This window comes from Somniosus microcephalus, chromosome 21 (genome assembly GCF_052327205.1).
Source record: "Somniosus microcephalus isolate GS21.2 chromosome 21, FLI_Smic_1.0, whole genome shotgun sequence".
NCBI lineage: Eukaryota > Metazoa > Chordata > Chondrichthyes > Squaliformes > Somniosidae > Somniosus > Somniosus microcephalus.
Genome location: NC_141007.1, coordinates 3,103,981 through 3,248,159, shown reverse-complemented (window position 1 = coordinate 3,248,159; position 144,179 = coordinate 3,103,981). Strand labels below are relative to the sequence as shown.

The following is a 144,179-nucleotide window of genomic DNA, read 5'->3' as shown; positions in this document are numbered from 1 at the left end:
TAATAAGGCGCCATGCTGACCAGATCATAGAGTCATCCGAAAAGGGACAACCTACGCCACAACTCTATACGCCTAATGATGAAGCAGAGATACCCATAGTATCTACCTCCGATCCGGTGATACTGGAACCAGATGAACCCGACACTGGCATTCAAGCCGAATCGACCTTGCCAAAAGAACCTACTACACCACCGAAAACTACTACACCACCGAGGCGTTATCCGAACCGAGTCAGGAAGCCTCCAGAGAGACTGACATATAATTGATTAACTGCAGCAAATGTGTAGATTATTGTTCTTGTAAACATGTTAATTAATGATTACTTAAAATGTTATGTACTAATTATCTAAAAGGGGAGGAATTGCAGTGTATGTACCTTCAAGAGCCCCTGTGTACTGTAATACTGGTAGTGACGTCTTGGGTATATAAGCCTGTATAGCGTCTTGTATCTTTTAGTTCACCTCCAGACTTTGTTCAGTAAACACCTGTTAAACCAACTCCTGCATTCCGTGTCTCCATTAACACACGGATACAACAAGCGGGGCAGTGGAATTAGTTTGGGATTGATACAGGGCTATGGGGAGAGAGCTGACAGTGGGATTAGTTTGGGATTGATACAGGGCATTGGGGAGAGTGCAGGGCAGTGGGATTAGTTTGGGATTGACACAGGGCTATGTGGAGAGAGCGGGGCCGTGGGATTAGTTTGAGATTGATACAGGGCTATGTGGAGAGAGCTGGCAGTGGGATTAGTTTGGGATTGATGTTGGGCTATGGGGAGAAAGCGGGGCAGTGGGATTAGTTTTGGATTGATACAGGGATATGGGGAGAGTACAGGACAGTGGGATAAGTTTGGAATTGATACAGGACTATGGGGACAGAGCGGGGCAATGGGATTAATTTGGGATTGATACAGGGCTATGGGGAGAGAGCGGGATAGTGGGATTAGTTTTGGATTGATACAGGGCAATGGGGAGAGAGCGGGATACTGGGATTAGTTTTGGATTGATACAGGGCTATGGGGAGAGAGCGGGATAGTGGGATTAGTTTGGGATTGTTACAGGGCTATGGGGAGAGGGCGGGATAGTGGGATTAGTTTCGGATTGATACAGGGCTATGGGGATAGAGCGAGGCAGTGGGATTAGTTTGGGATTGATACGGGGCTATGGGGAGAGAGCGGGGCAGTGGGATTAGTTTTGGACTGATACAGGGCGATTGGGAGAGAGCGGGGCAGTGGGATTAGTTTGGGATTGATACAGGGCTATGAGGAGAGCGCAGGGCAGCAGTATTCGTTTTGGATTGATACAGGGCTATGGGGAGAGAGCGGGACAGTGGGATTAGTTTGGGATTGATACAGGGCAATGGGGAGGGAGCGGGGCAGTGGGATTAGTTTGGGATTGATACAGGGATATGGGGAGAGAGCGGGTCAGTGGGATTAGTTTGGGATTGATGCAGGGCAATGGGGAGAGAGCGGGGCAGTGGGATTAGTTTGGGATTGGTACAGGGCAATGGGGAGAGAGCGGGGCAGTGGGATTAGTTTGGAATTGATACAGTGCTACTAGGAGAGAGCGGGGAAATGGGATTAGTTTGGGATTGATACAGGGCAATGAGGAGAGAGAGCAGGGCAGTGGGGCTAGTTTGAGATTGACGCAGGGCTATGGGGAGAGCAGGGCAGTGGGATTCGTTTGGGATTGATGCAGAGTTATGGGGAGAGGCAGGGCAGTGGGATTAGTTTGGGATTGATACAGGGCTATGGGGAGAGAGCAGGGCAGTGGGATTAGTTTGGGATTAATGCAGGGCTATGGGGAGAGAGCGGGGCAGTGGGTTTAGTTTTGGATTGATACAGCGCAATGGGGCGAGAGCGAGGCAGTGGGATTAGTTTGGGATTGATACAGGGCAATGGGGAGAGCGAGGCAGTGGGATTAGTTTTGGATTGGTACAGGGCTAAGTGGAGAGAGCGGGGCAGTGGCATTAGTTTGGGACTGATACTGGGCAATGGGATAAGTTAGGGATTGATACAGGGATGTGGGGAGAGAGTGGGGCAGTGGCATTAGTTTGGGATTGGTACAGGACTACGGGGAGAAAGCGGGGCAGTGCGATTAGTTTGGGATTGATACAGGGCAATGGTCAGAGAGCGGGGCAGTGGGATTAGTTTGGGATTGGTACAGTGCTACTAGGAGAGAGCGGGGCAGTGGGATTAGTTTGTGATTGATACAAGGCTATGCGGAGAGAGCGGGGCAGTGGGATTAGTTTGAGATTGACACAGGGCATTGGGGAGAGAGCGGGGCAGTGGGTTTACTTTTGGATTGATACAGGGCAATGGGGAAAGAGCGGGGCAGTGGGGTTAGTTTGGGATTGATACCGGGCAATGGGGAGCGGGGCAGTGGGATTACTTTGGGATTGATGCAGGGCTATGGCGAGAGAGTGGGGCAGTGGGATTAGTTTGGAATTAATGCAGGGCTATGGGGAGAGCTGGGCAGTGGGATTAGTTTGAGATTGAAACAGGGCAATGGGGAGAGAGCGAGGCAGTGGGATTAGTTTGGGATTGATACAGAGCTAGGGGGAGAGAGTGGGGCAGTGGGATTAATTTGGGATTGATACAGGGATATGGGGAGAGAGCAGGGCAGTGGGATTATTTTGGGATTGATACAGGGCTATGGGGAGTGAGCGGGCACGGGAATTAGTTTCGGATTGATACAGGGCTATGGGGAGAGAGCGGGGCAGTGGGATTAGTTCTGGATTGATACAGGGCAATGGGGAGATTGGGATTGGTTTTGGATTGATACAGGGCAATGGGGAGAGAGCGGGATAGTGGGATTAGTTTTGGATTGATACAGGCTATGGGGAGAGAGCGGGATAGTTTGATTAGTTTGGGATTGATACAGGGCTATGGGGAGAGAGCGGTACAGTGGGATTAGTTTGGGATTGATACAGGGCAATGGGGAGAGAGCGGGGCATTGGGATTAGTTTGGGATTGATACAGGGCAATGGGGAGAGAGCGGGGCAGTGAGATTAGTTTCGGATTGATACAGGGCTATGGGGAGAGAGCTGGGCAGTGGGATTAGTTTGGGATTGATACAGGGCTATGGGGAGAGAGCGGGGCAGTGGAATTAGTTTGGGATTGATACAGCGCTCTGGGGAGAGAGCGGGGCAGTGGGATTAGTTTGGGATTGGTACAGGGCTATGGGGAGAGAGCGGGGCAGTGGGATTAGTTTGGGATTGATACAGCGCTATGGGGAGAGAGCGCGGCAGTGGGATTAGTTTTGGATTGATACAGGGCTATGGGGAGAGAGCTGGGCAGTGGGATTAGTTTGGGATTGATACAGGGCTATGGGGAGAGAGCGGGGCAGTGGGATTAATTTGGGATTGGTACAGGGCTATGGGGAGAGGGCGGGACAGTGGGATTAGTTTGGGATTGGTACAGCGCTCTGGGGAGAGAGCGGGGCAGTGGGATTAGTTTGGGATTGGTACAGGGCTATGGGGAGAGAGCGGGGCAGTGGGATTAGTTTGGGATTGATGCAGGGCTATGGCGAGAGAGTGGGGCAGTGGGATTAGTTTGGGATTGATACAGGGCTATGGGGAGAGAGCGGGGCAGCGGGATTAGTTTGAGATTGATACAGGGCAATGGGGAGAGAGCGGGGAAGTGGGATTAGTTTGGGATTGATACAGGGCTATGGGGAGAGGGCGGGGCAGTGGCGTTAGTTTGGGATTGATACAGGGCTATGGCGAGAGAGCGGGGCAGTGGGATTAGATTTGGGATTGATATTGGGCTATGGGGAGAGAACGGGGCAGTGGGATTAGTTCTGGATTGATACAGGGCAATGGGGAGAGCGGGACAGTGGGATTGGTTTTGGATTGATACAGGGCAATGGGGAGAGAGCGGGATAGTGGGAATAGTTTTGGATTGATACAGGGCTATGGGGAGAGAGCGGGATAGTGGGATTAGTTTGGGATTGATACAGGGCTATGGGGAGAGAGCGGGATAGAGGGATTAGTTTTGGATTGATACAGGGCAATGGGGAGAGACCAGGGCATTGGGATTAGTTTGGGATTGATACAGGGCTATGGGGAGAGAGCGGGGCAGTGGGATTAGTTTGGGATTGATGCAGGGCTATGGGGAGAGAGCGGGGCAGTGGGATTAGTTTGGGATTGGTATAGGGCTATGGGGAGAGGGCGGGGCAGTGGGATTAGTTTGGGATTGGTATAGTGCTTTAGGGAGAGGGCGGGGCAGTGCGGGTATGTAGGGGGGCATCTATTAACTGGTTTATGGTAACATACCTGGCCAGCAGCCTTTTTGCCAATTTTAACAGCGGTTCCGAATCGCTGCCCCACCTTTCAGTTCAGACTGGAGGACTTATAATTAATGATATTAAAACGGACAATTGATTTGGATGTGAGCAAAATTTATTAAACTAAAGAAACCATAATCAAATATAAACTATACCACACGAACACAGTAAAAGCAGTAAAAGCGTATAACAGAAGGGGGGATACAGACGGCGAAAATGAGGGATACAATGACTACAATGTTATTTAAACAATCTTAGCAATTCCCTTAAATCACCACCCCAAACTCCTTGCTAGGCTGTCTTGTTGGGGAGTCAGAACACCCTGCTCACCTATGGTCCAGCGAAGTAAAAAGAGAGAGATAGCTTCTCAGCAGCTATCTTTATACTTGTGTGCTGCTGTCGTTCTGTCTGGAAAAATTCCCACCTAAAGTTCCAGTACACAAACAAAAGGACTGTGATTGGTTGCTGAATTGCTTGTATAAACATAGCCAGCCATAATCGGCCTCGGGTCAAGTGGGCAGCTCCTGACCTCCCTGGTTTGATTGACAGGTCTTTCACACAGACACATTACAAGCTGCCTAGCTAACTGTGATTGGTTGCTGAACATAGCCAGCCATAACAACCTGTCTCTGTGGCCTCGGGTCGAGTGGGCAACTCCTGACCTCCCTGGTTTGATTGACAGGTCTTTCACACAAACACATTACAAGCTGTAAACCTCTGTGTTTGACCGGGCTCAAAAGCACAAATTTTAATCAGGATGTTCTTTCTCAATGTGTGTGAATACTTCCACGAATTTCTTCGATTCCGTTGTAGTCCAGCTCAGCAGTCTTTCGTGGTTCTGAGCATACTTTAAAACATTGATCTGACCCAGAGGCAATTCAAAACACATAAATCTTCATACAGGATGTGGACCAATGTTTCTCTTGTTTTCAGGGGAATTTTGCGAAACCCCTACAGTTAGTTTGGATTGATACAGGGCTATGGGGAGAGCAGGGCACTGGGATTAGTATGGGACTGATAGAGGGATATGGGGAGAGAGCGGGGCAGTGGGATTAGTTTGCGATTGATGCAGGGCTATGGGGAGAGAGCGGGCAGTGGGATTAGTCTGGGTTTGATACAGGGCAATGGGGAGATAGCGGGGCAGTGGGATTTGTTTGGGATTGATGCAGGGCTATGGCGAGAGAGTGGGGCAGTGGGATTAGTTTGAGATTAATGCAGGGCTATGGGGAGAGCAGGGCAGTGGGATTAGTTTGGGATTGATACAGGGCTTTGGGGAGAGAGCGGGGCAGTGGCATGAGTTTTGGATTGATACAGGGCAATGGGGAGAGAGCGGGGCAGTGGCATTATTTTGGGATTGATACAGGGCTATGGGGAGAGAGCGGGGCAGTGGGATTAGTTTTGGACTGGTACAGGGCGATGGGGAGAGACGGGGCAGTGGGATTAGTTTGGGATTAATACAGGGCTATGGGGAGAGAGTGGGGCAGTGGGAGTAGTTTGGGATTGATACAGGGATATGGGGAGAGAGCGGGGCAGTGGGATTAGTTTGGATTGATACAGGGCTATGGAGAGAGAGAGGGCACTGGGATTAGTTTGGGATTGATACAGGGCTATGGGGAGAGAGAGGGCACTGGGATTAGTTTGGGATTGATACAGGGCTATGGGGAGAGCGGGGCAGTGGGATTAGTTTGGGATTGGTACAGGGCTATGGGGAGAGAGCAGGGCAGTGGGATTAGTTTGGGATTGATACAGCGCTATGGGGAGAGAGCGGGGCAGTGGGATTATTTTGGGATTGGTATAGGGCTATGGGGAGAGAGCAGGGCAGTGGGAGTAGTTTGGGATTGATACAGGGCTATGGGGTGAGAGTGGGGCAGTGGGATTAGTTTGGGATTGATACAGGGCTATGGGGAGAGAGCGGGGCAGTGGGATTAGATTTGGATTGATACAGAGCTATGGGGAGAGAACAGGGTAGTGGAATTAGTTTTGGATTGATACAGGGCAATGGGGAGAGAGCGAGACAGTGGGATTACTTTGGGATTGATGCAGGGCATTGGGGAGATAGCAGGGCAGTGGGATTAGTTTGGGATTGATACAGGGCTATGTGGAGAGAGTGGGGCAGTGGGATTAGTTTTGGATTGATACAGGGTTATGTGGAGAGAGCGGGCAGTGGGATTAGTTTTGGATTGATACAGGGCTATGGGGAGAGAGCGGGGCAGTGGGATTAGTTTGGGATTGATACAGGGCTATGGGGAGAGAGCGGGGCAGTGGGCTTAGTTTTGGATTGATGCAGGGCTATGGGGAGAGAGTGAGGCAGAGGGATTAGTTTGGGATTGATACAGGGCAATGGGGAGGGAGCGGGGCAGTGGCATTATTTTGGGATTGATACAGGGCTATGGGGAGAGAGCGGGGCAGTGGGATTAGTTTTGGACTCGTACAGGGCTATGGGGAGAGAGTGGAGCAGTGGGATTAGTTTGGGATTGATACAGGGCTATGGGGAGAGCGGGGCAGTGGGATTAGTTTGGGATTGGTACAGGGCTATGGGGAGAGAGCAGGGCAGTGGGATTAGTTTTGGACTGGTACAGGGCTATGGGGAGAGAGCGGAGCAGTGGGATTAGTTTGGGATTGATACAGGGCTATGGGGAGAGAGGGGCAGTGGGATTAGTTTGGGATTGATACAGGGCTATGGGGAGAGAGTGGGGCAGTGGGATTAGTTTGGGATTGGTACAGGGCTATGGGGAGAGAGCGGGGCAGTGGGATTATTTTGGGATTGGTATAGGGCTATGGGGAGAGAGCGAGGCAGTGGGATTAGTTTGGGATTGATACAGGGCTATGGGGAGAGAGCGGGGCAGTGGGATTAGTTTGGGATTGATACTGGGCTTTAGGGAGAGGGCGGGGCAGTGCGGGTATGTAGGGGGGCATCTATTAACTGGTTTATGGTAACATACCTGGCCAGCAGCCTTTTTGCCAATTTTAACAGCGGTTCCGAATCGCTGCCCCACCTTTCAGTTCAGACTGGAGGACTTATAATTAATGATATTAAAACGGACAATTGATTTGGATGTGAGCAAAATTTATTAAACTAAAGAAACCATAATCAAATATAAACTATACCACATGAACACAGTAAAAGCAGTAAAAGCGTATAACAGAAGGGGGGATACAGACGGCGAAAACGAGGGATACAATGACTACAATGTTATTTAAACAATCTTAGCAATTCTCTTAAATCACCACCCCAAACTCCTTGCTAGGCTGCCTTGTTGGGGAGTCAGAACACCCTGCTCACCTATGGTCCAGCGAAGTAAAAAGAGAGAGATAGCTTCTCAGCAGCTATCTTTATACTTGTGTGCTGCTGCCGTTCTGTCTGGAAAAATTCCCACCTAAAGTTCCAGTACACAAACAAAAGGACTGTGATTGGTTGCTGAATTGCTTGTATAAACATAGCCAGCCATAATCGGCCTCGGGTCAAGTGGGCAGCTCCTGACCTCCCTGGTTTGATTGACAGGTCTTTCACACAGGCACATTACAAGCTGCCTAGCTAACTGTGATTGGTTGCTGAACATAGCCAGCCATAACAACCTGTCTCTGTGGCCTCGGGTCAAGTGGGCAACTCCTGACCTCCCTGGTTTGATTGACAGGTCTTTCACACAAACACATTACAAGCTGTAAACCTCTGTGTTTGACCGGGCTCAAAAGCACAAATTTTAATCAGGATGTTCTTTCTCAATGTGTGTGAATACTTCCACGAATTTCCTCGATTCCGTTGTAGTCCAGCTCAGCAGTCTTTCGTGGTTCTGAGCATGCTTTAAAACATTGATCTGACCCAGAGGCAATTCAAAACACATAAATCTTCATACAGGATGTGGACCAATGTTTCTCGTTTTCAGGGGAATTTTGCGAAACCCCTACAGTTAGTTTGGATTGATACAGGACTATGGGGAGAGAGCAGGGCAGTGGGATTAGTTTTGGATTAATGCAGGGCTATGGGGAGAGCAGGGCAGTGGGATTAGTATGGGACTGATACAGGGATATGGGGAGAGAGTGCGGCAGTGGGATTAGTTTGCGATTGATGCAGGGCTATGGGGAGAGAGCGGGCAGTGGGATTAGTTTGGGATTGATGCAGAATTATAGGGATGGAGCAGGGCAGTGGGATTAGTCTGGGTTTGATACAGGGCAACGGGGAGAGAGCGGGGCAGTGGCACTAATTTGAGATTGATACAGGGCTATGGGGAGATAGCGGGGCAGTGGGATTAGTTTGGGATTGATGCAGGACTATGGCGAGAGTGTGGGGCAGTGGGATTAGTTTGGGATTGATACAGGGCTATGGGGAGAGAGCGGGGCAGTGGGATTAGCTTGTGATTGATACAGGGCTTTGGGGAGAGAGCGGGGCAGTGGGATTAGCTTTGGATTGATACAGGGCAATGGGGAGAGAGTGGGGCACTGGGATTAGTTTGGGATTGATACAGGGCAATGGGGAGGGAGCGGGGCAGTGGCATTAGTTTGGGATTGATACAGGGCTATGGGGAGAGAGTGGGGCAGTGGGATTAGTTTTGGACTGGTACAGGGCGATGGGGAGAGAGCGGGGCAGTGAGATTAGTTTCTGATTGATACAGGGCTATGGGGAGAGAGCGGGGCAGTGGGATTAGTTTGGGATTGATACAGGGCTATGGGGAGAGAGCGGGGCACTGGGATTAGTTTGGGATTGATGCAGGGCTATGGGGAGAGCGCGAGGCAGAGGGATTAGTTTGGGATTGATACAGGGCAATGGGGAGAGAGTGGGGCAGTGGGATTAGTTTGGGATTGATACAGGGATATGGGGAGAGAGCGGGGCAGTGGGATTAGTTTGGGATTGATGCAGGGCTATGGGGAGAGAGTGAGGCAGTGGGATTAGATTGGGATTGATACAGGGCTATGCGGAGAGAGTGGGATAGTGGGATTAGTTTTGGATTGATACAGGGCAATGGGGAGAGAGCGGGGCAGTGGGATTAGTTTGGGATTGATGCAGGGCTATGGGGTGAGAGAGGGGCAGTGGGATTAGTTTGGGATTGATACAGGGCTATGGGGAGAGAGCGGGGCAGTGGGATTAGATATGGATTGATACAGGGCTATGGGGAGAGAACAGAGTAGTGGAATTCGTTTTGGATTGATACAGGGCAATGGGGCGAGAGCGAGACAGTGGGAATAATTTGGGATTGATACAGGGCATTGGGGACAGAGCAGGGCAGTGGGATTAGTTTGGGATTGATACAGGGATATGGGGAGAGAGTGGGCAGTGGGATTAGTTTTGGATTGATACAGGGCTATGTGGAGAGAGCGGGCAGTGGGATTAGTTTGGGATTGATACAGGGCTATGGGGAGAGAGCGGGGCAGTGGGATTAGTTTTAGATTGATACAGAGCTATGTGGAGAGAGCGGGGCAGTGGCATTAGTTTGGGATTGATACAGGGCAATGGTCAGAGAGCGGGGCAGTGGCATTAGTTTGGGATTGATACAGGGCCATGGGGAGAGGGCGGGGCAGTGGGATTAGTTTGGGATTGATACAGGGCTATGGGGAGAGAGCGGGGCAGTGGGATTAGTTTTGGATAGATACAGGGCAATGGGGAGAGAGCGGGGCAGTGGGGATAGTTTGAGATTGATACAGGGCTATGGGGAGAGAGCGGGGCAGTGGATTAGTTTGCGATTGATGCAGGGCTATGGGGAGAGAGCGGGGCAGTGGGATTAGTTTGGGATTAATGCAGGGCTATGGGGAGAGCTGGGCAGTGGGATTAGTTTTGGATTGATACAGGGCAATGGGGAGAGAGCAGGGCAGTGGGATTAGTCTGGGTTTGATACAGGGCAATGGGGAGAGAGCGGGGCAGTGGGGTTAATTTGAGAGAGATACAGGGCTATGGGGAGATAGCGGGGCAATGGGATTAGTTTGGGATTGATGCAGGGCTATGGCGAGAGAGTGGGGCAGTGAGATTAGTTTGGGATTGATGCAGAGTTATGGGAAGAGAGCGGGGCAGTGGGATTAGTTTGTGATTGATACAGGGCTTTGGGGAGAGAGGGCAGTGGGATTAGTTTTGGATTGATACAGGGCTATGGAGAGAGAGCGGGGCAGTGGGATTAGTTTGGGATTGATACAGGGCAATGGGGAGAGAGCGGGGCAGTGGGGCTAGTTTGAGATTGATACAGTGCTATGGGGAGAGAGCGGGCAGTGGGATTAGTTTGGGATTGATACAGGGCAATGGGGAGAGAGCGGGGCATTGGCACTAATTTGAGATTGATACAGGGCTATGGGGAGATAGCGGGGCAGTGGGATTAGTTTGAGATTAATGCAGGGCTATGGGGAGAGCGGGGCAGTGGGATTAGTTTTGGATAGATACAGGGCAATGGGGAGAGAGCGGGGCAGTGGGGATAGTTTGTGATTGATACAGGGCTTTGGGGAGAGAGCGGGGCAGTGGGATTAGCTTTGGATTGATACAGGGCAATGGGGAGAGAGTGGGGCAGTGGCATTAGTTTCGGATTGATGCAGGGCTATGGGGAGAGAGCGAGGCAGAGGGATTAGTTTGGGATTGATAAAGGTCAATGGGGAGGGAGCGGGGCAGTGGCATTAGTTTGGGATTGATACAGGGCTATGGGGAGAGAGCGGGGCAGTGGGATTAGTTTTGGACTGGTACAGGGCGATGGGGAGAGAGCGTGTAGTCGGATTAGTTTGTGATTGATACAGGGCAATGGGGAGAGAGCGGGGCAGTGGGATTAGTTTGGGATTGATTCAGGGCTATGGGGAGAGAGAGGGCACTGGGATTAGTTTGGAATTGATGCAGGGCTATGGGGAGAGAGCGAGGCAGAGGGATTAGTTTGGGATTGATACAGGGCCAAGGGGAGAGAGTGGGGCAGTGGGATTAGTTTGGGATTGATGCAGGGCTATGGGGAGAGAGCGAGGCAGTGGGATTAGATTGGGATTGATACAGGGCTATGGGGAGAGAGTGGGATAGTGGGATTAGTTTTGGATTGATACAGGGCAATGGGGAGAGCAGGGGAGTGGGATTAGTTCGGGATTGATACAGGGCTATGGGGAGAGAGCGGGGCAGTGGGATTAGATTTGGATTGATACAGGGCAATGGGGAGAGAGCGAGACAGTGGGATTAGTTTGGGATTGATACAGGGCTATGTGGAGAGAGCGGGGCAGTGGGGTTAGTTTGGGATTGATACAGGGTTATGTGGAGAGAGCGGGCAGTGGGATTAGTTTGGGATTGGTACAGGGCTATGGGGAGAGAGCGGGACAGTGGCATTAGTTTGGGATTGATACAGGGCTATGGGGAGAGAGCGGGGCAGTGGGATTAGTTTTGGACTGGTACAGGGCAATGGGGAGAGACGGGGCAGTGGGATTAGTTTGGGATCGATACAGGGATATGGGGAGAGAGCGGGGCAGTGGGATTAGTTTGGGATTGATGCAGGGCTATGGGGAGAGAGCAGGGCAGTGGGAGTAGTTTGGGATTGATACACGGCTATGGGGTGAGAGTGGGGCAGTGGGATTAGTTTGGGATTGATACAGGGCTATGGGGAGAGAGCGGGGCAGTGGGATTAGATTTGGATTGATACAGGGCTATGGGGAGAGAACAGGGTAGTGGAATTAGTTTTGGATTGATGCAGGGCAATGGGGAGAGAGCGAGACAGTGGGATTACTTTGGGGTTGATACAGGGCATTGGGGAGAGAGCAGGGCAGTGGGATTAGTTTGGGATTGATACAGGGCTATGTGGAGAGTGTGGGGCAGTGGGATTAGTTTTGGATTGATACAGGGTTAAGTGGAGAGAGCGGGCAGTGGGATTAGTTTGGGATTGATACAGGGCTATGGGGAGAGAGCGGGGCAGTGGGATTAGTTTGGGATTGATACAGGGCTATGTGGAGAGAGCGGGGCAGTGGGATTAGTTTGGGATTGATACAGGGCTATGGGGAGAGAGCGGGGCAGTGGGATTAGTTTTGGATTGATACAGGGCTATGTGGAGAGAGCGGGGCAGTGGCATTAGTTTGGGATTGATACAGGGCAATGGTCAGAGAGCGGGGCAGTGGGATTAGTTTGTGATTGATACAGGGCCAAGGGGAGAGAGCGGGGCAGTGGGATTAGTTTGGGATTGATACAGGGCTATGGGGAGAGAGTGGGGCAGTGCGATTAGTTTTGGATTAATACAGGGCAATGGGGAGAGAGCGGGGCAGTGGGATTAGTTTGGGATTGGTACAGGGCTACAGGGAGAGAACAGGGCAGTGGGATTAGTTTGGGATAGATACAGGGCAATGGGGAGAGAGCGGGGCAGTGGGGCTAGTTTGAGATTGATGCAGGGCTATGGCCAGAGTGGGGCAGTGGGATTAGTTTGGGATTGATACAGGGCTATGGGGAGATAGCGGGGCAATGGGATTAGTTTGGGATTGATACAGGGCTATGGGGAGAGAGTGGGGCAGTGGGGTTAGTTTGAGATTAATGCAGGGCTATGGGGAGAGCAGGGCAGTGGGATTCGTTTGGGATTGATACAGGGCTATGGGGAGAGAGTGGGGCAGAGAGATTAGTTTGGGATTGATACAGGGTTATGTGCGGAGAGCGGGGCAGTGGGATTAGTTTGGGATTGATACAGGGCTATGGGGAGAGCGCGGGGCATTGGGATTAGTTTGGGATTGATACAGGGCTATGGGGAGAGAGTGGGGCAGTGGGATTAGTTTGGGATTGATACAGGGTTATGTGGGGAGAGCGGGGCAGTGGGATTAGTTTGGTATGGATGCAGAGTTATGGGGAGAGAGCGGGGCAGTGGGATTAGTTTTGGATTGATACAGGGCTATGGGGAGAGCGCGGGGCATTGGGATTAGTTTGGGATTGATACAGGGCTATGGGGAGAGAGCAGTGCAGGGAGATTAGTTTTGGATTGCTACAGGGTTATGGGTAGAGAGTGGGGCAGTGAGATTAGTTTTGGATTGAAAGAGGGCTATGGGGAGAGAGCGGGGCAGTGGGACCAGTTCGGGATTGATACAGGGCTATGGGGAGAGAGCGGGATAGTGGGATTAGTTTTGGATTGATACAGGGCAATGGGGAGAGAGCGGGATCGTGGAATCAGTTTTGGATTGATACAGGGCAATGGGGAGAAAGCGGGGCAGTGGGATTAGTTTGGGATTGTTACAGGGCTACGGGGAGAGAGCAGGGCAGTGGGGCTAGTTTGAGATTGATGCAGGGCTATGGGGAGAGCAGGGCAGTGGGATTAGTTTGGGATTGCTACTGGGCTATGGGGAGACTGCGGGGCATGGGATTAGTTTTGTATTGATACAGGGCTTTGGGGAGAGAGGGCAGTGGGATTAGTTTTGGATTGATACAGGGCTATGGAGAGAGAGCGGGGCAGTGGGATTAATTTGGGATTGATACAGGGCAATGGGGAGAGAGCGGGGCAGTGGGGCTAGTTTGAGATTGATACAGTGCTATGGGGAGAGAGCGGGCAGTGGGATTAGTTTGGGATTGATACAGGGCAATGGGGAGAGAGCGGGGCATTGGCACTAATTTGAGATTGATACAGGGCTATGGGGAGATAGCGGGGCAGTGGGATTAGTTTGAGATTAATGCAGGGCTATGGGGAGAGCGGGGCAGTGGGATTAGTTTTGGATAGATACAGGGCAATGGGGAGAGAGCGGGGCAGTGGGGATAGTTTGTGATTGATACAGGGCTTTGGGGAGAGAGCGGGGCAGTGGGATTAGCTTTGGATTGATACAGGGCAATGGGGAGAGAGTGGGGCAGTGGCATTAGTTTCGGATTGATGCAGGGCTATGGGGAGAGAGCGAGGCAGAGGGATTAGTTTGGGATTGATAAAGGTCAATGGGGAGGGAGCGGGGCAGTGGCATTAGTTTGGGATTGATACAGGGCTATGGGGAGAGAGCGGGGCAGTGGGATTAGTTTTGGACTGGTACAGGGCGATGGGGAGAGAGCGTGTAGTCGGATTAGTTTGTGATTGATACAGGGCAATGGGGAGAGAGCGGGGCAGTGGGATTAGTTTGGGATTGATTCAGGGCTATGGGGAGAGAGAGGGCACTGGGATTAGTTTGGAATTGATGCAGGGCTATGGGGAGAGAGCGAGGCAGAGGGATTAGTTTGGGATTGATACAGGGCCAAGGGGAGAGAGTGGGGCAGTGGGATTAGTTTGGGATTGATGCAGGGCTATGGGGAGAGAGCGAGGCAGTGGGATTAGATTGGGATTGATACAGGGCTATGGGGAGAGAGTGGGATAGTGGGATTAGTTTTGGATTGATACAGGGCAATGGGGAGAGCAGGGGAGTGGGATTAGTTCGGGATTGATACAGGGCTATGGGGAGAGAGCGGGGCAGTGGGATTAGATTTGGATTGATACAGGGCAATGGGGAGAGAGCGAGACAGTGGGATTAGTTTGGGATTGATACAGGGCTATGTGGAGAGAGCGGGGCAGTGGGGTTAGTTTGGGATTGATACAGGGTTATGTGGAGAGAGCGGGCAGTGGGATTAGTTTGGGATTGGTACAGGGCTATGGGGAGAGAGCGGGACAGTGGCATTAGTTTGGGATTGATACAGGGCTATGGGGAGAGAGCGGGGCAGTGGGATTAGTTTTGGACTGGTACAGGGCAATGGGGAGAGACGGGGCAGTGGGATTAGTTTGGGATCGATACAGGGATATGGGGAGAGAGCGGGGCAGTGGGATTAGTTTGGGATTGATGCAGGGCTATGGGGAGAGAGCAGGGCAGTGGGAGTAGTTTGGGATTGATACACGGCTATGGGGTGAGAGTGGGGCAGTGGGATTAGTTTGGGATTGATACAGGGCTATGGGGAGAGAGCGGGGCAGTGGGATTAGATTTGGATTGATACAGGGCTATGGGGAGAGAACAGGGTAGTGGAATTAGTTTTGGATTGATGCAGGGCAATGGGGAGAGAGCGAGACAGTGGGATTACTTTGGGGTTGATACAGGGCATTGGGGAGAGAGCAGGGCAGTGGGATTAGTTTGGGATTGATACAGGGCTATGTGGAGAGTGTGGGGCAGTGGGATTAGTTTTGGATTGATACAGGGTTAAGTGGAGAGAGCGGGCAGTGGGATTAGTTTGGGATTGATACAGGGCTATGGGGAGAGAGCGGGGCAGTGGGATTAGTTTGGGATTGATACAGGGCTATGTGGAGAGAGCGGGGCAGTGGGATTAGTTTGGGATTGATACAGGGCTATGGGGAGAGAGCGGGGCAGTGGGATTAGTTTTGGATTGATACAGGGCTATGTGGAGAGAGCGGGGCAGTGGCATTAGTTTGGGATTGATACAGGGCAATGGTCAGAGAGCGGGGCAGTGGGATTAGTTTGTGATTGATACAGGGCCAAGGGGAGAGAGCGGGGCAGTGGGATTAGTTTGGGATTGATACAGGGCTATGGGGAGAGAGTGGGGCAGTGCGATTAGTTTTGGATTAATACAGGGCAATGGGGAGAGAGCGGGGCAGTGGGATTAGTTTGGGATTGGTACAGGGCTACAGGGAGAGAACAGGGCAGTGGGATTAGTTTGGGATAGATACAGGGCAATGGGGAGAGAGCGGGGCAGTGGGGCTAGTTTGAGATTGATGCAGGGCTATGGCCAGAGTGGGGCAGTGGGATTAGTTTGGGATTGATACAGGGCTATGGGGAGATAGCGGGGCAATGGGATTAGTTTGGGATTGATACAGGGCTATGGGGAGAGAGTGGGGCAGTGGGGTTAGTTTGAGATTAATGCAGGGCTATGGGGAGAGCAGGGCAGTGGGATTCGTTTGGGATTGATACAGGGCTATGGGGAGAGAGTGGGGCAGAGAGATTAGTTTGGGATTGATACAGGGTTATGTGCGGAGAGCGGGGCAGTGGGATTAGTTTGGGATTGATACAGGGCTATGGGGAGAGCGCGGGGCATTGGGATTAGTTTGGGATTGATACAGGGCTATGGGGAGAGAGTGGGGCAGTGGGATTAGTTTGGGATTGATACAGGGTTATGTGGGGAGAGCGGGGCAGTGGGATTAGTTTGGTATGGATGCAGAGTTATGGGGAGAGAGCGGGGCAGTGGGATTAGTTTTGGATTGATACAGGGCTATGGGGAGAGCGCGGGGCATTGGGATTAGTTTGGGATTGATACAGGGCTATGGGGAGAGAGCAGTGCAGGGAGATTAGTTTTGGATTGCTACAGGGTTATGGGTAGAGAGTGGGGCAGTGAGATTAGTTTTGGATTGAAAGAGGGCTATGGGGAGAGAGCGGGGCAGTGGGACCAGTTCGGGATTGATACAGGGCTATGGGGAGAGAGCGGGATAGTGGGATTAGTTTTGGATTGATACAGGGCAATGGGGAGAGAGCGGGATCGTGGAATCAGTTTTGGATTGATACAGGGCAATGGGGAGAAAGCGGGGCAGTGGGATTAGTTTGGGATTGTTACAGGGCTACGGGGAGAGAGCAGGGCAGTGGGGCTAGTTTGAGATTGATGCAGGGCTATGGGGAGAGCAGGGCAGTGGGATTAGTTTGGGATTGCTACTGGGCTATGGGGAGACTGCGGGGCATGGGATTAGTTTTGTATTGATACAGGGCTATGGGGTGAGAGCGGGGCAGTGGGATTAGTTTGGAATTGATACAGGGCTATGGGGAAGAGCAGGGTAGTGGGATTAGTTTGGGATTGAGACAGGGCAATGGGGAGAGAGCGGGGCAGTGGGATTCATTTGGGATTGATACAGGGCAATGGGGAGAGAGCGGGGCAGTGGGATTAGTTTGGGATTGATACCGGGCTATGGGGAGAGAGCAGGGTAGTGGGATTAGTTTGGGATTGATACAGGGTAATGGGGAGAGAGTGGGGCAGTGGGATTCATTTGGGATTGATACAGGGCATTGGGGAGAGAGCGGGGCAGTGGGATTAGTTTGGGATTGATGTAGGGCTATGGGGAGAGAGCGGGGCAGTGGGATTAGTTTGGGATTGATACAGGGCTATGGGGAGAGAGCGGGGCAGTTGGATTAGTTTGGGATTGATATAGGGCTATGGGGAGAGCGGGGCAGTCGGATTAGTTTGGAATTGATACTTACTCTTAGGTAGTTCCTCAGAACCGAGGATGACTTGCTTCCACATTAAAAATCAGTTCTCAGGTGACTGATGAATCCAATGCGGGACCTACAGTCTCTGTCACAGGTGGGGCAGACTGTGGTTGAAGGGGCGGGCGGGTGGGGTGCTTGTGTTGATGTGCGCTCCTTGCGCTGCCTGCGTTTGCTCCCGGCGAAGAGGCTCTAGGTGTTCGGCGCCTTCGTGGATGCTTCTCCTCCACTTTGTACGGTCTTCGGCCACCGATTCCCAGGTGTTGGTGGGGATGTTACACTTTTTCAAGGAGGCTTTGAGGGTGTCCTTGAAGCGTTTCCTCTGCCCACCTCAGGCTCTCTTGCTATGCCGGAGCTCCGAGTGGAGCGCTTGTTTTGGGAGTCTCGTATTGGGCATGTGGACAATGTGACCCGTCCATCGGAGCTGATCGAGTGTGGTCAAAGCTTCGATGCTGGGGATGTTGGCCTGAGCAAGAACAGTGCTACACTGGCCGTGAGTGTGTTTGATGGGACAGTGTAGAGGGAGCTTTACTCTGTATCTAACCCATGCTGTACCTGCCCTGGGAGTGTTTGATGGGACAGTGTAGAGGGAGCTTTACTCTGTATCTAACCCGTGCTGTACCTGCCCTGGGAGTGTTTGATGGGACAGTGTAGAGGGAGCTTTACTCTGTATCTAACCCCGTGCTGTACCTGCCCTGGGAGTGATTGATGGGACAGTGTAGAGGGAGCTTTACTCTGTATCTAACCTGTGCTGTACCTGCCCTGGGAGTGATTGATGGAACAGTGTAGAGGGAGCTTTACTCTGTATCTAACCCCGTGCTGTACCTGCCCTGGGAGTGATTGATGGGACAGTGTAGAGGGAGCTTTACTCTGTATCTAACCCGTGCTGTACCTGCCCTGGGAGTGATTGATGGAACAGTGTAGAGGGAGCTTTACTCTGTATCTAACCCGTGCTGTACCTGCCCTGGGAGTGTTTGATGGGACAGTGTAGAGGGAGCTTTACTCTGTATCTAACCCGTGCTGTACCTGCCCTGGGAGTGTTTGATGGGACACTGTAGAGGGAGCTTTACTCTGTATCTAACCCGTGCTGTACCTGCGCTGGGAGTGTTTGATGGGACAGTGCAGAGGGAGCTTTACTCTGTATCTAACCCGTGCTGTACCTGCCCTGGGAGTGTTTGATGGGACAGTGTAGAGGGAGCTTTACTCTGTATCTAACCCGTGCTGTACCTGCCCTGGGAGTGTGTGATGGGACAGTGTAGAGGGAGCTTTACTCTGTATCTAACTAATTTGCGAGTGCCTGTCGGTGACACTTGGGGCCGGAGATGGAATTTGCCCCCTTGCCCTGTGCGGACATTCCTCACCTTGGTGTGTGCAGAAATTATGAGGAAAAGAGCAGTTGGAGAAAGAAGCCGCCGTTCCTTTCACTGTAAGGGTGGCCCACTCGTGGGTTGGTACAATGCTGATTCCAATCCTGTAGTTTCCCAATCAGCCAGTTCATGACTTGAGTCATGCTGTTTGGGGACAGCCAGGACTCCCCATCAGTCAGAGGTAGGAGAGTTGGAGAGAGCTTCACACCTGGGCCTCCTTGCTCACAACATGCTTCATAAGAACATAAGAAATAGGAGCAGGAGTAGGCCAATCGGCCCTCGAGCCTGCTCCGCCATTCAATAAGATCATGGCTGATCTGATCCTAACCGCCAATCTACTATCACAGAACCATCTCCTGAATCTAACAGAATTAGACACCCGAAATAGGAGCAGGATCAGGCTACACGGCCCCTGGGCCCGCTCCGCTACCCACAGGGCCATGACCGATCTGAACCTAGACTCATGTCCAAATTCCTGCCCGCTCCCCGTAACCCTTAATTCCCTTTACTTCTAGGAAACTGTCTATTTCTACAGAAGTGAGGCAGGTACGGGGATCCAGGAGGTAGTGTTGGAGGAGCCGCAGCCCTTGCACTTGTCCAACAGGTTCGATGCTCTTGCTCCCTGCAGGGAGGATGAGCAACCTGGCCACAGCACCGTGGAGCAGGGGGCCATTCAAGTGTGGGGAGTTGAAAGAAATGTTGTAGTGGTAGGGGATAGTATCGTTAGGGGGATAGATAGAGTTCTTTGCAGCCGAGAGCGAGAGTCCCGAAGGCTGTGTTGCCTGCCCGGTGCCAGGGTTAAGGACATCTCCTCTGGACTGGAGAGAAACTTGGAGTGGGAGGGGGAGGATCCAGTTGTCGTGGTCCATGTTGGTATCAACGACATAGATAGGACAAGGAAGGAGGTTCTGCTGAGGGAGTTTGAGCAGCTAGGGGCCAAATTAAAAAGCAGAACCACAAGGGTAATAATCTCTGGATTATTACCTGAGCCACGAGCGAATTTGCTAGGACAAATAAAATTAGAGAGTTAAATGCGTGGCTCAAAGACTGGTGTGGGAGAAATGGGTTTTGCTTCCTGGGACACTGGCACTGGTACTGGGGCAGGAGGGAGCTGTTCCGTTGGGACGGGCTTCACTTGGCCAGTGCTGGGAATAGAGTCCTGGCGGATCATATAACTAGGGCTGCAGAGAGGGCTTTAAACTAACTAGTGGGGGGGAGGTTCCTAGAGAGCAAATAATAAAAATGACAACAGAGAAGGTCATAGACTTAGGTAGCAGTGGGGAAATTAAAAACCAGAGCGTGTCAGGAAGGGGCAGAAGGTATGGAGTAAAAGGTAAAGTAATAAAAAGGGCAAAAGCAGGAACTAAGTGTCACAAAACATCTTTGAAAATTCGCTATCTGAATGCACGTAGCATTCGTAACAAAATAGACGAGTTAATGACACAAATAACTACATATGGGTATGATCTTGTGGCCATTACAGAAACATGGCTGCAGGGTGACAATGCCTGGGAATTAAACATACCAGGTTATTTAACGATCAGGAAGGACAGGCAGGAAGGAAGGGGAGGTGGGGTGGTTATGTTAATAAAGGAAGGAATCACTGTAATACAGAGAAATGATATTGGGTCAAAAGATCAGGATAATGAAACAGTTTGGGTGGAGGTAAGGAATAATAAGGGGAAAAAAACACTAGTGGGCGTAGTCTATAGGCCTCCGAACAGTGGCAACTCTGTTGGACGGAGTATCAATCAGGAAATAGTTGAGGCTTGTAATAAGGGAACATCTATAATTATGGGGGATTTTAACTATCATATTAATTGGACAAAATTAGGAATGGGTTTCTTGAGCAGTATGTAACTGAACCGACCAGGGGGCAAGCAACCTTAGATCTGGTCCTGTGTAACGAGACAGGATTAATTAAAAATGTCCTAGTAAAGGATCTTCTTGGAATGAGTGACCATAACATGGTTGAATTCCATATTCAATTAGAGGGTGAGAAGGTTGGATCTCAAACAAGCGTGCTAAGCTTGAATAAAGGAGACTATGAAGGTATGAGAGCGGAATTGAGTAGAGTGGACTGGGAAAATAGATTAAAGGGTAAGACGATACATGATCAGTGGTGTACATTTAAGGAGTTATTTTACAACTTCCAAAAAATATATATTCCACTGAGAAGAAAAGGGTGTAAAAGAAAAGACAGCCATCCGTGGCTAAGTAAAGAAATTAAGGATAGTATTCGACTAAAAACAAGGGCATATAAGGTAGCCAAATCTAGTGGGAGTATAGAGGATTGGGAAAACTTTAAAAGACAGCAAAAAATAACAAAAAGATTGATTAAGGGAAGGTAGATTATGAAAGTAAATTAGCAAAAAATATAAAAACAGATAGTAAGAGTTTTTATAGTTATATAAAAAGAAAAAGGGTGGCTAAAGTAAATGTTGGTCCCTTAGAGGATGAGACCGGGAAATTAATGGTGGAAAATATGGAGATGGCAAAAACACTGAATGAATATTTTACATCAGTCTTTACAGTAGAAGACACTAAGAATATCCCAACACTGGACAAACAGGGGGCTATATGGGGGGAGGAGCTAAACACGATCAAAATCACTAAGGAAATGGTACTCGGTAAAATAATGGGACTCAAGGCGGATAAATCACCTGGACCTGATGGCTTACATCCTAGGGTCTTGAGGGAAGTGGCGGTAGGGATTGTGGATGCATTGGTAATAATTTTCCAAAACTCCCTGGACTCAGCAAAGGTCCCGGCAGACTGGAAAACTGCTAATGTTACACCCTTATTTAAAAAGGGCAGTAGACAGAAGGCTGGAAACTATAGACCGGTTAGCCTAACATCTGTGGTAGGTAAAATTTTGGAGTCCATTATTAAGGAGACAGTAACAGGACATTTGGATAATCATAATTTAATAGGACAAAGTCAGCATGGTTTTATGAAGGGGAAGTCATGTTTGACAAATTTGCTGGAGTTCTTTGAGGAAGTAACATATAGGGTGGATAAAGGGGAACCAGTGGACGTAGTGTATTTAGACTTCCAAAAGGCATTTGACAAGGTGCCACACAAAAGATTATTGCTTAAGATAAAAAATCACGGGATTGGGGGTAATATTCTGGCATGGATAGAGGATTGGCTATCTAACAGAAGGCAGAGAGTTGGGATAAATGGTTCATTCTCAGACTGGCAATCAGTAACTAGTGGTGTTCCGCAGGGGTCAGTACTGGGTCCCCAACTCTTTACAATCTATATTAACGATTTGGAGGAGGGGACCGAGTGTAACATATCAAAGTTTGCAGATGATACTAAGATGGGAGGGAAAGTAGTGAGTGAGGAGGACATAAAAAACCTGCAAGGGGACATCGACAGGCTAAGTAAGTGGGCAGAGATTTGGCAGATGGAATACAATACTGGAAAGTGTGAGGTTATGCACTTTGGCAGGAAAAATCGTAGAGCAAGTTATTATCTTAATGGCAAGAAACTGGAAAGTACTGAAGTACAAAGGGATCTGGGGGTCCTGGTGCACGAAACTCAAAAGGTTAGTATGCAGGTGCAGCAAGTGATTAAGGCGGCCAATGGAATGTTGGCTTTCATTGCTAGGGGGATAGAATATAAAAATAGGGAGGTATTGCTTCAGTTGTACAAGGTATTGGTGAGACCGCACCTGGAATACTGCATACAGTTTTGGTGTCCATTCTTAAGAAAGGACATACTTGCTCTCGAGTCAGTACAAAGAAGGTTCACTCGGTTAATCCTGGGGATGAGGGGATGGACATATGAGGAGAGGTTGAGTAGATTGGGACTCTACTCATTGGAGTTCAGAAGAATGAGAGGCGATCTTATTGAAACATATAAGATTGTGAGGGGGTTGGATCGGGTGGATGCGGGGAAGATGTTCCCGATGATGGGTGAAACTAGAACTAGGGGGCATAGTCTTAGAATAAGGGGCTGCTCTTTCAAAACTGAGATGAGGAGGAACTACTTCACTCAGCGGGTGGTAGGTCCATGGAATATGCTGCCCCAAAAAGCTGTAGAAGCTACATCATTACATAAATTTAAAACAGAAATAGACAGTTTCCTAGAAGTAAAGGGAATTAAGGGTTACGGGGAGCGGGCAGGAATTTGGACATGAGTCTAGGTTCGGATCGGTCATGGCCCTGTGGGTAGCGGAGCGGGCCCAGGGGCCGTGTAGCCTGATCCTGCTCCTATTTCGTGTGTCTAATTATGTTAGATTCAGGAGATGGTTCTGTGATAGTAGATTGGCGGTTAGGATCAGATCAGCCATGATCTTATTGAATGGCGGAGCAGGCTCGAGGGGCCGATTGGCGGAGCAGGCTCGAGGGGCCGATTGGCCTACTCCTGCTCCTATTTCTTATGTTCTTACAGCTTTTTGGGGCAGCATATTCCACGGACCTACCACCCTCTGAGTGAAGTAGTTCCTCCTCATCTCAGTTTTGAAAGAGCAGCCCCTTATTCTAAGACTATGCCCCCTAGTTCTAGTTTCACCCATCATCGGGAACATCCTCCTCGCATCCACCCGATTCAACCCCTTCACAATCTTATATGTTTCAATAAGATCGCCTCTCATTCTTCTGAACTCCAATGAGTAGAGTCCCAATCTACTCAACCTCTCCTCATATGTCCATCCCCTCATCCCCGGGATTAACCGAGTGAACCTTCTTTGTACTGACTCGAGAGCAAGTATGTCCTTTCTTAAGTATGGACACCAAAACTGCACGCAGTATTCCAGGTGCGGTCTCACGAATACCTTGTACAACTGAAGCAATACCTCCCTATTTTTACATTCTATCCTCTAACTGGACAAGCATACTCCTCTTCCACTTACATCATTACCTGTCCGATTCTGACCAACACAATGTCGTTCCCAGGAAAACTACCCAGCAATTAAAAAAAATGTTTTTATTCATTGATGGGACGTGGGCGTCGCTGGCTAGGCCTGCATTTAGTGCCCATCCCTAATTGCCCTTGAGAAGATGGTGGTGAGCCGCCTTCTTGAACCGCTGCAGTCCATATGGTGTAGGTACACCCACAATGCTGTTAGCAAGGGAGTTCCAGGATTTTGGCCCAGCGACAGTGAAGGAACGGCGGTACAGGTCCAAGTCAGGATGGTGTGCGGCTTGGAGGGGTACTTGTAGGTGGTGATGTTCCCATGCGTCTGCTGCCCTTGTCCTTCTAAGTGGTAGAGGTCGCAGGTTTGGAAGGTGCTGTTGAAGGAGCTTTGGCGAGTTGCTGCAGTGCATCTTGTAGATGGTACACACTGCAGCCACAGTGCGCCGGTGGTGGAGGGAATGAATGTTGAAGGTGGTGGATGGAGTGCCAATCAAGCGGGCTGCTTTATCCTGAATGGTGTCGAGCTTCTTGAGTGTTGTTGGAGCTGCACTCATCCAGGCAAGTGGAGAGTATTCCATCACACTCCTGACTTGTGCCTTGTAGATGGTGGAAAGGCTTTGGGGAGTCAGGTGAGACACTCGCCGCAGAATTCCCAGCCTCTGACCTGCTCTTGTAGCCACAGTATTTATATGGCTGGTCCAGTTCAGTTTGTGATCAATGGTAACCCCCAGGATGTTGATAGTGGGGGATTCAGCGATGGTAATGCTATTGAATGTCAAGGGGAGATGGTTAGAGTCTCGCTTGTTGGAGATGGTCATTGCCTGGCACTTGTGTGGTGCGAATGTTACTTGCCACTTGTCAGCCCAAGTCTGAATGTTGTCCAGGTCTTGCTGCATATGGACACGGACTGCGTCAGTATCTGATGAGTCTCAAATGGTGCTGAACAGTGTGCAATCATCAGCGAACATCCCCACTTCTGACCTTATGATGGAGGGAAGGTCATTGATGAAACAGCTGAAGATGGTTGGGCCTAGGACACTGCCCTGAGGAACTCCTGCAGTGATGTCATGTGATTGAGATGAATGACCTCCAACAACCACAGCCAACTTCCTTTGTGCTAGGTATGATTCCAACCAATGGAGAGTTTTCCCCTTGATTCCCATTGACTTCAGTTTTGCTAGGGCTCCTTGATGCCACACTCGATCAAATGCTGCCTTGATGTCAAGGGCAGTCACTCTCACCTCACCTCTTGAGTTCAGCTCTTTTGTCCATGTTTGGACCAAGGCTGTAATGAGGTCAGGAGCTGAGTGGCCCTGGCGGAACCCAAACTGGGCGTCAGTTAGTAGGTTATTGCTGAATAAGTGCCGCTTGATAGCACTGTCGACGACACCTTCCATCACTTTGCTGATGATTGAGAGTAGACTGATGGGACGGTAATTGGCCGGGTCGGATTTGTCCTGCTTTTTGTAGACAGGACATACTTGGGCAATTTTCCACATTGCCGGGTAGATGCCAGTGTTGTAGCTGTACTGGAACAGCTTGGCTAGGGGCGCAGCTAGTTCTGGAGCACAAGTCTTCAGTACTATTGCTGGAATGTTGTCAGGGCCCATAGCCTTTGCAGTATCCAGTGTCTTCAGCCGTTTCTTGACATCACGTGGAGTGAATTGAATGGGCTGAAGACTGGCATCTGTGATGCTGGGGACCTCAGGAGGAGGCCGAGATGGATCATCCACTCGGCACTTCTGGCTGAAGATAGTTGCAAATGCTTCAGCCTTGTCTTTTGCACTCACGTGCTGGGCTCCACCATCATTGAGGATGGGGATATTTTTGGAGCCTCCTCCTCCTGTTAACTGTTTAATTGTCCACCACCACTCACGACTGGATGTGGCAGGACTGCAGAGCTTTGATTTGATCCGATGGTTGCGAGATCGCTTAGCTCTGTCTATCGCATGTTGCTTCCATTGTTTGGCATGCAAGTAGTCCTGTGTTGTAGCCTCACCAGGTTGACACCTCATTTTTCGGTATGCCTGGTGCTGTTCCCGGCATGCTCTCCTGCACTCTTCGTTAAACCAGGGTTGATCTCCCGGCTTGATGGTAATGGTAGAGTGAGGGATATGCCGGGCCATGAGGTTACAGATTGTAGTTGAATACAATTCTGCTGCTGCTGATGGCCCACAGCGCCCCATGGATGCCCAGTTTTGAGTTGCCAGATCTGTTCGAAATCTGTCCCACTTAGCACGGCGGTAGTGCCACACAACACGGTGGAGGGTATCCTCAACATGAAGACGGGACTTTGTCTCCACAAGGACTGTGCGGTGGTCACTTCCACCAATGCTGTCACGGACAGATGCATCTGCAACAGGTAGATTGGTGAGGACGAGATCAAGTAGGTTTTTCCCTCTTGTTGGTTCCCTCACCACCTGTCGCAGACCCAGTCTGGCAGCTATGTCCTTTAGGGCTCGGCCAGCTCGGTCAGTTGTGGTGCTACCGAGCCACTCTTGGTGATGGACATTGAAGTCCCCCACCCAGAGGGCATTTTGTGCCCTTGCTACTCTCAGTGCTTCTTCCAATTGGTGTTCAACATGAAGGAGTACTGATTCATCAGCTGAGGGAGGGCGGTAGGTGGTAATTAGCAGGTTTCCTTGCCCGTGTTTGACTTGATGCCATGAGACCTCATGGGGTCCTGAGTCAATGTTGAGGACTCCCAGGGCTACTCCCTCCCGACTGTATACCACGGTGCCACCACCTCTGGTGGGTCTGTCCTGCCGGTGGGACAGGACATGCCCAGGGATGGTGATGGTGGTGTCTGGGACATTGGTTGTAAGGTATGATTCGGTAATTATGACTATGTCAGGCTGTTGCTTGACTAGTCTGTGGGACAGCTCTCCCAATTTTGGCACAAGTCCCCAGATGTTGGTAAGGAGGACTTTGCAGGGTCTGGAGTCACATGTAGGCCAGACCAGGTAAGGACGGCAGATTTCCTTCCCTAAAAGACATTAGTGAACCACATGGGTTTTTGCAACAATCGACAATGGTATCATGGTCGCCATTACCAAGACTAACATTTAATTCCAGAATTAAATTGAATTGAATTTAAATTCCACCAGCTGCCGTGGTGGGATTTGAACCCATATTCTCCGAGCATTTGACTGAGCCTCTGGCTTACTAGTCTAGTGACATAACCACTACGCCACCACAAAATGACAAATTCAATTGGTGTCTACCGAATCTCAGCACCTCCCAGTGCGAGTGCTGAGTGAGCTGGAGCCAGTCCCTGATGGCGAAGGCTGTCAAAGTCCATTACATTCACTTTCGATCCACATCCTCCAGCACACCTCCCACACTGACCATTTTCCCAGATGCACTGGCGGACTGTTGCCTGTATACAGCCCCAAGAAAAGTACATTCTCCAATATCATCTGTCATCAGCTGAATTACATGATTATCCAGCCTCAAGGGTTAAATTACGAGGACAGGACGCACAGACCAGGCTTGTATTCCCCAGTATAGACGATTGAGGGGTGATCTAATTGAGGTGCATGAAAGGATTAAAGGAGTTGGTCGGGTGGATAGAGAGAAACTATTTCCTCTGGTGGGGCAATCAGGAACAAGGGGGCAGAACCTTAAGATTAGAGCCAGGCCATTCAGGGGTGATCTCAGGTGGTGGAAATCTGGAACTCTTCCCCCAAAAGGCTGTGGATGCTGGGACAATTGAAATGTTCAAGACTGAGATCGATGACTTTTGTTGGGTAAGGGTATCAAGGAGTATGGAGCACAGGTGGGTAAATAGAGTTAAGGTGCAGATCAAACATGATCTAGTAGAATTGCGGAATAGGTTCGAGGGGCTGAATGGCCTGCTCCTGATTTTCACTTAGTGAAGTGGTGAGTCGACTGGTGCATTACATTGACAGTAATAGTCAGGATATCGGTATCAGTATTCTTATGACCCATCGACTGACCGCACAAGTGCCATATCAGGGCTCCGCACAGTCTCAGTTGACAGTGCCAGTAACTGAGCCACACAGACCAGATTTGATTCCTGTTTCCTGGCCGAGCTGATCTTAGCCGAGTCAGTAGTTGTAACTGTCCTCAGCACCTACCAGGGAGGGAATCAAGAAATGAAATCGTCAGGCTTTCCCTGCTGGATATGTGAACTGTGACAGATGTAGTGTTTTCACCCTGCATCAAATAAGGAAAGTGTCAGTAGTTTACTATCGTGGTAAGATGGAAGTTGATCAACTTTACTGAGCTTCAAGATGGAGACCAGAGGCTGGATTTTCCTCCATGATTGTGCCTGAAATCAGAAACAGCGGGAAATGGAGCAGTACAGGAAATACTGCCACCTCCTCACCCAAACCTGGATTTCCCTCTCCCCACCGGGACCCCCTTTGTCTTCTGCATGTAAATGCCCATGGGATGTGGGCCAGGGTCCCCACCAGCAGCCCCAGTTCCACTGTTCCACGGGACATGTGGAAGGTCGCGGTAAGTCTGGCATAGTGATGGTAAAGGCCTTGAAGTTTTCTGATGGCGGCAGAGGCCTCCACTCCCCACTTCTCGGCCCAAACACCTAACTTTGTACGCCTTATACTTCCCCATTGGCTGTAAAGCACTTTGGGATGTCCTGATGTCATGAAAGGCGCTATATAAATGCAAGTCTTTCTTGCCTTCAGTCTCAGCTGAGGCTGAAAGAAACTGCGGCAGATCCTTCATCAGAACTCTTCTGCCCCACTCTAACTCCCGTTACTTGGGAACTGTAGTGGTGGCTCCTCTCCAGCACCACCGAACGTTCCATGGGGCGGGCGGGTGGGGTAGCAGGGGTGCGTCCTGTATCACTAATGGCCCCCGACGCTCGGAAACGGGTTGGGATCGAGGCGGAGTCGCAGGGGGTGATTGGAGGTCCCGTCCCAACTGCTACTCTGCCCCAAAGCGGGGAATCCAAGCCCTGGGGTCAGGCTGAGACACACTGGCTTGGCTGTTTTGACATGTAAATCAGCAGCTTGGCTCTGTGAAAGACACTGAGTATATTGTGCATTAGCCGCAGCTCCTGCTAATTCCATGGCAAGTTGTGGTTTCAACTAACGTCAGATGTGAATAAGCAACTAGACCATCAATGGCAGGAAGGCGACTGTCCAACAGCATCTACTTCAGTGTTAGAAATGGTTCGTACCTCAATCACCCGGCAACAGATAAGCAGCAGCTCAGTGGTCCCAACTTTCCTGCTTTGCACTGCTTATAACCAGAGCACATCACCGCCATAACATCCATCAGAGACCCAGTCCAAAGCTACCAAGAAGCACAAGGATCTCAGACTTCTGTTTGGAGGCAATTTATATATTGTGCAAGTAAAGTATTGAACTACTAGTTTTTTTCTGTGTAATCTTACTTGTAAACAGCTGTTAGTTTTAGCCTGAACATAATGGTTTGTCTGCAATGGTCTTTAATGCCTTTTGGAGAAGACAGGAGATTGTGGTGGGTATTTGATGCGATGTGTCATGGTTAAGGGGCCATTAGCCCCCAGCACTACCTCACTCACAGCATTCATCAGAGTGAAGGCTTTACTTCATAGGAATCTCTGACTGCTTATGGAAAGTGTTAAAACCGTGGGGCGAGGGGCGGAACTGGATCATGGACGCCCAACACTTAACAGCTTGCCAGGACTCTCAGTCTTGGCTCACACTTGAAGGTGGAGTGAGGTACCAGAGAGCTGCTGGCATCACTGCAACGCAACCCAACACAACCCAACCTCAGCACGAGTCAGTGCTTTCAGGACAGGAAAAAAATCAGGGAGGGGGGGGGGGGGGGGGGGGAGAAAAGAACCGAAAGAAAATACTTGTTAAAAAAAAACCTCACATTTATAAAAATGTGACACCCATACGTTGGAGAGCAATGAAAGTGGGGCACTGGCCCAGTTTATACAAGAAAAACATATGTAGAGAGTAGAAGGTGCCAAGTTCAACTGCCAGTCATTGTTGAGTTAGCTGATTTCAGTCAGGATTGGGTCGTCCATGGACAAAGAGCCTGCTGACTAAGTAAAAGAAACATTTGCAGGGCTATGGGGAAAGAGCAAGGAGTGGGACTAATTGGAGAGCTCTTTCAAAGCGCCAGCACAGGCGCGGTGGGCTGAATGGCCTCCTGTGCTGTAAGATTCTACAACAGCTTCAGGGCAGGGCAGGCTCACAAATGAAGAGTGGCTGCCTGGGGGCCCCACCAGAGGATATCAGGTACCTGTGGACCTGTACCCCAGCCAGTGTCAATGCTTTATTAAAGGTGGGGAAACTGGCAGAACAATGGGTGTGTCGTTCCCCAGACAGGCTGAGAACTCTCTGTCCTGATGTTGGGCCGTTCCCCAGACAGGCTGAGAACAACTCTCTGTCCTGATGTTGGGCCGTTCCCCAGACAGGCTGAGAACTCTCTGTCCTGATGTTGGGCCGTTCCCCAGACAGGCTGAGAACTCTCTGTCCTGATGTTGGGCCGTTCCCCAGACAGGCTGAGAACTCTCTGTCCTGATGTTGGGCCGTTCCCCAGACAGGCTGAGAACTCTCTGTCCTGATGCTGGGTCCTTCCCCAGACAGGCTGAGAACTCTCTGTCCTGATGCTGGGTCCTTCCCCAGACAGGCTGAGAACTCTCTGTCCTGATGTTGGGTCCTTCCCCAGACAGGCTGAGAACTCTCTGTCCTGATGTTGGGCCGTTCCCCAGACAGGCCGAGAACTCTCTGTCCTGATGTTGGGCCGTTCCCCAGACAGGCTGAGAACTCTCTGTCCTGATGTTGGGCCGTTCCCCAGACAGGCCGAGAACTCTCTGTCCTGATGTTGGGCCGTTCCCCAGACAGGCCGAGAACTCTCTGTCCTGATGTTGGGCCGTTCCCCAGACAGGCCGAGAACTCTCTGTCCTGATGTTGGGCCGTTCCCCAGACAGGCCGAGAACTCTCTGTCCTGATGTTGGGCCGTTCCCCAGACAGGCTGAGAACTCTCTGTCCTGATGTTGGGTCCTTCCCCAGACAGGCTGAGAACTCTCTGTCCTGATGCTGGGTCCTTCCCCAGACAGGCTGAGAACTCTCTGTCCTGATGCTGGGTCCTTCCCCAGACAGGCTGAGAACTCTCTGTCCTGATGTTGGGTCCTTCCCCAGACAGGCTGAGAACAACTCTCTGTCCTGATGCTGGGCCGTTCCCCAGACAGGCTGAGAACTCTCTGTCCTGATGCTGGGCCGTTCCCCAGACAGGCTGAGAACTCTCTGTCCTGATGCTGGGTCCTTCCCCAGACAGGCTGAGAACTCTCTGTCCTGATGCTGGGCCGTTCCCCAGACAGGCTGAGAACTCTCTGTCCTGATGTTGGGCCGTTCCCCAGACAGGCCGAGAACTCTCTGTCCTGATGTTGGGCCGTTCCCCAGACAGGCTGAGAACTCTCTGTCCTGATGTTGGGCCGTTCCCCAGACAGGCTGAGAACTCTCTGTCCTGATGTTGGGCCGTTCCCCAGACAGGCTGAGAACTCTCTGTCCTGATGCTGGGTCCTTCCCCAGACAGGCTGAGAACTCTCTGTCCTGATGTTGGGCCGTTCCCCAGACAGGCTGAGAACTCTCTGTCCTGATGCTGGGTCCTTCCCCAGACAGGCTGAGAACTCTCTGTCCTGATGTTGGGTCCTTCCCCAGACAGGCTGAGAACTCTCTGTCCTGATGTTGGGTCCTTCCCCAGACAGGCTGAGAACTCTCTGTCCTGATGCTGGGTCCTTCCCCAGACAGGCTGAGAACTCTCTGTCCTGATGTTGGGCCGTTCCCCAGACAGGCTGAGAACTCTCTGTCCTGATGTTGGGCCGTTCCCCAGACAGGCTGAGAACTCTCTGTCCTGATGTTGGGCCATTCCCCAGACAGGCTGAGAACTCTCTGTCCTGATGCTGGGTCCTTCCCCAGACAGGCTGAGAACTCTCTGTCCTGATGCTGGGTCCTTCCCCAGACAGGCTGAGAACTCTCTGTCCTGATGTTGGGTCCTTCCCCAGACAGGCTGAGAACTCTCTGTCCTGATGTTGGGCCGTTCCCCAGACAGGCCGAGAACTCTCTGTCCTGATGTTGGGCCGTTCCCCAGACAGGCCGAGAACTCTCTGTCCTGATGTTGGGCCGTTCCCCAGACAGGCTGAGAACTCTCTGTCCTGATGTTGGGCCGTTCCCCAGACAGGCTGAGAACTCTCTGTCCTGATGTTGGGCCGTTCCCCAGACAGGCTGAGAACTCTCTGTCCTGATGTTGGGCCGTTCCCCAGACAGGCTGAGAACTCTCTGTCCTGATGTTGGGCCGTTCCCCAGACAGGCCGAGAACTCTCTGTCCTGATGTTGGGTCCTTCCCCAGACAGGCTGAGAACTCTCTGTCCTGATGTTGGGCCGTTCCCCAGACAGGCTGAGAACTCTCTGTCCTGATGTTGGGCCGTTCCCCAGACAGGCTGCGAACAACTCTCTGTCCTGATGCTGGGCTGGTATCTTCTCCAATGGCATTTCAGAGCAAGGGTCCAAATAACATGATCCAATTCAACCCCAGTCATAATTATAATACGTCACGTGGAAGTGGTTCAGAACATCAGCCTTTCTCTCCTAGAACTGAAGCTAAACTACAACGCACACTCTACTTCTCTGTATCACCCGGCAATCAGTACCAAGACAACAGGTGCTACTGCCAAAGGCATTACAGCATCAATTTATCACAGATCATTATTCAACATCACCAGAAAGAAGCTGTTGTAATTCAGGTGGTCCCTTGTGTCAATCTCATGGAATTCCTGGGATTCACATGGAGGATCCGCCAGGAGCTCAGACGATAGATCTCGGCTATTCAGTGACCACAAATTTGCCTTCATCCACCAGTCTGTTGTGCAGATAAACCCAGTCCACAGGATCAAAGCATATCCACCAGCTTAAAACAACCTTCCTGCTTGATGGGGACCACATTGATAAACGTCTTGTAAAGGACGGCCCCCTTTGGAAGGTGAGAGATCACTTTCATGGTTTCCAAGCTGCGGGGTGGAGGGACGTAGACCTCCTTAGTATAACAGACGTTGCCATCTTCAAGAGCAACAAGAGTCTTGTTCCGACCCATTGCCACCTGCGGTAAAAAGAATTCACGTTAAGTGTCCGTGTGTAAAGGCACTGCTCGTGGAATACTGAATGATGCACATCAGCAAGGTCTTGTGTTCAATTAGCTGCGCTCAGTGGAGTTGATGGTCGGGCAGGGGGCTATAAGTGACCTTAGCACCCCCGAGATGAAAGGGAAACCAGCCACGGTTCTGATCACTTTCCAGTGATCTCTGCTGGAGGGTGTACGTGTGTGGACATTGGGTGAGGACAGGGATAGACAATAGCCTCCCAACACTCACCATACAGGCTCACACATCAAGAATGGCCACTTGGGGCAAGGGACTGGAGGACAGCTGGCACCCAGGGAAAGGTACCCCAGCAAGAGCCAGCTCCCTCAAGGGATGAGGGGAAAACCTGGAACAAGCAAGTATCTGGTAACTTAACAAACAACTTACATTTCTATGGCTCAATTCACACACTCAGGACATCCCAAAGCGCTTTATAGCCAATCAGTTACTTTTGAAGTGCAGTCACGGTTATTTTGCAGGCAAACAGTCAACCAACCTGCACACAGCAAGACACGATTGATAAAACTGGAATAAGATAAACGACCATGTAGGTTGAGGGATAAATCTTGGTCAGGACACTAGGAGAACGCCTCTGTGCTACTTCGAATAGTGCCGTGGAATCTCTTGCATCCATCTGCCCAGGCAGATGGAGCCTCAGTTTAACATCTTATACAGGAGACAGCACCTCTGACAATGCAGCACTCCCTCAGTACAGCACTGTAACACGGGCAGAAGCAGACTTACCCCACAAGCAGTGGCACAACTGGTTGCCAAAGCAGGTTGCAAAAACTGAAAGGAATTTTTCAATTATTTTTTTAACTTTCTGGATAGTAACCAGAAGTGGGAACCCTGGTAGATTTCATCCAACTCCTTAACCCACTCCAAGAATACAATGTGACCCTTTTGACTGGTCTGTGGGAACTCTCTTTTTATAAGTTGCTCCTCTATCTTGACCCCAATGACTTGAAAGTTCAGATTAGTGGTCTCACTCACCCTGCCAGCTGCCACTCGCTCTCAGTGCCAGCAACCTTCCTGCACTGCCACGCCCAATATCTCTGCAACACAGCGCTTGCACCCAGCTGCCTGGCACAGGATGCAAAGAGCTGGGAACTCCACCTGCCTGGGCCGCCCACCCCGCTCCCAGTCACCTGGTTTGCTCTCTCCCAGTCGCCTGGTTTGCTCTCTCAGCCTGTGCCACCCACCCCACTCCCAGTCGCCTGGTTTGCTCTCTCAGCCTGTGCCACCCACCCCGCTCCCAGTCGCCTGGTTTGCTCTCACAGCCTGTGCCACCCACCCCGCTCCCAGTCACCTGGTTTGCTCTCTCCCAGTCGCCTGGTTTGCTCTCTCCCAGTCGCCTGGTTTGCTCTCTCCCAGTCGCCTGGTTTGCTCTCTCCCAGTCGCCTGGTTTGCTCTCTCCCAGTCACCTGGTTTGCTCTCTTCCAGTCGCCTGGTTTGCTCTCTCCCAGCCTGCGCTGTCACCTGATCCCCATGACCCAGAAGCATGATCGGCGCCAGGTTGCTGTCCTCAGCACGCTCTGGCACCAGTCATATCCCACATTCCCCTTGCCCCACACCAAGTGCTCTGGCCCTGCTCCCAGTTTAAGCAGATTCCCAAGTGCTCCAGTTCACTCCTGGGCCAATCCCTCATACTTGAATTAAAGGTGTGACTGTAGTGTATGTACCCGTCTATCTTTAAGGGAACTATTGAATGTAACCGTTCACCTTTAAGGGAACTACTTTAGGTGTGGCACTATTTGTTTGGCTTCTGTATACTGTAATACCGATAGTGACCACACCAGTATATAAGTGTTGCGGCATGATTGCTGGGGCAGATTCGCCCAGACCTTCGAATAGTAAAGACCTGTTTGTTGTTATTTCTGAAGTCTGTGTATTTATTAACTGCACAACCCACAGACTTTACAGTAGCGACGAGTCCGATCGTACCCTGTGGCAAGATTACCAAAGCAAGAAGAGCGTCGAAGAGAGGCAACCGCCCTCGTCGTGCTGCTGGAAGAAAACACGAGGCTGCAGCAGGAGGAAGGTGGAAGACTTTAGCAACAAAAGCTTCCGTCTGCAACAGGCACTGACTACCCCTCTACCACGGTGCGGAGTGAGCCGATCAGCAGGGAACAAGGCGGCCGAAGAGACTGTGAGTAGGGGAAGGTGTAGAGAATATCCGGAGGATAAGGGCAGAGCACTCGACCTCGGTCGAGGAGGAGCTGAGCCGGTCAAAAGTCGGGTCCAACGGCGTCGGGTGACAGCCGGACCGCGATCGGCGGGAAAAATCCAGGCAGCGACCGCAGCCACGAAGCGCTGAGCCTGCGAGTAGGCGCGGGAAGAGAAACCCAGCCGCAGCCGGGGAGGGAAACACCGGTCTGCGAGAGGGCTGGGGAGGCGAACGGGAACCGTGCGGGTGAGAGCCGGGTGCGGAGAGAGAGACTGCGAGGAGCCAGTCCAGCGGCTGAGCTGTTCTCCACCAACGGGGTACTCAGAGCCGGCAAAACCGAACGTGCGGGAGTGGGTGAGAGACACAGCCGAAAACGGGGTGAGAGACTGCGCGAGAGCCAGTCCAGCGGCTGAACTGTTCTCCAGCAACGGGGTACCCAGGGCCGGTAGCACCGAACGTGCGGGTGAGAGAGCGACAGAGCCGGGTACGGAGAGAGAGACTGCGCGAGAGCCAGTCCAGCGGCCGAACTGTCCTCCGTTAACGGGGTGTACCCAGCGCCGGTAGAGCCGTGCGGGAGGGAGGAAAAGACATAGCCGAGTAAGGGGAGCTGTGCGGAAGCCAGCCAGCGGCTGAACCTGTCCGCTGTGGGGGAAGCGTACCCCTTCCACCGGGAAGAAACGCGGGAAGCCGCCATTAGGTGGAGAAGACGCCAGAAGCGGGAAACCGCCATTGAAGTGGGCGGGGCGAGAAAGGAAGAGCGGGAAACCGCCATTTTCGCGGGAAAACCGCCATCTTGATTGACATACCGCCATCGAAGTGGGCGGGGAGAGAAGGAAAGAGCAGGAAACCGCCGATTTCGCGGGAAAACCGCCATCTTAGAAACAAACAAATAAATAAGAATATTTAAAGAAATACTGGTGCTGCTCCCAAGGGAAGAAAAATGCCTAAGCGAGGGAATATTAACGACTTTAATTCTGAAATAGAAGACTGGGCCACGTACGTGGAACGCATAGAGATCTATTGCGAAGCCAACAAAATAGAGGAAGACGACAAGGCGATAACATTGCTAAACTCGATGGGGGCAAAAACATACGGGCTCTTGAAGCATCTAATAGCACCAAATAAACCAGCGGATCAGACCTTCGAAGAGATTGTGGCTGTGCTGAAGGACCACTTGAACCCCACACCGCTGATGCTGGCTGAACGATTCAAATTCTACGCAAGAACGCAGAAGACGAAAGCAATGCGGAATACTTGGTCGAACTGCGTAGGCTAGCGAAGTACTGCCAGTTCGGAGGGAATCTGACAGAAGCGCTGCGGGACAAGCTCGTATGCGGATTGTCCAAAGAAGGGACGCAGAAGCGACTACTGGAAGAGAACGACCTCACACTGGACAGGGCTGTCCTTATAGCTGCATCGCACGAAGCCGCAGCGAAAGGAACGGCGGAAATGCAACTAAAGGCGGCGGCACTCGGGGTGGACCAAATTACTTCAAGCACAACAAAATGCTACCGTTGTGGGAAGACAACGCATGACCAGAATCAATGCTGGTTTAAGAACCAAGAGTGTAGGAAGTGTGGCAAACTGGGTCACATCGCGAAGGTATGCCGGTCCGGGAAAAAGACCAATAATCAAAGGAAGCCACCACCAGAAAAGTACAACAAGGTACACAAGGTGGCTGAGAAGAGTTCAGACGAACAGAATTCAGACTCAGACCCAAACAACCAGGAGCTGGGTAGTCTGAGAATCCACAATGTGGGTAAAGCAACGGATCTACAGGCCATCTGGGTCATACTAAAAATAGCTGGAGTCCAAGTAAGAATGGAGCTGGACACTGGATCAGCTCTATCAGTCATCAACCGAAGGGACTACCACCGGCTATTCTCTCACATACCTTTAAATACCAAGTTCGTATTACAGACATACACGGGGCATAACGTATACCCCGTGGGGAAAATAAGAGTCAAGGTGAGAGATAGGGGTAAAGAACACCCAAGAATGAACTTGTACGTATTATCTGAGGGAGGACCACCACTTCTAGGACGGGAGTGGATTAAGAAAATAGACATGGAATGGCATTACCTAAAAGCCATAATGAGGGAGGACTCGGTGCAAGCTATTAGCTCAGATTCTGAAATGGATGATAAGACCAAGTCGGAAATGGAAGACAAGGCTAAAAGGGACTTGCCGACGATGGGAAAGAAAACGAAGACATGCAGAAGGACTTATGGTACCAAGAAGAATAAAGCTGCAGAGCAGAACTCCAGGTTGACAGAGAATTCTGAGCCTGTTCAAGCAAAGGATTCATCCATGACGGAAGAACACCGAGCTCGGACGCAAACTTATGTCAAAGTACGACAACAATTAGAACGGTTGAGTGACCGTCTCGTACAGGAGATGAAAAATATGGAAAAGTTCTGGGACACCGAATGGGGGAACCTGGAAAGACTACAGAGACAGCTAGCTCAAGCAGAGAGCGACCATAGAGCCATCATGGTCAAATACCAATCACATTCCCCTGATGCTGTTCAGGAACTAGAATATTTACAGAATGAACCAAAGGAAGAGGAATCTTCAGGGAGCCAGGATTTTATTCCAGTTCTTCTCTACGACTCCTTACAAGCAGAGTGTGAGAAGTTGAAAGAACAGTATGAACAGGCCCAGGCTACAATTCTGGAGGGGGTTAACTCGGCAGCCTCCGAAAAGCTAGTTTCAGTAGAAGCATATGAACAACTAAAGGTTGAACATGAGCAAGAAGTCCAAAGGCTGCAGGAAATTCTTGATGAACTCAAGGCCAAGACAGACTCATCGATAGAAGCTCCATCCATAGATGAGCAATTAGAGGTGAAAATCATGGCAGAGCATGAAAGACAGGATGTCCAAGAACTTATAAAAACATTGAAGGACACCCAAGACAAGTATGAGGCGGCAATGACCGAGGTGCAACAACTTGAAGAACAGATTCAACTGGGAATCCTTTCAGTGGAAGAACAGGACACTGTAAGAATGGTCCCTGAACATGAACTAGAGAGCATCAGGGCGCAACTTTGCCGAGCGCTGAAAGCCAAATTTCAAGAGGAACGTAAGGTGGAAGTATTGGAGAAAGAGGTGGATGAAATGGAGAAGACTCTGATCCACCGTGTTCCCAGGGAAGAGTTAACGGTCGGCCAACTCCTTCATATGCTGAAGGACAAGACTCGGCAAGGGGAACAATCTGAACACGAGCTTCAATCTTCAGGGGGAACGAGTTCGGAGCTCTCAAAAGTCACGGAGATAGCTGAGGTGGCAACACAAATTTTACAAGGATGCCAAAAGTACATTGAATCACGTCAAGGTGAACAGAAGAATGTGGAAACCGTTATTTCAGTAGAAGGGTTAAATAGCCTGATAACGCAATTACCGATGGAAAGGAAGGTATTGAACTCACAAATGAGGTCCGTCGTGAAGGAATGGCAGATAACCCAGGAAGAGCGGGATGAATATGAATGCATGAAGAAGGCTTTTCAAGAAAGATGTTTAGGGAAGGAACCACCGTCAGCTAACGTCCAGACGGGTGAGGAGGAAGAAGAAGTCTCTCTCGCTGGCCTAACTCAGGACGAACCTGAATATTACCATGACCTGTTGAGTGACACTGAATATTACGAGGATGTGGTCTGCCCAGCTTGTGATGAAAACTCTCAAAGTGCTGAAATCCGGATGAAGCACTTAAGGTCTAAGGAACATAGAGAGTTGGTGGCGCTACAGCTGGCAGCCGAGAAAGGAGCTCCGAGAGTTCCAAAAAGGCAGAAAAGAAAAAGAAGAAGCAGAAGATAATAACTGTCTAAAATATTAGCACTTCTACCATTCCAGGCGGGACATTACGAAAGGAGCTAAATTAGTTGAAAAACTGGAAAATGTCAAGACAGCCAGTTGGTTGTAAAAGTCCGCACTGCTGGTTCAACAGGACGAAAGTTCAAGCTGTTACGTCAAGAAAAAGGCTATGGAGGAGTCACGCTAGCCAGGTGAACCGGCTACACCAAAGAAATGTTGTTCGGAACGAGTCAAGATCAGAGACAGAATCTATGAACTGTTTCCGCAGAGACTGAACCTGTGAACTGTTTCCACCGAGATTATATTTGTAAATTGTTTTATATGACATTGACTCCACCGAGATTATATCTGTAATTTGTTTTATAGGAAGTTGAAGATATGTATGTTTAACGGGGACTCTGTAAGTAATAAGCTAAAAAGGGAGGATTGTAGTGTATGTACCCGTCTATCTTTAAGGGAACTATTGAATGTAACCGTTCACCTTTAAGGGAACTACTTTAGGTGTGGCACTATTTGTTTGGCTTCTGTATACTGTAATACCGATAGTGACCACACCAGTATATAAGTGTTGTGGCATGATTGCTGGGGCAGATTCGCCCGGACCTTCGAATAGTAAAGACCTGTTTGTTGTTATTTCTGAAGTCTGTGTATTTATTAACTGCACAACCCACAGACTTTACAGTGACTACATCAACACTCTAGTTGTTAGGAACCCATGTCAACCCCCCTCCCGCCCCCATTAGGAATGGCTGCCTTCAGGAGTGGGGGGAGCAGAGAAAAGGTGCGAAAAGTGGTAACTAAAAAGGTCTGCTACCTGGGAGGATCCGAAACAAAATGAGACAGGGCAGCTGAACGTCTGTAACAAAAAGCGGATCTGAACCTTCTCCATTACTTTGCCCCAAAGGCTGGTCGTTACAACTTACATTGGCTCCTGGGTGCCAGCGAATCAGGCGCTGAGTTGCCAGAATGTTTCCTGTATGAACAAAATCCCCTGTGGGAACAAAGGCAAAGTGTCAGTCATTTCCCCAGCTTCGGGGGAGCTTGATGCCACAGTGCTCCTGTAACGGAAAGAAATTGTGAGGGAGCGGAGTGACGACGAACGCCCGCTCCCTTCCACATCAAACCTGAAGAGGGGTTATTTTTTTATCTGGGAAAATGAGTTTCTCCTATCCTCACATCTAAAGCCATGAACCATCTGCAACTGAGACCCCAGCTTGTGCTCATCAATGCCACTCTGAAACCTGCCACTAGGAGGCACTCAAGAGCAGCCTCATGAATCTCATGAAAAAGTGACTCCCCTCCAATCAGCTTTTCTCCCACACCCCCTTTGCTGGGAAATTGGTGATGTGGCAGACTGCAGCCGATAGCTCACGTCCCACCTTTCCAATGAGTTCAGTGTAACGGGTGTTTATGGGCATTTTAATCATTGTCACCAGCACTTCAGAGAAATGCAGCTTTTGGAGGAGTGTAAATATGTGAAGGACACTCAATCAGTGGCAACCTTTAAAATATGCTTTGGAACATATCAACCGATTCAAATACAAGTAACAACAGCTAGAGCTTTAATATTCACTGCAGTTAACTACCATTTTCCCGATCGTTGACAGGGAGAGAATAAGCGCAGGCACTCTCACTGGGAAGCGGTGAATATTGTAAGCATGACTTTGGGAGCCAAGCACTCTACCCTTTCAGCTACCAGTGAGCCACAAGGGCCCTCAGTTCGTAGCTCAAGTGTAACGTTGGCAGAGCCCTGTGGTCAGGTTGTCTAACACCCGCCCCCCGCCCCAGGGAATGTGGTTTGGGCCTAAGAAGTGGAGGAAAAACATATCAAAAATGTATGGCCTCTCCCCCGTGACTCAGTGTGTAACTAAGGTCCCAGTTCAATCCCTGATTAGTCGGAGTCAGCTGATTGCACTTGGGGTGTTCCAATTGGTCTCAGTACCTGGAGTAGGGAAGGGGAATAAAATAACCAGCCAGCACTCCTGCTCCTGATCACTATCCAGTAACCCTGTCTGTGGGACACAGCTGTGACATCCTCCACCGTCAAACAGCCTAACATTCACAGTGAAAGAGAAAATCAGCCAAAAAGTTAATGATTTGAAATTAAATCTATGGTTTGAAGATTACAGGAAGACATTAATAAACTTGCAGAATGGGAAAATAATTGGCAAATGAATTTCAACACAGATAAATGTGAGGTATTACATTTTGGTAGGAAGAATAGGGAGGTCACTTATTACTTGGAGGGTGCGAGTCTGGGTGGGGTGGAGGAACAAAGGGATCTCGGAGTACAAATACACAAATCACTAAAATTATCGACACAGGTTAGCAAGGCCATAAAAAAAAAAACAAGCACACTGGTTTATTTCTAGAGGGATAGAATTGAAAAGTAGTGAAGTTATGCTAAACCTGTATCGAACCTTGCTTAGACCACACTTGGAGCACTGCGTACAGTTCTGGCCGCCATATTATAAAAAGGATATAGAGGCACTTGCGAGGGTGCAGAGAAGATTTACAAGGATGATACCAGAAATGCGAGGGTGTACATATCAGGAAAGGATGAACAGGCTGGGTCTCTTTTCACTTGAAAAAAGGCTGAGGGGTGACCTAATAGAGGTCTTAAAAATTATGAAAGGTTTTAATAGGGTAAATACAGAAATAATGTTTCCACTTGTGGGGGAAGAGCATAACTAGAGGCCTCAATATAAGATAGTCACCAAGAAATCCAATAGGGAATTCAGAAGAAACTTCTTTACCCAGAGAGTGGTGAGAATGTGGAACTCGCTGCCACAGGGAGTGGTTGAGGCGATAGTATAGATCCATTTAAGGGGAGGCTGGACAAGCATATGAGGGAGAAGGGAACAGAGGGTTACGCTGATAGATTTAGATGAAGAAAGATGGGAGGAGACTTGAGTGGAGCATAAATGCCGGCATGGACTGGTTGGGCCGAATGGCCTGTTTCTGTGCCGTATATCTTATGTAATGTAATCCTATGTAAGATTTTAACAGACCCCTTTCGCCCTGACATATAGCTTATAAGCAGATTTTGAATCAGAGACTATCAGCTGTATAAACATGTCTGAGTGGAACTGTCCTCTCTAGCACTTGTACAGACGATCATGTTAGAAAGAACTTGCTTTTATACAGAACTTTAGCGCGTCTCTCCAGATGTTCCAAAGCGCTTAACGTCGAATGATTCGAGAGCATTCTCCGTTACCTGGGTAAACACAGCAGCCTTAATGTACATCACTTGACTCCGTTGTGTTGTACTGCAGGCAAGTTCAGCAACAGGTTACTGCTCGTACGTGAGATGTGCAGTTAGTACAAAGTCACCAGTCTGCCAGAAACATTCCCTGATGCCGGGTGAGGTTAAAGCAGACTAGAAATGGCAAAAGTGCAGTGTAGACCAGAGAAAGGGTGTGGTGAAATGTTCTAGCCCAGCTGTGGCCAGGCCCAACACAGTAGACCTGATTTAACTGCCAGCAGCAGATATTCATATTTACTGCTCCAGGTCCCAGCAATCCCCCCTCCTAAAGGGTGTGCTGGTACCTCTGACAGCACTGGCATCAACAACTTGTATTTATATAGCGTCTTTAATGTAGTGAAATGTCCCAAAGTGCTTCACAGGAAAGTTATCAAACAGATCTGACACTGAGCCACACAAGGAGATATTAGGACAAATGACCAAATGACCAAAAGCTGGGTCAAACAGGTAGGTTTTAAGAGGAGCAGACGTAGAGAGGCGGAGTGGTTTGGGGAGGGAAATCCAGAGCTTAGGGCCTTGGCAGCTGAAGGCACGGCCGCCAATACTGCAGCGATTAAAACCGGGGATGCTCAAGATGCCAGAATTGGAAGAGCGCAGAGATCTTGTAGGGCTGGAGGAGATTACAGAGATAGGGAAATATTTATTTCATAGGGTTACCTGACAAGTCTTACTAACAACAGTGACAACTTGCACTATAACAGGAGTGTTATCAAACAAGATTTGACACCAAGCTACATAAGGAGATATTAGGGCAGGTGACCAAAAGCTTGGTCGAAGAGTTAGGTTTTAAGGAGTGTCTTAAAGGATGAGAGAGTGGCGGAGAGGTTTAGGGAGGGAATTCCAAAGCTTAGGCCCGAGGCAACTGAAGGCACGGCCGCCAATGGTGGAGCGAAGGAAAGCAAAGATGCACAAGAGGCCAGAATTGGAGGAGCGTGGAGATTTCGGAGAGTTATAGGGCTGGAGGAGGTTACAGAGATAGGGAGTCCTCCTGTGAAGTAAATGGGGTATCAGATATTTGAGCCACTCCACACACTCCCAGGCAGAACAGACCTTCTCCAACTGACTGCCACTAAAGTAAGAAACACCCTCGACATTCTCAGATGCTGATACCAACACTGGAACAGAAGTCACAGAATTCGCTCAACTCCGAGACACAGTCATGCTTGCAATATTCGCTGCTCCCCAGGTGGAAGCTCCTGTGCTTATTCTATGGCTATCACTGATACTTTCAATGATCAGCCTTCTGGAGTGTGCAGGACTGGATTGCATGCTCCTCCCTTACCCCTACCACCAAGTGACGTGCTCTTGGAGGAAAGACCACTGCTTTTATATCAGATGCAATAATTAAGCTTTTCCTCTCTTTCTAGCTCCCAATGAAACTGGGGTTAAACCCAATGCTAGTTCCCAGCCCCATTGCTAATTAAGCAGCCTTGTCCAGCTCCCATGGAAAACATTGCCTTTCAAGGTCAGTATATACCATCGCCCTTCTTCCATCCGTAACGTCGACCTGGGCTCTTACCGCCCAGATTTTTGGAACTGCCTCCAGCCTTTTTGGATGCACATCTCACGGTAATAACTGCTGTCTGTGGAAGCGCCAAAAATCCTAAGGGAATATTAAAAGGAGAAACCATGTTACCATAAGAAAACATTACAACACTGAAAACATTCAACCAAAGGGGAAACTTCTCCTATACCCGGTTTATATTGGTCTACTGTTTCTAATTTAGTGACTTGGATTCAGAAACTGAATGCAATTAGAAGATATCAAACTGGGGGAGGCAGTGGAATTAAAAGTAGCAGCCCAGAAATTGCAGACCGAGTTGGATAAAATATATATGAGGGTGGAACAGTGACGGAGGATTTTTATTACAGACAAGTGTTGATATGCACATAGGAAGGAAACTTGGGTGACAGGCATACAGCCGTGAATGACATTGAAATAGCTGAGAATCAAGTTGAAAGAGAATCCTGGTAGAGTCAACATATCTAATCAAAGCAGCCAGCACAGTAGAATACAAGTCAGAGAAAGTCGTGATCAAACTGTATCCGGCTCTGGTCTGACCTGGAGTACGGTGTGCACTGCTGGTCACTGAGACACAAGGGAGACATTCAAGTGCTGGACACAGTGCAGAGAGAGCCATGAGGCTGATACCTAATGTTAAAAGGCTGAGCTACGAAAAGACAACAGAGAAACTCGGACTTTTCAACCCAAAGAGGCATCTGAGGGTGGGATCTTATACAAGGTAAAATCCAGAATATTACTTAGTAATAATATGTCCAGAGTAGGATAACAGGACACAGGTTGAAACAGTAAAAGGTAAATTTAGGACTGATATCAGGACATTCTTCTTTATACAAAGAGTGATCAACATTTGAAATGGACTCCAAGATAATGTGTGGTGCAGGGAAAACCCCCTAGATTAATTTACGAAACAATTGATGTTACAATGGGGAAACTGTAGAGTCTTACTGAACTGACAAATTACATTGGGCCAAATGGTCATCACCTTGAAATTCTGAAGATTACAAGAATGATGCTTCTAATTTCCACCCTTTGCATTCAGGTACTCTATCTTATTCTTCCCTGCCTGGATTTCTCTCTATCTCTGGCAATAGGCTTTCCACAGGCATCTATTTCAAGCCCATACCTACTCCCTCCCAACATCCTTTAAAAACTCCATCCCTTTCTCCCAGTTTGTCCGATTGTTGCATCTGCTATGCTGACTCCACCTGCTGTACCAGTGTGGGTGTCCTGCTTGTTTCCATGCCCAACTATCCAAACGCAGCAAATACCTCCTTCAGCCTAACAACCCTGCGAGATATCAGTGCTCCGCCAGTTCTGGCCTTTTGCGCATCCCCAATTTTAATCACTCCACCATTGGTGGATATGCCTTCAGCTGCTGAGGCCCTAAGCTCTGGAACTCCCTCCCTAAACCTCTCTTTCCTCCTTTAAGATGCTCCTGAAAACCCACCTCTTTTCTGCCCAAATATTCTCTTTTGTGCCTCGGTGTCAAATTTTGTTTGATAATGCTTTGGGTTGTTTTACTACATTAAAGGCGCTATATAAATGCAAGATGTTGTTGTAAATGCTAGTTGTTGCAAATGCTAGTTGTGGCAAATACTAGTTGTTGCAGGTTCCTCCTTAATTGTATCTGTTTCAGTGAAAAAACAATCTATTTTTGAACTTTTCTTTACAACTCTAACCTCATTCCTGGTATCCTTCTGGTGGATCTTCACTGGCCCTTTCCATGGCTCAAATATCCTTCCTATAATAGGGTGCTGAGAACTACATGCAACTGTGACCTATGCAAAATGTTGTACACATTCTGTATCACCTCCTTGCATTTACATATAATGGCCTTATGTATCAAATCTAGAATCCAAATAAATAACATTCCAAATAAGTGAGGATTGACAGATTTGTTTTTTTTTAAACATATAAACTTAAGCGGTTTGTGACGGTTAACTACAGCTTCTTCGGAGTCCTTCCCCATCTCCACTGCAAGTGATGCGTGTGCCCAGCTTTCTGTGGCTATAAACCTCGCCTCTGAGTCAGAAGGTTGTGGGTTCAAATCCCATTCCAGGAACTCGAGCGCATAAATCCAGGCTGACACTGCAGGAAGTGCCGTCTTTCGGATGAGACGTTAAACCGAGACCCCGTCTGATCTCTCAAGTGAATGTAAAAGTTCCCAAGGCACTATTTTGAAAAAGAGCAGGGGGGTCTGGCCAATATTTATCCCTCAATCAACATCACTAAAAATAGATTATCTGGTCATTATCACATTGCTGTTTGTGGGAGCTTGCTGTGCGCAAATTGGCTGCCGCGTTTCCTACATTACAACAGTGACTACACTTAAAAAAAAAGTACTTCACTGGCTGTAAAGATCTTTGGGACGTCCGGTGGTCGCTACAGAAATGCAAGTCTTTCCTTTTCTTGGCCGATAAACTCACCGGTCCGAGCACAGGCCCTGACCATTCGGCTCAAGGACCCGAGCGCCGCCATCTTGCTGACCCCTGACCCCTCCCCGAGCCGGGCTCTGCAGCGGCTGAGCGGCGCCCGACAACCAGAGACGCTGCGAGGTGAGCGGCGCTTTCTCTTTAAAACTTCCTTCTATCTTTGCCCGAATAATAACTATTTTTGCCGAGGCTTTTTTTTGGCTCCTCTCGATCACTGCAAAAGGAGGAAATTTTCAAGCGCAGCGTCTGATTCGAGCTCCGCCAGGGTGCTGCGCGTGCGCAATACCATGCCCACCGGCGCTTGTCGGAGTGGTGCGCATGCGCTGGCTGCCCGTTCGCTAGACTGCGCATGCGCTGGCTGCCCGTTCGCTAGACTGCGCATGCGCTGGGCTGCCCGTTCGCTAGACTGCGCATGCGTTATTTTGACCTGCGCTCTGAATTTAACGCAAAGCAGAAGCAGCGAGCCCCAGTGTGAGTGAGTGAGCGCCGAATGCGATTCATTTACATCTAGATCGTTTTGTTAAATTATACACCAAAAATTTCTATAACACAGCAAATTCTGGAAATACAGCGTGGTTTCGATAGTATCCTAAGGAGCCCTAAATAACAACAGAAAATGCTGGAAAAACTCAGGTGGTCAGGCAACATCCGTGGAGAGCAATTTGAGTTGACGTTTCGGGTCGAAACCATTCTTCAAAACTGGAAAGAAAAGAAAATAGATCGAATGCAAGGCTGCGATCGAACAAAAGAGACAATAAAAGGTATTCGAAGCCAGACGAGATGGTAATAGGCCCGTGGAGACAAAAGGCAGCTGAGATTCGGTGTGAAGCGTACTGGTAGGTAAGAGACAGCTGCCAGGTGAGAGAGAGAAACAAAAGGAAAGGGGGGGGTGGGGGTGGAAGGAGGACCCAAAACAAAGGGGTGGAAAAAATTAAAAGTTAAAAAGTAATAGGGGCCGAGGTTATGATCTGAAATTGTTGAACTCGAAGTGCCTAATCGGAAGATGAGGTGCTGTTCCTCGAGTTTACGTTGAGCTTCCGTGGAACAATATTGAGTTCAACAATTTCAGATCATAACCTCGGCCCCTATTACTTTTTAACTTATAATTTTTTCCACCCCTTTGTTTTGGGTCCTCCTCCTCCTCCTTTTGTTTCTCTCTCTTACCTGCCAGTACACTTCACACCGAATCTCAGCTGCCTGTTGTCTCCACGGGCCTATTACCATCTCGTCTGGCTTCGAATACCTTTTATTGTCTCTTTTGTTTGATCGCAGCCTTGCCTTCGATCTATTTTCTTTTCTTTCCAGTTTTGAAGAAGGGTTCCGAACGTCAACTCAAATTTCTCTCCACGCATGTTGCCTGACCTGCTGAGTTTTTCCAGCATTTTCTGTTGTTATTTCGGATTTCCAGCATCTGCAGTATTTTGCTATCGTCCTAAGGAGCCCTGTCGCTCAGCCAGTGTGGGGGCGGGGCGGGGCGGGGCGGGCCGCGCTTTCCCACACTGCACTGCAGTTTGCAGATTTAGCACATCGCTTTCCCGCCATCCGGTTGGTGAGAGCTGCTGTTCCTTGATAGGTCACTTACGCTGTCCGTCAAAGCGGTCTTACATTTCCATTGGACTATAACGCGCTGGGTTTTTAGGCTGAGCTGATTGGATGCCATGCCGGCTGCTTGGCCAATGGGTGGCGAGTGAGCGGGTTTAGCGCGAGCGGGCGGGGGTTGAAAAGCGAGAGGCGCGTGAGCAACACAGAGCGCGGAGCCCGCACCGGAACAGGAGCTTGTCCCCAGAGCCCACCCGCCCGCACCGGAACAGCCGCTTGTCCCCAGAGCCCACCCGCCCCAGGACAGCCGCTTGTCCCCAGCCCACCCGCCCGCACCGGAACAGGAGCTTGTCCCCAGAGCCCACCCGCCCCGGGACAGCCGCTTGTCCCCAGAGCCCACCCGCCCCGGGACAGCCGCTTGTCCCCAGCCCGCCCCGGGAACAGGAGCTTGTCCCCAGAGCCCACCCGCCCGCCCCGGGAACAGGAGCTTGTCCCCAGAGCCCACCCGCCCGCCCCGGGAACAGGAGCTTGTCCCCAGAGCCCACCCGCCCGCCCCGGGAACAGGAGCTTGTCCCCAGAGCCCACCCGCCCCAGGACAGCCGCTTGTCCCCAGCCCACCCGCCCCGGGACAGCCGCTTGTCCCCAGCCCGCCCCGGGAACAGGAGCTTGTCCCCAGCCAGCCCGCCCGCCCCGGGACAGCCGCTTGTCCCCAGCCAGCCCGCCCGCCCCGGGACAGCCGCTTGTCCCCAGCCCGCCCGCCCGCCCCGGGAACAGGAGCTTGTCCCCAGAGCCCACCCCGGGACAGCCGCTTGTCCCCAGCCAGCCCGCCCGCCCCGGGACAGCCGCTTGTCCCCAGCCAGCCCGCCCGTCCCGGGACAGCCGCTTGTCCCCAGCCCGCCCGCCCCGGGACAGCCGCTTGTCCCCAGCCCGCCCGCCCCGGGACAGCCGCTTGTCCCCAGCCAGCCCGCCCGCCCCGGGACAGCCGCTTGTCCCCAGCCAGCCCGCCCGTCCCGGGACAGCCGCTTGTCCCCAGCCAGCCCGCCCGCCCCGGGACAGCCGCTTGTCCCCAGCGCCCACCCGCCCCGGGACAGCCGCTTGTCCCCAGCGCCCACCCGCCCCGGGACAGCCGCTTGTCCCCAGCCAGCCCGAGGACAGCCGCTTGTCCCCAGCCCGCCCGCCCCGGGACAGCCGCTTGTCCCCAGCCAGCCCGCCCGCCCCGGGACAGCCGCTTGTCCCCAGAGCCCACCCGCCCCGGGACAGCCGCTTGTCCCCAGCCAGCCCGCCCGCCCCGGGACAGCCGCTTGTCCCCAGCCAGCCCGCCCGCCCCGGGACAGCCGCTTGTCCCCAGCCCGCCCGCCCGCCCCGGGACAGCCGCTTGTCCCCAGCCCGCCCCGGGACAGCCGCTTGTCCCCAGCCAGCCCGCCCGCCCCGGGACAGCCGCTTGTCCCCAGCCCGCCCGCCCGCCCCGGGACAGCCGCTTGTCCCCAGCCAGCCCCGGGACAGCCGCTTGTCCCCAGCCCGCCCCGGGACAGCCGCTTGTCCCCAGCCCGCCCCGGGACCCAAAGGACGGAGCACAGAGCCCGGCCGTCCAGGGATAGCAGCTTGTCCCCGGCCGACTGCCTGTCCTCCTGTCTCCGGCCCAGAGCCCGCAACCTGTCCCGGGGTCTGTCCTCCGGGCTCGTGGCTTTGTCTCGGGCCTTCAGTCAGTCTGTCTGTCCGTCCGGGAGTTTCTGATCCGCGAATTGATGCCGGGGTTTTGCTTCTCGCTGTGCTCGTAGGCCCAGGTAGGGTCAGCACATCTTACTCAACCCTTTCAATTAAATGTCAACATCTTGCTGTCCCGGGAGCTGTTATGACCTCTGGCGCACATGTTATAAACATGTTATATATATATATACCTGTTATACATACCTGTTATGTAGACATGTGTACATTATATGCACTTACACATTCTACACATGCATATTATACACACCCGCATGTACAGGACATACATAGAAACACAATGTGCTTGAGTTATTTTTTCAAAAAAGTTTTTACATGATGAAAGACTGCGCTTATATTTTTTTATCATATAAATGAATAGACGTGGAGTGTCAGTCGCCGTTTCTAACCCTCCTTTAACTTCAAACATGTGTTGTCAATACTGATGCAGGCCCCAGTCAATAGTCACTTAATTTCATAAATGAATAGAATGTCGAGCTGTACAGCTCCTGTTTTCTTGTAACAGTTTGTTCATTGATGTAGAAAAGGTTAATGGGTATCTAATGGAGGCTTTCAAAACTGCCAAAGGTTTTTTAGAAGGTAAACAATGAAAGACTAGTGGCTCTCTTAGGGTTTTCCCACAAAATAAAGACGACGACAATTTTTTAATCTAATTGATCTCAGGATGACACTGGCAAGACTGCATTTATTACCTAGTTGCTCTGGGCTTTCCTGAACTATGCAATCCATTTAATGTCACATCAGTGGTCATTAAGAGTTACCACATATTGTATGATTAGTCTCGTGTAGGCCAGACTGGGCAGGGGGTGTCCGGCTTCCTCCCTGAAGAACATTAGTGAACCAGTTAGGTTTTCATGACAGTCTGCCACCGTTTACCCATAAATTACCAAATGTATTAAATTCAGTATTGAGCCCTCTGGGTTGTTAGTCCAGCACTGTAACCACGACACAACTGCAGAGACCAAGCCCCATCTTCACACGGAGGACACTTTTTCATGTCGTGTGGCACTACCACCGTGCTAAGTGCGATAGATTAAGTGGATCTAGTAGCTCAAAACTGGGCATCCATGAGGCGATATTGGCCATCAGCAGAATTGTATTCCACCACAATCTGTAACCTCATGGCCTGACATATCGCTTACCCCTCCATTATCATAAAGCCAGGAGACCAACCCTAGTTCAATTTGGAGTGTGGAGTGCTGGGAGCAGCACCAAGTGTACCTGAAAATGAGGTGCCGACCTGGTGATGCTACAACACAGGACTACTTGCATGCTAAACAGCGGAAGCAGCATGGTATAGACAGAGCTAAGCGATCCCACAACCAACTGATCAGATCAAAGCACTGCAGTCCTGCCACATCCAGTCATGAATGGCTCCATGAACATCCCCATCCTCAATGATGGTGGAGTCCAGCACATGAGTGCAAAAGACAAGACTGAAGTGTTTGCAATCATTTTCAGCCAGAAGTGCGGAGTGGCTGATCCATCTCTGCCTCCTGCTGATGTCCCCACCATCACAGATGCCAGTCTTCAGCCAATTCGATTCACGCTGTGACATCAAGAAACGGTTGAGTGCACTGGATACAGCAAAGCTCCCAACAACATCCAGCTGTAATGCTGAAGACCTGTGCTTCAGAACTAGCCACACCTCTAGCCGAGCTGTTCAGTACAGCCACAGCACTGGCATCTACCCAACAATGGAAAATTGCTCCGGCATGTCCTGTCCACAAAAAGGACACGTCCGAGCTGGTCAATTACCTACCTACCGCTCTATCAGCCTACTCTCAATCATGAGCAAAGTGATGGAAGGAGTCATCAACAGTGCTGTAAAGTGGCAGTTACTCACCATGAATCTGTTCACCGATGCTCAGTCTGGTTTCTGCCAGAATCACTCGGCTCCAGATCACTCGGCTCCAGATCACTCGGCTCCAGGATCACTCGGCTCCAGATCTCCTCGGCTTTTGTTCAAACATGAACACGAGCTGCGTTCCAGAGGTGAGGTAAAAGTGACTGCCCCTGACATCAAGGCCATCATTTGACCGAGTGTCGTACTGAGGAGACCTAGTCAGTGGGGATCAGGGGAAAAGCTCCAGTGGCTGGAGTCATACCTGCTATAAAGGTAGATGGTTGTGGCATTGAAGACGCCATGGGAAGTTTTACTACGTTAAAGGTGCTGTATAAATGCAAGTGGTTGTTGGAAGCCAGTCTCATTAGCCCCAGGACATTGCTGCAGGTGTTTCTCAGGGCAGGTGTTTCTCAGGGCAGGTGTTTCTCAGGGCAGGTGTTTCTCAGGGCAGCTTTCCAGGCTGAACTTTCTTCAGCTGATTTATCAATGATTTTCCCTCCATCACAGTAAGTGGGGCTGTTCGTTGATTGCACAGCGCTCAGTTTCATTCGCGATTCCTCAGATAATGAAGCAGTCCGTGCCCACGTGCAGTAGGACTTGGACAACGTCCAGGCTTGTGCTGATAAGTGGCAAGTAACATTTGCGCCACACACGTGCCAGGCAATGACCATCTCCCCTTGACATTCAATGGCATTGCTATCACCGAATTCCCCACCATCAACATCCTGGGGGGGGTCACCATTGACCAGAAACTAAACTGAATCAGCCACATAAATACTGTGGCAACAAGAGCAAGTCAGTGGCTGGGTATACTGCGGCGAGTGTCTCCACCTTAACCCCCAAAGCCTTTCCGCCATCTACAAGGCACAAGTCAGGAGTGTGATGGAATACTCTCCACTTGCCTTACTTAATGGAGCAGCCTCAACAACACTCAAGGACACCATCCAGGTCAAAGAAGTCTGCTTGATTGGCACCCCATCCACCACCTAAATCATTCACTCCCTCCACACTGGCTCACCGTGGCTGCAGTGTGTACCATCGACAGGATTTTTGAAAAATAGCGCAATTTGCGCCCAGATTGCCGACTGCTGAAAACGGAAACTCGACCTGTAGATCTCTAAATAGAGAAACATCTGGCAGGCTGCCACAATTAGCCAAGGAAGATAGGTAAAAAAAATAGGTAATGATGGTAGGAAAGGCATCCCGAGGGAGCAGGAAGCCCGAGAGAGTGGGAGCTGGGTCCTGTGGCATATCAGGAGGTGGTGGGAAAAGCCGGCAGCATTCTTCGCCGAGAGAAAAACACTTGGAAAAGTTTCATGAACCACTGGCTTAAGAATAGAAATGGAGGGGGAGAGAAAGCTGAAGCTGAGGAAGTGATGAGTAGTTGTTCTAAACTCACTCTTATCCAGGAGGAAGTGTAGGAATGTTGCTGAAGCTGTGAGGCTCAATCGTGCTGCTGTAGGTACATGTATTGGGATCTGCAGCTTGAGAAGCTCCCTCTAATGATCGAAGTGTGTAGTTGGAGGGTGACTGTCACAATGGTAATACCCAAATAAGGAGTATTTGACATACATAGCAAATCTATACATTGCAACTTGTCCAGAAAGCTTGGCGATTGTCACTGGAAGGACAAAGGGGAAATGAGAAGAAATGATTTTTTACAGAGGATTTTTAGAATGTGGAATGCTTTACTACAAGTGGCTATTGAGGTAGAGTTCTCATTTCAAATACTTATTCAATTGCATTTGAAAAGTAATATAATTGGATATTGGGGCAGGGAAATGGGATTGCAGTCGGCAGCTCCAGCTAAAGAACCACCAGTGGAGCCAGTCACAGTGGGGTGAACGCTGCTTTTTGTTGCTGTGATTTCTCAATTAATCCTGACATTTTTTGAATGAATGTTTTATTTTTGACCTGCAAAAACATATATTTGCCCACAGTTGATTTTTAACTACATTTCAGGATAAAATCTGACAATCTATGGTTAGGAAGCTCTTCACTCCATTCAAATACAGCAAAAAAAAAAAATTCTTCCAGCAGGTATTATGCCCAGTGAGAAATCAGTACCTTCAATAGAGGAGAGAGAAAATTCAGCAGCAAAGAAAGTCTTTGTACAGTCTCCTACTCTAACTCATTCTTTCTGAGGACATCATAACTCACTTCTTCCTTCCTACAATCTCCCAGTTTTTAACATCTGGGATTAGCATCATCTAATTGCTATTTCCTGGTTCAGATCCTTGGAGGTGTCCTGCAAAAGGGACTTTGTTTTTTTTTAAAACCCCTGCTAGGTGCAGGGCTTCTGCTGTCTCACTCCAGCCCAAGATAGGTTGAGTGGATGATCACGGGCCTGCTCCCTCCAAGTTCCATCAGAATGTATTGCTGCCCCAAGCTCTCTCTGATGTTGCATGCACAAGGCAGTGCTTACAAAAATCGGTGGCAATGCTCCTCTTTCCAACCAAGTTTGTGATGGTACATCGATAGATCCTTTGGATGCTTCTGAAAACACTTTTTGTTCTCTGCAGGGCTGCTTAAGAGAGTTGCTTGTGATGACAGACCATTTCATCTCTGAGCGTAAGGGGTATCAGAGGGAACAACCTACAAAATAACTCTCCAGTTAATTAGGAATGCTATACATTGGCACAAACCGTGGAACAATCTGCCTACCCAGATGGTCCTGCTGATTAAGCACAGCGTGGAGGCAAGGGTGAAAAGTAGGAGTATGAGCAGGGAGGGGAATCTTTCAACAAGGTCACTAGATAACAAATCAAGAATGAGAACCCTGATTGATTGATTTATTCCCCACAGCCGGTGTCACTGAGGCTAATTATAGTGTTTGAGATGAGCAACCATTGGATCATAACAGCATTTTCTTCACCCAAAGGCTATTAGGGGAGCCTAAAAGTGTTTTTTGATGACTACTATAATGTATACTGAATTCTTTGTTCCCTTCTAAATTTACTTTTAGAAATGCAAGATAATTTGCTTAATGTACCCTTTTGTAATTCCTGATGTAATATTGTCCCAGTCTTTTAATTCGTGTTCTTGCAGTTCACTTTCAACTTATCATCAGCACTGTTTCCAGCTATTAAAACTATATTAAAATTGCAGAGGCTTAACAAATCAACATTGGTTTAATCTCGAATGTTCATTCTCAAGGTTTATAATGTCACTTTCAAGAGGTTAAAGTTTCAGAATTCTGACGAGGTGGTGGTTACAAGCTTTTCACCTCTGGGACCCAGCTTTGAATCTAACCTTGAATCAAGTCTCCTCTGCCTGCTGGCTGTAAGGGTTATATGTGAAATTCGTTTTCAGACTGAATCTAGTTCTTGGGCTTGGGATCTGGTTTAAGATTGCAAACTTATTAGGAATTAGAATCATAGAAAGTTACAGCACGGAAGGAGGCCATTTCGGCCCATCGTGTCCGCGCCGGCCAACAGAGAGCTATCCAGCCTAATCCCACTTCCCAGCTCTCGGTCCGTAGCCCTGCAGGTTGGAGCATCCCAAGTGCACATCCAAGTACTTTTTAAATGTGGTTAGGGTTCCTGCCTCTACCACCCTTTCAGGCAGTGAGTTCCAGACCCCCACAACCCTCTGGGTGAAGAAATTTCCCCTCAAATCCCCTCTAAACCTTCCCCCAATTACTTTAAATCGGTGCCCCCTGGTTTTTGACCCCTCTGCTAATGGAAATAGGTCCTTTCTATCCACTTTATCGATGCCCCTCATAATTTTATACACCTCAATAAGGTCTCCCCTCAGCCTCCTCTGTTCCAAGGAAAACAGACCCAGCCTATCCAGTCTTTCCTCATAGCTAAGATTCTATACTCCCGGCAACATCCTTGTAAATCTCCTCTGTACCCTCTCTAGTGCAATCACATCTTTCCTGTAATGTGGTGACCAGAACTGCACGCAGTACTCTAGCTGAGGCCTAACTAGTGTTTTATACAGTTGAAGCATAACCCCCCCTGCTCTTGTATTCTATGCCACGGCTAATAAAGGCAAGCATTCCGTATGCCTTCTTAACCACCTTATCTACCTGACCTACCTTCAGGGATCTGTGGACATGCACTCCAGGGTCCCTTTGTTCCTCTACACTACTCAGTGTCCTACCATTTAATGTGTATTCCCTTTCCCTGTTAGCCCTCCCCAAATGCATTACCTCACACTTCTCCGGATTGAATTCCATTTGCCACTGTCCTGCCCACCTGACCAATTTATTGATATCTTCCTGCAGTCTACAGCTTCCTCCTTCAGTATCAACCACACAGCCGATCTTAGTATCATCTGCAAACTTCTTAATCATACTCCCTATATTCAAGTCTAGATCATTGATATATACCACAAAAAGCAAGGGACCTAGTACTGAGCCCTGCGGAACCCCACTGGAAACAGCCTTCCAGTCACAAAAACACCCATCAACCATTACCCTCTGCTTCCTGTCTCCGAGCCAGTTTTAAATCCAACTTGATACTTTGCCCTGGATCCCATGGGCTTTTAAGTTCGTGACCAGTCTGCCATGTGGAACCTTATCAAAAGCCTTGCTAAAGTCCATATACACTACATCAAACGCACTACCCTCATCTACCCTTCTTGTTACCTCAAAAAATTCAGTCAAGTTTGTCAGACACGTCCTTCCCTTAACAAATCCGTGCTGACTATCCTTGATTAATCCGTGTCTTTCTAAACGAAGATTTATCCTGTCCTTCAGAATTCTTTCCAATAATTTTCCTACCACCGAGGTTAGGCTGACTGGCCTGTAATTACTCGGTCTATCCCTTTCTCCCTTTTTAAACAAGGGTACCACATTATTAAATGGCAGAAAGTTCACAGGATGGCTGTTGTGGCAAATGGAAAAATGTAACCCAGGTGTTTTTAGAGGTGCTACTCGCATGTTGATGCTGAGGCATATTGTTGAGGCAGATTTGAGGGAGCTTTACTGTGACTCTGACCTGTGCTGTATCTCACCTGGGAGTGCTAGATACTGATACTGGGTGCCTGTAGTGGGAACTATTCCATTCTGCAGTACAACCATTCTTCACCTTGAGCAGCACAAAACACACCAAAAAATTGAAGTCTGTAGAATTCTATATTTATGTCACTATTTCATATTTTTTCTGTTTGAGGCGTGACAGCTTGGCGTTGACAGGAGGATGCTGTGGTGTGATGATGGTTCGGAAGAAGAAGCTAATGTCACAGACTTAAATAACGATTCAGCGGAGCTGCCTATTTTCAGCTTCACTGGCCTACGAAGCCATACAGCCTGTGATGGCACATTGGATATCAAACGCAGAGCTCCAGCACAGCTGGATTCAATTGTCATCGAAGGCTCAAACTCTGAAAGCAGTCACCCTCCGTTGGCCAAAACTAGATGCTCTCAGCCGAATCTCAGCCACCCTGTTAAGTGCTTGCCCAAGGAAGTAGTAACGGTTGTGAGTAGTGAGAGTGATGGTGAAGAGGATCTAATCATCCCTCTAATGGAGAGACTGAAGGCAAGGCTTACTGTGAACGAAAAGGTTGAAAAGTCTGACCACTCGCTTTCCAAATCTAGTCAAGAAAATTCCAGTCATAACCCTGTGCTTGGGACTTCAATTCCCAATAACCCTCAACTTAGTCAAGTTGATCCCGAGATTAAGACGACTGATGTTTCTGTGCTCAGAACAGGCCAAGCTACGGGACCTTCATTCATTAGACGGAGAACGTTCCCTTCTCGCTCCAAATGGGACATTTCAGACTCTGATGAAGGCGATAAAGTGTGCGTGTTGCAACCAACAAAATCGTGTGAGCCTCGTAATAATCCAACTCAGCAGAGTGTCGGGAATGCGCCGTCCTCCAGGGAAGTGGCATCAGATCCGTCCCACCCACAGAAAAAGATTAAACGGAATGCGGCGGAAACAGAAAAGGCTCAACTGGAGGCACTGAAAAAATGCCAAGAACGAGAGCAGCAGCGTGCAGAGAAGGAAAATATTCGTCAGCAACGGGAAGAGGAAAAAGCTAGGAGAAAGGAGTTGGCTGACGTTGAGAAGATGTTGAGACCAGGGGAATGCCTCAGACACATGCTGGTCTCCATTGATCCAGGTAAGTTTTAAAGAAACAATATGATTTGGATGTAATGAGAAATCAATGAGGGCAGTTGTTACAGCAGAACTTAAGTTAGCCATTGTTGCAAGAATTATGTAGTTTAATAACAGTGGAAATATTTTTATGTACTGGATGCAACAGGTTAGACTGTCCTTCCACCTCTGGGTCTAGGACTTCAATCTGGCCCAGACTGCTGGGATGCAAATCTGCTGGCTGTAAGGGATCCTGTGTGAAATGGATTTGGGAAGCCTCAATCCAGGCAATCAAAGTGTCCCTACTTCAGCACTCAGAGAGACCACAGGATGGCTGGTTTGGAAAACTGAAACATACCACATTGACATCATTGGTGGTTGGGGCTGCGTCTGAGTTTAAAAATTCACAAAACAAGCCTTTTTCCCCACTCGAGGGACTTGAGCATAAAAACCTAGGCTGACACTGCGCTGCAGTGCTGAGGGAGTGCCGCACTGTCGGAGGTGCCGTCCTTCGGATGAGACGTTAAACCCAGGTCCCGTCTGCTCTCTCAGGTGGATGTAAAAGATCCCACGGCAGTATTTTGAAGAGGAGCAGGGGGAGTTCTCCCTGGTGTCCTGGACCAATATTTATCCCTCAACCAACATCACTAAAACAGATTATCTGGTCATTATCACATTGCTGTTTGTGGGAGCTTGCTGTGCACAAATTGGCTGCTGTGTTTCCCTCATTACGACAGTGACTCCACTTCAAAAGTACTTCATTGGCTGTAAAGCGCTTTGAGACATCTAGAGGTGAAAGGCGCGGGAGAAATGCAAGTTCTTTTCTTTTACGGGTAGTAAAGACGAGAGAGGATTGTGGTTATTTTCCACAATGTGAGAAGTGATTTAAAAGTTGGACCTTAATATACAAATGTAAGCTAAATAGGGGCATTCAGAGCTTGGGTATGTGTAAAAATATTCATTAATATTGTGTCTGACCGAAAGTTGTTTAAACCTGTGATCGCTGGTATTTTAAAACTCCTTTTTCTTTGAAACAGCCTGTTTATTAAGATTTGCTGCATAATGCTCATCATCTGTCCAGTATAAGTGATACTGCTCCAGAGGCCGGCTGGTGTAACTACCATCTGGCTGTTCCCAGACATCGCTCATGCTCTATGCCAAGGACCACTGCCATGAATGAGCCTTCTCGTGACCTCATGGCTTTGGGTAGCAGAAGAAAAATCAGTATCATTAGACTATAACTAGATGTCGGGTTCATTCAAAGTAACGATTGTACAGTAGCAAAAGATCAATTTCATCAGATTTCATTAATGTAAAATATTTGACTTAACTACTCAGTTCACAAATTAATAAAATACACAATGCTTTATTACCTCGCCTAATAACACCGAATCTGGACAGTAACCTGGTTTTCACAGCAGGGAGTAGTCCACAGGTTGTCTCTGAGAAAGTTAATTGACCGCTCCTAGCCCAGCTAGAAAGATTTCTGCAGTTCAGCAATTCTCCTTGTTCCATCGATTTAGAAATGGATGCAAAGCTTAGCTGTGAGGTTTAGTGTACCCCTTGAAGCCTTCCTGTGTTCACTTTCACATCAATGGAACAAGGACTGAGCTGGCAGAAAGCTGCCAAACAGATTTGTCTGTCTGGGCCGTCAGTCAACACTCTCCTCCAGAGATGCTCAACAATCAAAGGATACAATGATATACAATAGCAAAATTCTGCGGATGCTGGAAATCTGAAATAACAACAGAAACCGCTGGAAAAACTCAGCAGGCCAGGACAGCATCCGTGGAGAGAGAAACAGTTAACGTTTCAGGTCGATGCCCCTTCGTCAGAACCTGGCTGCACTTGGCTTGAGAGCCTCAACTATTGGAAAGCGTCTGCTTCTATCTACCCTGTCCCAGCCTTTCATAACTTTAAGCATTTCTGTTATATTATCCCTGCTTGCTTGATGAGTTATTTTAACATCTCCTGATGGGTTAACTTAACATGTTGATGGAGCTACAATTTGTAGATCACGGTTTGCAGATTTGAGGATTTATTTCTCCGCATGGTATGACTTTCCGTGACTGTTCTCTCCTCTCCATGTGCTCTCTTCCGTGTTTTACCGTCTCAAAGTATTGGATCCTTCTTTCACCGCCCCACACAAAATATTTCAATCTTGTATTTTGCACTCAAATCATTTGAATGATATTTAATAGCCGTCAAATTGATTTTATCCTGCAGTTACCTGTCGTTAATGTGGAATAAAAGAGCCATTTTGACTCATTTGAAACAGCCATGTTTGTACACTTCTTACATAAGTGAAATAACTATTTCAAAATAGCCAGGTGATGAGATAATAGGTTTTGTTAAATTTATTAATTTTGTTGAGTTATGCATGCTTTCTCAGGTCATGGTATAATAACAGGATGCAGTACAGGTTATCGGGTCATCTGAGTTCAGTATTTTGCAAGTAGTTGCAAATATATACATTGGCCTTATACAGCTATAAAGTTCCTCACATTTCGATATCACCTGAGCCTGCAGCGATGAATCTCTGGGTCCTATTTGATCTTGCGTTGAGCTTCAAATCCCACCCGCTCTCCAGCACCAAAATTGCCTCTTTCCACCTCCTTTAAAGTCACTCGCCACCATGTCTACTTCACCCCACACCCTATGTTTTGTCACCTCGAGACTCGACTTCTCCAATGCTTACCTGGTTGGTTTCCTGAACTCCACCCTACTAAGCTCCAACTTGTTCAAACCTCAGCCACCTGTGTCATGAAATTCCACTTGCATGTCACAGCTTTTCTCTTGGCCTCCACTCGCTCCCTGTCCTCAATGTAAGTCCTTCAGTGACTCCTGCATCAATTTCAAAAGCTTTGCCCTCGTTTAGAAGTTCCTCACTCATCCCACCCTACCTTTTCTAACCTTCTACTCCCTAGCTTCTACCCTCTGGTCGTCCGTGAGCCATTGTGAGTTGGCCACGCCTCTGGCCTTTCAATTCCAGCCTATTGTCCAATATTCCCCCCCCCCCCCCCAATTCCACAATCGGTGGCAGAGTCATATTCATCAAATCTCTGCATATGGAATTCTCTCCCCAGCCCTCGCAGCTTGCCATATCTCTCCTCATCTTCAAAAATCTCACCCTATCTCCAACTGCACCTTCAATCACTTCCCCTAAATTCTAACTCCTGCTGGTCAGTTTTACCTCATTCTCAGTGATATGCTTTGGGGTATTTCACTATATTAGAGACACTATATAAGTGCAAGTTGTTAGATTTGTTAGGTTCTGACAAAAGGTCATCAACCTGAAACACTTACTATTACTGCCTGACCTGCTGACTATTTCCAGCATTTTCTGTTTTTATTTCAGATTTCCAGCATCCGCAGTATTTTGTTTTTGTGTTGTTAGATTTAATGCTTTGCACCTAGTGTTGTTAATAGTCACGCACAGTGCATCCAATATAGACGCTGCTAAGTCTCAAAAGGCTGTACCAAAATCCAGAGTTGGTCCCAAACCCTTTTCTTTTTGTTTTGTTCTCTTTTCCCACCTACCCCTCTTAAGTGTCACTGACCTAGATGCTATCACACCCACCTCTGGGACCAAAGGTTGAAGCCGCATTCCAGAACTTGACCATATAATCTTAGTCGCCGCTCCAGTGCTGTACTGAGGCAGTGCTGCATTGTCTTGCCATCCGTCAGTTGGGACATGGAACTGAGGCCCAAGTGCCTGCTCCTACGTAACAGTCGCAGCAAAAGTAATTTCGGAGAAGGTTATTTTAAAATGATACGGTTTTTGGAATGATTCGCATACAGCATCTACTGGTGATAGACATGGTAGTGTAATACCTGGCATATTTTCCCAAAATCCTGGGGAAACCCCACAAATGGAGATGCACATGTGAACGTGATTTATCTTTTGTTTCACCTTTGCAGGGCTGCTTCAGGTAGAAGGAGGAGGGCAACTGCTGAGCACTCTACAGGCCATGGAGGTTAGCTGTGTGATAGAAAATCAGACAATTCCCCACAGTGTGACCTGGAGGAGGAGACAGGCCTGCGTCGCAGGGCAGCAGATGGTATGTGATATTCCTGTGTTCTTCTGTAAGCTGGTTGGGTTTGGAAAAAATCGACTTGTTAACTAAATATGGATGAATTACTCTAGGTTTCCAAATAATTGAGTGTATGTATCCAGAATTACCATGAGCATATAGCAGGCTTAGGTGTTCCTGTTGAAATTTCACTAAGTATTTAAGAAAGTAGCACATGAAATTGTTGTCTGCTATCTATAAAGTCCTACATTGATGAAGATGTAGGGACGCTGCAGTTGTCCATGTGCCCTTGGGTGAGAGAGGAGAACAATTTAGCCTGGGTTCTGCTCCTGACTATTTGTTGTCTTAAAACAATGTTCTGTTTGTTCACTTGAGTAGTAACGAGTTTAGTCTTCTGGTTATAATCATTTTATTCTTTAACTTCAACATAGAAAGCAATTTACAACAGTATAGTCACAGATAGAACACGCAAACCTAGGCATGGGTCCTTTCGTGTTGCTTGAACAAAGGAAAAAGTTTATATTGATACACTGTTTTATCAAGCTGGAGCAGGCTTTGCCTAATATGGTCGTCTCTGGCTACTGCACAGTCTAGAGACATAAGTCTGCAACATACATCAACAACGTTAGAAGTATGTAAAAACACTGTGGCCTTGCTGTGGTAAGCATAAACCTTCTAGTCTCTAGATTTTCTTGGCATACTATAACATTTCTAATCTAAACATTCTCTTACAGGAAACTTTGTGCTATCCGGAGGTTGAATGTCCGGCAACTTCGATCTAACGGCAGAAATCAGCAGCCGTTTTGGTTAGGTTTTTTTTCTTCTCCTAGCATTCTTTTCACAGGCAGGCTCTGGAAAGCATCTTTGTAGCTTAGCAACAGCTTCAGAGACGCTTCCAAGCTACTGGGCCGAGTGTTTACAAGCTGTTGCTAAGCAACAGTGTTTGTGGTCAGATACGGCAGGCTCTAGAAAGCGTCTCTGTATCTTAGCAACAGCTTCAGAGACGCTTCGAAGCCACGGGCCGAGTGCTGACAAGCTGTTGCTAAGCAACAGTTTTTGTTGTCAGATACGGAGATGAAAAGCTCCTATCTGATAACATTGACGCTGGTCTATCCGGAAGTTTTGAGGCAACGGCAGCAGCTCGGTCCCGTGGGTGCCGGATAGCACAAAGTTTCCTGTATATGAAAATATCCAAGGCCGGTTGGCTGTGAACACCGGCTGTTGCTAAGTGAAATCTGTGTGTGTGTGTGTCTCTCTCTCTCTCTCTCTCTCTAGTGATACCAATCACATTTTTTCCCTGTATCGAATGAACTAAACATGAACACCTTTCAGAAGTGGAATTAACCAAATTCCATATGCCAACATGGCCTACTTTTATAAAAAAAAAAAAAAAAAAAAATTCCCAATGGGTTACGTTGCCTCTTCGAAAGTGTTTTATCCTTCTTGTCTTTCAATAATTCTGGCTTCCTCTTGGTGTCCTTGCTACCTCCTTACCTTTCCTTATAATTTCTATGTCCCTTATCGACTTCCTTACACAGTATAAGGCAATAACCAGCATCTCTAAAGCTATTATATGTGCTCTCACCTATCCCATTTGGAACAGTCTAGCCCAAGGATGTAGTTCCACACTAGATACTACTTGGGGGCACGGTGGCATAGTGGTTAGCACTGTTGCCTCACAGCGCCAGGGACCCGGGTTCAAATCCGGCCTCGGGCGACTGTCTGTGTGGAGTTTGCACATTCTCCCCGTGTTTGCGTGGGTTTCCTCCGGGTGCTCCGGTTTCCTCCCACAGTCCAAAGATGTGCGGGTTAGGTTGATTTGGCTATGATAAATTGACCCTTAGTGTTAGGGGATTAAATACGTGGGGTTACGGGGATAGGGTGGGATATGTGTCGGTGCAGGCTTGATGGGCCGAAATGGCCTCTATCTGCACTGTGGGGATTCTGTGATTCCCACCATTCCTGATTCCCAAGTCTGGGGACTGCCTGTTCTGTCTCTCTATTTGTCTGAATCATTTGCACTGTGTGTTTCTGGGATGTCCTAATTGGCTCAATTCTGACCTGTAAAGCCAGAGACGGGAGGTATATCGTGTCCCATATGTGGAATGGCTCGTATGGCTTCATCTTCCAGAGGCAGCCTCATCTGTAGATAAGTGGCGTTATGATGATGTACCAATGCTACGAGTGTTTCTTGTTGGAATCAAGCAAAACTGGCCTTCCAGTATGGGGCATCGGGCTGAATCCAGTCATATGGGTGGCCGTGGTAGTCACACAATCCTGTCTTTTTCCTTTATACGTGGTATTAGTTTGGTCTTCGCCCCATTTACTTATCCCAATCTGACATTTTGGTGATTGTTTGTCGAGGATGAGCCCACAAGCTGGAACAGTCTGTTGATGGACTACGTCACATCTACAAACCCACGTTGTCCCTTTCCAGAGTGCAACACTGCATACCTGATGCTATCCAAGTTCCTCCCTTCTTAATCAGATATCTTGGATATTCCTCATACTGTATATGGATCGGACCTAACTCTTCCACCATTCCAATCGATTCTACCCTATACACCTTCCAAGGTTTTGTTTCATTTTCATTTTTCCTTAACAAAGGCAAGACCAATCCCACTGGTCTAATATCTTCACTTCAATCCCCTTCCCTAGGGGCCAGAAACGCCATTTCCACTTGTTGCATCACATCATAGTCCCATTCATTCTCTGAATTAAACCACCTTCTCATTTGTTTCTCATGAATAAACAGAGGCACCTCACGTCTCTTTATTTGATCCATTTCTTTCTGGATTATGTTCATCACAAAAGCCGCACGCAGGCTACACAATACCTCTCGTTGTCTCCTGCTTTTCATTGGCCTCATTATTATTATCTATTAACTGACTCATTCTCTTCTGTACTTTGCCCAATTCTCTCTCTAACTCCTCAGGAGATAATAAGGTGTCTTGTTCCACGAAATCATCTCCCCCTTGGTTCATTTTGGATAAAATGTCTTTCAATTGCTTCATCACCTCATGTTCCCACATTCCCTCTATATCGGCTCGGTTCATTCCAGACAAACCTGCTGTTGCTCCTATGCCCAGCCATTCCATTAGCCCCCTCTTCCTTCGTTTCTTACCCTCCTTATGCCTATCTTCTCCCAATCTGACTCTTCGAATCCCTTACGCTTCTCTCCCTCCTTTTCCACTGAGGCTTGCAACATTCTATGCATGATATCTATCATTACATTGACAAAGCTTTTTGGATATGTCCAATTTCATATTCAATAACACTGGTACAATCTCAAAACGGACATCATTACATAGTACAGTCCCGGATTCGATGACTTCGAGTCCGTTTTTATTTGGGTTTGGTCGTTGGGGTGGGCAGGTATAATCTTGGGAACTTGAGTTGAACACATGCTCAAGCTTTTCCTCAACATCTGTTCCATTAATATCAACAACCTTTCCGGATACTGCAGTTAACTAGCTAGCACTGTCCATCGCGGAGCGTCCCACTCCTAGCGCCTCTTTGGGAAAGTTAGCTTTCCAGATTCTCGGCTAGTTCAAGGTTTGTTTCAACTCACTGTAATTAGCATTCATTATTAAGACTCCTTTATACGGGATCCCCAAGTCCCTTATTTTGCTGCTGATAGGTCCTTGAGTTCTGATCCACTTAAATGTGATCTTAGTTACAGCGACAGTATTATTTCCCATCCAACAACATGGTATTTGTAGCCCATCCCCTTCTGGTACTTGCACCCTCCAGTTGTTTCATCACTGGATCTGTCCAGCCCGACCAGGCTTGTTATACAATTCCATCTTCTTTCCAGTTGTTGTTTCGCGCTGGTAGAGGTCAGCAGTAGTACAATGACTCTCCACATCCTGCTCCTGTTAAAATAAAATAAAACCAAATGCAGCATTTATTCTGCACCGTGTTATCTGACCACTTGTTCTTGTACAGTTTACACTGATCGCCATGATACCATACATATTGTGGTTTCTTCCCTCACTTCCGAATGGCCAATTTAAGGTTTGTTTCCCCCAATTTGTCCATGATTTCATACGGACCTTCCCAATTAGCCTCCCAGGCCCCCCCTTTTAAAAATAAAAATGTAAGTATGACTTGATCGCCAATCAAGTAGTTAATGCAGTGGGTGGGGTGGTCGTCCCTGGTGGTGTTAAAATGAGTAGCACCCATCTTCCCCGCTGCACGGAGCAGAGCGAACTCAAGGGATTGTTGGAGGTTCTGGAGGAACTGGTTATAGATCTGGCGAATAGAACCTCATTTGGATGTGCAATTTGCATCTGTCAGCCTGTCATCAGCTCAAATGGACTGTAGCCCGTAGAGCTCACGAGTGTGGCGCGGATGGCCATTAGAATACCAGGCAAAGCCGTAACCCAATCAGCATTGGTCTTAACCAGATCATCAGTTCTCTGTATGACAGCTTTTTTCAGCTCTGCTCTGAGTGCGATGAAAGCGTTCCACCATCCCATAGACTACGGGTGGTCGGGGATGTGGAAATGTTCCACGCCAATGGACAAGGCGGCACAGGTGTTGCATCACTTCTGCCTTAAAATGTGATCCATTATCACTTTCGATCCTTTTTGGAAAACCCCATCTGGTAAAAATGTGCTCCTACAAAATCTTTGCCGTGGTAACCACATCATTTTTACCGTCTGGGAAGGCTTCGATCCACCAGGTGAACATATCTATAACCACTAAGATAAACCGAAAGCCCCCTTCTGCTGTGGTAATGGGCCTGTATAGTCGGTCTGTAATGTGTCCCATGGACCAGTATTCAGGTGGGAGCTACCCATCGCCACCTTTCGTTTAGTTGGGGCTGGATTCATTTGGGCACAAGTGAGACACAAAGCTCGGTGATGCTGAACATCCTGGCACATCATTGGCCTCCAGTAACAACTGTATAGCATATCTATAACCCAAGAAACGGAGGCATGTCCCCCAAATTGATGCATATACAGAATCAATTCTTTTCTGAGACAGAGAGGGGTGACCCATGTCAGTTTGGGGCTATTGTTGAAGTTTCGACTGTTCAATAAGACTCTGTGAAACAAAGTGATCGTCAAAGGCAGACTTTATTTAACTACTTGCTAGCAAGGGGAGCAATCACGTAGGCAAAGGCTATCGTGACTTCTCCGAATACATGGACAAAAACACCTCTTTTTATACACAAAGATCAAAACCTTTTATCACATGGTATAGTATTGAGAGACACAATTAATAACATTAAAAAGAGATGAGTAAGGAATGTTTAAGGTCAACAAGAAGATGACTAAAGGGTCAGCAGAGCCTCGGTGTCTTAAGATAAGGTTAGCCAATAGATAATCAAAAGTCATGATGCAGGAATACCTTTAGATAAAGTTAATTAATTTTATACAATGGAGACGGTTTGTCTCTCACTTTGGTTCTGGACATTCATATGAATGTTTACAGTACATGTCCTTCGGTTATCATGCTTTTTGTTCTGCTAAGCTTATCTTGTTTACTGGAACTGCTTAGCCTGCAAGCTACAAAGGAGTCACATCCTCTTCCTTAAACCGCTTCCTAATATGGGCCTGCCCGTTTCCCCTTATGTTATACTGTGTGAAGCCATTTTGGCCTGTTGAAACAGTTCCAGACTCCATTTTAATATAAGAGAGTATGTGTGCTTATTTTATACTAATATGTGTGGATATATATTTCTATGCTGATGCACTTCTACATTCCCCCATTTTGTCCTACCTAGGACAATATAGCCCACATTAATTCTTTCAGTCCCTTTTGTCGGTCCTCGTGCCAAATTTAAATTTTGGCCTAAGGATACCGACTTCATTTCCGTTTTGACCATCCCCGGGATAATACCTGTATGGTTATAATTGGGTTGATACCATCCCTGGAAGGTGGTCAGATTATAACCTGCTGGTGAAAGCTGGAAATACATCTCGTTAATGCAATACAATAATTTAACATGTTCTCATCCATTTTATGGATGTCCATTTGCTTAACCGTAAGTGGCGCTGAAAATGGCAGTCTTAGGGGTCGTCCCATAACAATCTCATGTGGCGATAGTCCGGTTGTCCTGTTAGTTGCTGCTCGCATTATCATCAATGCTAGGGGTAATAGTTCGACCCATTTAAGTCCAGTTTCATTGCAAAGTTTAGAAAGTTTATTCTTCAGTCCCCCGTTGTACCTTTCTACTAATCCTGCAGATTGCGGGTGGTAGCTGCAGTGAAAATGTTGGTTGACCTGTAAAGCTTTACATAATTCCTTTATAACGGTTCCAGTAAAGTGTGATCCGTTGTCGCATGAAAGTTGCGTAGGTATTCCAAACCTTGGTGTGACTTCTTTCAGTAAACATTTCGCAACCGTTACGGCATCATTTTTCCTACATGGAAAAGCTTCCACCCATCTTGAAAACATGTCTATGATTACTAATACATATTTGAATCCGAGACATACAGGTAGTTCAATAAAATCCATTTGCAAATTTTCAAAAGAGCCTGATGGATTTGGGTGGGAGGCAGCCTGTACTTTCTCTGTCTTGCCTGGATTCATTTCCTGGCAAGTGGTGCACCTTTCACTAATTTGCTTTACGACTGTCGTAATTCCTGGTGCATACCATGTTTGATTAATATAGTCTGCCATCCCCCCTTTGCCCGCATGCGTGAACATGTGAACGCATCGGGCAATCCATGGAATTAAAGATTTAGCAGCCACCATACGGCCATCCTGGTGAACCCATACCCCTTCGGGTGTTTTAAAACAGAAATCCCTTGCCCAACCTAACACTTCGTCCGAATCAGCCTGTGACTGGAAGGCTAAAACATCTTTAATCGAAGGTGGGTCATTATCTGATTTTTGCTGACGCAGTGCAAAGACTGATACTTGCAGCCCTGTATTGGACAGAGCTGCTGATTTAGCAGCTTTGTCTGCCCGATCGTTACCCAATGATATCTGATCCTGACTACCTGTGTGAGCCTGACATTTTATAACTGAAATTCTAGCGGGACACATCAAAGCTTTCAGAAGATTATTGATTTGTTCCACATTTTTAATGGTTGATCCTGAAGAGGTTAAGAAACCCCTCAATTTCCAAATCTGTCCGTAGTCATGAGCGACTCCAAAGGCATACCTGGAATCAGTGTAAATGTTGACTGATTGGCCTGTTGCTAGTATACACACTCTTGTAAGGGCAAATAGTTCTGCTTGTTCTGCTGAAAAGGACTGAGGTAGTGAGTATGCTTCTATGGTTGTGTGATATGGCGTATCCGGCTTTAGGTGATCCCATTTCATCTCTAAAAGCCGACCCGTCTACATAGTATGTCAGGTCGCTGTTAGGAATGGGAGTCTCTGTTAGGTCTGCCCGAGGCTTGGTCACTAATTGGGTGACTGTTTCGCAGCAATGTGGGATTCCATCTTCCTCTGTGGGTAACATTGTGGCAGGATTGAGAACTGAACATCTCTGAATTACGAGGTTGGGGTTAGATAGTAATTCAACCTCATATTTACTGCTGCAGGCTGACGTCAGATGTTGGGTTGCACATTTCGTCAATAGTACTTCAACTGAATGTGGCACAAACAAAACAGTTCGATGATTAAGTGTAATACTCTGAGCTTGTTTTGCAGCATAATAAGCGGCTGCCAAAATTGGCAAGCATCCAGGCAGACTACGTGCTACGGGGTCTAACTGAGTACTAAAATAGGCTAAAGGTCTCTGTTTATCTCCGTGGGTTTGAGTCAAAACAGACTGGGCGAATCCTGCTTTATTATGCACAAAAAGATTGAACTGTTTCTGATAATCTGGTAGCCCTAATGCTGTAGCTGACAACAAGGCTTGTTTTACATTTTTTAAAAGCGTCCTTTGCCTTTTGATTCCAAATGAGAGGATCTTCCTGTAGTGGCATAGAGATATCTAGCAATGGTCTGACTAGATCCGAATACCCCATAATCCATTGTCGACAGTATCCCGTTATGCCAAGAAAATGTTTCAGTTGTTTAGTGACAGGCAATGGTGCTTCGTAAATTGCTTTTACTCTGTTCTGTGTCAAACAGCGACTATCTCCACGGAGTTCATGTCCCAAATACTGCACTTTCTCTGATACAAACTGCATCTTGGACCGTGATATTTTATGTCCCTTTGCGGCCAAGGCATGCAGCATAATAAGCGAGTCGGTTTGACATGACTGTTTATCAGGCGAGGCTATTAGTAAATCATCGACATATTGGATTAATGTGGACCCTCCCGTAAAGATAACGTCCTCTAGATCATGCCTGAGACTTTGAGAAAAGATTGTGGGACTTTCTGTATAGCCTTGCGGTAGCCTTGTCCAAGTATACTGTGTTCCCTTGAACGTAAAAGCAAACAGGAACTGCGAATCTTGGTGGATAGGAATGCTGAAGAATGCTGAGCATAAATCAATAACAGTGTAGTATTTTGATCCAGAAGGAATACTAGTTAGAATTGTGGCAGGATTTGGCACAACTGGATAAACTGGGAGTACTGATTCATTAACTGCTCTTAAATCCTGCACTAGTCTCCATTTCCCACTTTCTTTCTTTTCGACAGGAAGAATCGGTGTGTTGCATGGACTCTGTGTCGGGACGATTATTCCCTGTTGCAACAAAAAGTTAATGACAGGCTGAATTCCTTGCTCAGCTGCCGCTGACAGTGGGTACTGGGAACGCCGAGGCAGTTGAATGGATGGTTTTAGTGTAACTTTATATGGTTTAGCAGTTAACATCTTGCCGACCTCATTTGGATGGTTAGACCAGACTTGCGGCGAAACCTGATCAAGCAATTGTTGTGTTTCCCTTGGGATACTTAGAGGTGGGTTTTCTTGTGTAACTTCATATAAAGGACACATAATGCATCTTTCGGTAGGGATGTATACTTGCAGTCCCTTTTTTTGAACAAACTATTGTTGCTTGCATTTTGCACAGTAAATCTCTTCCCAATAGGTTCATAGGGGTATCTTCTGATAAGAGGAAGGCATGTTGACCAGAAAAACTGTCTGTCTGTACTTCTAGTGGCTCTGACCACGTCATTTTTTGTAGGGCACCGGAGAGTCCCACGCACGTGACCTCTGCGTCAGTGCACGGGGTTCCTCTTGCGTGTTGCTTTGTTAGCAGCGAGGTTGTGGCTCCGGTGTCAACTAAGAATGGGACTTTTCTACCTTCTACTTTTATGGATAAAACTGGCTCTTCCCTAGAATTTACTGAAACTGAAGGCAACTGTGTCGGGTGGGTAACGGTTGGGACTTTGTCTCTGCGTCATGCATAGTTTTGGCCTGGGGGTCCGAATTGTTCTCCAATAATTTGACCTCCCCAAGGATTCCCTGTTGTAAAATTTGGTTGCGGATGAGTGTAAACCTGGGCTTGGGTATTTATATTATTAGGTGCGCTTCCCCAGCCTTGGTTTGACTGTTTTGGAAGCAGGCAGTCAGACTTCCAGTGTCCGATCTGACCGCAGTTATAACACGCAGAGTTTGTGACTCTTCCATTCCACTGTCCTCTGCCAAAGCCTCTCCTATTACTTCCTCCAAATCCTCCCCTGTTACCCCCTCTGCCCCGTCCGCCTTGCTGACCTTGATAACAGATAGTGGTTTTGGCAGTCGGGGTTTCCACAGCCGATTGTTCCATAAAGAGAGAAGCCTTATTCTTTTGGTCTCTATTCCTCTCCTGGATTCCTTTCAGAATTTGTGTTAATTCGGGGGTTGTTTTATGTCTCCAGTCTAAGCAGACTAGAGTCAATGGTTCCCTAAATTCTGATCTGAGACCGTTTACAAGGGCGTTAATCAGGGGAATTTGATAATTTTCCTTAGCCATCCCGGAATGTTGTCCCATGATTAATTCTATTCTTTCAATATAATCCTCAACATCCTCGTCCTTTTTTTTTTCGATTATTTTTGACCAATTAATTCTTTTTGGGAATTTAATATGCATTGTTCTATATAACTCAGTCCAGAACTGCTCGCTTGGTAGTGTTTCTGGATTCCAATTGTTGTTGGTTTTATGATCATTAAAATTTTTAAATCCTTCTTTGCCTTCGGTTAACAAGCGATACTTTGAATCTTTCAGCCAAGCTCTAAACAACTGGTCAGCATCCACAATGGTGGGTTGATGGCAAATAACGATGCTCTTAAGTTCGTTAATTGTCTGTGCTTCCTTTTTCCAATCTGAAAAGGCTGACCAATTTACTGCTTTTTTTCCTTTTCTCTGCGGGTCTCTAGTTATGAGGCAATTCTCTAGGCATGTTATTCTGTCTAAATTAAAAGTTCCATCTATAGGAAATGGGTATTTGTCATTCTTGGTCCATTTAGACCATTTAGGTAAATCAATTGTGGATGATCGGCCACAATTTTGAAAAATATGGAAAGCTGGGGTTCCCCTTTCGGGGACCTTGCTTTCTGCAGCTCCCATCCTAGTTAGTTCTTAATTTCCACTAGCTGCACTTGTTCTGGGTCGCAAGTTTTACCCTCAACCCTCTTACGACCCCTACAGGCTGACCAAAGTACCGAGAGCGATGAACAATAACATACAATAATAACAATCAAGAAAATACTAAGGAATAACTTGAAGGTCCAAACAGGTACACAAAAGAACTCAGACATAAAATAACATAAGTACAGTTATGCAGGCTTTCTACAAAAGCTAAATTACAATCCGACAGTTTTCTCGATCTGCGTGGTACGCTCTACAGATCGAGGCCTTATTTTACAAGCTTTTAACAACTAATGACTGAGTATCACGATCCTAAGTGCCTTTATGCCTCTCCGCCCACTTCAGGGTCCTGACCTTCACGTGGGGGATTTCCCCTCTTAACAACCGGTCTAAGGCTGCGCGTTTGAGACAGGCACTTCCTTGTCCTAGTCGATCAACTCAGTCACTAACAGTTTTCCTTTAAATCTTTACAAATTTTACATATGCATATAAGCGTTATTTTACAAAACAGTTGTGTTTTATTTGAATTCTTATTCTATACTTATCCTTACTCTAACTGCCTATCTGTCCTTCGGGATTACTAGGTAGTCCCTTCACAGATTACGTCACTGTGCACTCTCTGCCTATCCTTCGAGCTAGTCTCTTCACAGGCCCTCTGGTACCCTTATTTCTTTCTTTCTGTGTCTATCCTTCAGGCTAATCCCTTCACAGTACACTCACATATATTCCGGAACTCAACCTGGTCGCGACCTTTCTGCTGTCTCCCTTTGTCCGACAGTTTTGAAACCTGAACCGGCAGTATCCTCCTCCTTTTAATGTCAAGATAAAAGAAGCAAAAGGTTACACAAGTTAACTCAAGTTCCAAACACACATGAGTCTTAACAGATCGCAGTGCTCCCGTCGGAAGTAACAGACTACACCAACTATGTATCTAAAGAGAAATCCTTTTCTGTGAGAAAACCTCACTTATGGCCATTCAGGATTTGTCGTTAGCAAAGTATGGTGTCCTCGTCCGTGACTTACCGAAAGGCAGCAAGCGATCTCGGTGGAACCTCCAAGAAACTGTCGAAGTTTCGACTGTTCAATAAGACTCTGTGAAACAAAGTGATCGTCAAAGGCAGACTTTATTTAACTACTTGCTAGCAAGGGGAGCAATCACGTAGGCAAAGGCTATCGTGACTTCTCCGAATACATGGACAAAAACACCTCTTTTTATACACAAAGATCAAAACCTTTTATCACATGGTATAGTATTGAGAGACACAATTAATAACATTAAAAAGAGATGAGTAAGGAATGTTTAAGGTCAACAAGAAGATGACTAAAGGGTCAGCAGAGCCTCGGTGTCTTAAGATAAGGTTAGCCAATAGATAATCAAAAGTCATGATGCAGGAATACCTTTAGATAAAGTTAATTAATTTTATACAATGGAGACGGTTTGTCTCTCACTTTGGTTCTGGACATTCATATGAATGTTTACAGTACATGTCCTTCGGTTATCATGCTTTTTGTTCTGCTAAGCTTATCTTGTTTACTGGAACTGCTTAGCCTGCAAGCTACAAAGGAGTCACATCCTCTTCCTTAAACCGCTTCCTAATATGGGCCTGCCCGTTTCCCCTTATGTTATACTGTGTGAAGCCATTTTGGCCTGTTGAAACAGTTCCAGACTCCATTTTAATATAAGAGAGTATGTGTGCTTATTTTATACTAATATGTGTGGATATATATTTCTATGCTGATGCACTTCTACACTATCCTCATGGTATAAAACCTCTTCATGTAGGACAAGCGAGTTCTTACTCAGTGCCAAGGGCTGGGGAAGATCCATCCCGTGGCGTATGGCCTCTTTAGCCTTTACCACATCGGGGTCAGTATCCTGCCAGGTTTTCTAATCCGGTATGACTGGAGTCTGTCACACTGGTGCCAGCGGTTGTGAGGTAGGTGGTTTCAGTGGAATCCATTTTATAGCTGCTTCTCTGGCCAATTGATCAGCCACATTATGATGGTCGCGTTCTTGGCTAATTCCCTCCCGCTGATGGGTTTTCACTTTACAAATGGCAATTTGCCCCGGTCGCTCACTGGCGATATCCCAAATCATTTGGAGTTCCGAATGATAGGCGAGTGGTTTACCTTCTGCAGTGCAGAAGCCACGTTTTTGCCAGATAGGCAAATACTGAGGGAATTGCACACAAATGAACTGTCCGAATATATAGTGACCTTCCCCATAATTGTCTGGAGAGCTGTAACTATAGTAATAACTTCGGCCTTTTGGGCAGAGTGCTGGGGCGGACATTTAATGAGGATACTTCGAGTGTCCTGTGGAATCCAGCATACAGCGCCTGTATGGTATTGTCCCTGTTCATAAAACCTGGAACCATCCTCATAAACACGAGTGGAGCCCACCAGTGGTATGGTTTTAATAGGTCCACTAGATACTACCTCTTCCACTTTACAGGCATGGGGTGCTCCCTCATACTGCAACATATGAGCCAATTGGTAGGTGTGGGAGTGTCGGACCGTAATATTACTGCCCAATTCCAAGATCCATTCTTCTCCACCGCGCCGAGAACACTCCTTCCACCTGGCCCTTCACTAATAACACCACTGGGCTATGAGGGGTGTGCAAGATTAACTGATTAAATACTACCAAATATTCCGTGTGCTTGACTAACCAGTGGCCCCCAGGATCTGCTTAGTACAGTACATTGTCGTACGATCTATCCACAGGGGAGAATGTACGTGAGAAATATCCTACTGGGATGCACCTTCCGTGCACCTCTTGCATTACCACAACAGATATACATTGCTCTGAAACGGCAGCTTCCATATTGTAGGCCTGAGGGGGATCTGGAGCTCGTGTGAGTGCCTTTTTACGATTTTTGAATGCCTGATGTGATTCGCAGTCCCAATCCTCAAGGGTGTCCTCTTTACCAGGGTTGCCCTGTAGATAGCGATACTACGGGGCTGCTATCTCAATGAATCCTTCGATAAACTCCCGACAAAATCCCACAATACCCAGGAACGACTGCAAAGCCGTAACCGTGTGTGGTCTTGGTAGTTCCGCTACCGACTGTATCTTGGCTGGATCCAGGGTTTTTCCTCCCTGTTCAATTTTAACACCCAAAAAAGTTAGTTTTCTGCATAAGTGCAGCTTTTTTCAGATTAATTTTAAATCCAGCCTCTTCTAAGAGGCTCAAGACTTCCTCCAAGAGGAGGTAATGACTGATTGCAACAATAAATCATCAACATACTGAATCACATCATCAGGCTGTGAGCAGGACCACAATATGTCTGACACACACTGATGAAATAAAGTGGGTGAGTTGTGAAATCCCTGCCCGAGTGTACTTTGTCTCCTGAAGGTAAATACAAATTTGTACTGACTGTCTGGATGCACTGGAATGCTCCCGAGTCCACTGAAAATGTCCGTGGTGGAATAGACAGTGGCAGTGCCCCGTAACTTGGACATCACCTCAGGGTGACTGGCTACAGGCGGGGTACGCTTATTTAGCTGACGGTAATCGACAGCCATTCTCCACGAGACAATGTTCTACTGGACAATACTCCAGGTGTGGTCTCACCAGGGCTCTGTATAATTTCAGTAAGACATCTTTACTCTTATACTCAAATCCTCTTGTAATAAAGGCCAACATACCATTTGCTTTCCTAATTGCTTGCTGTACCTGCATGTTAACTTTCAGTGATTCGTGTACAAGGACACCCAGGTCCCTCTGAACACCAGCATTTCCCAATCTCTCTCCATTTCAAAAATACTCTGCTTTTCTATTTTTCCTACCAAAGTGGATAACTTCACATTTCTCCACATTATATTCCATTTGCCATGTTCTTGCCCACTCACTTAGCCTGTCTATATCCCCTTGAAGCCTCCTTGCATCCTCTTCACAATTTACATTCCCACCCAGCTTTGTATCATCAGCAAACTTAGATATATTACATTTGGTCCCCCCATCCAAATCATTGATGTGGATTGTGAATAGCTGAGGCCCAAGCACTGATCCTTGCGGTACTCCACTAGTTACAGCCTGCCGACCTGAAAATGTCCCGTTTATTCCTACACTCTGTTTTTTGTCCGTTAACCAATCCTCAATCCATGCTAGTATATAACCCAATCTCATGAGCCCTAATTTTGTTTTAATAACTTCTTGTGTGGCACCTTATCGAATGCCTTCTGAAAATCCAAATGCACCACATCCACTGGTTCCCCCTTATCTATTCTGCTAGATACAACCTCAAAAAACTCAAATAGATTTGTCAAACACAATTTCCCTTTCATAAATCCGTGTTGACTGCCCAATCCTATTATTTTCTAAGTGCCCTGTTACCACGTCCTTAATAATAGATTCTAGCATTTCCTTACTTTTGATGTCAGGCTAACTGGTCTGTAGTTCCCTGTTTTCTCTTTCCCTCCTTTCTTAAATAGTGGGAACAGTCCCAGAATCTATGGAATTTTAGAAATTGATAACCAATGCATCCACTATCTCTATAACCACCTTTCAGAACCCTGGTATGTAGGCCATCAGCTCCAGGGGATTTCAGTCCCATTAATTTCTCCAGTACTATATTTTTATTAATACTAAAATTTCTTTCAGTTCCTCATTCTTGGTTCTCTGCTATTTCCGGGAAGTTTTTTGCGTCTTCTTCCGTGAAGACAGACACAAAGGGGTCGATTTTGTCGAACCTGTCGGGAAGAAGGCGGGACTTCCCCTTTCGGGTTTTTGACCCGCCTACTTCGACGTCCGGCCAATCCGCGCGATTTTCCCTTGATTGACCTTGTTGAGCCCGCTCAGCGGGCTCAGCAGGCCAATTAAGGGCCACCCGGCAACAGGTGACGTCACAGACTGAAATTTCATCTGTCAAGATTTCTTGACAGATGAAATATCAGTGTCTCACAGCTGTTTGAAGCTGTGAAACACTGACAGCCTGATTTCTAAGATGAGTCCTTCTGCACAGACTCATTTAGAAATCTCAGCAGCACTAAAAGCTGAAGGCTGTCACTTTTGACAGATCACAGCCATTCAGCTTTAAGTGCCGGGTGAGCGATGCAGCTCCCGACGGCTACAGGAAGAAAGGCTGTGAAGGTAAGTACAGGTAAGTAAAAGTTCTTTACACACTTTAAACACACCAAACACACTTACCTTTACACTCATGCACCCATCACTCACCTGAGCGCCGACGTCGCGACCACTCCAACTCATTCAACCCGACGGCCCACCTCGCTAACCTGGCGTGGTTTGGAGCCGTCGGGAAACCCACACGAAACCCCTCAAAATGGGGATTAGGCTAAAAACTGCCTGTTAAAGTTAACAGGCAGTTAATTGGCACTAATCCCTTCCCGCCTGGTTTCGGCGGGTCCCAGTGCGGGGCGGGTACCCGCCGCCCCTGAAACTTACGTGGGGCGGGGTTTTTGGCGGGATGGTGTCGGGACCCCCAAAGTCGGGATTTCCCCCCCCCCCCCCCCCCCCCACATGCCTGAAACCCCGCCTGACAGCTCCCCGAAAATCTAGCCCAAAGTATGTTTAACTTCTGTGCCATTTCCTTATTCCCCATTATAATTTCTCCTGTCTCAGCCTGTAAGGGACCCATATTTACTTTCGCTAATCTTTTCCTTTTTACATACCTATAGAAGCTTTTACAGTCTGTTTTTATGTCACTCGCTAATTTACTCTCATTCTATTTTCCGTTTCTTTATCAATTTCTTGGTCCTCCTTTGCTGAATTCTAAAATCCTCCCAATTCTCAGGCTTACTACTCTTTTTGGCAGCATTATAAGCCTCTTCCTTTGATCTAATACTATCTTTAACTTCTCTTGTTAGCCACGGTTGGCCCACTTTTCCTGTGGGGTTTTTGTACCTTAAAGGAATGTATATTTGTTGTAAATTATGTATTAATCTCTGTTCTGTACTTCACCTGATTAGTTTTTTAATCTCTACTTTTGCCTGTAGAGCCTGATCTTGGCTATTCTGTTTAATTTCTCATTCAAACTCGTTATCATTTGCACCAATGCCATTATGCAATTGGCCTTTCTTGCTTTCTTATTTTTTTCATTTATATTTCGATTCTCTCACTTCATTGAAAGGTCCCCATAAGTGTCATTCATGTTGCCCTCCTCAAAAGGTCCTTCCTTAGTGTGCTTTTCGACATAATTTTCTGCCCACGCCCTCCACGATAATATTCCTTTATCATCGCCATCCATTTTTATTTTTGTAGCTGTTTTCTGTTCAGCCTTCTCCTTCTTGGACTCGGCCTTTATTGGAGGTGATCAGCCTCCAATCTCCTCACTTACAACAACCTCCCCCTTTCTGTGATGACTTTTAAGAGATTAGTACGGTGGTCCTTCAGCCACTTTCACATTACAACACCATATAACTTTTTATCTGCTATACCCCCATGAAATGTTTGCTACTCACACGTATCGATTCTTTATCCTGTATCTTGCTGCGTAATTGTCACCGTAAGTTGCCAATGGTGGAAGTAGGCTACCTCCTGTCCCAGAGCTCGTCCGGATCGAGTTCTGGATGGTCCAGGTCTCGCTTACAGTCCGAAATCTACACCTCCCCGGTTATCAGAACAAAAAGCTACAGGTTCAGACTGTGCCTGGCTTGCCAGTGTTGTCTTAAAACAATGCTCTGTTCGTTCACTTGAACAGTAGAGTGTTCAGTCTTCTGGTTATAATCATTTTATCTATTCTTTAACTTCAGCATAGAAAGCAATTTACAATTGGAGTATAGTCACAAATAGACATGCGGACCTAGGCATGGGTCCCATCGTGCTGCTTGAACAAAGGAAAAAGCTTATATATTTATACACGGTTTTCTTATCAAATTGGAGCTGGCATTGCCTAATATGGTAGTCTCTGGCTACTGCACAGTCCAGAGACACAAGTCTACATTTTCTTCAACATACATCAACAATGTTAGAAGTACGTAAAAACACTGTGGCCTTGCTGTGGTAAGCATAAACCTTCTAGTCTCTCGACTTTATCATACCATAACATTTCTAATCTAAATATTCTATTATGAAAATATCCAAGACCGGTTGGTTGCAAACACCGGTGGTTGCCAAGTGAAATCTGTGTGTGTGTGTCTCTCTCTCTGCAATGATACAAACCACATTTTTCCCCCTGTATTGAATGAAGTAAACATGCACACCTTTGAGAAGCTGATTATGCCAACACTACTATCCAGTGGCCCGTGCACTTTGGATAAGGGCTGGATCAGGTTCCGTTATGATGTTGCACCATCACCGCCACAGCGCAGAAACCTGCCGCTATTCACAGTTTAACTTCTACGTAAAAAATGGCCACTTGAGTAAGTTAGTGGAGGATAGCCAGAGCCCATGGAAGCATACTCCAAGCACAACTCCAGAAGAAACCTGTTGCTTGTCTGTCTCTGATCCTTTGGTAGGTTCACCATTCTATCTTGGTTTGAGCCTTGGCTCAGTGGTATGCTCACCTATGAGTATGAAGGTTGTGGGTTGAAATCCCATTCCACAGACTTGAGAGCATAATCAAGGCTGACACTCCAGTGGAGCACTGACTGAGTGCAGTGGCCCCATCTGCCCTCTCGGGACGTAAAAAATTCCAGGGCACTGTTGACAAAAGAGCAGAGGAGTTCTCCCGGTCTCCTGGCCAACTTTTATCCTTCAACCAGTATCACTGAAACCAGCTTATCTGGTCGTGTATCTGATTGCTGTGTGGGGGGCTTTACTGTACACACATTGGCTGCTGCGTTTCCCTACATTACAACAGTGATTGCACTTCAAAAGTACTTCATTGGGTGTGAAGTGCTTGGGGACAACTGCAGGATGTGAAAGGTTATTAGATTGTTCTTACTGGTTCAGTTGATAGCGCGCACACCCCTGAATCAGAAGGCTGTGGGTTCTAGATTGATGCTCCATTACAATACAGAGCAAACGCTGCGGTGCCTAAGATGCTGTTTTTCCTGTGCAATATTAAATTGAGCTCCAGTTCAGATGGATGTTAAAGATCGCATGATACTATTTCAATAAAAGTGGGCAGTGTCCCAGCCCGTGTTCATCCCTCAACCAACACCACCAAAAAAAAACAGATTATTTGGTGACACATCTCATTGGTGTTTGTTGCTGCATTTCAAAACTGGTTCATTGTATGTGAAATCCTTTGAGACATTTGTTCTGGGGATGCGGGCAACATTGGCAAGGCAGTATTATGCCCATCCCTAGTTGGCCTGAGGGCATTGAGTCACTCATATAATTTGGGACTGGAGTTACTTGTAGGCCAGACCAGGGAGGAGTGGCAGGTTCCGTTCCCCGAAGGACGATGGTGAACCAGTTCAGCTCAAATATTTTGAAGAGAAAACTTGAGGATGATGCAACAGTGCCTTATCCTAGAGTTCACTATTCAAGCTTTCGTTTCTATCGGAATCCCTGACAACAACAGGGTTAAATATTGGAAGAGTTTTGGGAGAAGCATGCCTTCAGATTTTAGCAATGGAATTTCAATCGTGGCAGTCCTAGTTATACTTTCGCCAATTCTTTCCCTTTCTGTCCTCCTCTGCTCATGGTGCCACTTGCACCGGCCATTTTGCACTCCCTCGCCCAACTGCTCAGTTTTCTTGCGTGAATCTGGACAGTGATTGTGGGCAGGTTTCTGCTCCATGGAGAGCAGACAGCAGAGCCCAATCCTGCCCTCACCCAGAGTCCACGCACTTCCCAGCAGGGCTCACTGATCAGTTTTACCACCTTAACTGCTGTCCAAACTGAGCTGAGCAAATTCACAACACAGCAGGAATTTGTCCTGAGGGCTTCGGGAATCTCCCTCTACACTGTCCCATCAAACACTCCCAGGGCAGGTACAGCACGGGTTAGATACAGAGTAAAGCTCCCTCTACACTGTCCCATCAAACACTCCCAGGGCAGGTACAGCACGGGTTAGATACAGAGTAAAGCTCCCTCTACACTGTCCCATCAAACACTCCCAGGGCAGGTACAGCATGGGTTAGATACAGAGTAAAGCTCCCTCTACATTGTCCCATCAAACATTCCAGGGCAGGTACAGCACGGGTTAGATACAGAGTAAAGCTCCCTCTACACTGTCCCATCAGACACTCCCAGGGCAGGTACAGCGCGGGTTAGATACAGAGTAAAGCTCCCTCTACACTGTCCCATCAAACACTCCCAGGGCAGGTACAGCACGGGTTAGATACAGAGTAAAGCATCCTCTACACTGTCCCATCAAACACTCCCAGGGCAGGTACAGCGCGGGTTAGATACAAAGTAAAGCTCCCTCTACACTGTCCCATCAAACACTCCCAGGGCAGGTACAGCACGGGTTAGATACAGAGTAAAGCTCCCTCTACACTGTCCCATCAAACACTCCCAGGGCAGGTACAGCACGGGTTAGATACAGAGTAAAGCTCCCTCTACACTGTCCCATCAAACACTCCCAGGGCAGGTACAGCACCGGTTAGATACAGAGTAAAGCTCCCTCTACACTGTCCCATCAAACACTCCCAGGGCAGGTACAGCACGGGTTAGATACAGAGTAAAGCTCCCTCTACACTGTCCCATCAAACACTCCCAGGGCAGGTGCAGCGTGGGTTAGATACAGAGTAAAGCTCCCTCTACACTGTCCCATCAAACACTCCCAGGGCAGGTACAGCACAGGTTAGATACAGAGTAAAGCTCCCTCTACACTGTCCCATCAAACACTCCCAGGGCAGGTACAGCACGGGTTAGATACAGAGTAAAGCTCCCGCTACACTGTCCCATCAAACACTCCCAGGGCAGCTACAGCACGGGTTAGATACAGAGTAAAGCTCTCTCTACACTGTCCCATCAAACACTCCCAGGACAGGTACAGCACAGGTTAGATACAGAGTAAAGCTCTCTCTACACTGTCCCATCAAACACTCCCAGGGCAGGTACAGCACGGGTTAGATACAGAGTAAAGCTCCCTCTACACTGTCCCATCAAACACTCCCAGGGCAGCTACAGCACGGGTTAGATACAGAGTAAAGCTCCCTCTACACTGTCCCCTCTATTCACCCACAGCAAAGCACAACATCAGAGTGAGATGGCTTATCGGGGGAAGGCAGCAGCAGCCGCCAACTTCCTGGCACCATGGGTGAATCTGCTGCACGGGATGGGAGGAAAAAGACTGGGAGAGCTATAGTGATAGGGGATTCTATTGTAAGGGGAATAGATAGGCGTTTCTGTGGCCGCAATCGAGACTCCAGGATGGTATGTTGCCTCTCTAGTGCAAGGGTCATGGATGTCTCTGGGCGGCTGCAGGGCATTCTGGAGGGGGAGGGTGAACAACCAGTTGTCGTGGTGCATATAGGTACCAACGATACAGGTAAAAAACGGGATGAGGTCCTAATAGCTGAATATAGGGAGTTAGAAGGTAAATTAAATAATAGGACCTCAAAGGTAGTAATCTCAGTTTCAGCGCCCTAAGAGGGACGCGGAGCGCCTCGAGCCTCGCCCTGTGTCCCTCTTGGGGCGCTCAAGCTGAATTTCCGGCGGTCGCTACTGCTCCAAACGCTGCGCTAAATCCGGCGCCCAGGCGAGCTTGGCGCCCCGTTTGCGGCTCCACCCAATTTCTCCCCCTTTGTGTCTTAATGCGAGGAGCATTCGTAATAAGGTGGATGCATTAGCTGCGCAAATAGATGTAAACGGATATGTTGTAATTGGAATTACAGAGACATGGCTCCAGGGTGACCAAGGCTGGGAATTCAACATCCAGGGGTATTCAATATTCAGGAAGGACAGGCAAAAAGGAAAAGGAGGTGGGGTAGCATTGCTGGCTAAAGAGGAAATTAACACAATAGTAAGGAAGGATATTGGCTCTGATGATGTGGAATCTGTATGGGTAGAGCTGAGAAACACCAAGGGGCAGAAAACATTAGTGGAAGTTGTATACAGACCCTCAAACAGTAATGCTGAGGTTAGGGATGGCATTAAACGGGAAATTAGAGACACGTGCAGTAAGGGCACAGCAGTTATCATGGGTGACTTTAATCTACATATAGATTGGGCTAACCAAATTAGTAACAATACTGTGGAGGAGGAATTCCTAGAGTGTATACGGGATGGTTTCCTGGACCAATATGTCAAAGAACCAACTAGAGATCAGGCCATCTTAGACTGGGTATTATGTAATGAGAAAGGATTAATTAGCACTCTTGTTGTGCAAGGCCCCTTGGGGCGGAGCGATCATAATATGATAGAATTCTTCATTAAAATGGAGAGTGAAGTATTTGACTCAGAGGCTAGGGTCCTGAATTTAAATAAAGGAAACTACGATGGTATGAGGCGCGAGTTGGCTAGGATGGATTGGGGAACGTTACTTAAAGGGTTGACAGTGGATAGGCAATGGCAAACATTTAAAGATCGCATGGATGAACTACAGAAGTTGTTCATCCCTGTTTGGCATAAAAATAAAACAAAAAAGGTGACTCAACCGTGGCTAACAAGGGAAATTAGGGATAGCATAAGATCCAAGGAGAGGACATATAAATTGGCCAGAAAAAGCAGCAAACCTGAGGATTGGGAGCAGTTTAGGATTCAGCAAAGGAAGACAAAGGGATTAATTAAGAGGGGGGAAATAGAATATGAGAGTAAGCTTTCAGGGAACATAAAAACTGACTGTAAAAGCTTCTATAGATATGTGAAGAGAAAAAGATTGGTGAAGTCAAGCGTAGGTCCCTTGCAGTCAGAATCAGGGGAATTTATAATGGGGAACAAAGAAATGGCAGACCAATTAAATACATACTTTGGTTCTGTCTTCACAAAGGAGGACACAAATAACCTTCCAGAGATTTCGGGGAACATAGGGTCTAATGAGAGGGAGGAATTGAATGAAATCAGTATTTGTAGGGAAATGGTGTTAGGGAAATTGATGGGATTGAAGGCCGATAAATCCCCAGGGCCTGATAATCTGCATCCTAGGGTGCTTAAGGAAGTGGCCCTAGAAATAGTAGATGCATTGCTGGTCATCTTCCAAAACTCTATAGACTCTGGAATAGTTCCCATGGATTGGAGGGTAGCTAATGTAACCCCACTATTTAAAAAAGGTGGTAGAGAGAAAACGGGGAATTATAGACCGGTCAGCCTGACATCGGTAGTGGGGAAAATGCTAGAGTCCATTCTAAAAGATGTAATAGCAGAGCACTTGGAAAACAGTGACAGGATCGGACAAAGTCAACATGGATTTACAAAAGGTAAATCATGCTTGACTAATCTACTGGAATTTTTTGAGGATGTAACTGGTAGAATAGATAAGGGAGAGCCAGTGGATGTGGTGTATTTGGACTTTCAGAAGGCTTTCGATAAGGTTCCGCATAAGAGATTGGCGTGCAATGTTAAAGCACATGGGATTGGGGGTAAGGTACTTACTTGGATAGAGAACTGGTTGGCAGACAGGAATCAAAGAGTTGGAATAAACAGGTCTTTTTCCGAGTGGCAGGCAGTGACTAGTGGGGTACCGCGGGGATCGGTGCTTGGACCCCAGCTATTCACAATATATATTAATGATCTAGACGAGGGAAATATCTCCAAGTTTGCAGACGACACAAAGCTGGGTGTGCGTGTGTGATGTAAGGAGGATGCAGAGAAACTCCAGTATGATTTGGACAGGTTTGGTGATTGGGCATGTTAGATCCGTGTGTTAATGGAGACACGGAATGCAGGAGTTGATTTAACAAGTGTTTACTGAACAAAGTCTGGAGGTGAACTAACTACACAAGACGCTATACAGGCTTATATACCCGAGTGGTTACTACTGGTACTACAGTATACAGGGGCTACAAAAACATAGTTCCTCTTAAAGGTACATACACTACAATTCCTCCCCTTTTAGATAAATAGTGATATACCTATCAATTCGTCCAATAAAAGGCGACGAGTTAGGAACGTAACTAAAGGTTTTTATTGACTAAATAACAGAGCCCACCCTCGTGGGTGATCGGGTCCAACAAGGAGGAATACCAGCCAGTCGACTACCTTTATACCTGGGCAGGTAGGTGGAGCCATGGGCGGAGTCGGAGGTGGTCAGCCCAGGTATAACAGCGCGACACGAGGCGACCTCGTATCGTGATACAACGGTGATAACAATACAACAGTGATAACTATAGTGTAACGATAAAGTGGTTTACCACATTCACCCCTTGTTTAGATTTGAGTCCGGCGGGGTGAAGTGTACTACCAGTTCTGGTATGTCAGTCTGTCCGGAGGCCTCGTAAGCCTCTCCGATCGTCGCAGCGGCGGTGCTGCATTATCCGGTGTTAGTGCTGGTGTCTGCGTGGTCGGCGAAGGCTCGTGGGGTTCCGGCATGCCGTCTACCTGGGCTGGAATTGGGGGGGTGGTGGGGGGGGGTAAAGGTGGTGTCTCCGGAGTGCCCGAGGGTGCGAGGTCTCGTAAGGAGACAGTGTCCTCCCGCCCGTCTGGGTAAGCCACGTAGGCGTACTGGGGGTTGGCGTGCAGGAGGTTCACCCTTTCGACCAGGGGGTCTGTTTTATGGGCCCTCACGTGCTTTCGCAGCAAGACGGGCCCCGGAGAGGTCAGCCAGGTTGGTAGAGTGGTTCCCGTAGTCGACTTCCTGGGGAAAACAAACATTCGTTCATGGGGGGTGGCGTTAACGGCAGTGCAAAGTAGTGACCGGATGGAGTGCAGCGCTGTCGGGAGGACTTCCTGCCAGCGGGAGGTTGGGAGGCCCTTAGACTTTAAGGCTAAGAGGACGGCCTTCCATACCGTCGCGTTCTCTCTTTCCACCTGGCCGTTCCCTTGGGGGTTGTAGCTGGTGGTCCTACTTGCTGCAATACCTCTCGCTAGTAGGAACTGACGGAGTTCCTCGCTCATGAAAGAGGAGCCCCGGTCACTATGTATATAGTTTGGGAACCCGAACAAGGCGAAGAGGTCGTTCAGGCATTTAATGACCGTGGTACTGGTCATGTCTGGGCAGGGGAAGGCAAAGGGGAAACGGGAGTACTCATCAACAATGTTGAGGAAGTACACATTACGGTCAGAGGACGGGAGGGGCCCCTTAAAGTCGATGCTCAGGCGCTCGAAGGGGCGGGTGGCCTTGATCAGGCTTGCTCTGTCCGGCCTAAAGAAGTGCGGTTTGCACTCGGCGCAGGTCTGGCAGTTCCTGGTTATGGTCCTGACCTCCTCGATGGAGTAGGGCAGGTTGCGGGCCTTAATGAAGTGGTAAAGTCTGGTGACCCCGGGGTGGCAGAGGTCGTTGTGGAGGGTCTGAAGTCTATCACTTTGCGCGCTGGCGCATGTAATTCGTGACAGAGCATCGGGGGGTTCGTTCAGCTTACCTGGCCGGTACAAGATATCATAATCGTAGGTGGAGAGCTCGATTCTCCACCTCAAGATCTTGTCATTCTTGATTTTGCCCCTCAGCTTGTTATTAAACATAAAAGCGACCGAACGTTGGTCGGTAAGGAGGGTAAATCGTTTGCCTGCCAGGTAGTGCCTCCAGCGTCGTACCGCCTGCACAATCGCCTGGGCCTCCTTCTCGACCGACGAGTGTCGGATCTCAGGGCCCTGTAGGGTCCTTGAGAAGAAGGCCACCGGTCTCCCCTCCTGGTTAAGGGTGGCGGCTAGGGCGAAGTCGGATGCATCGCTCTCGACTTGGAAGGGGATGGACTCATCCACTGCGTGCATAGTGGCCTTGGCAATGTCTCCCTTAATGAGGGAGAAGGCTGCGCACGCTTCCTCCGTAAGGGGGAAGGATGTGGACTTCATGAGGGGTCTGGCTTTGTCCGCATAATTGGGCACCCATTGGGCATAGTAGGCGAAGAGCCCCAGGGTTCTCTTAAGTGCCTTAGGGCAGTGGGGGAGGGGTAGCTCCATGAGGGGGCGCATTCTTTCGGGGTCGGGGCCGATGAGTCCGTTCTCTACTACACAGCCAAGGATGGCAAGGCGCAAGGTGTTAAACACACATTTCTCCTTATTGTAGGTGAGGTTCAGCCGTTGGGCTGTACGGAGGAATTTCTCCAGATTCACGTCGTGGTCCTGCCGGTCGCGGCCGCAGATGGTGACGTTATCTAGGTAGGGGAATGTGGCCTGCAGTCCGTTCTGGTCAACCATCCGGTCCATCTCCCTTTGGAAGACCGAGACCCCGTTGGTGACACCGAAGGGGACCCTAAGGAAGTGGTATAGGCGCCCATTCGCCTCGAAGGCGGTGTACTGGCGGTCCTCGGGGTGGATAGGGAGTTGGTGGTAGGCCGACTTAAGGTCGATGGTCGAGAATATGCGGTATTGTGCAATCTGATTGACCATGTCAGATATGCGGGGAAGGGGGTATGCGTCCAGCTGGGTGTATCTGTTTATGGTCTGGCTGTAGTCGATGACCAGGCGATTTTTATCGCCGGTCTTAACGACCACGACCTGGGCACGCCAGGGGCTGTTGCTCCCCTCGATGATGCCCTCCTTCAGGAGACGCTGCACCTCAGAGCAAATGAAAGCTCTGTCCCCAGCGCTGTACCGCCTGCTCTTGGTAGCGACGGGTTTGCAGTCGGGGGTGAGGTTAGCGAACAGGGAAGGTGGCGGCACCTTGAGGGTGGATAGGCTGCAGGTGTTACGCGGTGGGCGGTTTAACCTTCGCTGGTTGTCGACTGTGAGTGGGGGGAGGGGTCCACCGTATGCTAGGGTTACACTTTGGAGGTGGGATTGGAAGTCCAGCCCTAGTAGGACGGCAGCGCAGAGCTGGGGGAGGACGAGGAGTTTAAAGTTTTTATACTCTGTACCCTTAACCGACAAGGTCACAGCACAGTAGCCGCTAATGTCCGTGGCGTGGGACCTCGATGCCATCGAGATTCGGTTGCGCGTTGGCAGGACAGGGAGGGAGTAGTGGCTCACCGTGTCTGGGTGGATGAAGCTCTCCGTGCTTCCGCTGTCGAACAGGCAGGTCGTGGCGTGGCCGTTTACTTTGATGTCCATCATCGACTTGGACAGGTGGTGTGGGCGGGCTTGATCCAGAGTGACGGAGGCTAGCGTGTAGGTAAGCGAGTCGTTGTCGTCTGCGGGCGAGGCGGTCGTCGGGTCCGGGGGCCCGGTGGCAGTCGGGCGTGGTGGGTAAAATGGCGTCTCCCACGAGGTAGGACAAAATGGCGGAGAAGATGGCTGCCCCCATAACTCACATGAGGCACTATTGGGGTCGGTTGCCTTGATCAAAGATGGCCGCCCCCATGACTCACGTGTGGGGATACTGGCCTCAGTTGCCGTGAAAGAAGATGGCCGCCCCCACAGTTCGCATGAGGCACTGCTGGCCTCTGAAGATCCGCTCCTGCAGGCCTTAGAGAAATGGCCTTTCTTCCTGCAGGTTGTGCAGGTAGAGTTCCTGGCTGGGCAGCGCGACCTCGGGTGCTTCTCCTGGCCGCAAAAGAAGCAGCCGGCGGCCCGATCGCGGGTGCCCGATGTCGGAGCCGGTACCGGGGGTGGCGGGCCCGGTCGGGTCCGGGACGCCGACGCTGAGGTAGGTCCCGGGGGCGGCGCTGCGAAGGGTATTGCGGTAGGGGTCGGGCCCGAGTCCCAGGGTCGCGAGCAGTACCTGGAAAACGCCTCCTGGTCCTGATGGGCCACCTCCAGGGAGAGAGCGAGGGCTTCAGCTTTGTCCAGGTCGAGGTCTTTAGCTTCAAGCAGTCTTTGCCGTGAGTAGTCGGACCGTAGGCCTTTCACAAAGGCATCGCGGATATTATCTTCCGTATTTTCAACAGCCGTCACCGCTTTAAAGTCACAGTTCCTGCCGAGTGCTCTTAGCGCCCGTAAAAATTCAGCTACAGACTCTCCTGGCTGTTGCGGGCGGGATCTTAGGAGGTGCCTGGTGTACATGTAATTTACCGGGCTGCGGTACTGCTGTTTCAGTAGGTTGATAGCGGCCTCGTACGTAGTCGTGTCCTGTATGAGTGCGTATACTCTCGGGCTCGCTTGGGCGTTCAGAAGTCTTAGTTTGGATCTCTGCGGGGCGCCGGATTCTTCCAGGTAGGATTCGAAGCAGTCCAGCCAGTGTTTGAAGTTGAGGGCTGCGTTTGCTGCCTGTGGGTTTAGATCCAGGTACGGTGGTTTGAGGGCTTGCAGCCAAGCCGGCTGGTGTGGCTGTGCTTCTGGGAGGGCTTCTGGCTGGCCAGTAGTAGACATCTTTAAAATTTAGTCAATAAAATTGATATACCTATCAATTCGTCCAATAAAAGGCGACGAGTTAGGAACGTAACTAAAGGTTTTTATTGACTAAATAACAGAGCCCACCCTCGTGGGTGATCGGGTCCAACAAGGAGGAATACCAGCCAGTCGACTACCTTTATACCTGGGCAGGTAGGTGGAGCCATGGGCGGAGTCGGAGGTGGTCAGCCCAGGTATAACAGCGCGACAAGAGGCGACCTCGTATCGTGATACAACGGTGATAACAATACAACAGTGATAACTATAGTGTAACGATAAAGTGGTTTACCACAAATAGTACATAACATTTTAAGTAATCATTAAATAACATTTTTACAAGAACAATAATATACACATTTGCTGAAGTTAATCAATTACAAATTCAGTCTCTGGAGGCTTCCTGACTCGGTCCGGATAACGCCTCGGTGGTGTAGTAGGTTCTTTTGGCAAGGTCGATTCGGCTTCAATGCCAGTGTCGAGTTCATCTGGTTCCAGTATCACCGGATCGGAGGTAGATACTATGGGTATCTCTGCTTCATCACTAGGCGTATAGAGTTGTGGTGTACATAAGAACATAAGAAATAGGAGCAGGAGTAGGCCAATCGGCCCCTCGAGCCTGCTCCGCCATTCAATAAGATCATGGCTGATCTGATCCTAACCGCCAATCCACTATCACAGAACCATCTCCTGAATCTAACAGAATTAAACACACGAAATAGGAGCAGGATCAGGCTACACGGCTCCTGGGCCCGCTCCGCTACCCACAGGGCCATGACCGATCCGAACCTAGACTCATGTCCAAATTCCTGCCCGCTCCCCGTAACCCTTAATTCCCTTTACTTCTAGGAAACTGTCTATTTCTGTTTTAAATTTATGTAATGATGTAGCTTCTACAGCTTTTTGGGGCAGCATATTCCATGGACCTACCACCCTCTGAGTGAAGTAGTTCCTCCTCATCTCAGTTTTGAAAGAGCAGCCCCTTATTCTAAGACTATGCCCCCTAGTTCTAGTTTCACCCATCATCGGGAACATCCTCCCCGCATCCACCCGATCCAACCCCTTCACAATCTTATATGTTTCAATAAGATCGCCTCTCATTCTTCTGAACTCCAATGAGTAGAGTCCCAATCTACTCAACCTCTCCTCATATGTCCATCCCCTCATCCCCGGGATTAACCGAGTGGACCTTCTTTGTACTGACTCGAGAGCAAGTATGTCCTTTCTTAAGTATGGACACCAAAACTGTACGCAGTATTCCAGGTGCGGTCTCACCAATACCTTGTACAACTGAAGCAATAGCTCCCTATTTTTATATTCTATCCCCCTAGCAATGAAAGCCAACATTCCATTGGTCTTCTTAATCACTTGCTGCACCTGCATACTAACCTTTTGAGTTTCGTGCACCAGGACCCCCAGATCCCTTTGTACTTCAGTACTTTCCAGTTTCTTGCCATTAAGATAATAACTTGCTCTACGATTTTTCCTGCCAAAGTGCATAACCTCACACTTTCCAGTATTGTATTCCATCTGCCAAATCTCTGCCCACTTAGCCTGTCGATGTCCCCTTGCAGGTTTTTTATGTCCTCCTCACTCACTACTTTCCCTCCCATCTTAGTATCATCTGCAAACTTTGATATGTTACACTCGGTCCCCTCCTCCAAATCGTTAATATAGATTGTAAAGAGTTGGGGACCCAGCACTGACCCCTACGGAACACCACTAGTTACTGATTGCCAGTCTGAGAATGAACCATTTATCCCAACTCTCTGCCTTCTGTTAGATAGCCAATCCTCTATCCATGCCAGAATATTACCCCCAATCCCGTGATTTTTTATCTTGAGCAATAATCTTGTGTGGCACCTTGTCAAATGCCTTTTGGAAGTCTAAATACACTACGTCCACTGGTTCCCCTTTATCCACCCTATACGTTACTTCCTCAAAGAACTCCAGCAAATTTGTCAAACATGACTTCCCCTTCATAAAACCATGCTGACTTTGTCCTATTAAATTATGATTATCCAAATGTCCTGTTACTGTCTCCTTGATAATGGACTCCAAAATTTTACCTACCACAGATGTTAGGCTAACCGGTCAATAGTTTCCAGCCTTCTGTCTACTGCCCTTTTTAAATAAGGGTGTTACATTAGCAGTTTTCCAGTCTGCCGGGACCTTTGCCGAGTCCAGGGAGTTTTGGAAAATTATTACCAATGCATCCACAATCCCTACCGCCACTTCCCTCAAGACCCTAGGATGTAAGCCATCAGGTCCAGGTGATTTATCCGCCTTGAGTCCCATTATTTTACCGAGTACCATTTCCTTAGTGATTTTGACCGTGTTTAGCTCCTCCCCCCCCCTTTAGCCCCCTGTTTGTCCAGTGTTGGGATATTCTTAGTGTCTTCTACTGTAAAGACTGATGTAAAATATTCATTCAGTGTTTTTGCTATCTCCATATTTCCCACCATTAATTTCCCGGTCTCATCCTCTAAGGGACCAACATTTACTTTAGCCACCCTTTTTCTTTTTATATAACTATAAAAACTCTTACTATCTGTTTTTATATTTTTTGCTAATTTACTTTCATAATCTATCTTCCCTTTCTTAATCAATCTTTTTGTTATTTTTTGCTGTCTTTTAAAGTTTTCCCAATCCTCTATCCTCCCACTAGATTTGGCTACCTTATATGCCCTTGCTTTTAGTCGAATACTATCCTTAATTTCTTTACTTAGCCACGGATGGCTGTCTTTTCTTTTACACCCTTTTCTTCTCAGTGGAATATTTTTTTTGGAAGTTGTGAAATAACTCCTTAAATGTACACCACTGATCATGTATCGTCTTACCCTTTAATCTATTTTCCCAATCCACTCTACTCAATTCCGCTCTCATACCTTCATAGTCTCCTTTATTCAAGCTTAGCAAGCTTGTTTGAGATCCAACCTTCTCACTCTCTAATTGAATATGGAATTCAACCATGTTATGGTCACTCATTCCAAGGGGATCCTTTACTAGGACATTTTTAATTAATCCCGTCTCGTTACACAGGACCAGATCTAAGGTTGCTTGCCCCTTGGTCGGTTCAGTTACATACTGCTAAAGAAACCCATCCCTAATACACTCAATGAACTCATCCTCAAGGCAGCCCTGCCCAATTTGATTTGTCCAATTAATATGATAGTTAAAATCCCCCATAATTATAGATGTTCCCTTATTACAAGCCTCAACTATTTCCTGATTGATACTCCGTCCAACAGAGTTGCCACTGTTCGGAGGCCTATAGACTACGCCCACTAGTGTTTTTTTCCCCTTATTATTCCTTACCTCCACCCAAACTGTTTCATTATCCTGATCTTTTGACCCAATATCGTTTCTCTGTATTACAGTGATTCCTTCCTTTATTAACATAGCCACCCCACCTCCCCTTCCTTCCTGCCTGTCCTTCCTGATCGTTAAATAACCTGGTATGTTTAATTCCCAGGCATTGTCACCCTGCAGCCATGTTTCTATACCGGCCACAAGACCATACCATATGTAGTTATTTGTGCCATTAACTCGTCTATTTTGTTACGAATGCTACGTGCATTCAGATAGAGAACTTTCAAATATGTTTTGTGACACTTAGTTCCTGCTTTTGCCCTTTTTATTATTTTACCTTTTACTCCATACCTTCTGCCCCTTCCTGACACGCTCTGGTTTTTAATTTCTCCACTGCTACCTAAGTCTATGACCTTCTCTGTTGTCATTTTTATTATTTGCTCTCTAGGAACCTCCCCCCCCCCCCACTAGGTTGTCCTTTTTCGGATGACTCTATGATCTGGTCAGCATAGCGCCTTATTATGCTTTCTCCAATGTCCACGGTATACATCAGCGGTCCTAGTCGTGTGCAAATAGTTCTAGTCTGCCATTTCTTGGTACAGTAGTCCCGGGCCAAAACTGGTTGACCTATCTGGAAGGTTCTAGTTGGCCTTTCATTCATGCTTTAAAATTGCCGGTTCTCTACGTCCGTTCTGACGTTTGGCTTGACCAAATCCAGCCGGCATCTTAGGCTTCTATTGAAAAACATCATGGCGGGTGATGTAAGAAAAAGGAGACTTACCATCAAGTAACTTTAAAGTAAGCTTTAAGTAACTTATAAACACACTATACACAAGAGAGGTCTTTACCATGCCTCTGGTAGAAGCCTCTTACAATACTGAACAGACCAGTATTTATACCAGTCCAACAGGAAGTGACATGACAGGAAGTGAGGTATGTACACAGTTCATAGTTCATAGTTCACAGGAAGTGATGACATAACTTCCCAGAAGTTATCATTTTTATCACATTCTTCCCTCCTGCAGGATTAGGAGGCTGTGGTCTACCTTTTGGTCCGCAGCCGCCGAACAAGGAAGAGTCGCACCCGTTTGGATTCCCGTCGTAGAGGGTCGCTGGTCCGCTTACATGCGGTTGGCCATTGGTCAGAGTCTGTGTGGCCTGGATTGCCCTGTGAAGGGTCGGGGAGATCATGGCTTCGAGTACGAGCCCCAATAGGTTCAAAGTCGGACTGCCTCTGTTCAGAGGGAGGTGCAGAGCTGGTCTGTGGCGGATCAGTACTTTCATGCGCGGTACTGGGAGGGTCGCAACCTTTAGCACGGGGTTCTACCGGCACCAAGCTAGTTGGTGTCCGATCAGGGTCCTGGAGAGGGGTACCCGATAGGTCCCAAGAGTTTCCTGGTGAAATGCCATCACCCGATGTCCCACTAGGTCCTGGTGGGCAGGGAGCCAGATCCTGTAATGATACGGTAGATTCTCGGCCGTCGGAATATCGTATGTTTGCATAGGTGGGGTTGGCATCGGTTAGTTCGACCTCGTCTACAAGAGGGTCATTTTTAGACGTCCGAACGTATCTTCGGAGTAATACAGGTCCAGGAGTAGTTAGCCATGACGGGAGTGATGTCCCATGAGATGAGCGACGCTGGAATCCAAAGAACCGCTCATGAGGTGTAGTATTTGTGGCTGTAGAAAGCAGGGACCGTATAGAGTGCAATGCATCCGGAAGCACTGTTTCCCATTGCTGGTCTGGTAGGCCCCGAGATCTTAAAGCGAGACGTACGGAATTCCAGATGATACCATTATACCTCTCTACCTGCCCATTTCCGATGGGATGGTATGGTGTTGTTTTGCTTGTAGCAATTCCCCGTTCTGAGAGGTAGTCCTTGAGTTCCCTTGACATAAAGGATGGACCCCGATCTGAGTGAATATAAGCCGGCATGCCACAGAGAGAAAATACCTGCTCAAGGCAGCAGATTACTGTGGACGCCAGCATATTGGAGCAGGGGAAGGCAAACGGAAAACGTGAATATTCGTCGATCATGGTGAGCAAATATGTGTTCCGAGTTGAAGAGGGCACTGGGCCCTTAAAATCGATGCTAAGTCGTTGCATCGGTTGGGTTGCATGTATGAGTATACCATCTGAGGGGCGGAAGAACTAAAGGTTTTAATTCCGCACAAAGCCGGCATTCTGAGCATATTTTCTTTACATCTCCAGTGGAAAAAGGGAGATTCCGTGATCGTACGAAATGTAGCATGCGCGTAACGCCAGGATGACACAAACCATTGTGGACATCCATGAGAGTGGAGGATGACATAGTGGAGCAGAATGCCCGTGTGAGGGTGTCCGGGGCCACATTCTCCTTGCCAGGCCGATAGAGAATGGTATAACCAAAAGAGGCCAGTTCCATCCTCCAAAGTTGTATTTTATTATTCTTAATTTTGGTTCGTTTTCAATTATCGAGCATGAAGGCGACTGATCGTTGGTCCGTGATCAATGTAAAGTGCTGGCGAGCTAGAAAATGGTTCCACTTCCGTACTGCCGCTATGATGGCTGTGGCTTCTTTCTCAACCGGAGGATAATGTAGCTCGGCACCTTGTAAGGTCCTGGACATAAATGCTACAGGACGACCTTCCTGATTCAGAGTAGCCGAGATCGCCACCTCCGAGGCATCACATTCAACCACGAAAGGGAGATTCTCATCGATGGAGTGAAGAGCCGCTTTCTCCAACTGTTTTTTTGAGAAGGTTAAAGGCTGCAACAGCCGCTGTTCCCAGTGGAAATGATCTAGCATGCAGCAAGGGTTGGATTTTGTCCGAAAAATGAGGAATCCATTTAGCGTAGTATGCAAACAGACCGAGAGCCCGACGTAAAGAAGCCGGATTCTTAGGTGACGGGAGCTCTTGGAGCGGGCGAAGTCTTTCTGGGTCTGGCTTAATGATACCATTGCCTACGCAGTAGCCAAGGATGTTGATGGTCGGTTGCGACTCAACAGATTTGGATTCATTCAGGGTCAAATTACGGCGATGGAGGGCATCCCGAAATTTTTGGAGGTTGGAGTCGTGTTCCTGTTGATCGTGACCTGCAATGGTAATGTTATCAAGATAGGGAAAAGTGTCCCTTAGGTTTTCCTGCTTAACCAGGCCATCCATTGCCCGTTGAAAGACAGCCACTCCATTAGTAACCCCGAATGGGAGGCGACGAAATTGGTACAGCCGTCCATTAGCCTCAAAGGCTGTGTACTGCTTATCTGAGACCTTCAAGGGTAACTGATGATAGGCACTTTTTAAATCGTAAGTTGAGAACACTTTGTATTCGGCCAGTTTATTAACCATATCATCAATGCGTGGCAATGGGTAGGCGTCCAAGTCGGTATATTGATTGATGGTTTGCGAATAATCGATGCATAGTCGCTGTTTGTGAGGTTTTAGAGGGTTCTTGACAATGACGACTTGAGCCCGCCAGGGCGACGAACATGGTTCAATGATATCCTCTGCTAGAAGTCGAGAGATTTCAGCCGCAATAAAAGATTGGTCTTCCTGATTAAAGCGCCGCGATTTCGTTATTATCGGTTGGCATTGAGGCGGAATACTGGCAAATAATGAGGGTTCATCAAGTGAAGCTGCTGATAATGCACAAAATGGTAATTTAGATGGTATATTAGAAATAGTAAGTCCGGGTTTGGATCCACCAAACTCAATGGTGAGTTTCTTATGCTGTTTTTGGAAGTCCAGCCCGAAGAGATCACTACATAAGTCTTTGAGCACCGAAAGTCGGGTGGAGGGATACATACGACCATGAAGCGTCATATCAACAACACAAAAGCCGGAGATTCTGGTATTAAGTGATGACTGGGCCATCGCAATTGCCTGGTCCGATGGGAAGACATGTAGTTTCAATTTCGCAACAATCTGTTCCTTAATGAAACTATCAGTACTTCCTGAGTCAATTAAGGCATCTAAGGTATGCCCTTTAATTGAAATTTTTGTGGCTGCCTGAGACAGGTTCTGTGGGCAAGCAGCTGTAATTGGTGTCGTTGCACAGAGAGTGGCTAAAACTCTCGGTGTGCTTCTTCGGGAGAGAGCTCGAGAGGAAGCTTGATAGGTCCTAGCTGGAGCATCTTGATAGGCCCTAATTGGGGCAGTTCGGTAGGCCTTAGCTGGATTGGCCCTCGTAGAGGCCCTTGATAGGCAAACTTTAGCAAAGTGTCCTTTTTTCCCGCAATAACTGCAGATTGCATTGCGAGCAGGGCAGGTTTTCCTAGGGTGAAAAGCATCTCCACAAAAGAAGCATTCCTTCCTAGATTGCCAAGAGGCTGCTAAAGTGGGGTCGTCCTCCTCTTCTTCATCAGAATTAGATTCCCCCATGATAGGGTTCACCTGAGACCGCTTGAATTGTCTGGTTGCAGCTACAGCAGCAGATCGAGATCTGGGCAGCTGATAGAGGTCTGCATTTCTCTTTGCCAAATCCAGTGAACAAGCTAGGTCAAAAGCTTTTTGTAGCTCAAGTGTTTTACTTTCTAGTAGACGCTGGCGTATAAATGGAGAGGCAATCCCGCAGATGAAAGCATCACGAATCATTTCTTGGCGGTACAGCTCAGCTGAGGCTGCCTGAAAGTTACAATCTACGCTGAGCCTGCGAAGTTCTTGCAGGAATTTGTCAATTGATTCCCCTGGCCCTTGTCGGGCTGTGGCCAGTAGATGTCTAGCATAGACCTCATTTGGGGTCTTCGCATACAGTTTCTTAAGTGCCCGAATCACCTCTTCGTAATTATCCCAGTCATCAACATATTCGAACACTTTTGGGGTCACATAATTGACAAGTATCTTCAATTTAGCAGGAGCATCCGCTTTACATTCATCCAGAAAATTCTCAAAAGTACGATACCAATGCTTCCATACCCTGCCAGCTGCTGGTGTATTCGGGTCCAAGTCCAGACGAATAGGTCTAAGGATTTTCTCCATGATGGGTGGTTCCCTGGATCCTTAACTTCCGAGTTTGTCTGAAGGTCTAGTATTTGTCAGTGTAAATACTAAGTTACTTAAATTGATGTAAGAAAAAGGAGACTTACCATCAAGTAACTTTAAAGTAAGCTTTAAGTAACTTATAAACACACTATACACAAGAGAGGTCTTTACCATGCCTCTGGTAGAAGCCTCTTACAATACTGAACAGACCAGTATTTATACCAGTCCAACAGGAAGTGACATGACAGGAAGTGAGGTATGTACACAGTTCATAGTTCATAGTTCACAGGAAGTGATGACATAACTTCCCAGAAGTTATCATTTTTATCACAGCGGGGGTTTGGTTTGTAACCACATGTGTTGCATTCCTGTACGCGAACAAGAAGTTATCTACCTTATGTTGTAGATTTATGTCTTCATTACCCATGGCCTTTATGGCCTTCTTGAAGGTCTGGACAAACCTTTCAGCCAATCCATTGGTGGCGGGATGGTATGGGGCGGACGTGTAGTGTTTTACCCCATTGTTTTTTAAGAACTTCCTGAATTCTTCGGATACAAATTGCGGTCCATTATCAGAACAGATCTGTTCAGGCAGCCCATTCCTGGCGAATATGGTCCTTAATACTGATGGTTTTTCCCGTGGTGGTGGAGGACATCTTTATTACCTCCGGCCACTTGGAGTGTGCATCCACCGCAATTAAGAACATTGAGTCCATAAATGGACCAGCAAAGTCGATATGTACCCTTTGCCATGGAGATGAGGGCCACTCCCATGGATGTAGAGGGGCTTGTGGTGGGGCGTTTTGGACCTTCTGGCATCCTAGACAGCTCTTGGTCATTTCTTCGATGTCTCCATCGATACCTGGCCACCACACAAACGCTCTGGCTAAGTTCTTCATTTTCACTCCACCCAGATGCCCCTCGTGAAGCTCCTTTAGCACTCTATCCTTGAGTTTGGGTGGAATCACCACTCTGGATCCACACATCAAGGTTCCTCGGCACACTGACAGCTGTTCTCTTCTTTGCGAGAATGCTGGCAACAGTGGTTCGCCATGTGCTGGCCATCCCTTCACCGTTAAATCGTAGACTCGTGAGAGAGTCGGGTCATTTCGTGTTTCCTTTTCAATGGTAGAATTTGTCACCGGTAGACATTCCACTATGGTCGAGTGGAACATCTCCACGGGGTCCACTGTAGGCACCTCTTCCACCGTTGGCAACGGTAGGCGCGATAACCCGTCAGCATTCCCATGCTGTTTTGTTCCTTTGTATTCTATGTCATATTGGTGTGCCCCTAGGAAAAGGGACCACCTCTGTAGCCTTTGCGCTGTCATAATGGGAACGCCCTTTTTAGGGTTGAATATGGAGACGAGGGGTTGATGGTCAGTCAACAAGGTAAATTTTTGTCCGTGTAGGTAATGGTTGAATTTCTTCACCCCCCACACCAGGCTGAGTGCCTCCCTGTCGATCTGGGAATAGTTACGCTCAGCTGAGTTCAATGAGCGTGACGCAAAAGCTATCGGCCGCTCCGAACCATCAGGGAATCTATGCGATAATACCGCTCCCACGCCGTAAGGGGATGCATCGCACGCCAGTCTGATTGGCAGTGATGGGTTGTAATGAGCCAACACTTCCCTGGACGTGATCAAGCCTTTGCATTTATGGAAGGCACGTTTACAGTCTTCGCTCCATTTCCAAACTACTCCCGTTTGTAGCAGTGCGTTAAGAGGGTGCAGAACCGTCGACAAGTTCGGTAAAAATTTATGTTAGTAATTTACTAATCCCAGGAACGACCTTAATTGTGAGACATTTTTAGGCGCTGGGGCCTTTACGACCGCTTCAATTTTTTCAGGTGACTTATGCAACCCTTCTTCGTTAATGACATGGCCACAATATGATATTTGTTTCTGGAAAAATTCGCACTTGGGGCGATTTGCTCGTAGGCCCCGTTCTCTCAGCCTTGTGAGCACCTGCTCCAAGTTGGCAAGGTGCTCGTTGTCGTTTTCTCCTGTTACAAGGATGTCGTCTAGGTAGCATTGAGTCCCTAGAATCCCTTGCAGGACTTGCTCCATAGCTCTTTGCCAGATAGCCGGAGCTGATGCAACTCCGAAAACCAGTCGATTGTACTGGTACAGGCCTTTGTGTGTGTTTATCGTGAGATACTTTTTAGAGGCCTCCTCAACCTCCATCTGTAGATATGCCTGTGCTAAGTCAATTTTGGTGAAACATTTCCCTCCGGATAGTGAGGCGAAAATATCTTCTATCCTCAGAAGAGGATACTGTACCGTGTGAAGAACCGGGTTTACAGTCACCTTGAAGTCCCCACAGATGCGAATTTTTCTCTGTTCTTCAGATTTATCATTATTCAACGTTTTCTTCATGACCGGGACGATGGGTGTTGCCCACTCGCTCCAATCTACGTTGGATAACACGCCTGCTTTTTCCAAATTCTCCAGCTCTGCCTCGACGGCTGGACGAATTGCGTATGGCACCAGCCTTGCCTTAAAAAACTTGGGAATTGCCGCATCTGCCACTTTTATTGAGGCGGTGGCGCCTTTCAGGGTTCCTAGTTCCTGTTGAAACACTTCTTTGGCGTTAGCCAAGATTTCTTTTAATCGTCCAGGTATGACGTCATCATCGTTTTTTTTCTTACTGGTCACCGTCAGTGCCTGAATGGAGTGCCAGTCTAAACGTATCCGTCTGATCCATTCACGTCCCAACAACGGTGGACCACCATCTTGCAGAACGTATAAATACAACTTCTGTATTTCCTTGCCGTTGTATACAACAGGCACCCTTATTTTCCCTCTGGGGTATACTTTCTGCCCCGTATATGTCTTCAAGTTAATGGATGTGTCTTTCAAAGGTATATGCGGAAATAGCCGCTCGTAATCCCGTCGACTCATGATGGTCAGAGCTGATCCTGTATCTAGCTCCATTTTGACTGGGGACCCCGCTATCGTGAGGGTAACCCAAATGGTCTGGTAATCTTCTTTGGCAATTACATTATGTAATTTGAGACAGCTTAGTCTCTTGTTTCCGGAGTCGCTATCGGAGCTACTGTCCATCATCATTTGTACCTTTCTGTACTTTTCCTTATTGACTTTTTTACTGTCAGCGGATTTCTTTCCAGATCTGCATACACGTGCAATGTGTCCCATCTTTCCGCATTGCCTGCATGCTTTGTCCTTGAACCAGCAGTCCTTCTGGTCATGGGTGGATCTGCCGCAGCGATAACATTTCTCGAAACCCCGTGTCATTTCATGGGTGCCGAAGTCTTGTGGCTTTTGCTGTATCTCTGCAGCTCCTCTTGCTGCTGCTTTGTATGATACAGCCACACTGAAAGCCTTGTCCAGTGTCAAATCTTTCTCAGAAAGTAGTCTTTTCTGTGTTATTTCGCTTAGGAGACCGCAGACGAATTTGTCTCGTAGAGAATCTGCCAGTCCTGCCCCGCATTGGCAGTGCTTTGACAGCTTTCGTAATTCGGTGAGGTAATCAGCGTTATTTTCATTCTTGTGCTGATTCCTCCTGAAAAGTTTGAATCGTTCCGCTATCAGCAGCGGTGTTGGGTTTAAGTGCTCCTGTAAGGTATCAACAATCTCCTTAAAATTCTTGTCCATCGGTTTGGCTGGAGTGATCAAGTTTCGTAACAGCCCGTATGTCCTTGCGCCCATCAGATTTAGAAGTACCGATGCCTTTTTATCATCCGCTACTTCATTCGCCTTGCAGTATACCTCCACTCTTTCCACATACGTGGTCCAATCTTCTATATCACTATCGAAAGCAGTAATATTGCCAGTCTTCGGCATTTTGAAAATCTAAAATGGCGCTTCCCGCGCTTTTCCTCTGTCCCCGATGGATCAAAATGGCGCCTCCCGTGCTTTTCTTTCTTCCCCGCCGAGTTAAGATGGCGCCTCCCGCGTTTTCCCGCCGCTACCGCTACTGCCAACGCTGTTCTCCGCGGTTCCCGTTGCGACCTGCAGCTTTTCGCGGTATTTCTATTTTTTTTTTTTAATATATCGCTTCAATAGTTTCTCCGTTACTTGGAGAACCGTTCCCGTCGTGGAGCGGACCCTCTGGGACTTTCCCCTCCCTCTGCTCGGTCTGAACGCCGACCTGCTTTGCAGCACCGGCCGTGCCCTGAGTGTTCCACCCTCTCTCTCTCCTTGCTTCAGCTTCCCGACTCGCTGCCCGGCCCCGTTGCAGAGCCACCCGATCGAGCTCCAGCCCACCGCAGCCCAGGAAGGATCAGTGCACTACCTGCCACCAGCCCGTTTAGCTGGTGAAACCACAGCTTCCCTTTCTTTTTTCTTGCCTCTGGCTTCGGCCTTCGTCTGAGGAATCGATCTCCTTGAGGTGCTGCCGAATTGCAGGTAAGTTCGTTTCTAACTCGTCGCCACTGTTAGACCCGTGTGTTAATGGAGACACGGAATGCAGGAGTTGATTTAACAAGTGTTTACTGAACAAAGTCTGGAGGTGAACTAACTACACAAGACGCTATACAGGCTTATATACCCGAGTGGTTATTACTGGTACTACAGTATACGGGCTACAAAAACATAGTTCCTCTTAAAGGTACATACACTACAGGGCAGATGCATGGCAGATGCAGTATAATGTGGATAAATGTGAGGTTATCCACTTCGGTGGCAAAAAGAGGAAGACAGTGTGGTAAACCACTGTTACCGTTCACAACCGTTCACTATTGTTACACTGTTGTTATCACTGTTTACACTGTTGTTATCGCTACACAAGGTTACCTCTTGCCACGCACACTGCTATACCTGGGCTTACCTCAGCTGACCGCTCATGGCTCCGCCTGCTTGCCCAGGTATAAAGGTGACCGCTTGGCTAGTATTCTCCCTTGTTGGAACCGATCGCCCACGAGGGTGGGCTCTGTTATTTAGCCAATAAAAACCTATAGTTACAATCTTAACTCGTCGCTTTTCATGGAATGAATTGATAGGTATATCAATTTTATGTTTAATAACAAGCTGAAGGGCAAAATCAAGAACGACAAGATCTTGAGGTGGAGAATTGAGCTCTCCACCTACGATTACGATATCTTGTACCGGCCTGGTAAACTCAACGACCCCCCGGATGCTCTATCACGAAGTACTTGCGCAAACGCGCAAGTTGATAGACTGCGGACCCTCCACAACGACCTCTGCCACCCTGGGGTCACCAGACTTTACCACTTCATTAAGGCCCGCAACCTGCCCTACTCCATCGAGGAGGTCAGGACCATGACCAGGAACTGCCAAACCTGTGCCGAATGCAAACCGCATTTCTATAGGCCGGACAGAGCAAGCCTGATCAAGGCCACCCGCCCCTTCGAGCGCTTGAGCATCGATTTTAAGGGGCCCTTCCCGTCCTCTGACCGTAATGTGTACTTCCTCAACATTATTGACGAGTACTCCCGTTTCCCCTTTGCCATCCCCTGCCCAGACATGACCAGTACCACGGTCATCAAATGCCTGAACGACCTCTTCGCCTTGTTCGGGTTCCCGAACTATATACATAGCGACCGGGGCGCATCCTTCATGAGCGAGGAACTTCGCCAGTTCCTGCTCGCGAGAGGTATTGCTGCGAGCAGGACCACCAGCTACAACCCCCGGGGGAACGGCCAGGTGGAAAGAGAAAACGCGACAGTTTGGAAGGCTGTCCTCTTAGCCCTAAAGTCTAAGGGCCTCCCAATCTCTCTCTGGCATGAAGTCCTCCCGGCAGCACTCCATTCCATCCGGTCACTGCTTTGCACTGCCATTAACGCCACCCCCCCATGAACGAATGTTTGTTTTCCCCAGGAAGTCGACTACGGGAACCTCGCTACCAACATGGCTGACTTCTCCGGGGCCCGTCTTGCTGCGGAAGCACGTGAGGGCCCATAAAACGGACCCCCTGGTCGAGAGGGTGGACCTCCTGCACGCCAACCCCCAGTACGCCTATGTGGCATACCCAGACGGGCGGGAGGACACTGTCTCCTTGCGAGACCTCGCACCCTCGGGCACCCCCGAGATACCACCGTTACCACCCACCACTCCCCCAAATCCAGCTCCTGTAGACGGCATGCCGGAACCCCAGGAGCCTTCGTCGACCACGCAGACACCAGCATTACCATCGGATACTGCACCACTGCCGCCGCTGCTGCGGCGATCAGAAAGGCTTACGAGGCCTCCTGAGAGACTGACATACACGAACTGGTAGTACACTTCACCCCGCCGGACTCAATTTTAAACAAGGGGTGAATGTGGTAAACCACTGTTACCGTTCACAACTGTTCACTATTGTTACACTGTTGTTATCACTGTTTACACTGTTGTTATCGCTACACAAGGTTACCTCTTGCCACGCACACTGCTATACCTGGGCTTACCTCAGCTGACTCCGCCCATGGCTCCGCCTGCTTGCCCAGGTATAAAGGTGACCGCTTGGCTAGTATTCTCCCTTGTTGGAACCGATTGCCCACGAGGGTGGGCTCTGTTATTTAGCCAATAAAAACCTATAGTTACAATCTTAACTCGTCGCTTTTCATGGAATGAATTGATAGGTATATCAGACAGATTATTATCTGAACGGCAATAGATTGGGAAAAGGGGAAGTGCAACGAGACCTGGGTGTCCTTGTGCACCAGTCGCTGAAGGTAAGCATGCAGTTGCAGCAGGCGGTTAAGAAGGCAAATGGTATGTTGGCCTTTGTAGCGAGAGGATTCGAGTACAGGAGCAAGGAGTTCGGCCGGGCGGAGGAGGGTGGTGGTGGATGGGGACTGGTCGGGCCTCTGTTCAAGGAAGAAGCGGAGCGCCCTCAGGCCGTCCTGGTGGGGGATGGAGGTGTAGAGGGATTGTACGTCCATCGTTTTGAATATCTCTTAATGTCTCTTCACTTCTTTTGTTCTCTCCCAGCCCTGCCTTTCAATCTATTTAATTTCCTTTCCAGTTTTGAAAGAGGGTTCGACCCGAAACGTCGACTCTAATTTCTCTCCACGGATGTTGCCTGGCCTGCTGAGTTTTTCCAGCATTTTCTGTTGTTATACAGGAGCAATGATGTCTTGCTGCAGTTGTACAGGGCCTTGGTGAGACCACACCTTGAGCATTGTGTGCAGTTTTTGTCGCCTTATCTGAGGAAGGATGTTCTTGCCATGGAGGGATCGCAGCGAAGATTCACCGGACTGATACCTGGGATGGCAGGAATGACGTATGAAGAGAGATTGAGTCGATTAGCCTTATATTCGCTGGAGTTTAGAAGAATGAGAGGGGATCTCATTGAAAGTTATAAAATTCTAACAGGACTAGACAGACTAGATGCAGGAAGGATGTTCCCGATGGTCGGGGAGTCCAGAACCAGGGGTCACAGTCTAAGGATAAGGGGTAAGCCATTTAGGACAGAGATGAGGAATTTCTTCACCCAGAGAGTGAATTCTCTACCACAGAAGGCAGTTGAGGCCAACTTATTAAATATATTCAACAAGGAGTTAGATATATTTCTTAAGGCTAAAGGGATCAAAGGATATGGGGGGAAAGCAGGGACAGGGTACTGAATTTGGATGATCAGCCATGATCGCATTGAATGGTGGAGCAAACTCGAGGGGCCGAATGGCGTACTCCTGCTCCTATCTTCTATGTTTCTATGGATAGTGCCCCCTCTGTCTCCTCTGACGGGCCAAGTTAAGGTCCATTTTGTGCTGTGTACCAGTGTCCAAATGAGACTATTCAAACTCATTTTACATGGGGAGTCTTACGACCAGCAGACAGAGGAAATTTTTATTGCATTAGTCTGAGCTGGATTTGGACCGAGATACCAGAAGGAACAGGCCAGTATCTCATCCACTATGAAAAGAAAGACTTGCATTTTTAGAGCGCCTTTCACGACCACCGGACATCCCAAAGTACTTTACAGTCAATGAAGTACTTTTTTTGAAGTGTAGTCACTGTTGTAATGTAGGAAACGGAAACTATGACCCCAGCCTCCTGTTTAAACCAATTGCTGTTTTGTTAAGCAACGAATTAAATGCTACACGTTTTTAAAGGAGGGTTCCCATCCTGATTTGAACTTTTATCATTTTGGTAAGTTTTTGATCCGGAATGGGCTTTTTTTTTGCAAAGCAATTTTCAGCCTTAGTATTTCCATTAGCACACATTAGGGACACCTAGTGTGAGTACACAGGTGCTGTGATCCTTTAACTTGGGTCGTTTAGTGCTAGCACAGGGGACCTGTGTTCACAGCCAGCCTAGACAAAGGACATGAAGGCCTTGTTTCTACCTCCTCAGCTCCTGAATGCAGTGATTGGGGTACAGTTCCATGGGCACTGGCAGCTCTCAGTACCTCATGTTAGTGGGCATTTTTTATGTGTGAGCCGAGATGATGAAAGCTGGCAGGTTATTTGACAGGAAGTCCACATCCACACATTGGCACCTTTCAGCATGAGTAACTGGATTACAATCGGGTTGTTCAGGTTTCTCCACTCTTGCGCCTACCCTTTGAGCCTATTGGACACCAAGACCAATTGTAGTGCCCCACAACTAAGCTGGAAAATATCAACCAACTTTATTTGGCCAGGGATCGAACCTGGAACCTTTCTGGTCTATATGGTCGAGTCCCATTGCCATCCATTATGTTTACTCATTGAGGCACCCAGGGTGCATGGTCTCACCTCTGTGCCTAGGTTGTATACTCAGGAGAATAAAAATCCATTAGGCCCACATACTTTTACCCATATCTTATTGGTCTTGTCCCCATATCCCCACCCTTCTTTCCTCACCTCCTGGGAAAGGCAAAAAACCCCTACAAAAAACCGATAGCCAAGTTAGGAAATCTCTGTCAAAGATTTCTCTCCAGCCCCTGGAAGGTGATCAGACAAGTCCGAGGAGACAGCAACCCGTTGGTTATTACCCAGAATCCTATCTTCCTTCTCCTGTGGCCTCATAGATTTCCAAAAATATATCTCACTCCTTCTTGAAGATATGCAAGAAGTCAGACCTCACTACCTCCTATGGAATGTTGTTCCACAGGTTGATCACTCTCTGAGAATAATAAAATGTCCACACATCCAGTCTCACTTCCTGCTTCCTCAATTTAAATGGGTGGCCCCGCGTTCCAGGTCTGGCCCCATCACCACAAACAATCTCTCTACCTGTATATTGTCAAAGCTGTAGGAGTCTACGTACTCCTAGCAAAAAATACTGAACTCGGAGAGGTTCAACAGAAAAGGTTTAATTGTTGAGGCCACATGTTGAACACAAAATGGCGTCAGAGACTACACCAAGTCTGACTGCTTTTCATCAGTCCACAGCTTCGACTGCTCCTCCCCTGCTCTGGGCTTAACTATGTTGCAGATCGAGTTTCTTAAAGGTGTGATCCTTCTTAAAGGCATGGCGCCTGATTTATAGTCTACGGACCGAAAAGCGGATTGTGTCCTTTCTGTGATCGGTACGCCACAAAGCCCTTAATAATCTAAAAAACCTGAATCCGAACCCCTCGGTCTGTGCCTCACCTTATATAACCCTCTTATCATGGCCCTAGTTTTATACTGAACGGTCTGGGCAATACAGTCCAGAGTCTGATTTGTTTTGGCACAACTGCCTGACACAGAGCATGAACCTTTAGGTAGCAGTCAGTAACCACTCCCAAGTATCTGTCCCGTTCTTTAATCTAAACATAGAAGATAGGAGCAGGAGTAGGCCATTCGGCCCTTCGAGCCTGCTCCGCCATTCAATGTGATCATGGCTGATCATCCAAATTCAGTACCCTGTCCCTGCCTTTTCCCCATATCCCTTGATCCCTTTTATTATGTCCGTGTATGATTGAGACACGGACAGCAGGAGTTGAACAAAACAAGTCTTTACTAAATGGAGACAAATGGGAAACTGAAACTACAGAAGATTGCTAGCGCCTTTTATACAGGGGTGGTCACTGCCGGTACTGCAGTCTGAGACCAGTTATTCTCTTAAAGGTACATACACAACAATTCGGCCCCTTTTAGATAAACAGTACATAACATTCATTTAACAACTAAATGATAACTAATTACAATCACAATTACGGTTGTTAGATACATTGGTTGAGGTTAAGCAATTATAAGTTCAGTCTTTGAGGAGGCTTCCTGATTCTGTCTGGATAACGCCTCTTTGGGGTATCAGGTTCTTCTGGCAAGATTGAGTCTGAATCAATGTCGTTGTTTGGTTCATCTGCTTCCAAGATCACCGATTCTGCGGTAGCTGCAATTGGTACGTCGGTTTCATCGCCAGGTGTATCAGATCGTGGTGTGGGGTTGACGTTTTCCAGTGACTCTAGAATCTGGTCAGCATGGCGTCTTACAATGCTCTCTCCAATGTCCACGGTATACATGAGAGGTCCTTGCCGTGTACAAATCGTTCCTGGCTGCCATTTCTCTGTGCGGTAGTCCCGGGCCAAAACTGGTTGACCTATCTTAAAACTTCTGGTCGGCCTTTCATTCATATTCTGAAACTGCCTGTTCTCCACATCTCTTCGGACGTTTGGCTTAACCAAATCCAAGCGGCATCGTAGTCTTCGATTGAAGAACATCATGTCTGGAGTTTGGTTGGTGACCGCATGTGTCGCATTCCGGTAGGCAAACAAGAAGTTGTCCACCTTGTGTTGTAGGGGTATCTCTTCATTACACATTGCCTTGATAGCCTTCTTGAATGTTTGAACAAACCTCTCGGCCAATCCATTAGTGGCTGGATGATATGGGGCAGATGTGTAATGCTTAACACCATTGTTCTTTAAGAACCTCCGGAACTCTTCAGACACAAACTGTGGTCCATTGTCAGAGCAAATCTGTTCAGGCAGCCCATTTCTGGCGAATATGGTTCGTAAGACTGTGATGGTTTTTTCTGTGGTGGTTGAGGACATTTTTATTACCTCTGGCCACTTTGAATGGGCATCCACCGCAATTAAAAACATCGAGTCCATAAAGGGACCAGCAAAATCAATGTGCACCCTTTGCCATGGAGATGAGGGCCACTGCCATGGATGTAGAGGAGCTTGTGGTGGGGCGTTTTGGACCTTCTGGCATCCTGCACAGCTCTTGGTCATCTCTTCGATTTCTCTATCGATTCCCGGCCACCACACAAACGCTCTGGCTAAGTTCTTCATTTTTACCCCACCCAGATGACCCTCATGAAGCTCATTGAGCACTCTATCAGTCAACTTAGGTGGAATTACTACTCTGGACCCACACATCAAGGTTCCTCTGCACACTGACAGCTGTTCTCGGCGAGAATGCTGGCAGCAGTGGTTCGCCATGTGCTGGCCATCCCTTCACCATTAAATCATAGACCCGGGATAGTGTCGGGTCATTCCGTGTTTCCTTTTCTATGCTTGCATTCGTCACGGGGAGACATTCGACTATGGTCGAGTGGAATATCTCCATTGGATCCACTGTAAGTTCTTCTTCCACCGTCGGCAACGGTAGGCACGACAATCCATCAGCATTCCCATGCTGCTTAGTTCCTTTGTACTCGATGTCATATTGGTGTGCCCCTAGGAAAAGGGACCACCTCTGTAGCCGTTGTGCTGTCATTATCGGCACGCCCTTCTGAGGGTTGAAAATGGAGACAAGAGGTTGATGATCAGTTAGTAGAGTAAATTTTTGACCGTGCAGGTAGTGATTGAACTTCTTCACCCCCCACACCAGGCTGAGGGCCTCTCTGTCAATCTGGGTGTAGTTACGCTCGGCAGAAGTTAACGAGCGTGACGCAAAAGCTATCGGCCTCTCTAACCCATCAAGGAATTTATGTGACAGTACCGCCCCAATGCCGTAGGGAGATGCATCACACGCCAGTCTTATCGGCAGTGATGGGTTGTAGTGAGCCAATACTTCCCCTGAAGTGATTAAGTCCTTACTCTTCTGAAAGGCCCGCTTACAGTCATTGCTCCATTTCCATGCCACTCCCGTTCGTAATAGGGCGTTCAGTGGGTGCAGAATTGTGGACAAATTTGGTAAAAACTTACGGTAGTAATTTACCAATCCGAGGAATGCCCTCAGTTGCGACACATTTTCAGGCGCTGGGGCCTTAACAACCGCTTCAATTTTGTCCGGGGACTTATGTAACCCCTCTTCATCAATCACGTGGCCACAATACGATATCTGTTTCTTAAAAAACTCACACTTGGGGCGGTTGGCTCGTAGCCCATGTTCCCGTAGTCTAGTGAGCACCTGTTCTAGGTTGTTAAGGTGTTCGCTGTCATCTTCAGCTGTGACTCGGATGTCGTCCAAGTAACACTGAGTCCCCGGAATCCCTTGCAGGACTTGTTCCATCGCTCTTTGCCATATCGCCGGAGCTGATGCTACTCCGAATACCAGTCGATTATACTGGTAAAGACCTTTGTGAGTGTTTATCGTGAGATACTTCCTAGAGGATTCTTCAACCTCCATCTGTAAATATGCTTGTGCTAGGTCAATTTTAATAAAACGCTTCCCTCCAGATAGCGAGGCGAAGATATCTTCTATCCTTGGAAGAGGATATTGCACTGTGTGAAGGACAGCGTTCACCGTCACCTTGAAGTCCCCACAAATGCGAACCTTCCTTGGCTCCTCAGACTTATTGTTTAACGTTTTCTTCATGACAGGAACAATGGGTGTCGCCCACTCGCTCCAGTCTACCTTAGATAACACGCCTGCCGTCTCCAGATTCTCCAGCTCTGCCTCGACGGCTGGGCGAATTGCATATGGTACCGGTCTTGCTTTGAAAAACTTGGGAATAGCATTCTCCTCTATTTTTATCGAGGCGGTTACGCCTTTAAGAGTGCCCAGTTCTTGTTGAAAAACCTCTTTGGCGTCAGCTAAGATCGTTGACAATCGTCCAGGAGTGACATCGTCATCCTTTTTACCAGCCACCGTTAGTGCCTGAATGGAGTGCCAGTCTAAACTTATCTTTCTGAGCCATTCACGTCCCAATAACGGTGGCCCACCATCTTGCAGAATGTAGAGATACAATTTCCGTATTTTCTTGCCGTTGTATTCGACAGGCACCCTTATTTTCCCTCTGGGGTATACTTTTTGCCCCGTATACGTCCTCAAGACAATGGATGTCTCTCTCAAAGGTATGTGTGAGAATAGTTGCTCGTAGTCTTGTCGATTCATGACGGTTAGCGCTGATCCTGTATCCAATTCCATTTTGACTTGGGACCCTGCTATTGTGAGGGTGACCCAAATGGTTCGGTGATCCTCTTTTGCGATTACGTTGTGAAGTTTGAGACAGCTTAGTCTCTTGTTCCCGGATTCACTATCGCTCATCTGGTCTTCGGAACTACTGTCCGTCAGCTTTTTTACTTTCCTGTACGGTTCCTTAGTAGCCTTTTTGTTGTCGTTGGTCTTCTTCCCAGACCTGCAAACTCATGCAATGTGTCCCATCTTTCCGCATTGCCTGCATATTTTGTCCTTGGACCAGCAGTCCTTCTGGTCATGGTTAGTTCTGCCGCAGCGATAACATTTTGCAAATTCCCGTGTCATTTCGTGGGTGCCGTATTCCTGTGGCTTTTGTTGTATTTCCGCAGCTCCCCTGGCTGCTGCTTCGTACAATACTGCCACGCTGAAAGCCTTATCTAGCGTCAGCTCTTTCTCTGAGAGTAACCTCTTCTGGGTTCCTTCACTCAGGAGTCCACAGACAAATTTGTCCCGTAGTGTATCGGCCAGTCCTGCTCCGAACTGGCAGTGCTTTGCTAGCTTGCGTAGTTCCATAAGGTACTCAGCATTGCTCTCATCTTTACGCTGAGTTCTCCTGTGGAATTTAAATCTTTCTGCTATCAGCAGCGGTGCAGGGTTTAGGTGTTCCTGTAGGATAGCAACAATGTCGTTAAAACTCTTCGCCTTCGGTTTGGCTGGAGCAATCAGGTCCCGCAATAGGCCGTACGTTCTTGCGCCCATTAAATTTAGCAGTACCGATGCCTTTTTCTCATCGGCTATTTCGTTTGCCTCGCAATATACCTCGACTTTTTCCACATACGTGGTCCAGTCCTCTACTGCATTATCAAAGGCAGTGATACAGCCAGTCTTTGGCATCTTGAAAATCTAAAATGGCGCCTCCCGCGCTTTGCCTTCTTCCCTGATTTAACAAAATGGCGCTTCCCGCGCTTTGCCTTCTTCCCTGCTGGATTAAGATGGCGCCTCCCGCACTTGCCTTCTTCCCCACTGTTGCTAGCGCTGCTTTCCGCGGTTTCCGTTGCAACCTGCAGCTCCTCGCGGCTTCCTGCGCGTTTTATATATATTTCCTTGGTTATTTTATTATTTTCCCGTCGTGGAACAACCCTGTGGGACTCTTGCCTCCCTCTTCACAGAATCACAGAATCTACAGTGCAGATAGAGGCCATTTCGGCCCATCGAGCCTGCACCGACACATATCCCACCCTATCCCCGTAACCCCACGTATTTAATCCCCTAACACAAAGGGTCAATTTATCATAGCCAAATCAACCTAACCCGCACATCTTTGGACTGTGGGAGGAAACCGGAGCACCCGGAGGAAACCCACGCAGACACAGGGAGAATGTGCAAACTCCACACAGACAGTCGCCCGAGGCCAGATTTGAACCCGGGTCCCTGGCGCTGTGAGGCAACAGTGCTAACCACTATGCCACCGTGCCTCCCGGGTCTGTACGCTGCCCGGCTTCGTAGCACCGGCCGCGCCCTGTGTGCTCCACCCTCGCTCTCTCTCCTCTTCCCGACAACGCTGCTCGGCCCCGTCGCAAGCCACCCGCTCGAGTTCTAGACCGCCGCAGCCCAGGAAGGATCAGTGTACTACCTGCCACCAGCCCGATTAGCTGAAGCACCGTCGACAGGAACCAAGCCCCGCTCTCGACAGCCTCTCCTGCAATCTTCAACTCTGCTGACTCAGGGGCGGATGCCCACGGTCGACGCCCGTTTCTACTGCTTCTTTCTTCCTTCAGGCCTCGACCTCTGCTCACTTTGCTTCAGGAATGGATCCCAGGAGGTGGTGCAGACTGTAGGTAAGTTCGTATCTGCTCGTCGCCAATATTATGTCCGTGTATGATTGAGACACGGACAGCAGGAGTTGAACAAAACAAGTCTTTACTGAATGGAGACAAATGGGAAACTGAAACTACAGAAGATTGCTAGCGCCTTTTATACAGGGGTGGTCACTGCCGGTACTGCAGTCTGAGACCAGTTATTCCCTTAAAGGTACATACACAACACCTTTAGCCTCAAGAAATATATCCAACTCTTTCTTGAATATATTTAATGAACTGGCCTCCACCGCCCTCTGTGGCAGAGAATTCCACAGGTTCACCACTCTGGGTGAAGAAATTCCTCCTCATTTCAGTCCTAAATGGCTTACCCCTTATCCTTAGACTATGACCCCTGGTTCTGGACTCCCCGGCCATCAGAAACATCCTTCCTGCATCTAGTCTGTCCAGACCTGACAGAATTTTATAGGTTTCGATGAGATCCCCTCTCAATCTTCTAAACTCCAGTGAGTATAAGCCCAATCGACACAATCTCTCCTCATACGTCATTCCTGCCATCCCAGGTATCAGCCTGGTGAATCTTCGCTGCACTCCCTCCATGGCAAGAACGTCCTTCCTCAGGTAAGGTGACCAAAACTGCACACAATACTCAAGGTGCGGTCTCACCAAGGCCCTGTACAACTGTAGCAAGACATCCTTGTTCCTGTACTCGAACCCTCTTGCTACGAAGGCCAACATACCATTTGCCTTCTTAACCGCCTGCTGCACCTGCATGCTTACCTTCAGCGACTGGTGCACAAGGACACCCAGGTCTCTTTGCACTTCCCCTTCTCCCAATCTATTGCCATTCAAATAATAATCTGCCTTCCTGTTTTTGCCACCAAAGTGGATAACCTCACAGTTATCCACATTATAGAGCATTCGCCATGTTTCTGCCCAAATATCCCAACCTGTCCAAATCGTACTGGAGTTTCCCGACATCCTCCTCGCAGCTTACCCTCCTGCCTAGCTTTGTGTCATCTGCAAATTTGGAGATATTACATCCAATTCCCTCGTCCAGATCATTAATATATATTGTGAACAGCTGGGGTCCTAGGACCGATCCTTGCGGTACCCCACTAGTCACTGCCTGCCACTCGGAAAATGACCCGTTTATTCCAACTCTTTGCTTTCTGTCCACCAACCAGTTCTCTATCCAAGTCAATACCTTGCCCCCAATCCCATGTGCCTTAATTTTGCACACTAATCTCTTGTGTGGGACCTTATCGAAAGCCTTCTGAAAGTCCAAATACACCACATCCACTGGTTCTCCCTTATCTATTTTACCAGTTACATCCTCAAAAAATTCCAGTAGATTAGTCAAGCATGATTTACCTTTTGTAAATCCATGTTGACTTTGTCCGATCCTGTCACTGCTTTCCAAGTGCTCTGCTATTACATCTTTTATAATAGACTCTAGCATTTTCCCCACTACCGATGTCAGGCTTACCGGTCTATAATTCCCCGCTTTTTCTCTACCACCTTTTTTAAATAGTGGGGCAACATTAGCTACCCTCCAATCCATGAGTACCGTTCCAGAGTCTATCGAGTTCTGGAAGATGATCAGTAATGCATCTACTAACTCTAGGGCCACTTCCTTAAGTACCCTGGGATGCAGACCATCAGGCCCTGGGGATTTATCGGCCTTCAGTCCCATCAATTTTCCTAACACCATTTTCCTACAAATACTGATTTCTTTCAGTTCCTCGCTTTCATCAGACCCTATGTTCCCCGGCATCTCTGGGAGGTTATTTGTGTCCTCCTTTGTGAAGACAGAACCAAAGTATGCGTTTAGTTGGTCTGCCATTTCCTTGTTTCCCATTATAAATTCCCCTGATTCTGACTGTAAGGGACCTACGCTTGACTTCACTAATCTTTTTCTCTTCACATATCTATAAAAGCTTTTACAGTCAGTTTTTATGTTCCCTGCTAGCTTACTCTCATATTCTATTTTCCCTTTCTTAATTAATCCCTTTGTCCTCCTTTGTTGACTCCTAAACTGCTCCCAATCCTCAGGATTATTGCTTTTTCTAGCCAATTTATATGCCCTCTCCTTGGATCTTATGCTATCCCTAATTTCCCTTGTTAGCCACGGTTGAGTCACCTTTTTTGTTTTATTTTTACGCCAAACTGGGATGAACAAATTCTGTAGCTCATCCATTCGGTCTTTGAATGTTTGCCATTGCCTATCCACCGTCAACCCTTTAAGCGCCATTCCCCACTCAATCCTACCCAACTCGCTCCTCAGACCATCGTAGTTTCCTTTATTTAAATTGAGGATCCTTGTCTCTGAGTCAACTACTTCATTCTCCATCTTAATGAAGAATTCGATCATATTATGATCGCTCCGACCCAAGGGGCCTCGTACAACAAGATTGCTAATTAACCCTTTCTCGTTGCATAATACCCAGTCTAAGATGGCCTGATCTCTGGTTGGTTCCTCGACATATTGGTCCAGGAAACCATCCCGTAAACACTCCAGGAATTCCTCCTCCACAGTATTGTTACTAATTTGGTTGGCCCAATCTATATGTAGATTAAAGTCACCCATGATGACTGCTGTGCCCTTATTGCACGCTTCTTTAATTTCCCTTTTAATGCCATCCCCAACCTCCACCTTACTGTTTGGAGGTCTATATACCACTCCCACTAATGTTTTTTTCCCCTTAGTATTTCTCAATTCTACCCATACAGATTCCACATCATCAGAGCTAATATCCTTCATTACAATTGTATTAATCCCTTCTTTAACCAGTAATGCTACCCCACCTCCCTTTCCTTTTTGCCTATCTTTCCTGAATATCAAATACCCCTGGATGTTGAGTTCCCAGTCTTGGCCATCCTTGAGCCACGTTTCTGTAATCCCAACCAAATCGTATTCGTTTACCTCTATTTGCGCAGCCAATTCATCCAACTTATTACAAATGCTCCTCGCATTAAGACACAAAGCCTTAAGGCTTGTTTTTTTAACGCTCTTAGACCTATTAGAATTATTATTTACTGTGGCCACGTTTGATTTAAACCGTTGATTTCTCTGACTGCCACTTTTGTTTTTCTCCTTCCTATCTTTTGCTTTTATCCCTGTTTTCCTTTCCTCTGTCTCCCTGCTCAGGTTCCCAACCCCCTGCCATTTTAGTTTAAACCCCCCCCGAACAGTGCCAGCAAACCTCCCCGCAAGGATATTTGTCCCGCTCTGGTTCAGGTGCAACCCGTCCGACTTGTACAAGTCCCACCTTTCCTAGAAGCAGGCCCAGTGATCCAGGAAACTAAAGCCCTCCCTCCTGCACCAACTCTTTAGCCACGCATTCATCTGCTCTATCCTCCTATTCCTATACTCACTAGCACGTGGCACCGGGAGTAATCCAGAGATTACAACCTTTGAGGTCCTGCTCTTTAATCTGCTACCTAGCTCCCTAAATTCTTGTTGCAGGACCTCATCCCTCTTCCTACCTATGTCGTTGGTCCCAATGTGAACTACGACCTCTGCCTGTTCACCCTCCCCCTTCAGAATGCCCTGCAGCCGTTCAGTGCACACTATACTTTACCTGAACACTGCATATCTAGGTATAACTTCACATTTAGTCTAGGATCCATTTCCCCAGTCTATCCAGACGCTGATTTAATCTATTTTCTTCTTCTAAGATCCTGACTATTGTACAATATTGTATCATCTGCAAATGTTATAACTGTTATCTATACCCTGCTCCAAGAAACATAACAAACAGAAGGAGGAACCCCCTGGGGCACCCCACTAGTCATTGGCCCCTGTTGGGAAACATCTCCATTTAAAGCATCCTTTACCTATGCACCTTTAGTTAATTTGCAATCCATCTTTCAATATTCCCCTTGACACCTACTCAAAATCATCTGTGTTTGTCTTGCAGGAATTTCACCATCTTGAACAAAATAGGTATCAGATCTTACTGGATCTCCAGGTTTAGTGCCCCACTGCCATTCCTATACATTACCAAGCCCCACATGGCTGTTCAGTGTCCTAGGACTGTTGCCTGTCTCACCCACTCTATCACTTTTATAATCACTCTCTTGAACTTTACTTCCCTTGTCCCACCATTTTGGTTCCTCAGTTCTTCATCCAACTTTCTCTATTATTCTGACCCATTTTTTCCCCCAGAACCTGAGCGCTATAGAACTTCTTACAACCCTGACTTCCCTTCCTCTTGCAATCTTCAAGCTTTTAAAACCTAAACCCAAACCTCTAATGTTTTACCTTGCCTTCTCTTTTACTTATTTGAACCTTGCCCTTTGGCATGGACCCTTCACCTTGGTTTCTCAATGATTAAAAACAACCTCCCCAGTTGAACAGATAAGATGTATGTGCAGTCCTGTGCCATGGTCTCACATGCTGGCTCAACACACCAGCCAGACCGCTCCGTGTTGTAACTCGTTTTTATAGTTTGATATTAAAATGGTGTCCTGGCAACTATCTTAACAGAATGAAGAGACCAACTGGATGGATGAGCTTCATGTTGTGATCCATATTCCAGTGGAGGAATTTGTGTCAATGGTTCACACCTACAAACAGGTAAAATTACATATTAAAAAATGTATATATTTCCTTGTCATGTTTCAGCCCTCTGACACCTGGAATGGCCAAAGCCAGGCACTCAAACACATTCCATCGTTAAATTGCTGGTGGTGTTCCAACATTCACATTTATCTTCTAATGTTTAGAATCAGTTTCGTGGTCATTTCTGCCTTAAACAGTAGCTCCTAAAATCAATTGTTTGATCTCATTTAAAATTTAAATCATTCCTTGTTACATTTGGTCATTTCCCACCTGTTCCACATGTATTGCCCTGCAGAAGCTTCCCTAGTAGCCTTATGGGTCTCACAGTAAATGTTCATTTAACAAAGTTTCTCTGATGGCCCAGTGGGAACGTAAGATCTCGAGTTCGATTCCTGCTCTGTATCGAGACAGCTGATCTCGACTCGAGCATCAGGTGCTCCCAAGACTAGGAAGGAGAAAAGAAATCCGCCTTGGTTCTCACTTCTGATCCATAGCGAGCGACTCCTGGAAAAGAACACACGGCACTGGGAAGAGACAGGATTGGGTTAAGTTGTGATGCCCCTGCCTGGTTGAGTAGCCCTTCGACACTCACTGTCTAGGCTCACACCTGAAGAATGGCCATTTGGGCAAGGTATCAGCTGGTGGAACCATACCTTAGCCCAAGCCAGCGCCTTCAGAAGAGGTGAGACAAGAAGCCTGCTCCTAGGCTCCTGCCAGGCCAGTTCACAATTGGCCTCTTGGGCACGTGCAGCAACAGGGGAGTGACGTGGCTTCAGATTTCAGTCCTCAGAGAGGGAGGGAGAATATCTAACCTGTACTCACTCCCTTCTTCATTGTAACCAAGATCACATGCAAAACTCTCATAGAGAAATGGACAGAATTGCTGAATGCAATCTGCAAAACCCCAATACAAATCCCAGAGTCTAATGTAATAAAAATAGAATTTTATAGTGAAGAATAGCAACCCCATTGCACTAGTTTCTGCTTTCAGGCAATGCTACTGGTTTCTGCTTTCAGGCAGAGTTGTGGAGTAGGTACCATAAAACACCAGTCAAATTCCTGGAATGCTGTGTTCGAAACAGGACTTGACGAGTAGTCCTGATTATGACAACTCACTAAACGCGCATGCCTCCCTATAGGTCGACATGTACCTTGTTTCTGTTCTCCCCATGCAGGAAGTGCGAGGTGCTGCTACTGAAGGCCGGGCAACATTACAGAGTTTTGCTCTCTTTATTCTCCAGAAAAGTGCTGGGAGAGTTCCATCTTTGGTCATTGTGGAATTGGAAAAGTACTTCAGGTGAGAACTGCAGTGAATTTTTTTGGAAGGGCTGTCCTGAGTCCTGTTTTTCTCACTGCCCTAAAGCAGCTGCTGTCTGCTGCAGCTCATGAAAATGGCTATATTTGTGAGAAGTACATCCACAGTCACCATGGCCAGTGTGGATTGAGGCACTGTAGAAAGTCATCCAGTTTAAAAAAGAAACTGATGTCCACCCTGAGTCTGAGCCAGGAGACATTCTTTGAGATCAGCTCCCTGTTGCTGGCCCACTGCTGGTGACTGACACGTTGAAAACAACCCACACATGCCAAAAACTCGATGCATGCTCCTCTGCACTCAAGCACGGCAACTGTAGTACAACCAAAACCCATCCAACGCTGACCGCAGTGTGTACTCATGGCACTGCCAGTAGCTGGAGTCGGTCCCCAGGGCTGTTCACAACCCCAGGCACTAACACATTCATTACCTTGTACACTACGAGTGTAATATGTATTGTGTTGTAATCCAGTAACAATTGCAGTAGAAAAGGAGGGAAGGTGGGCAGTCCCAGGACACGACCTGCACTTCCCTCTCTATGGATATATAGGAGCACTTTGCACCCCAGCGCTTCAGTTGCACCAACCATTTTGCAACAACATACATTAGAGGTTGGTTTCAGCTAGTGCAGCAACTGGGACACCACTGTTGGCCTCAGCGCCCCTGGGCTTAGAAGTGGCAAACCTGCTCTGGATTATTATCCAGTGACCTCCGCCAGGAAGTGCACGTGTCTGGGAGTTGGTTGAGGATACTATCGGATTCAGCTGTGGCGCTGTCTTTGGTAGAATAGTTTGCTGATAATTGCACATTAAGAATTGGATGAGGTACAAGAGGGCTGCTATCTAAAGGCAGCATCTTCAGGAGGGATGGGGAGAGAAAAATAAATGTGTAATTTTATGTTTCATTTATGTTCTCTCTGCAGGCCACAGAAGAAGCACAAGTCACGGAAGGAGAACCAGCAGACAGCACCCAGCGAAGAACAAGACACACGGAGAAAGACGAAGGGCTGTGATCGCCATGTGCCTCTGATATCACGTGTGGATGTAGAATTAGTGAGTCTTCACTGGCTTCAGGGCCACAGTGCTGCTTTGTTTTCTCAAAGTATCATGTAGTAATTCAGCAGAGGATACACTGAACTGTAACAACATCATCATCAGGAAGTAAAAGACTGCAGTTGCTGGGAATCTGCAGCAAAAACAGAAAATTCTGGGAATGATCAGTAGGTCAGGCAGCATCTGTGGAGAGAACAGGGGAGTTAGCGCTAGGTATGGGCCCTTCGTCCTGAACTTTATAGAATCATAGAATGGTTACAGCACAGACTTCATTACAGCCTTGGTCCAAACATGGACAAAAGAGTTGAATTCCGGAGGTGAGGTGAGTGTGACTGCCCTTGACATCAAGGCAGCATTTGACCGAGTGTGGCATCAAGGAGCCCGAGTAAAACTGAAGTCAATGGGAATCAGGGGAAAATGCTGCACTGGCTGGAGTCATACCTAGCACAAAGGAAGATGGTTGTGGTTGTTGGAGGCCAATTATCTCAGCCCCAGTACATCGCTGCAGGGGTTCCTCAGGGCAGTGTCCTAGGCCCAACCATCTTCAGCTGCTTCATCAATGACCTTCCCTCCAACATAAGTCAGAAATGGGGATGTTCGCTGATGACTGCATAGTGCTCAGTGCCATTCACAGCTCCTCAGATAGTGCAGCAGTCCATGCTCGCATGCAACAAGACCTGGATGACATTCAGGCTTGGGCTGATAAGTGGCAGGTAACATTCGCGCCACACAAGTGCCAGGCAATGACTATCTTCAACAAGCGAGAGTCTAACCACCTCCCCTTGACATTCAACGGCATTACCATCGCCGAATCCCCCACTATCAACATCCTGGGGGGGTCACCATTGACCAGAAACTTAACTGGACCAGCCACATAAATACTGTGGCAACAAGAGCAGGTCAGAGGCTGGGTATTCTGCGGTGAGTATCTCACCTCTTGACTCCCTAAAGTCTTTCCACCATTTACAAGGCACAAATAAAGAGTGTGATGGAATACTCTCCACTTGCCTGGATGAGTGCAGCTCCAACAACACTCAAGAGGCTCGACACCATCCAGGACAAAGCAGCCCACTTGATTGGCACCCCATCCACCACCTTGAACATTCACTCCCTCCACCACCGGCGTACCGTGGCTGCAGTGTGTACCCTCTACAAGCACTGCAGCAACTCTTCAGCAGCACCTCCCAAACCTGCGACCTCCACCTCCAGGTTCCCCTCCAAGTCACACACTATCCTGACTTAGAAGTATATCGCCGATCCTTCATCATCGCTGGGTCAAAACCCTGGAACTCCCTCCTTAACAGCACTGTGCTCAAGGGCAATTGGGGATGGGCAATAAATGCTGGCCTTGCCAGCGACACCCACATCCCAGGAACGAATTTTAAAAAACTCCTCTTTCACTATGACTTTGGCAGCATCTTCTTCTTTGCTAAAGACAGATGCAAATTACTCATTTAATACCTCAGCCATGAACTCTTGCCTCCATACGTAGGTCTCTTTTGGTCCCTAATCAGCCCCACCCCTCCTCTTACTACCCGTTTACTATTTACATGCCTATAGAAGACTTTTGGATTCCCTTTGTTAGCTGCTAGTCTATTCTCATACTTTCTCTTTGCCCTTATTTCCTTTTTCACTTCTCTGAACTTTCTATATTCAGCCTGGTTCTCACTTGTATTCTCAGCCTGACATCTGTCATACGCCCCCTTTTTCTGCTTCATCTTATTCTACCTCTTTTGTCATCCAGGGAGCTCTGACTTTGGTTGCCCTGCCTTTCCCCCTGGTGGGAATGTACCTCGACTGTACCCGAACCATCTCTTTAAAAGAAGCCCATTGTTCGATTACAGTTTTGCCTGCCAATCTTTGATTCCAATTGACCCAGGCCAGATCCATTCTCCAATTAAGTATTTTTACTCTTGATTGCTCCCTGTCCTTTTCCATAGTTAATCTAAACCGTATGACACTATGATCACTGTTCCCTAAATGTTCCCCTACTGACACTTGCTGCACTTGCCCCACCTCATTCCCCAGAACCAGATCCAGCAATGCCTCCTCCCTCGTCGGCTCGGAAACATACTGATCAAGGAAGTTCTCCTGAACACACTTCAGAAATTCTTCCCCCTCTGCCCGTTACACTATTACTATCCCAGTCTATATTAGGATAGTTGAAGTCCCCCATTATCACTACTCTATAGTTCTTGCTCCTCTCTGTCATTTCCCTGCAAATTTGTTCCTCTATATCCTTCCCACTAGCCTATAGAATACACCTAGTAGTGTAATGACACCTCTATTCTTTCTTAACTCTAACCAAATAGATTCTGTCCATGACCCCTCCAGGACATCCTCTCTCTCCAGCACTGTAACATTCTCCTTAATCAATACTGCCACACCACCTCCTTTCTTTCCTTCCCTATCTTTTCTAACCACCTTATAGCCAGGAATATTTAGTACCCAATCCTGCCCCTTTTTGAGCCAGGTCTCCGTTATCGCCACGACAACATATTCCCATGTGGCTATTTGCGCCTGCAGTTCACCAACCTTATTTACCACGCTTCGTGCATTCACACACATGCACTGTAAACCTATCTTAGACCACCTTGTATTCTCTCTTAGTCTGACCCCACCTAATACCGTACTATTTCTTACTCTAGTGCTATCTGTCTCTCCCAATCCTTTGTGCACCTTGTTTCTCCTTTCTAATGCTACACCCTGGTACTCATCCCCCTGCCAAATTAGTTTAAACCCTCCCCAACAGCACTAGCAAACCATCCCCCCCGCCCCCATGAGGATATTGGTCCCGACTCTGTTGAGGTGCAACCTGTCCGGCCTGTACAGTTCCCACCTCCCCCAGAACTGGTCCCAATGTCCCAGGAATCTAAAGCCCTCTCCTGCATCATCTCTCCAGCCACACATTCATCTGCTCTATCCTCCTATTTCTATACTCACCAGCTCGTGGCACCAGGAGTAATTCAGAGAATACTACCTTTGAGTTCTTGCTTTTTAATCTCTTTCCTAGCTCCCTAAAATCTGCCTGCAGGACCTCATCCTTCTTTCTACCTATGTTGTTGGTACCGATATGGAGCACAACCTCTGGCTGTTCACCCTCACCCTTCAGAATGTCCTGCAGCCGCTCAGTGACATCCTTGACCTGTCTGTTCCCCTAACTATCAAACCCCTGTCACTATTGCTTTCCCGATCTTCCTCCTCCTCTCTACACCCCCCACCCCCGTACAGCTGAGCCACCCGTGGTGCCGTGAACTTGCCTCTGGCTGCAATCCCCAGAGGAACCTCGTCCTCACCAGTATTCAGGACCGGTTAGAGAGTGAGATGCACTCAGGGGTCTCCTGCACTACCTGCCTGGTCTTCCTTATCTGTCTGGTGGTCACCCATTCCCTCTCTGCCTGTACACTCTTACGCTGCGGGGTGACCGCCTCTTCAAACGTGCTATCCGTATAGCTCTCAGCCTCACGGATGCACTGCAGTGATGCCAGCTGCTGCTCAAACTCCGAAACCTGGAGCTCGAGCTCCTCCAGCTGACGACACTTCCTGTACATGTAGTTGACCAGAACATGGGAAGCGTCCTGGAGTTCCCACGTGGCGCAAGATTTAAATTACACGGGACTGAGGTGCCCTGCCATGCCTCTATTTAATAGACTATTAACTAACAACAGAAATAAACTCAAGACTTAAAAAAAACAATCACCAGCTACTCACCAATCAGCTCCTTCCCTTGGGCTGGCATCACTTTAGGTTTTTTCATCTTGCTCCCTCCGGGCTCTGGGGCCTACCTTTATCTCTGGCCGCTCCTCTCGCTCTCCCACAGGTCTGCTCTCGAGCCTATTAACTTAGAGTCCTTGGGTTCTGTGGCTCCACTCCTCTAAGTTAGACGTCTCAACCGTCTTCCTCCTCTCCACCAAACTCCTGCTCTCACCAAATTCTTCCACTCTGCTTGCGATCCACTCCGATTACATTCACCCAGCTCTGTCTCCAAGCTCTGCTTTAGCAAACTGGTGCCTAATATATACCTTTTGAGTGTCAAACAAGTTACAGCTGCTTAATCAGCTGCTAGCTCACAGTTTTTACCACCTAATTTTTCCATAATTTTCACAAAAGAGAGGGATGATGCAGATATTGCAATCAGGGAGGAGTGTGAAATATTAGATGAAATAAACATAGTGAGAGAGGACGTATTAAGGGGTTTAGCATCTTTGAAAGTGGCTAAATCCCCAGGCCCGGATGAAATGTATCCCAGACTGTTAAGAGAAGTAAGAGAGGCCCTGACCATCATTTGTCAATCCTCTCTGGCTTCGGAGGACTGCTAATGTGGTACCCTTGTTTAAAAAGGGAGAAGCGGATAGACCGAGTAATTACAGGCCAGTCAGCCTAACCTCGGTGGTGGGGAAATTATTGGAAAGAATTCTGAAGGACAGGATTAATCTTCATTTAGAAAGACACGGATTAATCAGGGATAGTCAGCATGGATTTGTTAAGGGAAGGTCGTGTCTGACTAACTTGATTGAAATTTTTGAGGAGAGAACAAGGAGGATCGATGAGGGTTGTGCATTTGATGTAGTCTGTATGGATTTTAGGAAGACTTTTGATAAGATCCCGCATGGCAGACTGGTCACGAAAGTAAAAGCCCATGGGATCCAAGGCAAAATGTCAAGTTGGATCCAAAATTGGCTCGGAGACAGGAAGCAGAGGGTAATGGTCGATGGGTGTTTTGTGACTGGAAGGCTGTTTCCAGTGGGGTTCCACAGGGCTCAGTACTCGGTCCTTTGCTTTTTGTGGTATATATCAGTGATCTAGACTTGAATATAGGGGGTATGATTAAGAAGTTTGCAGATGATACTAAAATCGGCTGTGTGGTTGATACTGAAGAAGGAAGCTGTAGACTGCAAGAAGATATCAATAAATTGGTCAGGTGGGCAGAACAGTGGCAAATGGAATTCAATCCGGAGAAGTGTGAGGTAATGCATTTGGGGAGGGCTGACAAGGCAAGGGAATACACATTAAATGATAGGACACTGAGTAGTGCAGAAGATCAGAGGGACCTTGGAGTGCATGTCCACAGATCCCTGAAGGTAGCAGGTCAGGTAGATAAGGTGGTTAAGAAGGCATACGGAATGCTTGCCTTTATTAGCCGTGGCATAGAATACAAGAGCAGGGGGGTTATGCTTCAACTGTATAAAACACTAGTTAGGCCTCAGCTAGAATACTGCGTGCAGTTCTGGTCACCACATTACAGGAAGGATGTGATTGCACAAGAGAGGGTACAGAGGAGATTTATGAGGATGTTGCCTGGGCTGGGGAAATTTAGCTATGAGGGAAGATTGGATAGGCTGGGGTTGTTTGCTTTGGAACAGAGGAGGCTGAGGGGAGACCTAATTGAGGTGTATAAAGTTATGAGGGGCTTAGATAGAGTGGATAAGAAGGACGTATTTCCCTTAGCAGAGAGGGTCAATAACCAGGGAGCACAGATTTAAAGTAATTGGTCGGAAGTTTAGAGGGGAGTTGAGGAGAACTTTTTTCACCCAGAGGGTGGTGGGGGTCTGGAACTCACTGCCTGAAAGGGTGGTAGAGGCAGAGGCCCTCATCACATTTAAAAAGTCCTTGGATGTGCACTTGAAGTGCTGTAACCTACAGGGCTACAGACCAAGAGCTGGAAAGTGGGATTAGGGTGAATAGCTCTTTGTCGGCTGGCACGGACAAGGTGGGCCGAATGGCCTCCTTCTGTGCTGTAAATTTCTATGAATCAAGCAACCACTTATAGCTGATAACTACTAACTGCCACGGACCATGCAGTTTCTTTTATGTTACAAAACAAAGCTAAATTCCAATCTGATGATTACTTACCTAACTTCCCTTATAGTTACCAGCGAATTTCTCTTCTCCACCGATTACTGCTCTCACCAAATTCCTCCACTCTGCTTGCGATCCACTCCGATTGCGTTCACCCAGCTCTGTCTCCAAGCTCTGTGCTAAAGCTCTCAGTTCTCTGTTTGTTTAACCTGTCTGTGTTCTCCACACAGATGCTACCTGCCCTGCTGAGTGTTTCCAGCATCTTCTGTTTTTCTGTGATTTTTCAGTTTCTATTTGTATTTATTTATTTTACTTCAGTGCCTCAGCCAAGTGACTGTTCTTCATTTAGGAGCATTGACGGGGTGTATTGGCAGGCTATTGGACCATGGAGTGCATCTGGGCTCAGCTCAGCCCTGTCCTTGGGGCAGTTCTACTGCGTTAAAGGCACTATATTGCAGGCACATTCCAGTAGCAATAGTGATGGGGAGCAGGCTGATTCGTTCACTCTCTAGCCCAGCAATGCCGAGACCACTTGCTGCCATTGGCTCGCTCGCTACAGACCAGGGAAATAGCGATACTAAAGCAAAATACTGCCCATGCTGGAAATCTGAAATAAAAACAGAAAATGCTGGAAATACTCAGCAGGTCGGGCAGCATCCGTGGAGAGAGAAACAGAGGTAACGTTTCAGGTCGAGGACTCTTCGTCAGAGCTGGAGATGGAACAGATTTTTAAGCAAGTGCGGGGGCAGGGAAAGGGGGAGGGGAGGAAAGAACAAAAGGGAAGGTCTGTGATAGGATGGAAGGCAGGAGAGATTAAGAGACATTGAGGAGGTAAAAGAAGATGGTAATGGGACAAGTTAAGAAACAAAAGATGGCTCTAGATGAAGTGTAAAAAAACATTAATAAATAAAATGAATGGAAAAAAAAAAATGGGGCCGAGGTTATGATCTGAAATTGTTGAACTCGATATTGAGTCCGGAAGGCTGCAGAGTGCCTAATCGGAAGATGAGGTGCTGTTCCTCGAGCTTACGTTGAGCTTCCGTGGAACAATACAAGAGGCCAAGGATGGTGAGGTCCGAGTGGGAATGGAGCGGAGAATTAAAATGACAGGCGACCGGAAGCTCGGGGTCACCCTTACGGACTGAACGGAGGTGTTCCGCAAAGCGGTCACCCAATCTGCGTTTGGTCTCCCCAGTGTAGAGGAGACCGCATCGTGAGCAGCGAATACAGTATACTAGATTGCAGGAAGTACAAGTAAATCGCTGTTTCACCTGGAAGGGGTGTTTGGGGCCCTGGACAGTGGGAAGGGAGGAGGTAAAAGGGCAGGTGTTGCATCTCCTGCGCTTGCACAGGAAGGTGTCGTGGGAAGGGGAAGGGGTGTTGGTGGTGATAGAGGAGTGGACTAGGGTGTCGCGGAGGGAGCAGTCCCTTCTGAATGCTGAATGGGGAGGTGAGGGGAAGATGTGTTTGGTGGTGGGATCATGTTGGAGGTGGCGGAAATGGCGGAGGATGATCCGTTGAATGTGGAGGCTGGTGGGGTGAAAGGTGAGGACAAGGGGAACCCTATCGTGGTTCCAGGAGGGAGGGGAAGGGGTGAGCGCAGAAATGTGGAAAATAGAACTGGCCGTGTCAACCACAGTAGAGGGGAATCCTCAGTTGAGGAAAAAGGAAGACATGTCGGAAGCACTGGTATGGAAGGTGGCATCGTCGGAGCAGATGCGGTGGAGACGGAGAAACTGGGAGAATAGAATAGAGTCCTTACAGGAAGCGGGGTGGGAGGAAGTGTAGTCCAGGTAGCTGTGGGAGTCGGTGGGCTTGTAGTGAATGTTTGTCGATGGCCGATCGCCAGAGATGGAGACAGAGAAGTCGAAGGGAATGGAAGAGTCGGAGATGGACCATGTGAAGGTGAGGGAAGGGTGGACATTGGAAGCAAAGTGAATTAAATTTTCTAGTTAAGGGCGAGAGCAGGAAACAGCACCGATACAGTCATCAATGTACCGGAAAAAGAGGTGAGGGAGGGGACCTGAGTAGGACTGGAACAAAGAGTGTTCCACATATCCCATGAACAGGCAGGCATACCTAGGACCCATGCGGGTTCCCATGGCAACACCTTTAATTTGGAGGAAGTGAGTGGAGTCAAAGGAGAAGTTGTTCAATGTGAGAACAAGTTCAGCCAGGCGGAGGAGGGTGGTGGTGGATGGGGACTGGTTGGGCCTCTGTTCAAGGAAGAAACGGAGCGCCCTAAGGCCGTCCTGGTGGGGGATGGAGGTGTAGAGGGATTGTACGTCCATGGTGAAAAGGAGACGGTTGGGGCCAGGAAACTGGAAACTGTTAAAGTAGCGGAGGGCGTCGGAAGAGTCGCGGATGTAGGTGGGAAGAGACTGGACAAGGGGAGAAAAGATAGTCGAGATAGGAAGAGATAAGTTCCGTGGGGCAAGAACAGACTGAAACGATGGGTCTACCAGGGCAGTCCTGTTTGTGGATCTTGGGAAGGAGGCAGAAGTGCGGCTGTGCGGCGTTGGGGGACTATGAGGTTGGCGGCCATGGAGGGAAGATCTCCGGAGGAGATGAGGCCAGGGAAATATTTATGATCCTTTTGTGGTTTTAAAAACACTTAAGGCAACAGCAGCACAAAGAAACTGGCACGAATTTCTGGTCACAACTTTTTTACTGTTAAGTTCCTGATCAGAGCCCAGAGTCTGTCGTGAGGGGCGATGGGGCACAAGAAAGATCCCCAGTTTGGAGGGAGAGGGGGAAAGAAAATGACTGGGCTTTTTAAAACATTATTCATTCTAGGGATGTAGGCAAGGCTGGCCATCCCTGGTTTCATACAACTGAGTGGCTTACTGGGTCACGTCAGAGGGCAGCTCTGCCAGCCACGCTGGTGTGGTACTGGAGTCACATATAGCTCATATAAGTAAGGACAGCAGGTTTCCTTCGCTAAAGGACATTAGATTATTACGACAATCCAACAGCTTCGTGGTCACTTTTACGGATACCAGCTTTTTAAAACTGAATTGAGATTCTCAAACTGCCGTGGTGGGATTTGAACTCGCAGTCTCTGGGTTATCAGTCCAGGCCTCTGGATTACTAGTTCAGTAACATAAACATTACACTACCGTACCTGGTTGTTCTCTTGTTTACAAGTGCATCTTTTGGAAGCAGATTAGTTAGTGATATTTTCAAAGGCTTTGAGTAACTTAGCTAAGGAATGTTGCATCACTTAAGGCAAAGTGAAAAAGTGACGGGGGGATTTCACAAGGAGCAGCCGGGACCAGCACTCTCTGCCTGTCCTGGTCACCGCCCGTCTGAATCACTGTTGTCAGTACAGCTGCTACTGTGGCAGGGTTGCCATTAAAATACTATAACCCTGCAAGTTACGAGCGTCCTTTGACGCTTTAACAATGTATGTGTTTTCTCTCGTGGATTGCAAGTGAAACAATTATTCTATGCACCTAGGGTTTAAGGTACCACCTGGTGTAGTGCAGAACATCCCCTATTCTAAACCAATCTCTGTTGATCTTAGTCAGGGTGGCGGTAGACAAAAAATATCAGCCAGGCCTGATCGCTAGCCAATGCCCGCTTTGGATGGCACACATGTATTTGCATTGGGTTAGGATAGGATCGGGCTCAGTCAAATAGCCTACCGATGCTCGGTCTAGATAAGTTAGCTGAATTTTTCACCTGGAAATAGATGCCCTTCAGGAGAGGAGAAACTCAAGTGTTCGAAAGCAATTCCATTGTATGTCATTCCATCTGATTTAAAATCATTGCTTACTTGTTTTCTTTTCCTTCTTGCCTCAGGCTCTAGTACACTTGCAGCTGTCCCTGGGGGTTCAGGTCCAATTCCTGGAGACGTGGAAGGAATTTGCAGATTATATCAACATGTTCACCAAAGCCGTGGCCGAGGCCCCGTTCAAGTAGGTGCTGAGCTTGGCCAGAACTTCAACCAGCAACAAAAATGTTCCCGTTTACCTGAACTGAGTGGGCAGGGTCAATCCAACTCCCAGTGGGCATGGGGGCACAGCACCAAAACCGAAACTGGCAGTCTCGCTCCGAGCAGCCACAGGATGGCTGGTGTGGGAAGTCAAAAATGGTGAGATAGCGGCCTCCCTCCGAGAGCAGAATGAGGATGTCAGGTGACCAACAGGGCTTGGCTGCAATGCCCCTATGGTGGAATAGTCTGCCAGTACTCGTGAAGAATGTGATAGCGGAGGGCTTCCTGCACCTTTGGAACTGTGCCCCGGTATTAGTCAGTGCCTTGAGGAAAGAGAAGGGGAGAAAAAAACAATCCAGAGCAGGAATTGATATTTGCTTCTAACACAGACTACCTAATTACTTTTTTATTTGTTGAGTGCCACAAATGATTTAATGAAGCCCCCTCAAGCAACAGTGAAAGATTTATTCTGCAGTGGGACTCGCCTATTGCAGTATCCTATGGGGCAGGCTACAGGTGGCTGCATCACTGAGGATCTTGTCAGTGGGTCCCTCACTCCTCCTTCAACACAAATCGAACCAAATCAGGAATTCGATACGGTGCTGTGCCTGTGAGTGGTATAGGTGGGCCCTCACACCACCTCCGACTCCTGCCCAGTCCATATTCACCTCTCCGATCTGAATGTAATTCAGTGACCATTTTAGGGAATGGCTGCATTGAGTGATTTTAATCCATGGTCTGTAGCTGACTGCTGTGCTCTGTAGAGATTAATTCCCAATGGCTGTTGGTCAGGATTGCAAAGCGTGGATGTTTTTATAAAGGCTTTATTATGTACTGGTTCTACTGTAATGTGTATTGTGACAGCATTTACATAACAAGAACTTACAGATCAATGTAAATGCCTACATTACAACATTGACTACACTTCAAAAGTACTTAATTGGCTGTAGAGCGCTTTGGGACGTCCTGAGGTTGTGAAAGGTGCTATAGAAATGCAAGCCTTTCTTTTAAAACTGAAGTAGATCAGAAATGAAAGTACCAGGAATACACAGCAGGTCTGTGAGCACCTGAACAGAGGTGAAAGGCTGTCTTTATAGATGCTGATGACCTGTTGTGTGTGTCGAGCATTTTCTGTTTTATTTTAGATTTCCAGCATGCATGGTTTCTCTTGAACAGCCTGCTTTGTACATTGATCAGGTAGAAGAAGTGACTCCATTTCTTTTAGTTGATTTACTCATGATTGAACTTATAGACAAATTGGTACAACAGGGTGTTGCTGAAATATTTGCTCTATCTTGCCAGGAGAGGACGGGACAACAAGGGACTCTCTGTCTTCTTGGAGAATGACGGGTCTAGAGGGGTGAAGGTGGATCGTTCGGGAAAAGGACTCCTGAGCATTTGGAAGAAACAGATCCAGCAATTAAACAGAGTCAGCTGTGAGATGGCAAGTGCCATTGTGTCTGCCTATCAATCACCATGGTCACTTACTCAGGTACAAATTGCCATGATTACCTTATCAATGAAACAGGACTGTTAATAAAGTTAATGGTAATGGGTTGGGAGGTAGGGGACAGCGAGTAGAGATAAAGGTGCATATTCTGGCGGGATGTGACTAGTGGTGTCCCCCCAGGGATCTGTACTGGGGCCTCAGCTTTTCACCACATTAATGAATTGGGTGAAGGAATAGAGAATTGTCTATCCAAGTTTGCAGATGACATTACAATGAGAGGCACTGTAAGTTGTGTATATGGAACTGGGAAGTTACAACAGGACATAGACAGGATAACTGAATGAGCAAAACTGCCAAATGGAGTTCAACGTGGGGACATGTGAGATCATTCACTTTGGATCCAAGAAAGACAAATCGGAATATTATCTAAATGGCGAGAGATGAGGAACTGTGCCGGTGAGCAAAGGGATTTGGGTGTGCAGGTGAGCAAATCACTAAAAGCTAGTGGGCAGGTACTGAGATTAATCAAAGAGACTAATGGAGTGTTGGCCTTTATCTCGAGGGGGCTGGAATAGAAAGGGCAGGAAGTTATGCTTCAGTTGTGCAGACCTTGGTCAGACCCCAGCTGGACCCTGCGTTCAGTTCTGGGCACCGCCCCTCAGGAAGGATCTACTGGCCTTGGAGGGGGTGCAACGCAGATTCACCAGAATGATACCAGGGAATAAATGGTTAAATTATGCAGACAGGTTGCATAAACTGGCTTGTATTTCCTTGAGTTTAGAAGATTACTCTAATTGAGGCCTTTAAAATAATAAAGGGATTCGATAGGGTAGATGCAGAGAATATATTTTCCTCTGGTGAGGGAATCCATAATAAGGGTCCACAATCTTAAAATTAGAGCTAGACCATTCAGGAGTGAATTCAGGAAGCACTTTTTCACATAAAGGGTAGTAGGAATCTTAAACTCTCTTCCCCCAAAAGGCTGTGAATGTTGGGTCAATTGAAATTTTCAAAGTGGAGATCGATAGATTTTTGTTGGATAAGGGTATCAAGGAATATGGATCAAGGGCGGGTAAATAGAGTTACAGATCAGCCATGATCTGGCTGACTGGGGGAACAGACTCGAGGGGCTGAATGGCCTGTTCCTATAATGTTTTCACTGGGCGGTTTTGCTAATCTGGGGAACAGAGATCTTATCACAAGAGTCTATTTGGATCATCTGACACTCTTAAAACACGTTTGCCTTTCTAAATGCTTTCATTATGGATCATTCAGCATTATTACACTTTCAGCAAGAGGCTAATGTTATACCTATTCAAGAAAGGGGAAATGGATAAACTAGGAAACTACAGACCAGTCATCCTAACGTCGGTGGTGGGGAAGTTATTGGAAACCATTATCAGGGACAAGATAAATTTTCATTTGGGAAGGCATGGGTTAATCAAGGAGAGCCAGCGTGGATTTGTTAAAGATAAATCATGTCTGATGAACTTGATTGAATTCTTTGATGAGGTAACAGCGAAGGTTGATCAAGGTAGTGCAGTAGATGTTGTATATTTGGACTTTCGGAAGGCATTTGACAAAGTGCCACACAGGAGACTTATTAAGAAGATGGAAGCCCATGGAATTAAGGGGAAAGTGGCGGGATGGATACAAAATTGGCTCAGTGACAGGAAGTGGTGGTGGACGGATGTTTTTCAGACTGGGGGGTGGTTTGCAGTGGGGTTCCCCAAGGGTCAGTTTTTGGGTCCATTACTGTTTTCAATTTTTATAAATGACCTAGACTCGGGTGTAGGGAGCAGCATTATAAAGTTTGCAGATGATACGAAACTTGGTAAAGTAGTCGATAGTGATGAGGATAGTTCTAGGCTTCAGGCTGACGGACAGGATGGTGAAATGAGCAGAAGCACGGCAGGTGGAGTTCAATGTGGAGAAGTGAGGCACTTTGGGGGACTAATATGGAAAGACAGTGCACTATAAATAGCACGATTCTGAAACGTGTCGCTGAGCAGAGAGACCTTGGTGTCCAGATACACAAATCCTTAAAGGTGGCAGGGCAAGTTGATAAGGTGGTTAAAAAAGCAAATGGGTTACTTGGCCTCAGCTGGAGTCTTGTGGACAATTCTGGGCCCCACACTTCAGGAAAGGTGTAAAGTCCTTAGAAAGGGGACAGAGGAGGTTTACCAGGATGTGACCAGGGACGAGGGACTTCAGTTCTGAGGAGAGGTTGGAAAAGTTGGGACTGCTCTTAGAACAGAGAAGGTTAAGAGGTGACCTAATCGAGGTTTTCAAGATGATGAGCGGTTTTGATAGAGTAGAGAGAAAAAAACTCTTCCCTCTGGCGAGTGGGTCAATAACCAGAGATCATCGATTCAAAATCATTGGAAAAGATCGAGAGGGGAGAGGAGGAGAAATGTTTTCATTGAGTTGTGGGGATCGGGAACGCTCAAGCTGAAAAGGTGCTGGAAGCTGATTCCATCAATAATTTAATAAGGGAGTTGGACGGGTGCTGGAGGATGAGGATCTCACAGGGTTACAGACAAAAAGCCAGGGGTGGGGGGGGCGGGGGGGGGAGACTGAGCACGACGGCTCTTTCAAAGAGCCAGCACAGGCACAACGGGCCGAATGGCCTCCTGTGCAGCAAGTTTCTGTGATTCTATCAATATTGTTTTGTGTTGAAATGTCCCACAAATGTACAAACCTGTCCAGTGCTGTACTCAGGTGTTATACAGTGACAGGCCTGTACCCACCAGTACTGTACCCCGTGTTATACACTGACAGACCTGTACCCACCAGTACTGTACCCCGTGTTATACACTGACAGACCTGTACCCACCAGTACTGTACCCCGTGTTATACAGTGACAGGCCTGTACCCACCAGTACTGTACCCCGTGTTATACAGTGACAGGCCTGTACCCACCAGTACTGTACCCCGTGTTATACACTGACAGGCCTGTACCCACCAGTACTGTACCCCGTGTTATACACTGACAGACCTGTACCCACCAGTACTGTACCCCGTGTTATACACTGACAGACCTGTACCCACCAGTACTGTACCCCAGTGTTATACAGTGACAGGCCTGTACCCACCAGTACTGTACCCCGTGTTATACACTGACAGGCCTGTACCCACCAGTACTGTACCCGTGTTATACAGTGACAGGCCTGTACCCACCAGTACTGTACCCCGTGTTATACACTGACAGGCCTGTACCCACCAGTACTGTACCCCGTGTTATACACTGACAGACCTGTACCCACCAGTACTGTACCCGTGTTATACAGTGACAGGCCTGTACCCACCAGTACTGTACCCCGTGTTATACACTGACAGGCCTGTACCCACCAGTACTGTACCCCGTGTTATACACTGACAGACCTGTACCCACCAGTACTGTACCCCGTGTTATACACTGACAGGCCTGTACCCACCAGTACTGTACCCCGTGTTATACACTGACAGGCCTGTACCCACCAGTACTGTACCCCGTGTTATACACTGACAGGCCTGTACCCACCAGTACTGTACCCCGTGTTATACACTGACAGGCCTGTACCCACCATAAGAACATAAGAAATAGGAGCAGGAGTAGGCCAATCGGCCCCTCGAGCCTGCTCCGCCATTCAATAAGATCATGGCTGATCTGATCCTAACCACCAATCTACTATCACAGAACCATCTCCTGAATCTAAGAATTAGACACACGAAATAGGAGCAGGATCAGGCTACACGGCCCCTGGGCCCGCTCCGCTACCCATAGGGCCATGACCGATCCGAACCTAGACTCATGTCCAAATTCTTGCCCGCTCCCCGTAACCCTTAATTCCCTTTACTTCTAGGAAACTGTCTATTTCTGTTTTAAATTTATGTAATGATGTAGCTTCTACAGCTTTTAGGGGCAGCATATTCCATGGACCTACCACCCTCTTAGTGAAGTAGTTCCTCCTCATCTCAGTTTTGAAAGAGCAGCCCCTTATTCTAAGACTATGCCCCCTAGTTCTAGTTTCACCCATCATCGGGAACATCCTCCTCGCATCCACCCGATCCAACCCCTTCACAATCTTATATGTTTCAATAAGATCGCCTCTCATTCTTCTGAACTCCAATGAGTAGAGTCCCAATCTACTCAACCTCTCCTCATATGTCCATCCCCTCATCCCCGGGATTAACCGAGTGAACCTTCTTTGTACTGACTCGAGAGCAAGTATGTCCTTTCTTAAGTATGGACACCAAAACTGTACGCAGTATTCCAGGTGCGGTCTCACCAATACCTTGTACAACTGAAGCAATACCTCCCTATTTTTATATTCTATCCCCCTAGCAATGAAAGCCAACATTCCATTGGCCTTCTTAATAACTTGCTGCACCTGAATACTAACCTTTTGAGTTTCGTGCACCAGGACCCCCAGATCCCTTTGTACTTCAGTACTTTCCAGTTTCTTGCCATTAAGATAATAACTTGCTCTACGATTTTTCCTGCCAAAGTGCATAACCTCACACTTTCCAGTATTGTATTCCATCTGCCAAATCTCTGCCCGCTTACTTAGCCTGTCGATGTCCCCTTGCAGGTTTTTTATGCCCTCCTCACTCACTACTTTCCCTCCCATCTTAGTATCATCTGCAAACTTTGATATGTTACACTCGGTCCCCTCCTCCAAATCGTTAATATAGATTGTAAAGAGTTGGGGACCCAGCACTGACCCCTGTGGAACACCACTAGTTACTGATTGCCAGTCTGAGAATGAACCATTTATCCCAACTCTCTGCCTTCTGTTAGATAGCCAATCCTCTATCCATGCCAGAATATTACCCCCAATCCCATGATTTTTTATCTTAAGCAATAATCTTTTGTGTGGCACCTTGTCAAATGCCTTTTGGAAGTCTAAATACACTACGTCCACTGGTTCCCCTTTATCCACCCTATATGTTACTTCCTCAAAGAACTCCAGCAAATTTGTCAAACATGACTTCCCCTTCATAAAACCATGCTGACTTTGTCCTATTAAATTATGATTATCCAAATGTCCTGTTACTGTCTCCTTAATAATGGACTCCAAAATTTTACCTACCACAGATGTTAGGCTAACCGGTCTATAGTTTCCAGCCTTCTGTCTACTGCCCTTTTTAAATAAGGGTGTTACATTAGCAGTTTTCCAGTCTGCTGGGACCTTTGCTGAGTCCAGGGAGTTTTGGAAAATTATTACCAATGCATCCACAATCCCTACCGCCACTTCCCTCAAGACCCTAGGATGTAAGCCATCAGGTCCAGGTGATTTATCCGCCTTGAGCCCCATTATTTTACCGAGTACCACTTCCTTAATGATTTTGATCGTGTTTAGCTCCTCCCCCCCCCATAGCCCCCTGTTTGTCCAGTGTTGGGATATTCTTAGTGTCTTCTACTGTAAAGACTGATACAAAATATTCATTCAGTGTTTTTGCCATCTCCATATTTCCCACCATTAATTTCCCGGTCTCATCCTCTAAGGGACCAACATTTACTTTAGCCACCCTTTTTCTCTTTATATAACTATAAAAACTCTTACTATCTGTTTTTATATTTTTTGCTAATTTACTTTCATAATCTATCTTCCCTTTCTTAATCTTTTTGTTATTTTTTGCTGTCTTTTAAAGTTTTCCCAATCCTCTATACTCCCACTAGATTTGGCTACCTTATATGCCCTTGTTTTTAGTCGAATACTATCCTTAATTTCTTTACTTAGCCACGGATGGCTGTCTTTTCTTTTACACCCTTTTCTTCTCAGTGGAATATATATTTTTTGGAAGTTGTAAAATAACTCCTTAAATGTACACCACTGATCATGTATCGTCTTACCCTTTAATCTATTTTCCCAATCCACTCTACTCAATTCCGCTCTCATACCTTCATAGTCTCCTTTATTCAAGCTTAGCACGCTTGTTTGAGATCCAACCTTCTCACCCTCTAATTGAATATGGAATTCAACCATGTTATGGTCACTCATTCCAAGGGGATCCTTTACTAGGACATTTTTAATTAATCCCGTCTCGTTACACAGGACCAGATCTAAGGTTGCTTGCCCCCTGGTCGGTTCAGTTACATACTGCTCAAGAAACCCATCCCTAATACACTCAATGAACTCATCCTCAAGGCAGCCCTGCCCAATTTGATTTATCCAATTAATATGATAGTTAAAATCCCCCATAATTATAGATGTTCCCTTATTACAAGCCTCAACTATTTCCTGATTGATACTCCGTCCAACAGAGTTGCCACTTCGGAGGCCTATAGACTACGCCCACTAGTGTTTTTTTCCCCTTATTATTCCTTATCTCCACCCAAACTGTTTCATTATCCTGATCTTTTGACCCAATATCATTTCTCTGTATTACAGTGATTCCTTCCTTTATTAACATAGCCACCCCACCTCCCCTTCCTTCCTGCCTGTCCTTCCTGACCATTAAATAACCTGGTATGTTTAATTCCCAGGCATTGTCACCCTGCAGCCATGTTTCTGTAATGGCCACAAGATCATACCCATATGTAGTTATTTGTGCCATTAACTCGTCTATTTTGTTACGAATGCTACGCGCATTCAGATAGAGACCTTTCAAATATGTTTTGTGACACTTAGTTCCTGCTTTTGCCCTTTTTATTACTTTACCTTTTACTCCATACCTTCTGCCCCTTCCTGACACGCTCTGGTTTTTAATTTCCCCACTGCTACCTAAGTCTATGACCTTCTCTGTTGTCATTTCTATTATTTGCTCTCTAGGAACCTCCCCCTCACTAGTTAGTTTAAAGCCCTCTCTACAGCCCTAGTTATATGATCCGCCAGGACTCTAGTCCCAGCACTGGCCAAGTGAAGCCCGTCCCAACGGAACAGCTCCCTCCTGCCCCAGTACTGGTGCCAGTGTCCCAGGAAGCAAATCCCATTTCTCCCACACCAGTCTTTGAGCCACGCATTTAACTCTCTAATTTTATTTGTCCTAGCCAAATTCGCTCGTGGCTCAGGTAATAATCCAGAAATTGTTACCCTTGAGGTTCTGTTTTTTAATTTGACCCCTAGCTGCTCATACTCCTTTAACAGAACCGGCTTCCTAGTCCTATCTACGTCGTTTGTACCAACATGGACCACGGCAACTGGATCCACCCCCTCCCACTGCAAGTTTCTTTCCAGCCCAGAGGAGATGTCCTTAACCCTGGCACCGGGTCGGCAACACAGCCTACGGGACTCTCGCTCTCGGCTGCAGAGAACTCTATCTACCCCCCTAATAATACTATCCCCTACCACTACAACATTTCTATTTACTCCCCCCTCTTGAATGGCCCCCCCGTTCCACGGTGCTGTGGCCAGGTTGCTCATCCTCCCTGCAGTCCCTCCTCCTGTCCCCACAGGGAGTAAGAACCTCGAACTTGTTGGACAAGAGCAAGGGCTGCGGCTCCTCCAACACTACCTCCTGGATCCCCGTACCTGCCTCACTCGTAGTCACACCGTCCTGTCCCTGACCATGGGCTACATCTGAATTAATTAACTCCATAGGTGTGACCACCTCCTGAAACACAGAGTCCAGGTACTTCTCCCCCTCCCTGATGTGTCGCAGTGTCTGAAGCTCAGACTCCAACTCATCAACACGGAGCTGGAGTTCCTGTAGCAGCAGACACTTGTCACAGATGTAATCACCGTGAGCCTCAATGGGGTCCACCGGCTCCCACATCTCGCAACAGTAACACATCACCTGCTCCATTCTATGTAATTAATTAAATTTTTTATTGTTAGTTATGGACACCCTCTGCCCAATTATAGATGCTAGTATCCCCTTTAATTAATTGGATTTAAATTAAATCAATCCCTCTAATTACACCAGTGAAATGGTTTACCAACAGTCACTCTGCACCAGAAAGGCCTTATTAACTACAACCCAGTTAAAGATATACTCTAGGGCGCTTATTTACCAACTGTCCCCACTACACCACAGAAACCCTAGAAAATAAAAACCGCAGAATTTAAGCTTGTAATGAAAAGGAGAAAGAAATACTCACCAACCAATCACTGTACCCCAGTGTTATACAGTGCTAGACCTGTACCCACCAGCACTGTACCCCAGTGTTATACAGTGACAGACCTGTACCCACCAGCACTGTACCCCAGTGTTATACAGAGACTGGCCTGTACCCACCAGTACTGTACCCCAGTGTTATACAGTGACAAACCTGTACCCACCAGTACTGTACCCCAGTGTTATACAGTGACAGACCTGTACCCACCAGTACTGTACCCCAGAGTTATACAGTGACAGACCTGTATCCACCAGTACAGTACCCCAGTGTTATACAGTGACAGACCTGTACACACCAGTACTGTACCCCAGTGTTATATAGTGACTGGCCTGTACCCACCAGTACTGTACCCCAGTGTTATACAGTGACAAACCTGTACCCACCAGTACTGTACCCCAGTGTTATACAGTGACAGACCTGTACCCACCAGTACTGTACCCCAGAGTTATACAGTGACAGACCTGTACCCACCAGTACTGTTCCGCAGTGATATACAGTGACAGACCTGTACCCATCAGTACTGTACCCCAGTGTTATACAGTGACAGACCTGTACCCACCAGTACTGTACCCCAGTGTTATACAGTGACAGACCTGTACCCACCAGTACTGTACCCCAGAGTTATACAGTGACAGACCTGTACCCACCAGTACTGTACCCCAGTGTTATACAGTGACAGACCTGTCCCCACCAGTACTGTACCCTAGTGTTATACAGTGACAGACCCGTACCCACCAGTACTGTACCCCAGTGTTATCGTGACAGACCTGTACCCAGTATTATGCAGTGACAGACCTGTACCCACCAGTACTGTACCCCAGTGTTATACAGAGTCAGGCCTGTACCCACCAGTACTGTACCCCAGTGTTATACAGTGACAGACCTGTCCCCACCAGTACTGTACCCTAGTGTTATACAGTGACAGACCCGTACCCACCAGTACTGTACCCCAGTGTTACATTGACTGACCTGTACCCACCAGTACTGTACCCCAGTGTTATACAGTGACAGACCTGTACCCACCAGTACTGTACCCCAGTGTTATACAGTGACAGATCTGTACCCACCAGTACTGTACCCCAGTGTTATACAGTGACAGACCTGTACCCACCAGTACTGTACCACAGTGTTAGTGACGGACCCGTACCCACCAGTACTGTACCCCAGTGTTACATTGACTGACTTGTACCCACCAGTACTGTACCCCAGTGTTATACAGTGACAGATCTGTACCCACCAGTACTGTACCCCAGTGTTATACAGTGACAGACCTGTACCCACCAGTACTGTACCCCAGTGTTAGTGACAGACCTGTACCCACCAGTACTGTACCCCAGTGTTAGTGACAGACCTGTACCCACCAGTACTGTACCCCAGTGTTAGTGACAGACCTGTACCCACCAGTACTGTACCCCAGTGTTAGTGACAGACCTGTACCCACCAGTACTGTATCCCAGTGTTATACAGTGACAGATCTGTACCCACCAGTACTGTACCCCAGTGTTAGTGACAGACCTGTACTCACCAGTACTGTACCCCAGTGTTACATTGACTGACCTGTACCCACCAGTACTGTACCCCAGTGTTATACAGTGACAGATCTGTACCCACCAGTACTCTACCCCAGTGTTACACAACCTGAAATGCTCACCCCAGACACCAGCCGATTCTGAAAGGGCATAATGTACTGTTGATGAGTGTTTTTCACAATTGAAGCGGACACAGTGTGAGAATTTCACATTACGCTTTATTGAAATCCATTCTCGGTGAAATGCTTTGGAGGTGTTTCTGGGAGAGGTGACGAAAGGTGCCACGTAAATGCAGATTTGTTCTTTCTCTTTAGTTATACTTATGTATTTTCCCTTAGAATACATCTGAGGCAGCAATATTACGGAAGTTGATTATTGTTCTTGTATATCTTGAGCACGGGTGAAATATTGGAACATTACATAGATTAGGTGGAAGGTCAGTTGCTTGTTTTCTCTCTGGTTAGGCATACCAGATGTGCAGTTCCGAGCGGGAGAAGGAGAGGCTGCTTGCTGACATCTCCGTTCGCCGAGGAGAAGGAGCAACCTCAACAACACGAAGGATTGGACCCGAGCTGTCGAAACGGGTCTATTTGCTGATGACTTCCATGGAACCAGAAAGTTTTCTTGACTAACCAAGTAGTGACTAGCCCACAGTGGCCTACAGCAGAAGCTCCCTAAATCCTTTAGCTTTTTGATTCCTTTCCATGGAGCATCAGCATTTCTTTTCCCTCCAGTGACTGGGACATCAGTAAGTGGGCTGGTGGCAGGACAGTGGTCACGAGAAGAGATTTGTAGCTTCACAGCAGGAGGGTTATATTATAGCAACCAATTACCACAGCTTAAGGTGCTACTTTAGCAGTAGCATCATCTCAGTACACTGATAGTAGCAGATATACAAATCACTTTGGTTTATTTTTTACTGGAGGGTTTTAGAAATGCAGTCTTCACACACCAATGTGCATATAGCACGTTTGAAATTCTGAAAACATTCACCTCCACCTTTCATGTTCCTGGTGTGCTGGCTGGTGAGCGTTTGCGAATGAGACGACTTTTCTTTGTTCTTTATGTTACTTGTTCCCTGACGAGAGGGTGGGTGAGATATTTCTTCCTGAGCCCCTCACCAAGGCTGCCATGAAACCAGGCAGTGGGAGAGGTAAGAGAGTGGTCTCCCTGCCATGAGATGGTAGAGATCAGCAGGCAGGAGATTCACGATGTGCACTCACAGCTCCACTCGAGCACAGTGATCCAACTTGTGTATCACTTTGAGACTATGTCTGATGTCTAAAGCTTCGACGGCTAGCTCCCTGATGGCCTGGTGGGTAAAGACACTGCCTGGTGTGGTACTGAGCTGTACAGACCAGTGGCCTGGTGGGTAAAGGCACTGCCTGGTGTGGTACTGAGCTGTACAGACCAGTGGCCTGGTGGGTAAAGACAGTGCCTGGTGTGGTACTGAGCTGTACAGACCAGTGGCCTGCTGGGTAAAGACACTACCTGATGTGGTACTGAGCTGTACAGACCAGTGGCCTGCTGGGTAAAGGCACTGCCTGGTGTGGTACTGAGCTGTACAAACCAGTGGCCTGGTGGGTAAAGGCACTGCCTGATGTGGTACTGAGCTGTACAGACCAGTGGCCTGGTGGGTAAAGGCACTGCCTGATGTGGTACTGAGCTGTACAGACCAGTGGCCTGGTGGGTAAAGACACTGCCTGGTGTGGTACTGAGCCGTACAAACCAGTGGCCTGGTGGGTAAAGACACTGCCTGGTGTGGTACTGAGCTGTACAGACCAGTGGCCTGGTGGGTAAAGGCACTGCCTGGTGTGGTACTGAGCTGTACAAACCAGTGGCCTGGTGGGTAAAGACACTGCCTGATGTGGTACTGAGCTGTACAAACCAGTGGCCTGGTGGGTAAAGGCACTGCCTGATGTGGTACTGAGCTGTACAAACCAGTGGCCTGCTGGGTAAAGGCACTGCCTGGTGTGGTACTGAGCTGTACAAACCAGTAGATCCCAGCTTCAATTCCAAGTCTCTGCTGAGTTATCTGATCGTAGCCAGGGCAGCAGTTGGAGTGCTATTATTGGCCTCAGAGTCCCTGAGTTAAGGAGAAGATCTGCCAGGATTCCTGTTCTTGATCGCTGTCCAGTGACCCCAATGGGAAATCTGTGAATGTGGACATTGGGTGAGGACAGGACCAGGCTCGGCTGTGATGCCTTCACATCTCTGGCATTCAGTTACAGTATTCTTTTACCTGTCGGACTGCCAATATGACGAATTACTATTTGGGTGAGATACTGAAAAGATGATGAACTGAACACTGAAAGAGTCAGGGCCTTCAAGAAAGGAGGGGAGAAAAAATGGATAAACAAAATATAATGTGGATATTTTCATCACAATCAAGATAAAACTGCATTTTTTTTAAAATGTGGTTAAGTGCTGTGTAAATGTGTCTTTTTGTACAAAAGCTTATGATCATTTGCTGCATAAACAGTTCAGGGTCATTTCATAGAATCTTACACCACAAAAGGAGGTTATTCAGCCCATCGGGCCTGTGCCGGCTCTTTGAAAGAGCTCTCCAATTAGTCCCACTCCCCCTGCTCCTTCCCCAGAGCTCTACAGATTTTTCCTTTTCAAGTGTTTATCCAATTCCCTTTTGAAAGTTACTATTGAATCTGCTTCCACCGCCCTTTCAGGCAGTGCGTTCCAGATCATCATAACTCGCTGCGTAATAATACAGAGAGTCGGGATAAATGTGTTGGCAAACTGTAACTAGTGGGGTGCCACAGGGATCGGTGCTGGGGCCTCAACTATTTACAATCTATATTAGTGACTTGGATGAAGGGACCGAGTGTAATGTAGCCAAATTTGCTGATGATACAAAGATAGGTGGGAAAGCAAGTTGTGAAGAGGACACAAAGAATCTGCAAAGGGATATAGACAGGTTCAGTGAGTGGGCAAAAATTTGGCAGATGGAGTATGATGTGGGAAAATGTGTGGTTATCCACTTTGGTAGGAAAAATAAAAAAGCAAATTATTATTTAAATGGAGGGAGACTACAGAATGCTACGGTACAGAGGGATCTGGGGGTCCTTGTACATGAAACACAAAATATTAGCATGCAGATACAGCAAGTAATTAGGAATGCCAGTAGAATGTTGGCCTTTATTGCAAGGGGGATGAAGTATAAAAGTAGGGAAGTCTTACAACAACTGTACAGGGCGTTGGTGAGACCACACCTGGAGTACTGCGTACAGTTTTGGTCTCCAAATTTAAGGAAGGATATACTTGCATTGGAGGCAGTTCAGAGAAGGTTCACTCGGTTGATTCCTGAGATGAAGGGGTTGTCTTATGAGGAAAGGTTGAGCAGGTTGGGCCTATACTTATTGGAGTTTAGAAGAATGAGAGGGGATCTTACTGAAACGTGCAAGATACTGAGGGGACTCGACAGGGTAAATGCAGAGAGGATGTTTCCCCTCGTGGGGAAATCTAGAACTAGGGGGCATAGTTTCAGAATAAGGATTCGCCCATTTAAAACGGAGATGAGGAATTTCTTCTCTTAGAGGATCGTAAATCTGTGGAATTCTCTACCCCAGAGAGCTGTGGAGGCTGGGCCATTGAATATATTTAAGGTGGAGATAGACAGATATTTGAACGACAGGGGAGTCACTGGGTATGGGGAGCGGGCAGGGAAGTGGATCAGCCATGATCTTATTGAATGGCGGAGCAGGCTCGAGGGGCCAAATGGCCGACTCCTGCTCCTGTTTCTTATGTTCTCTGGTTCTTTGGCCAATTACTTTAAATGCGAGTCCTCTGGTTACCAACCCTCCTGCCACTGGATACAGTTTCTCCCCATTTACTTCTATCAAAACCCTTCATTATTTTGAACACCTCTATTAAATCTCCCCTTCCACTCTCTGCTCTAAGGAGAACAATCCCAGAGTGAGCTTTACTCTGCATCTAACCCGTGCTGTACCTGCCCTGGGAGTGTTTGATGGGACAGTGTAGAGGGAGCTTTATCCTGTATCTAACCCATGCTGTACCTGCCCTGGGAGTTTGACACTGGGTGCCTGAAACAGAAGGTTTTCCATTCCCTGCACTCTCACCTCAACGAGCACAAAAGTTCACACAAAAAAAAAATGAAAGAGGGGAAAAAATGCAAAAGGATTCAAGTAGCAGCGCTCAATAGCAAGGATCCTACTGGCAAGAAACATTACCATACATAATGTTAAATAATTTAATAGACTTCAAATTATTACTGGAGCTTGGATGTATCATCTAATTGAGGACATAAAAAACACATTGAGAAGGTTTGTTGTTTATATTCCAGTATTTCACATGATTAGAAGCTGCAATCTAATCCGTCATCTATGGGTAGGTGGATCCGCTGATTGCACTCCTTCATCCTTCAGTTTTGCTGTAATAATCACACCAGCACTGGGATTATATCAAAGAGCTCGAAGCCAAATGGAAAGTTATACAAGACTTCATGTGCTAATTGAGATATGTGAACCAGAATGTTGAGTAGGTCTGTGTAAATTGTGGATTATAAATCTGTTTTAGAAATGGAGTTTTCCTCTGCTGGCTCTAAGGTGCCTGTGTTTGGGTAACCTCAGTCCA

The 144,179-nt window shown here is 47.7% G+C and overlaps 2 protein-coding genes across 2 annotated transcripts; one reads left to right on the top strand and one right to left on the bottom strand.

Moving 5' to 3' along the window:
* Positions 1-32,216: 32,216 nt before the first annotated feature.
* On the bottom strand, positions 32,217-46,184 carry mrpl27 (mitochondrial ribosomal protein L27). Its single transcript, XM_085963200.1, has 4 exons — positions 45,881-46,184; positions 43,407-43,532; positions 39,588-39,655; positions 32,217-32,647 (listed from the first exon to the last, which is right to left on the bottom strand). The coding sequence occupies exons 1-4, from the start codon at positions 45,930-45,932 to the stop codon at positions 32,441-32,443; spliced, it is 453 nt and encodes a 150-aa protein (XP_085819326.1). The 5' UTR covers positions 45,933-46,184; the 3' UTR covers positions 32,217-32,440.
* A 2,932-nt stretch (positions 46,185-49,116) lies between these two features.
* On the top strand, positions 49,117-141,990 carry eme1 (essential meiotic structure-specific endonuclease 1). The gene is made up of 9 exons (XM_085963199.1): positions 49,117-49,209; positions 56,117-57,068; positions 60,965-61,104; positions 116,374-116,463; positions 117,624-117,745; positions 118,683-118,812; positions 128,416-128,531; positions 129,851-130,040; positions 140,036-141,990. The coding sequence occupies exons 2-9, from the start codon at positions 56,144-56,146 to the stop codon at positions 140,201-140,203; spliced, it is 1,881 nt and encodes a 626-aa protein (XP_085819325.1). The 5' UTR covers positions 49,117-49,209; positions 56,117-56,143; the 3' UTR covers positions 140,204-141,990.
* The last annotated feature ends 2,189 nt before the right edge of the window (positions 141,991-144,179 follow it).

Coding starts and splice junctions, on each gene's coding strand:
- eme1 (XM_085963199.1), top strand. CDS start 56,144: ATGCTGTGGTGTGATGATGGTTCGGAAGAAGAAGCTAATGTCACAGAC. Junction 57,069..60,964: donor GCTGGTCTCCATTGATCCAG/GTAAGTTTTAAA, acceptor TCACCTTTGCAG/GGCTGCTTCAGGTAGAAGGA. Junction 117,746..118,682: donor GAATTGGAAAAGTACTTCAG/GTGAGAACTGCA, acceptor TTCTCTCTGCAG/GCCACAGAAGAAGCACAAGT.
- mrpl27 (XM_085963200.1), bottom strand. CDS start 45,932: ATGGCGGCGCTCGGGTCCTTGAGCCGAATGGTCAGGGCCTGTGCTCGG. Junction 43,533..45,880: donor CAGGGCCTGTGCTCGGACCG/GTGAGTTTATCG, acceptor ATATTCCCTTAG/GATTTTTGGCGCTTCCACAG. Junction 32,648..39,587: donor GCTGGCACCCAGGAGCCAAT/GTAAGTTGTAAC, acceptor TTTTTACCGCAG/GTGGCAATGGGTCGGAACAA.